The sequence below is a fragment of the Cygnus atratus genome, chromosome 16 (genome assembly GCF_013377495.2).
Source record: "Cygnus atratus isolate AKBS03 ecotype Queensland, Australia chromosome 16, CAtr_DNAZoo_HiC_assembly, whole genome shotgun sequence".
NCBI classification, from domain to species: Eukaryota; Metazoa; Chordata; class Aves; order Anseriformes; family Anatidae; genus Cygnus; species Cygnus atratus.
The window spans coordinates 15,681,625-15,822,732 of NC_066377.1; the positions used below are offsets into that span (position 1 = coordinate 15,681,625).

At 52.8% G+C, this 141,108-nt stretch overlaps 2 protein-coding genes and 1 long non-coding RNA gene across 16 annotated transcripts; 1 reads left to right on the top strand and 2 right to left on the bottom strand.

Moving 5' to 3' along the window:
• The first annotated feature begins 2,200 nt into the window (after nucleotides 1-2,200).
• Nucleotides 2,201-9,476, top strand: TGIF2 (TGFB induced factor homeobox 2). 4 transcript variants are annotated; one of them, XM_050714051.1, is made up of 3 exons: nucleotides 2,201-2,252; nucleotides 3,909-4,147; nucleotides 6,771-9,476. In XM_050714051.1, exons 2-3 carry the CDS (start codon nucleotides 3,944-3,946, stop codon nucleotides 7,353-7,355), a joined length of 789 nt encoding a protein of 262 aa, XP_050570008.1. In that variant the 5' UTR covers nucleotides 2,201-2,252; nucleotides 3,909-3,943; the 3' UTR covers nucleotides 7,356-9,476. The 4 variants fall into 4 exon arrangements, with proteins under 4 accessions (XP_050570008.1, XP_035404014.1, XP_035404017.1 ...); XM_035548121.2 differs by lacking the exon at nucleotides 2,201-2,252 and adding an exon at nucleotides 2,744-2,829 and having other exon boundaries at nucleotides 6,771-8,257; XM_035548124.2 differs by lacking the exon at nucleotides 2,201-2,252 and adding an exon at nucleotides 3,047-3,077 and having other exon boundaries at nucleotides 6,771-8,257.
• LOC118248802 (uncharacterized) lies at nucleotides 8,347-11,154 on the bottom strand. 3 transcript variants are annotated; one of them, XR_004778869.2, is made up of 4 exons: nucleotides 10,991-11,154; nucleotides 10,125-10,220; nucleotides 9,675-9,810; nucleotides 8,347-8,693 (listed from the first exon to the last, which is right to left on the bottom strand). It is a non-coding gene; the product is annotated as an uncharacterized LOC118248802 (long non-coding RNA). The 3 variants fall into 3 exon arrangements; XR_004778868.2 differs by having other exon boundaries at nucleotides 10,125-10,225; XR_004778867.2 differs by lacking the exon at nucleotides 10,125-10,220 and having other exon boundaries at nucleotides 10,991-11,141.
• A 591-nt stretch (nucleotides 11,155-11,745) lies between these two features.
• DLGAP4 (DLG associated protein 4) lies at nucleotides 11,746-87,239 on the bottom strand. 9 transcript variants are annotated; one of them, XM_035548172.2, is made up of 12 exons: nucleotides 86,289-87,239; nucleotides 84,771-84,941; nucleotides 79,287-79,504; nucleotides 76,036-76,150; nucleotides 72,999-73,049; nucleotides 71,709-71,952; nucleotides 19,717-20,078; nucleotides 18,264-18,355; nucleotides 17,405-17,814; nucleotides 15,650-15,741; nucleotides 14,432-14,584; nucleotides 11,746-13,580 (listed from the first exon to the last, which is right to left on the bottom strand). In XM_035548172.2, the coding sequence occupies exons 1-12, from the start codon at nucleotides 87,237-87,239 to the stop codon at nucleotides 13,365-13,367; spliced, it is 3,075 nt and encodes a 1,024-aa protein (XP_035404065.1). In that variant the 3' UTR covers nucleotides 11,746-13,364. The 9 variants fall into 9 exon arrangements, with proteins under 9 accessions (XP_035404065.1, XP_035404066.1, XP_035404067.1 ...); XM_035548173.2 differs by lacking the exon at nucleotides 84,771-84,941 and adding an exon at nucleotides 80,309-80,364 and having other exon boundaries at nucleotides 79,287-79,453; nucleotides 86,270-87,239; XM_035548174.2 differs by lacking the exon at nucleotides 84,771-84,941.
• Nucleotides 87,240-141,108: the final 53,869 nt, after the last annotated feature.

The following is a 141,108-nucleotide window of genomic DNA, read 5'->3' on the forward strand; positions in this document are numbered from 1 at the left end:
AAAAAAGCTGTGGGGAAGCCCAGCTCAGGGTTATTTGAGAGTGGGCAGAATGAGGGGAGGTGGGAGACCAAAGGAGGCCAGAGCAGGGCACCTGAAGGTGGGAGGCCAGGGTGTTGGGCTGGGCGCTGCTCTCACAGCGCTGGTCCCCAGGCATTTACACGAGCCCTGAGGCAGCCACCAGTCTCTGCTCCACGTAGGCACTGAATATTTTAAAATTTACCCTTAAAGCTCTGCTGGAGCCAGGCGAAAGGAGCACACCAGCCCTTGAGCAGGGAAGTGATGAAGCCAGCCAGGCCAGCCCTGGGAACACTTTCATTTCCCTCCTAATTGATACTAGCATGACCCCGGCAGCCTTGGCAAGTGCCTGTGCAGAGAAGGCAGGCTGCTAACAGCAAAACACCAGCACATGAGATGTCCCAGTGGGGCAAACCCAGCCAGTGGCCCCCTGAACGTGGGACAACTGGCACCCCAGCAGAACCCCACAGCTGGAATGGAAGCCCTTTCCTAGCAAAAATAAATAAATAAATAAATAAATACAGATCAAACAGCAGAGGGTGGGCAAAGAAGGAGTTCTGCTTGGGCAGAGCTTGCAGCCTTGCAGCCCTGTCGAAGGCTGCCCGAGGTTTCCAGCAGCCCCCTTCAGGCCTTGGCTGCCTGACTGTTTTCCGAACCGCGGAAGTTTAACAGCATTATCATGTCAATGGCGCTGGCCGGGCTTTCTGCGGAAGGTGTCCCAGCTGGGCCAGGAAACTCAGTCCGGAGCAGCCCTCAGCTGGGGGCTGCTGCCACCTTCCCTGGCCCCTGCAGCCCGATGGGCCTTCCTGCGGCCCGGGGAGCACGGGGGGCTCAGGGGGCTCGGGGCCCAGCTGGGCAGGAGCCGGGGCAGGGCCAGGGGCTCGCTGGGGCCACACCGGCGGCTGCGGGGTGCTGCGGGCAGGGGCAGCAGGGTGGCTCTGCACCCAGCACAGGCTCCATGCCTCACCTTTGGTTCACCGTCCCACACGGCGCTTCCGTTAGTTGAGCAATAGCAGTTCAGGGTACGGTTTCACTTGGGACATTGCAGATTTAGCTGTAACTAAACAAAGGCTTTAAGCAGTTCTCCTTTGTTGTTATTTAATCCTCTCCCGCAGCATGAAACCCGCTCTGTGCAGATCTGCAGCTTTGCTGCCAGCAGCCACCACATGGAAACGCAGCCACTCAGGCCCATCTCTCGTTGCAAACCAGAGCGATGCAGGTGCTGCCCGTGACAAACAGCCGCTGTATATGGCAGCTCTCTCCAGCTCCTTTCCCTGTCAGACTCAAGCCTCTCTCCCACGCCCAGGCCCCCTAATCACCATAATCAGCTCAGTTCACACATTTGGGATGGACAATTCAGGGCTAAGAGCCTGGCTCCTGCTCCTATTCAAAGCCAAGTGAAGGGGTTTGAATCAGGGCTGCCTGAAAATGCCGGCAAATGCACCGCTCCTCCAAAGCAGACCTGTCCCCTCCTGGGCACGGGGCTGGGGAAGGAGAGGTCTCCAGCCTGGCCTCCTGGGCTCTCACGGTGCTGCCAAGCTGAACTTTTTCTCCTGCTTCAGTCTTGTATCAGTATTAAAAAAAGCCTATGGTGACAGAAGTTTATTGGCAGCCCTTCTCAATACCCATCAGTGCCTGACACACAGGATGTGGCACTGCTGCTCGGAGCGGCTCTCCCTGTAGTTCCCTCCCGTGGCTCACCCTGACAAAACGTGCCACCACGACGGGCACGTCCCCTGCCGGGTTTGGCGCTGCTCGCGTGCGTGACCTGGCCAGCTGTGGTGTGGGCTCTGGCCAGCCGAGAGCGAGGAGTGACCTTTGTGCATGGCAGAAGGGCACAGAGCACGCAACGGGGACATCCTATGGGAAGCCTCATCCAGGACTGGCAGCGTGCCTGAGGGTAAGCACAGCAACTTGGTCTCCAAAACTCCAAAGGCTGTGCCGGGTCACTGTGGTTGCAGGGAGAGTGGTGGCAGCACGGTAGGGCCTCCAAAGACCTCGCCGCATTGGATGGCCCCACTCCCACGGGTGATGCTGCCCCGCAGCTATGGGTGATGCCATCACACCAGTGCTGGTACAGGGACAGGGCCTGTGGCAGTGGGCAGGTCAGGGAAGGAGAAGGTGTGCTGTCCTCTGAGCAAACGTCCCCAGGTGCTTTCCCAATCGCCACCCTTGCTTTGAAACGGTTTCCACTAGCACGGGAGCAGTGATTTGCCGAGTTTCTGATTTCCCCTGCCGTAAGTTAAAAAGCCCCCAAACGCAGCCCAGGCGGTGCCCCGGGGTGGCCGCGGTCCCCGGGGCTGCCACGCTCGGCAGCCCCCGTCCCCGGGCACGCGTCCGGCCGGGCCCTGCAGCCCGTGCCCGCCGTGCCCCTTCCCCGCCCGCGGCCGCCCCGTGCTCGGCGTGCCCCAGCCGGCAGCGGGGGCCCGGGGGGGGGGGGTCCCGGGGCGCCGCCAGGCACTGGCCGCACAAAGGCGCGGCCGCCGCGGGCCGGGGCCCGGCGCGGCGGGGGCGGGGGCCCGGCGGCTGCCCCGTGGGCCGCGGCGGTGACAGCCGGGGGCGGGCGGGCGGGCCGGGGGCGGGGGGCCCGGCCCAAGTTCCTGCCTCCTTGGGAACAAAGGGAACTCTGTCTCGGCATCTGTCACCGCCGCGGCCCGCAAACTTTTCGGTGCGCCTCGGCCGCTCGCCGCCGGCCCCGCCGCTGCGGGAGGGCCCCGCCCGCACCCCGGCCCCGGCGCGGCGGCGGCGGCGGCGGCGGCGCGACCCCGGCGCGGCCCATGCAAGGCCCCAGGCGGCGGCGGCGGCGGCCCGGGGGTAAGAGCGCAGCCGGAGCGGGCGCACAACATGGAGTCCCGGCGGGCTGCCGGCGCGGCGGCTCGGGCCGGGCCGGGTCGGGCCGGGCCTGGCCGGGTCGGGCCGGGCCGCCGGGGTGCGGCGGAGCGCGGCGGGGCTCGGCCGCCCGGCGCGGTGCGGCCCCCGCTGTCTTTGTGCGGCCGGGCCGGGAGCCGCCCCCCCCGAGGCGGCGTGAAAAGTTTTTGCAAGTCCCGGGTCGGTGTGCTTGGGTGGGTTTTGTTCGCGCTCGGCGCCGTTTTCCCCTTTGTTGTCGCTAGGCGCTTAGTTTGGGAGAGTTGCTTCGGGGCCGGGGGCGGTTTTTGTTGCTTTTTGATCGCTTCGCGGGCGGGGGGCAGCGTTTGCTTCCCGGCCTCTTTTCGCTCTCGCCGCGGTTTCGGGTTTCTTTCCCTTTTCCCGAGCTCCCCGGTGCGGGGCGGGCTCCCGCTGCCCGGCCGCTGGCTTTGTGTGCGCGGCGGGGCCGAGCGCCCCGCTACCTGTTGCGGCTGGGGGCGGCAGGGGGTGCCCCGGGGCTGCCCGGCCCCTCCCGGCGCGGCCCCTCCCGGCGCGGCCCCGCGGCTGACAGCGGCCGCCCGGAGCCGCCCCGCGCCCCGCCGCCGTCCTCGCGCAGGGCAGCGGGCGCCCGCCCCGCGGAACAATGAGCGGAGCGCGGCCGGCGGCGCCCCCCCGCCTCTGCCCCCTCCCGCCCGGCTCCCGAGCGCTCGCCCCTCCGCCTGCCGCGGGGGCGGCTCCTGCGGGACCCTGCTCGCGCCCCCTGCGCTCACGCCTGTGAAGTCCCCGCAGACCTCCGGGGGCTCTGTGCAGGAAGGCTGAGGTGCCGTGGGGCGGGCTGTTGTCTCTGCCGGTGCCTGTAGCTTCCCCCCCGCCCCCCCCCCCCACCCCCGGGGGGCCTCACGCGCCCGGATTATTCCTCTCGCCGCCAGGCTAGGAGGGGGCGAGGTGCCCCCAGGCTCGGGCGGCGAGGGGGCTGCGTGCCCCCGTCGTCCCTGCGCCCCTGGCTGGGACGCCACGTGATGTGTGCTGTTTGGTTTCCACCTTGCCAGGCTTTAACCAGGAGAGATCTGCAGGCAGCTCCACCATGTCGGATAGCGACCCCGGGGAGGACGACGGTACCACATCTCTGGAACCATCTCAGTTGAACAAGAGGAAAAGAAGGGGCAACCTGCCCAAGGAGTCTGTAAAGATCCTCCGGGACTGGCTGTATGAGCACCGCTTCAATGCCTACCCCTCCGAGCAGGAGAAGCTCAGCCTCTCGGGGCAGACCAGCCTCTCCGTGCTGCAGGTATGACCCGGCCCCTGTGCGCTGGGGCTGCTGCTGGGCCCTCTGCCACAGTGCTGGGGAAGGGACGGACTGGGGCAACCCCTCTGAAGACCCCAGAGGACTTGGCACGCTTGAAGCATTGGGCAGGAAGGAGGCAGAGAGGGAATGGCAGGGAGGCAAAAGTACTGCGTGTAGGCAGCCTCTAACTGGGAGAGGTCTGTGCCCCAGGGAGCAATGGAGCAGGCGTTTTTCCCTGGGCACCCCCCAGCAAAGGGGCCAGGCCACCTTCCAGGTCAGAGCTGGGCAGGGGACAAATGTCCCAGGAGAGAGTGCGCCATGCAGGGCTGGGCTCTGGCCTCAGGTGGACCACGGGTGGCACCGGGTGCTGGCTCGCCTGCTTGCCCCAGTCACAGTGGCAATGTAAAGGGGAGCCCAGCCCAGCCGAGCTCGCCTCCGTGGGGCTTCCTCTGCACCTCTGTCTCCTTGCCCTGCTCTCGGTGCAGTCGTGGCCAGCCGGCCCAGACACTGGTGTGTGGGCTGTGACAGTCTGTCTGGTTTCCCTCTCCCTGACTGGCAGAGCAAACTTTCTTTTTAATGTTTTACTTATCTATTGAAATGCTGGCTGAGCAACAGATTTGTGTCCGGCCAGCAGCTGGGCTGCTGCTGCAGGGCAGGCTGGTGGTGCTGGGGCGCTGTCAGTCGGATCGGCTGTGGAGCGGTGATGGGCCCAGGGTGGTACTGGTGGTACTGGGCCTGATGGCTGTACCCAGCCCGGGTGCTGCCCGAGCGTTGGCTCCATGGGGGCCACAGCCGCAACCGGGGACAGTGGGTCCAGCCGGCGCCATGCAGCCATCCCCGGGATGGAGTGGGGCATCCTCATTCTGTGGTGGGGAGCTGTGAGAAGGTGCTGACCCTTGGCAGGAGGTGTGAGTGAGGTTTCTTCTGCTATGGGAGCTCCATACCCGGCAAAGGTGCCCGCAGAAATGGTCACCCCTTACCTGAGGGGCGGGCCCCAGCCCGGGGGTGTTGCGCAGGCCAGCTGGGGGCTGTCACTGGGATTTCTCCCTTGCTCTGAGGTGACACACAGGGCACTGCTCAGCCGTCCTCTGCCTGATGAGGACAAGCAGCCTGTCGGGGTGGTGGTGTGGGACACCCCACGGCAAGGCAAGGCCAGAGAGGCCTTGGGGGACAGCCTCAGGAGGGGTGCTTGAACCAGCAGGGCCGATCCGACTCCCCCGGGCGCCTCTTGAGCGCAGTGGCTGAGCAGGGCCCTGCGCCCTGCAGCTGTTTGTTTATGCGTGCCCCTGCCTGGCTGCCAGTGGCGAGGCAGCGGCAGTGCGGTGGCCCCAGGTCTCCAGGGCGACCGGGCAGCCTCGTGCCCCGTGCAGAAAGCCGGGGTCAGGAAGCTGTGCCGGCTCCCCGTGAGGCTCCCGGGCCAGCTCCGCGGCTACAGGCCTCCCTGCCCTCGTCCTCAGAGGGAGAGGGGCGCGCAGCGGGGCCAGGCTTTTCTTCCCCAAGAGTGCAGAGGATGCTGCTCTCATGGCAATGGTGTCTAAAAACATAAAACATTAAAAATAAGCCTACTGGCTTGGAAGGGGAATTGCCGAGGCTTGTCTAGCTCCGCCAGCAAGCGAATGCCATGCGGCAGCCTGCATCCTGGCCAGGCGGTTGAGCATGCCCGTCTGCCGCGCTCTCTGCGTGGAGCTGAATGCTGGAAGGAGCAAGAGTGTGGCTGGGGGAGCCGCTGGGATTTTGCGGGGGCTCCTCGGCACTGCAGAGCTGGTTGGGCTTTTTGTGGGTGCCAGAGTGCAGCCCTCTGGTTGGTGATTTACAGCTGCTGATGGCCGTGGGATTGCTGGAGCACGTCAAGGGCTCTTGGCAAAGGGTTGCAAGGGAGTGTGTTCGCAAGGAAAAAGGGGGTGAGTCTCACATATTTGAGGGTGTTAAATGCCAAATATTGTCTGAAAGACAAAAAAAGGACAACTGAGATCTTGCTGTGATTGAAGTTGTGGTAAGTTCTTTCTACCCAGGGGAAATATTTTACAGAGACATTGATTTAGGAAAGATTTTTTTTCCTGTTTTATTCTCTTCTAGTTGTTTTCTAGGAAGAAGGCAGTTTTTTTTAACCTAGCTTTTTGTATAAAAACACTAAACAATATATGGTTGTTGCATTTCTGAAGGGTTCCAGAGGTGTAGCTGCAGAGGTCTGCCTCTTTCACATACAGATGTTTGGAAATGCCTTTAAAGCTAGCTTTGCTAGTTAACAGGAGGCATGGAAACATGTCAGCGAATCGCCGTAATCCCTGCTGCCTGTCAGGGGATGGGGAGCTCCGCAAGTGGGCAGTTCGGTATCGGAGATGTCGAGGGAGGGTGTGAGAGCTGCGCCCTGCTTTGCCTGCATGCTGTGGGGCAGCTCTGCCCGTGGGCAACTGCAACGAAGGTGCTGGGAGGAAGGGGCTGCCCAGGCGGGCGGTGCCGGGCAGGAAGCAGCCGGCGCTGAGGTTTCCATGTGCAGCCCGGGCAGCCCCTGCTGGGGCAGCTCTGCCTCTCTGAGCCACGGGAGAAGGAGGTGCAAGGTGGGGGGGGAGCTGTGGGGGGCGCGGGAGCTGCTTGCTGACAGCACTGCACCCCTCTCTCCTCCCAGATCTGCAACTGGTTCATCAATGCCCGGCGGCGGCTGCTCCCCGACATGCTGCGCAAGGACGGGAAGGACCCCAACCAGTTCACCATCTCTCGCCGAGGCGGCAAGGCTGGTGATGTGGCCCTGCCGCGGGGGGCTGCTGCTGGCTCTGGGGTGCTGGTGGTTCCTCCCATGACAGCGACGGGGGCCACCAAGGTGCTGCCAATGTCTGTGTGCCCACAGGTACTGTGCCACCCCGCCCAGGCGCTGGGCAGCAACCTGACGGTGGCGTGTGCCCGCAGCCCCGAGCGGGAGAAGCAGCCGGGCCTGCAGCAAGCGGAGCCAGACCCTCACCCCAAGGCGCCGCTGGGTGCCGTCGGCAGCACCATGGCCCTGCTGGCACGGGCTGAGGCCGCCAGCCCCACCAGCGGACTGTTCAACACACCGCCCCCCACGCCCCCTGAGCTCTTCGGCGACGACTTCAGCAGCTTCCAGCTGCTGGTGGAGGTGGCGCTGCAGAAGGCGGCTGAGCTGGAGTCGCAGCGCCAGGGCGGGCAGCTGCCCCTCTCGCCCCAGCCTGAGCCCCCAGGGGCCTCTGTCGCCAAATAGCCCCCAGGCCAGGTCCCACGGGGTGCCCTTCCTCGGGGGTGCCCAGCCTCCAGCCTCGTGCCACCCACAGGGTCCCTTCTCTCTAGCCCGCAGGATCCCATGTCTGCCTGCCCCCCCAAACAGCTGATCTCAGAAGCGGACTCGTGCGTCCCAAGAGGCTCCGGTACCTCCGCTGGCCACGGGGGAGAGGAGAGGAAGGGCTGTCCCATCCTGTCCTAGGGAAATGCTCACCATCCTTCAGAGCCCTCGCTGTCTGCACTCCTGGTAGGGACAGGACCCCGGGCAGGCAGGAGGACGTGGCTGCCGCAGCCTGGCCAGTGCGGAAAGACCTCTGCAGCTGAGCGACCTCTCCTTGCCACGACTGGCAGTCACTGCGAGGCCACGGAACTCCCTCGGAAAACCTGCTGACTTCTTTTTCTCTTTCCTGTAAACAAGGGTCCAGCCAACACCACTTCTTCAGGGGGAGAGAGAATTCTTTCTCTTTCCTTTTTTTTTTTTTAAATTGTGCCTGTTTTAAGGACCACGGATGAAAAGCTTTTTCTCCCAAATCTCTCTGATTTCCTTTTTTTCTACCTTTCTCCTATTTTTATGGAGGGCCTTTCTGGTACCTTGTGCTGGCCAGGAGCCGTGCCTTGCCTGGGGAGGCGCAAAGGACAGATGAACTGGAAACCTGAAGTCTGTGGCATTTTCTTGCACAGAAAACATGGGAGTCTCCTCTTCTGCCTTAGGGTGTTACAGATGCTGCCAGTAGAAATCTCCATGGTGCTGTTTAGCAGTTTTTTGTTGAAACATTTTCCCTCTAATTGTGATTTATTCTATGTTTTGTTTTTTTATTTCTTCTACAAACATTTCCGCGACTTCCCTGTATTTCTCTCACGTTCCTGCTGAAGATGTGCACGTTGTCTCCTGGAACAGAGAGTGCATTGCAGAGCCTGAGAAACGCCGACCGCAGGCTGCTGCTGGGGGTGGACGCAAAGCCGAGACTGTGAAATTTTTGTATCCAACGTTTTTATTTTTAAAAAAATATTTGGAAAGCAGCATGTTGTGGGCATGGGCTGCCTGTGTGTCCCTCTACAAGCGCAGCACCCGCAGCCTGTGGACCGCAGCCCCGGGAATGCGGAGTTGTCTCATCAGCCACCCGCGATGAGCCGCATGGAAGCCCGGGGGGGTGGGGGGTGGTGTGTGGAGTCCCGTTGCTCCCTGCTCCCCGCTCCCCTCCCTTGTGCTCGGGAGAGCGTGGTGGGGCCGGTGCTGTGGTGCTGGTGACCTCTAGTGACAGCCAGCATCTGCGGGGAGCAGGAGCCTGGGCACTGCAGAGGTCCTGGGACTATTGTTTCACTGTAAATTTAAGTTAAATAGTGATACGTACACACATATGTAATCTATCCTGAGAAACACTAATCCTAGGTTATTAGCCTGATTGTTAAGTTGCATGAATAGAGATAATAACGTCCACAGGATCTGGTGCTCTGCAGCAGCTGGAGCCAGCAGTGCCAGAAGAAGGCAGTGATTTTGGGGTCTGTTTTTTCCCCTTTTCTTGTTCAGAGGAGAGGAGGGGGTGTTAGCAAGTGCTCCAGGGGCTGGGGAAGGTTTACCAGTGGTGCCTCACTTTGCCGAGCGCTCCCATGCAGCGCAGGGATGGCTCCAATGCTGGTGGTTCCCAGCTGGGCAGGGGCACCAGCACAGTGCTGCTGGAGCTGATGCTCACCGTGCGGTTACAAGCATTGCCTTTCTCAGCTCCCCCTGCTCCAATTTATGTCCAGCCTTTGCCTTCTGCCTCCTTTCTGGAGAACGTCCTTTATTTTAGGACTGCCTCCCTTATTTCTAGGTAGCCCTTCCCTACAGTGCCCTCTCCCTCGCAGGGGAGGGAGAGGCTTTTCATTCACCTCCCCTTATTTTTGCCTCAGTCAAACCAAAGCGGGGATGGGTAGTGCTGCTGCACTGGGGGCAGGAGCACTACCGCTATCCCCGTGGGATGAATTGGTGTCGCTGCCCTGGGGATGGACTGGGGGGTGATTTTTTGAATGAAACTTTGGAGCAAAAAACTACTGTAAATATATTTTTCTTTGTTCTTCTGTTGTCAAATAAAAGGTTTTTTGGTTTTGTTCTTTTTTTAAAATACGAGATCTGAGCCAGGCTGGATTATGTCATTCTTGGGTGGCTCACTTGCTCTTCCCTCACCTCATTACCCAACACGCTGACGTGCTGCAGGGCCAGCCCCCAGCTCCTGACACTCAGCCAAAGCAGCTTAAGACGTCTAAAGAGCATTGCTGGGCTAGGAGAAAAAGGGGCCAGTGCCTGGCACTGGCCTGCACCTACCCCGCTGTCGTTGGGTCTGGCAGCCACTGCATGCTTGGTCCCACAGCACTTGATCCTGATGCACGGGAGAAGGGTAGCACCCTCCGCCTCCTTGCCAGCATTGGAAAAGTGAGACAGCATTGCTGTTAACTATTCACTGAAGGGGAAAAAAACAAAAACAAAAACAAACAAAAACCACAGAACAGTGTGTCTTGACTGCGCATGAAGTTTTGAAGCCCCCATGGGCGGCTGGGCACGGCCCCTCTGGTACCCCCCCGCACAGGCACCATGGCAGGACACCGCAGTAGGGCTGGGGCTGGGCTCTGAGCTACTGCGCCTGCTCCTGCGCTGCCCCAGGGGCTCGGACAGCTTGGGGCAGACACCGGGAGCATGCACACTGATACTTCATTTGCTGGTGCCTTCTAACGTGCACCCCCTGCACCGTGGTCCTGGTGGTTCCTGCTGCCTTACCTCATGCCCCCAGGCCCTGGGCAGGGGCTGTGGAAGGATGGAGACACCTGGCCCCCAGCTTAGCCTCACTCCTGCAGCTCCAGGGAAGCCCCCGGGCTACTCTGGGGAAGAGAACAGCAACAAAGGGCCCCTGTACCTGTGCTGGCTGCTCCTGAGTTCTGCTTTTGGTGATGGCCACAGGCCGGGATGCAGCCAGAGCTGCGAGCCCAACCTGGGGCAGACCGCGCAGCAACGAGGATCCTGGCTGATTAAACCAGATGGTGCTCTCCCCGCCTGGCTTTGCCTGTCCCTCCTGCGTCCCCAGCGAGCACCTCCGGCACCCTGAGCCCGATGCTGGGCCGCGGGCATCCCCCCGCAGCTCAGCCTGGCTCTGGCCAGAGCCTTAGGGACCCGCTCTTGCCCCTGCAGGGACGGGGCTGCCGTTTCCCCGCAGGGTTTGGGCTCCCGCCACCTTTCCCGTGAAGGGGTGCCGGGCAGGCGCGAGGAGCGGGCAGGGGGCGCAGACATCGCTGACCCCCCCCGCCCGAGCTGGGCAGCACAGCCCCGACCCCCCCCGAGCGCGGCCCGGCCGCGGGGGCGCAGCCCCGCCCCACCGCTGCCTCCCCCCGCGGCCCGCTCCCGGCCGAGCGGTCACCGCAGCGCCCCCCTGCCTCCCCCGGCACCGGCGCCGCTCGGACGCGATGGGGGCGGTGGGGCGGCGCGGGCGAGGCGGCCAGGGGGGCGCGGCCCCACCAGCGAAGGGCACCGCGCGGGGCCCTCCGGACGCTGGGCAGCCACGGGCCGAAACGGGCCGCGGGGGTCCCGTGGGCGCCGCGAGCGGCCGGCGCCTTGCCCTGCCCTGCCCTGCCCTGCCGCGCCCCCCTTACCTCCTGGCCAGGAGCGATGCCGGGACCTGCCCCCGCGCCGCCCTCCGCTGCTCGCGCTGGGGGGAAGCGGCACCGGCCCGGCGCGGGCCCGGCACCGGGGGGCTGCGGCTGTCCCGGGCGGGCCGGCGGGGGGCGGGGGGCAGCTGCCGCTCAGCGCGGGGCCACAGCGCCCGCCCCCGCCCCCCGCCCAGGGGCGGAGCGCCACGTGCCCCTCCCCCTCCAGAAGCACCGCCCCCTCCAGAAACCCCGCCCGCGGCACAAGCCCCGCCCTTCCCCCTCTGGCTCTTTGCTCCGGAAGTCCCTCCCCCACCTCAGGACACGCTCCGTAGCGATTGGCTAGCCGGACGGGCGCGCCCCGCCCCCTCCGCTTTCCCCGGAAGTACCCCGGACCCGTAAGGCCCGGCCCCGCCGCGCACTGGGGGCAACCATTTTGTTTTGGCCGCCATTTTATGGCGGGAGCGGCCATTTCGTTGGACGTCACGGGGCTCCGGGCCGGGGGCCGGCTCCTCAGAGCCCCGCAGCCACCCGCGGAGGAAGGGCCGCGGGCACGGGCCCGTTTCACGCACGCACACCCCTCGACCCGTGCCGCCCCCCCCAAAAAAAAACCCACACCCAGTCAGTGCGACCATCCCCAGAGCCCAACATTAAACGTGGGTCGCGTCGCGGCCGGGGTGTGGTGGGATCCCACTTGATGCCTGATGGCAGCGGGAGCACCGCACAGGACAGCACAACAGACCACGTTCACTCGGGCGTCGTTCGAGATTTCACTTTTATTTATTTTTTGCCTTCTGGATCACCAACACCCTCGCTGAAACTTCTTTGGGATTCCACCCCCACCCCCGTGAAAGTAGCACGCTATCTCCCAACTCATCCCAACGAGTGAACAACAACAACAAAAAATCCCCAGCAAGATCGCTCAGGATGGGACCAGATGCTTATTTTGAGGGGGTGGCAAAGAACTGGGTGGTGGCAGTCCTGGCTTCAAGAAGTCAGACTGAAAAGGAGGCCTACAAAGGGGAAAAATGGGCTAAAAAATATTTAGCAACCCTTCCTCTACCCAAAGAGCAGGAAGATAAGGAAAAAATAGTCATCTGATTACACACAGGGTATATATTTTTACACACACTTTTACACACATCTAGATATAGTACATGTAAAAATATATGCTATACATATGCCCATTCTCACCAAGGTGCTTTTACTACACCGTCTGCACTGTGTGTGTGGGCATGTATACGTGTGTATGAATTAAATGTACAGGTACTACTAACTGTATATGTGCATATGTACACATACGTACAGGCAGGCAGCCTACTCTCAGCTACCCCTGCCTTCCTCTTTGTACAAAACCCAGTCCTCCCACCCTGAAATACCAGCACACTCAACCCAGCCCTCCCCTGCCCCAGCCCACTTTGAAACAGGTCCCATAGTGTAGTAGCTTCTTTCTCAACAAGCAATTCAGGGAAAATAATTTTGTGAAGGGCAGGGAAGAGGAAAAAAAATATCAAAGTGAAGCATGTGGGGATCATGTCCGTAGTTGCTCTGTGGTCCTTCTGTTCCCCTCCTGCACCTGGGGTAGGGTACTGCTCTCGGGATCAGCCAGCCAACCACCATCCCTGCCCCTCTTTGCCAGCTTATTGCACATTTGCTTCTGTACTGCATTTCAGCAACTCTGCATTACATTCCACAGGTCCTGTCATCCTCTCACTTCATTAAAACAGGAATACAAACCCATGGCCCTGTCCCTTCCCACCCCTTCTCCCCCCACCCCAATATCCCCATCAAAAGGAAAACAAAACCCAAGAAAGGCTGCTTGCTAGCAGAGTGCAACAGTAGTACACACTGAATAGGTGTTCTCTTCAGGAGCTCTGTGGAAGAGAGGTTATTTCTAACACAGTAAACAAAGCCATGCAGAGGGTAGGAGAAAGGGAGCAGAAGGGGGAAAAATAAAGGATGAAAGAACAGAACTAAGGAGGAGGAAGAACATAGCATGGCAAGTGCTCAAGGCTTCATGTTTTTTGTTGTCCTCTTCTTGTAAACAAGCTAATAATTCTCATTAGATAGAACAAGTAAAAATATTGAAGTTCCAAGTTGAGGGGCTGGAATTTCCAGGAGTCTGTTCAGTCCGTTCAGCAACACCACAGCCAGTGAGAAAACGAGGGGTATGTTTTTCTTTTTTTTTTTTTTCCTTTTTTTCTTTTTTTAAAATCTTCATTACTTAAAGCTGAGAGAAAAAAGCCAACTCAGGAGCCCTTTTCAAGGATGGCTCATTGTCTCTAGACTGAATAAATCACACTAGTTTAGAGAGAACCTTTTTTTTTTTCCTTTTTAATGACTTATAAAAACCACGCGGTTCCTTCCTCTGCCCCTTTGCTCAAAGGCGGGTCTGTGCCTCAGGGACGTAGATCTCGATGCTGTCTGCGCTCTCCGTGGCCGAGTTCTGCCGGACAGAGGCAGCCCGCTTGGCTGCCATGAGACGCTTGCGAGCTTCCTGGCGCTGCTTGTCTGAATCAGAGGCTCTGTCCCGGTTCAGTTGGGATTTGGACTTGGCTGGCTTCTTTGGCACTGGAGGGGGTGGTTTCTTCTCTTCCTTTAGGGAGACAGTAAGGAAAAACCCAAACATAAAATAAAAATGCACATACAGAAGCTTGCTCTCTGCTATGGTGGGGACTCATGTCCTGAGGGACCAAGTAATGAGATTGTGGAGTGTCAGGTGAAAGAAGCAGGAGCACTTCCCAAGCAAGACACTCATCATAAATTCAGCTTTCCCAACTTCTAGAACTGGAACATTTTGTACTTCATAGTACAGAGAGGTGTTCTGTGGCCCAGACTGGAGTTTTCTGGCTATGTCTGTAGCCCAGCTGTGGGTCAGGGTACAGCAGACAGCATGAAGACTGAACTTCACCTGGAACTGCAAAATTTTAACACACTGTCCTGCTCGCAGCCATAGCACTCTTTCCTCCCCTCATATCTGGTAAAGCAGCCTGGCCCTGGGACACAGCCCATCCTGAATTTTCAAAAGGCTCCAGTAGATGCTTTTTATACCACCCAAATACCAGGAATAGTTGCAACCTACTTATGCAGTGCTTTTAACACTAGAGGCCTCCTCTGCATCACTGCTTTAAAAGCACCACTTCTCTCCCCCCATCGTAATATTCTTCCTCTTGTACAAAATTGTTTCCACTATTACTCAAGAGGAATGTTCTCAATGCATTACAAGGCTGTGACTGCATGCGCGGGGAAGATGGCTGATAGATGCAATCTTATAGTACAAGTGCTAAAAGCATTATCAGAGGCAGCTCTATTTTATGGAGAGATTACACTGCATAACTAGAAGGTGGTAAAGGTCCTACAGATTTTCTGATTACAGACAGGAGTTGATGTCAGGTACCTAAACTGTCTGCAAGGTGCTCTGGCCACTCCAAACTGCCCCACACTCACCTTTCTCTCCGGTGTCTCTGCCAATTGCCAGCTATTAGCTTTCAGGTGGTAGAGCTCATCAAATTTCATGCTGATGTCTTCAATGGACAACTGCAGGAGATCCCAAAACCCAGCTAGGTCCTGGGCTGTGGGTCTGGGATTGGCATTAGGATTCTACCAGGGAAAGCATAAAAGCATGTTAGAATACACCTTCCTGACACGTACAGCAGTCTGCACAGGGTACATATATACCCCTTTTAAACCTTACAGCTGCCCAATGACTGAAACTTCAGGAACACACAGGAAACACCAGCCCAAAGTGGGTAGAGGCATATGACCATCATTTACAGTCAAAAATATTTCTGTAGCAAACAGGAAGCAGAAATCCTGATGACATTTCTCCTATAGGAGCCTGAAATGTAATCCTGAAAAGGCACTGTAGTGAAAAGCAATAGGACTCTTCTCCCCAGAGCATCCGTCGTTAGTCTAGCCCCACAGCAGTAACATCCAGCTGAAGCTCCCCAGCATATGATTGAGCTAGAACACAGTTTTGTACTCAGATCATAACTTCAAGGGGCGTAACAATGGAAATTGATACAGCACAATGCAAAACACAGCTCTGACACCTGGAGAAATTGCATGCCGGTCTTTGCATTACATTCAAAGAGATCCAATTCAAACAGTGCTTTGTGACCAACCAGGGACAATCATATTGGGACAGTAACCATCCACATAAACTACGTGCAAAGCAAGCATATTTGGAGAGGAACAGTGGCCTTTTCAAACACTGCCCCCATTTGGCAAAATCTGTGGTTCACCTCAAAAAGTCCTTTGGAAGTAACAAAGGAGAGTTGGTTTCCAGGACACGCAGCAGAATGGCTAGCTGACATACCAGAGATACAGAGAGACTCAATGTATTTGGTGTACCCTGATGACAGCTCAAGAAAATTCCTGTGATAGCATGAGCACCAAAAGGAAACTGCAAACACTCATCCCTGAACAGAACACAGCCTAAGAACTGCCCAATCAGCCTCCCACTGCTCATCTGCTATTTAAAAACAGCTTTCATCCATTGTGGCATGGTGGTCAGGTTGTAGGCTATACAACTGCTTTGGCCTTGCCCTGCAACCCTGTTCCACTGACAGCAGCCTGTTAATTAATACCTGATAGCGTTCCTGTTGTGCTGTTGAAACAGATGCATCACCCTCCCAAACAAACAGGAAAAAGAACCAGACTCACCAAGTTTTGTTCACAGAGGCCGTGGAATTGCTGGAACTTCTGTGACATTAGTAGCTGTGCACTGCCCACTGCACTCAGGACTTTTCCTAAGACTGCAGTAGTGGGGGGAAAAAAAGGACCTCAATTGAACAGACCATCAAACAGAGCAACAAATTCAAGTGTTTCTGGAGCAAGAAACACTCTTGAGTCATTAGGAGTTTCAGAGATCCCCAAGGAACTAACTGTTCTCAGATACAGAAGCTGCACTGAAACTGCAGTCTGTTATTGGCTTTGCAATCTATTATTGCTCCTTCTAGAGCAGGCCAAAAGCAGGCCAACAGACCGAGATCGTTGCATCAGAGCTTGCGGGAAGTTCTTTAAGCAGGCTTCAGCCCATCAAACAAGCCACAAGCACCACCTCAGTGAGTAGATCTGCTGGCACCTGCTTCACAAATCATTACCTGCTCTTCTGGTCGCGTACAAGGCAAAGATGGCAAGGGGCAGGAAAACTGTCTCTGATCTCCATTTACCAGAAGGAATTCAAATACTGACTGGCAAGGGTTTTTAATATCCAGGACTTTATGCTGCTCTTAGTGAGTCTCCAAGAAACCTTTGAGTATAGCAACATTCTTCTGCTCTGTAATGGAAGAACACTGAATACGGGCTTTTCCATTCCAAAGGCAGGGTTGAGAGGCCCACAGCGTGTGCAAATACATCATGAAAAGGGATGAAATGTTTTTTCTCCTCCCTGGCCTGCTGCAGCATCTACTGAATTGGTTCTGAATGTTTATAGATCTGTGCTTGGCCAGACAGCCGTAAGCTGGGCTTTCTTTATATACACTACGTTCTCTGTTACAGAATCTGCTAGGAGATTGCTCTTAAGGTCAGTCTCCCTGTCTTTTCTTGACAGGGCGACCTGATACACCCCACCCCCTTGAGGCAACCAGAACCCTGGCACTGCCTGTCCAGCTTGGCAGCCAGTGCAGCATCGCTGCGCAATAGGATTAGAGATTAGTTGTCCCCCCCCCCCTCCCCAAGCAGTGACAGCGAGCTATAACCAAATCTCATCATCGTTTCAACTTTCTCAGATATTTACAGGCCCCAAAGATCATGGCCCCTGTAGCCTAGTTACCCGCTTTTGTCACTCTGTATGCATCTAGGCATGATTTTAATTGTAAACAGTACAATTTTTGCCAACTCATTTTAAAATAATGAAACAAGCCCAACTGGGCTGAACCCAATAAAGTCAAGTGGCCTTATGTTTCCTGTACATGTACTTTTGGTGTATTTAGTGTGAACTCATTAAAGTGCTCCTGTATGAAGAAACCTCCTCTTTGCTGTTAAGACAAGCCCAATGAGGCAGGCTCAGCAGTCACAGTTCCTTCTGCGCCACCACCAAGTAAACTTTCACCTGTCCACTCAACTACAACAGGTTAGGCAGGGACAAAGATCTCACAGCCTCCCTAAAAGCTATTTAGTCAAGCTTTCAGCTGTTTTGACTTGTCAGTGGATGATGGCAGCTTATGAAGTCTTCTCTGCTGCATCTTAGTATTATTTCTCACCCGATCTGCTAGAGAAAGTTGCCTTATCCTTTCCTATCCTTTTCAAGGACAGACTGCTTCTTGTCCCACCCTCACCTCCAGGTTTCGCCATTACCCTGTGGGTAATCAGTCATCTAACCACAGAAAGCTAAACCAATACTTGGCTTTAATTCTTTCTCAAAGGAAGAGCTGCTAGGCTGCTCCAGTTTAGCATCCAGAGGCTGGCAGCACCTACCTTCTTCAGAGAGATTGTTCTCTTTGGTCTCCTGGTCCATCTGGCGGCACCAGCCTTCTAAACGTTCTGTTTCTGCCTGAAGCAGCTTCAGAAACCAGTACCCATCCCGCCGGCAGGCTCCTGGCTGTATGGGTTCTGATGGCGAGGTGGAGGATGTCTCAAGCCAAGGGTCAGGAGGAGGGAGAGAGGAAGGTTCCAGGGCTGGGTCACTGTTATCTCCATAGGAGAGGTTTCTCTTCATCTGTGAGGGCTTGGCTGGTTGCCTGGTACTGGTATCAACACTAACAGAGTTGTTGTGTTGGGGGCACTCAGCAACACCTCTCTCAGATGATTTACAGCTAGAGTTATTAGGTTCCTGCGTGTCAGAGTCTGTGTCCTGTTTGGAGGACATACTGCGAGAGTGGCTGTTTCTAGAGAGATCAGAACCAAACGCATTAAATAGCAGAACACAACGGGGCTGGCTGCACACACCAACAATGAAATGCATTTGCTTATTAAGGCTGCAGCTGAGCTTTCCCCCGCCCCTCCTCACACATGAACACACACCACACATTCAGACAGACAGAATTATAAGGTTGCCTGCTTACTGCAATAGGCCATTCAGATGAGAGGACTGATGCACATCTATAATTACATCTTGGACTTTTTATTTCAAACTCCCATTGATTTGGCTGTTTACAGAACAAGTGCTGTTTTCAGCGGTGTGTGCTGCAGAGGAAGAGCTCTCCATGGGCCCCCATTCTACCCCACTCACATTAGAACAAAGAACGGGAGAAGGAGGAGGTCTAAGCAAAACTAGAGGGAAGCGCAACTTAAAAGAAAAGAGTAAGAATTGCAAAAGCCTGCGTCTTTCACTTACCGCCACTCGTCCTCTACCTGTACCCCGATGGACTGGAATTTGGTGGCTGGTGGAGGAGGCTCCTCTTTTGCCACTGGCTGAAGGCAGTCAACCTTATTGAACAAAAAAATACAGACAAAAACAGACACAAGAACTTGCTGCTGGAATTCACGTCAGTAGACCAGGAGGGCTGCTGCACGCACACACACACAGCTTGCGGACCGCACGTCAACTGGAGGGCTGTGCTAGGAGAGGCGCAAGGCTGCTGCTCGTGTTTGCCTCTACTCGAGCACCAGGGCTGTACCAGCACCAGGGCTGCTGCGAGGCGTCTGCTCTGCGGGCACCTGGCTCTAACACCTGCTGCTGTTTGCACGGCAGTGGCTGGGGAAGGGCTGCGTGTGCCCAAGGGAGCATCTGCATGTGGCAGGTGAGAGACTGGCCAAAACCAGGGAGCTTCCTGAGAGGGCAGCGATCTGATTAAGGCTGACAGCAAAACCCAGCTTCCTCTCTCCCAGGGACTGACACCTTCAATAGCCCTGGATAAGAGGCTTAGAAGGTTTTAGAAAGGAAATCCAGCTGCAGGGCAGGTGGCCTAGGAACCATCTCAGAAAACAAAGAGAAGTCAGCATCTCCAATGCAACTTCTCTTGCTTACTGCTCTTTAACACGTTTTGACCTGCTAGCCACACAAAGAAGCCTCGCCCAGCTCCCACATTCGGACTTGCCCGAGTGCCCAAGGTCCCACCTGCAGGTTATAACCTGCAGCATGGAGCCAGCACTTTGGGACAGAACCACTGCTTGCAGGGACCAGCCATCTGTACCTGGGAAATCTGTTCTCAAGAAAAGGTTGGCAGTTGCAGATGATAACCTTTGCTGAATAAAAGCATGGGTTTATGCTACTCAATGGGATCTCATTTGACTGTATAACCTACAGCTCATTACCATCAATTTCCACAGAGTTAAATGCTTCCAGCAGGAGCAGTAGCAACCCACTGGCACAGCCAGCCACCAAGGAAGTGCTCCCGGCCTGCCTACAGCCCTGGGACCAACTCACACTGCAGCAGCCCACACCACACAGACAGCAAGTAGAAGAGCCCACCACTCAGAAGAAAGTTGTCCCAAGAACCATGAGGGACAAGGAGCAGACTGACGCTATGTAATACAAGTACAGAGCACAGGATCAGTGCAGGTGTACTAGCAGCGAAAGGCCTCTTTAGAGAGAGACTGGGTTAACAGGGTCCCACTGCTTTATGAAATGTTTTAATTTTGTACTAAAATAATTTATTCCTTTCTGGTCTGCTATGAACACCTTCTACTGTATTTCACCCCGGGAGCATGGGAAGTTAGTCTGACAAGCTATTCTCTTGCTATTCTAAGTGAGTTCAGATGCACACCTGGTCACACAAAATGCACACGCTAAATGGATGGGCTAAGTACATTCCTTAGGACACAAAGGAAAACAAACTATTCCGTACTTGTATTCCTATAGACGACAGCTTTCTCTTGGGGACGTTTTCCACTTTAGGCTCTTCGCTAGTCAGAGTCCCTTTGTCACTTTTCAAGGTTGCATTTTTCTGTGGTAATTCTGGAGTGTCTCTTGCTGGAGTCACGACACTGCCCCGTGTCACGCTGGGTGTCCTGGTGCTGTCCAAGCTGTCTGAAGAATTGCTCAGCCCTGACTGGCTGGTCACCTCGCTCTTGTGGTCCTGGCTGTCCAGGTAGGTGTCCTGCGCCGATTCAGTGCTGCTCTGCACAGTGACAGAGATGAACGGCTTTGATGTGGTCCGAGGTGGGACAGGAGGTGGAGTCTTTTTATATGCCACTAGGCATGATGAACCTGCAGGGACGGAGGTGGGAAGAACGGAGAATGCAAGAGACAGATTGGAGAGAGAGAGAGAGAGAGAGAGAGGGAGAAACACAGTAAAAGAGAAAGAAAAAGCAGGTCAGTCACGACATCCAAGAAGAGTCTCCAACTAGAAGCTGGAGGCAGAAATGCAGAAACAGCCTACAGCCAGCAACTCACACTGGGTAACCCAAACCAAAGCATACTGGGAAGCAAAAGGCAGAGCCAGAGCTAGCTTGCAAAAGAAGTCAAAAGAAATTCCATGATGGGTGAAAGGCTAGAAGCAGAGAAGAGGTACAGAGAAGCCTCCCAAGGATGCTACAAGGTTTAGCAAGTACAAGCCTCCACGGTGGGGGAATTCTGTTCGGCTAAGCCCTATGTTTTAGTGTCCTAGTACAGCCAAGTGTCTCAGCTCTTTGTCCCATCAGTTGACAAATTTCAGAGTCTGGATCAGGGTGGTGGTTTTTCCTATAAAAATGGAAAGAAGCCATAAAGTTTATTAGATGTTGATGGTAGGAATGAACGTTTGTGAAGTACCTTAAAAACTTATCTGCTATGCATTTACAGCAAAATACATCGTGCTGGATCTAACAGCCTGAGACAGGCCAGGCAGTGCTGCTCCACATTCCCAGGTCCAACCAGCAATGAGGCTGAAGATGTGTTCCCAGGAGGAACACACACAGAAAACACATCGACTGCATATATATATATACACATACATGGCCAGCCACACATCAGACGAGAGCAACTAAACAAACAAGTGACAGCAGCAATGGCTTCATCAAGGTGGCCCCTCCAGCAGCTGGGCTCACTTCATCTGCCCACTAGCTGGCCTCTGGATCCCAGTCCCCGATGTCCGGACATGAGCCTGAGGCTGAAGTAACAGCCCAGTCGCGGTACAGGCCATCACACGTACACAGGACCGGGTGCTCTCGCCCCAGGGCCGCCTCACCCCCTTGTTCCCAGGCTTCGTCACCTACTCCCTGGCTCACCTGGCTTGGCCTTTCCCAGCGAGCACACACACCTGCACTGCTCTGGTCACTGCCCTGGGGACACGAGGACCCTGTGAGCAGCACCCCCGCAGCCCCAGCTGCTGCAAGCACAGAGCAGGGCCCTCATCCGGGGCAGGGTAGGGAAGACTTTGATATGGAGACAGCACGGGTTGTGCTGGCCAGGGCAAGGCACAGCCAGGCAAGCACACTGAGCAGATGACTAGCCACGTGCAGCTGCCCTCTTTTATCCCTTTACCCCTCTATTTCCCCACTCTTGATCAGATCTCCTAAATCCCTGCCCTTATCCCACCTTTGGTCTAGCAAGTCCTATGTCATTCCAAACCGCTTTTCCTCTGTGCCCCCAGAACGTGTCGCACCCTGTGGCAGCGATTCCCTTAGCCCACGAGACCCGGAGAGCTCATGGTGACGGGTGCTGTGCCTGGCCACCAGGCTGGTGGCTCTTCTGGGACAGCCCTGGGAGAGCTCCGTCCCCAGGAGACCTTGCTTTGGGTTCCCTCCCGCTGTTGTGTGCCCCTACACTCGAGCTCACACGGATAGAGCTGTGATGGGCTGGTGGCCCCTGGGGTGAGCCTGGCAGTAGCCCAGCAGGGTCTTATGTGGGCTCCCCCTCCTGCCATTGCCTCCGAGCCCCTTTGTGGGCTGAGCAGCTTGTCAAATAAGCTAACAATCTTCCTCTTAATAATGACAAAGGCCCACATCATCCTTTCTCCTTGCACGGCAATCCCAGCCATCGATTCACCCCCCAGGAGCCCTCTAAGGGGCTGCTAGGTCTGTGTGGCTGTGGTGTGCCGAGTCCATGGAGGGAACAGTAGGACCAGAGCTGCTTAGGTCGCAGGGTAACCCCGCCACAGGGGCCCTGCCCTTCAAACTGACCTCCCATGCCTCCCACCACTTCACGCACCTCCCTCCTAGCCCTTGACCAACAGGAACCAGCACCGGTCCATACGTCCCGCAGCAATACAGATGGGCTGTACAAACCCCAATCCAATTACTACATGTTCTCCTGGTACGGACCTGAGGACTGCAGGAGCTGTCATTTCCCTTGGGTTCCTTGCACCAATCCATATCAGTTAAGCTTTACACCCCAAATTAGAAGCCCCAGCATACATACATAACATACGTAACCTCCCCATAACCCTTAACCCTAAATCTGCTGATATAGTGAGGGATGCACAGATAGAGATACCTCACAGATCGCTGTCATTATACAATACTGACGACAATTTCATCATTTCTACCCTCAAAGTAGCCACTGGCACATTAATAAATCAAGTTCCGGATCAGAAGCAGGTCAGGAGTCCTCCATCCACCTGGGGACTGTGAGGGCAGGTCCTGCTGCTTCCCAACATCACCTTCCAACAAACTGCACTGCCTGCATGCCCCAGGGAGCTCACAATAGCACATTTGTCAGATATTTTTTAGGGCAATTGGACACAGCCATGAACAATTCTGGCTCAGCCCACCACAGGGTGCTCTCTGCTTCTTGAGTAGTTTCAGCACTAATAAATGAGAAGCAACGAATGACCCCGATTAGAATTGCATACAGGTGTGGGAAGTGATGTTTCAGGTGACCTGAGCCTCCCGACTCCTCCTTTTTCTCCCCAGAAAGGTCCCTGTGTAGTCAACTTCTGCTGTAAGCACTTGCAGGGTGTCCCAGGGCCTGCCTCTGTCTCTGATGGGGTCAGAGCCAGTCCCAAGCACCCCCAGTAGCACAGCCATATCCTCTGCAGGGAGACTGCACAGCTACACATTGTGCATTGCTGACTTGTTGCATATCCCCATACCTACCAAATTAATAGCTACACGTTCCATTCCAAAGGGAGCTAAAAGGAAGGGGTTACAGAGAAGGAGGAGGAGATTTATGTTTCCAGAAGTATTTATATGCCTGAAGATGCTGACAAGCCCTGTAATGGTCCTGCTGCTACAGGAGAACTATGGAGCCTGTGAGGCTGCCAAGCAGGCTGCCTTTCAGCGTGAATCTAAACAGGAACTCAGAAAGACAAAGCTAATACCTGTTCCCTCCTGCCCTTAATACACAGAAGTCCAGAACAAATTGAGCAGTGTCCTGATAGCCACAAGAGCAGAACCTCTCCTAACTGCTCGTCCCAGCCCCTACACCACCTTCTGACGCGAGTCCCTCTTGCAGCCTTGTGGGCCATGCAATAGGGAGCCATGCAGCTGAAATATAACCAGGACAATTCAGCTTGACCTCTTCCTGGTACTATTCCTTGTGTTGGCACAAGCCATATAAACTGCTCAGGGCAGCCTGAGCCCACAGCTGCTGTGCGTCCAGCCAGGACAGGAACTTCTTATGCACTTTGAAAACCACCCACAGTCATTTCCTAGAAGGTCAGATACAAATGCTGCAACTTGTTAAATTTACGTGCCAAAACACAGCTACATGCATCTTCCAGCCAATCGTTCAGTCATGTAAACAGTGTGCCCCTGCACTGCACGGTCACCGCTAACTGATGACTACAGCGGTACCGGCATTCCCTTCCCACTCACCAGTCCTACGCCACCCCCTTCCTCAGCAGGGTGCAAACTCATACATTAGGGCAGCAGCGGGACTTGCTGCAGATGCTCGAGCAACACTAGGTCAGAACTGTTCAGTATCTCCAAGCCAATCGGTCTCACCACTGGGACGCTCAGTTCAGCAGAAACCCTAGATCAGACGGCACCACTTGTACAGGCTGAACCGCAGCACAGAGCTGACCTCTGCCCACAGCACTGCTTTTCTGCATCTCGTTTGTCGTACGTATGAATCGCCAGCTCAGCAAGAGGCAGGGAGACGCTAGAGCACCAACTACTGCATGCCTGCCCCCTCTTCCCCATGATCCCTGCTGGACATCCCAACACCTCCTTTGGATGCTGTAGATCCGGTCAAGTTAAAACTTGACTGTTACAGATGCTTGCCTGCTCTACCCTTTCAGGACAAGTCTTGGCTACGCCTATGTAGCCACCAGGCTAGACTGGTGAAGCACTCATGTCAGCATGGCCAGGAGAGCATTCCTCCCCAGCTGTACACCTGAATGGCCTCTTGGGTGCGTGGTGAAATAGCTCATCTGCACATACACCTGCTCACGCGGGATGACTCTGATGACTGCTCTGGCAAGTGGAGGAAGAAAGTTCAACTCCAGACATGCGCTAGGGAGTGCGAGAGCAGCCTGTGCATGTGTCTGCTCAGGCGCTGAGCTCACGGCTGGCTGCTGGAGCACAGCAATGATGGTGGCTGCTGCTGGAGTGGAGTCAGGTAGGTGGAGCCCGGCCAGCTCTCCAGAGCACAGAAACAGAAGCCATCGAGCATCCCATGGGTAAAGAGCACCCACACCGTCACTTTGCCAGGGCTAGCTGCCAGAAGAGCACCGTCTTGAATAGTTAGATCAATTTCTGGGCCAGTCTCATGTCCAATCTGTACATCTCATCCCAGCAATACAGGATCAGCCAGAACAACGCAACAGGAAAAGCCCCTTTTTAAAGCAGGCTACTCCTCCCTGCAGAGAGGGATTTGGGGGTTCTGGCAGATGAGAAGCTTGACATGAGCCAGCAGTGTGTGCCTGCAGCCCAGAAGGCCAACTGCATCCTGGGCTGCATCACCAGAGGGGTGGTGGCAGGGGAGGGAGGTGATTGTGCCCCTCTGCTCTGCCCTGGTGAGGCCCCACCTGGAGCCCTGCGTCCAGGTCTGAGGCCCCCAGCACAAGAAGGTCGTGGGGCTATTAGAGCCGGTCCAGAGGCAGGCCACTAAGATGATCATAGGGCTGGAGCACCTCTCCTACAGAGAAAGGCTGTGAGAGCTGGGGCTGTTCAGCCTGGAGAAGAAAAGGCTCCAGGGTGACCTCACTGTGACCTTTCAGTACTTAAAGGGTTCTTATAAAAAGGATGGAGCAGGACTCTACTCGTGTAGATAATGATAGGACAAGGGGGAATGGTTTTAAACTGAAAGAGGGGAGATTTAGATTGGATGTTAGGAAGAAGTTCTTCACTCAGAGGGTGGTGAGGCACTGGCACAGGCTGCCCAGAGAGGTTGTGGATGCCCCATCCCTGGAGGTGTTCAAGACCAGGCTGGATGAGGCCCTGAGCAACCTGATCTAGTGGGTGGCGTCCCTATGGCAGTGGGGTTGGTACTGGATGGTCTTTGAGGTCATTTCCAACCCAAACCATTCTGTGACTCTATGCCACCAAAACGCAGGAAGCTCATGCTGCCACATGCGACTGTACCAGGAGGCTGTAGCAGCGCAGCTACTATCTAAGACAAGCAAAAACCACCCCAAGGGGAAGAGGAGAAAGCCTGCCTGCATGACCCTCCAATTAAAAATACCCACCTGATGTGGCCTTGCCGTTCTGAACATGGCAGTCGGCCCCAGCGCGCCCCGTGTCACCCAACAGCGAGCCTCTGTGACACCATCAGGCCTGGGGCAGAACCCACGGGAGTGGTGTGGTGGTTTGCTGCCATGCTTACAAAGTAGCACAGCTTGAGTTTCCCAGCTGCTGTTTATGCCCACAGGACTGTATGTAACTGTAACAATTAGGAAAGTCAATCAATTATCTGGTATTGAATACTGCAGCTAGGAAAAACAAGGGGAGGGTAGCACATCAGACAGAAGGCAGCAGTAGAGTTTCCTGAGGAAGATTGGTGGTGTCCAGGGTCAGTAATATAAATTCAGCCTTCCATCTACCTACAGGCAGTAAGAACACTGTTTGTGGTGCTACATATGTGGAGCAAAGAAGCTACTTCTTTTGTTCCAGGGTATGGTTTCGCACTGTCCTGGCCAGCTGAAGGGCACAGATTTTGTTAGAAGGGAATCCCATCATACCAGCAAAATGCCCGTTAATGTAAGCGTAGTCGGAATTGATTATGTGACCTACAGGAGTTTATGGCTCTTAAGAGCTCATGCAAATAAAAGGAACACAGTTCTTCAAGTCTCCTGATCTTCCTAAGAATGCCTTGATGAGGACAGTTGGAAATAAATCCCACTGAAGCCCTCTGCAACCCTAAAGCACAGACTTTTGATTGCAAACCCAGAAACTACACCTTAGCTAAAATGGGTTCCAAAAGCCAAAGTTGGGTAAACATCTAAAACAGCTCCCTTCTCCTTCAATGCAACCCTGAACCACGTTTCAACATTTCTTCAATCCATGCGAAGAGGAGATAAGCCAAAAGGATGCTGTGAGGAAACCAAGTGCAACCTGCTGTTTCTGTAAGGGAGATACTACTGCACCAAGAGCAGGCAGCATGCCCTCATGGACTACTAGAGGTCAATCCCACCAGCTATCAGTTCTTGAGCTGCTGGAAGTCATAACCCATGGTATTTAAAAACCCACCAGAGATTTGTTTGTGACGTAATGTGGAGCTGCAATCCACACAGGCAGTTGGTCAGGTATACATCTTACTCTGCTGTTTGCCCATTGCGTACAGCACCATCAGCTAAATTTGCTTGTGAACATTAGCCCACATCACAAAAAGGCACAGAAGAACAAGAAATGTTGAAGTTTTGCTTAAGCTTCCAGTTAAATATCCTGCCCATAGGATCTCCTAAGGCTTGAGTAAGTTGTTTGAATTCACAGCTGATGTGAATGATTGATCTGTTGGGGGAGCACTGTCTTTTTATAGTCTTCCTTGTGTAGTTATTTTTAGAAAGCGTCATGTCTGAAAGTTAGCATTTTCCCCACGACATTACCTGCTGCTCTTGGGGGCTTGGGCAATACCCACTGACTTTGCCTCAGGCAGAAGAGATGCACTTTCAGAGCCTGGACGAGCATTCCTGACCCTCAAAAACAGTTGAGCATGCCATGATCCTCTCCTTCTCCTGGAAAATCAGGAAACTGCATCTTGAAAGACTAATGCACAGGAATCATAAAAGAATATTAAATCCAGCACTGCTTTAAGAGGCCCCTGTTTAAATACCACAAGGCAGTGCTTACCTGCTTAGTACCTGCAGCACTGCCAAGGTATTTGGTTTTAGATTTAAACATTGAAATTGCTGTCAAGTGTGTGTCTGGCATGAAGTGCAGTTCTTTTGTTGCTATTGCTGATTCAATACAACCAGGTGGTATTTCTAATTGTTTCCATGGCTTTGAAGACCCATTCAAGCCATCCTCATTTTTATTAAATCATCTCAAAAGCTGCAAGCCACAATCAGTTGTGAGGACAAGTTAGATCTCCCTCAATTGTAGTAGCAGGGCTCAGATTGCTATCACTTTCCTGCCCTATGCATCATCCCCTTTCTCCATGGGAAGATCTGAAGAAATGACCTCATTTCCCCATGCCTGAAGCAGTGTGTTCCCAAATAATCTCTCCCACTACAAGTTCATTTGCCTTTTAAATGAAACATCTTAATAATACTACAGCAAACAAGAAGCCTCAGTTGCATTAAGCCCATAGGTTTTAGTCACATGTGTCTGGACTTCTCTAAGGAGTACATACATTTAGAGGCAGTTTTCAATAGCAAATTGGACCAGAACGGTCACATTCCAAACACTCTGACCTCTACTTTCATGAACTTGCACAATACTTCAAAGCTAAAACTATAATGAACTGCAGGATGTTTTATTTGTAGAAAGTCCAAGTAAAAATGATTCCCACTAACAATTGCTACTTAACACAATACAGATTTTTATTGATTTTATGGTTCACAGCAATCTCTTCAGACCTTATTCTTGTGCTTAAGCAAAGTCTTTCTAGCCCTTGAGACAGTGGCCACAGCACACAGGCCTACCTGAAACTGTATTTGGACTATAGAAGCTGACCAGAAGCTGGTCTGTTTCAGAACAGCTCATGTGGAAGGGGCCTTCAAAGATCATCTAGTCCAACTCTGACCTCTTCAGGGCTACCCAAAAGTTAAAGCATAGCAACGAGGGCATTGCCCAAACAGCCTCTTGAACACTGACAGGCGTGGGGCATCAACCACCTTGCTAGAAAGCCTCTTCCAACCTTTGGCCACCTTCACAGTCCAGAACATTTTCCCGATGCCCGGTCTGACCCCCCCCCGGCACAGCTTTGTGCCCTTCCCGCACATCCTGCCTATCGGTCCCCAGGGGACAGAGACCAGCACCTCCTCGGGAAGCCGCAGAGAGCAGCGAGGTCGCCTCTTGGCCTCCTTTCCTCCACACTGGACCACCCAGGTGCCCTCAGCCTCTCCTCACAGGACAGGCCTTCCAGCCCCTTTTCCAGCTTTGTTGCCCTCCTCTTTCAAGGACCTTAACATCTTTTTCGTACTGTGGGGCCCAGAGCTGCACACAGTATTCCAGGCGAGGCCCCACCAGCAGAAAACAGAGGGACAATCGCCTCATTTGACCGGCTGGCTGGGCTGTGTTTAATGCACCCCAAAATGCATTTTTTTCTCCCCCTTGGCTGCCAGGGCTCGCTGCTGGCTCGTGCTGAGCTGCTGTCCCCAGCACCCCCAGGCCCCATCCAGCTGAGCTGCTCTCCAGCCACGCGTCTCCCAGGCTGTGCCCGTGTCCGGCACTGCTCCGTCCCAGGGGCAGCACCCGGCCTTTCCCTTTGTTGACTGCCCAATGCTCCCATCTCTCCAGATCCCCCTGCGAGGCCTCTGCAGGGAGTCAGCAGCACCTCCCAGTTCAGTGCCATCGGCAGACTTGCTGAGGACCGTCCCACTCCTGCCGGCAGATCGCTGATAAAGATGTTGAACAGGCCTGGCCCTAGAAATGAGCCCCGGGGAACGCCGCTGGTGATCGGCCACCAGCCAGATGCAGCCCCGTTCACTAGGGCCCTGTGAGCTCTACCATCGAGACAGTTCATCACCCAGCGCAGTGTCACAGCTGGACAGAAGGATGCTGTGACACTATCAAAGGCCTTACTAAAATCCAGAAAAACCACATCCACCACCTTCCCTTCATCCACCAAGCAGGTGACCTTATCATAGGAGACCAAATTACTAAGACAGGACTTTCCTTTGATGACCCCCTCTTGACCATGCCTGATAACAGCTTTGTTCTTTAAGTGCTTTTCAATATCCCCCAGGACGATCTTCTCCACAACTTTCCCAGGGACTCCAGTTAGACTGAGGTCTGTTGCTTCCTCGGTCTTCCCTCCTGCCCTTCTTGTCACTGGGTATAACATCAGCCAGCTGCCAGTCAGCAGGGATGCCCCCAGACTCCCACAACCTTTGGTAAATTGTTGAAAGGCTCTAACATCTGCTAACTCCCTCAGTACTCTGGGGAGAATCCCATAGACTTATGAATGTTGATCTGATACAACTGTTCCCTTACACGTTCTGTGACCATAGATGGAAAGTCACTGCTCCCCCAGTCACGGTCCTCCAGCTTTGGAGACCAGGCACCCTGGGATCTGTCACTAATATTAATATTAAAAACTGAGGAAAAAAGGCATTAAATGCCTCCCTTTCCTCATCCCTACTTGTTGGGTGACCATCTTCATCAAGTATCAGTCCAAGGTTTCCCCTAAGCCTCCTCTTGCTGTTGACATTATTGAAAGAGCCCTTTTTTTTTTTTTTTTTTTTAATTCTGACACCACAGTGGCCAGATTTAATTCAAGATGAGCTTTGTTTTTTTCTTGTTTTGTTCCAGCAGAAGCAAACTGCAGCTCTGTGCTCTCCCTGTGAAGCCAGACCTTCCTTCCAGAGGTCACGTTTTCCTTTTCTGCTCAAGTTCCTGGAGCTGCCTGTTCAGCCAGGCAAGTCTTCTGCCCTGCTTGCTTGACTTGTGACACAGGGGGATTGCCTGCTCCTGGGCTTTTAGAAGGTGGCTCTTGAAAATTGACCAGTGACCAATGGACCCCAAACCCCCTAGAGCTGATTCTCAGGGGACACACAACTAGCTCTCTGAGTAGCTCAAAGTTTGCTCTCTTAAAAATCCTGGGTGGCAACTCCACTGACCTCTCTCATTATACCAAGAATTTTGAATTCAAGTATTTCATGAACACTCTGGGCAAGACAGCCACCTACTGTCACACTCCCACAAGCCCTTCTCTATTCTCAAACAGGCGCAGGAGGACTCCTTTCCTACTTGTGGCAAGAAGTTTTCTTCAGCATGCTTTAGGAACATGCCAGGCTTGCTGGTCACAGCAATATTATATTCCCAGTTTGTCTAGGAAGGTGAAATTTCCTATAAGGACAAGGGCAACTGATCTGGAGATTTCCTACAGAATAGCTCATCCATGTCGCTGCCCTGGGTGGGTGGTCAGTAGTAGACACCCACATCTGCTGTGCTCTCTCCCCTTTATTCCCCACCCAGAGGGTCTCTACTGCATCATCCCTAACAGCAAGGGCTGTGTAGTCTCATCTCTCCCTTACACACAGCCCAACACCACCCTGCCTGCCCTGCCTGTCCCTCCTGAACAGCCAGCAGCACTCCAGCCACGGGGCTCACCCCACGAAGTCCCACTAATACCAGTGATATCATAACTCTGGGAGAGGACCAGAACTTCCAGTTCATCACATCTGTTCTCATACTGCAGGCATCGATACACAAGCATTTCAGATGTGCTCCTGAACCCTCACCACTCCCCAGCGCAGCACAGATGCTCCATTAGCCTTCCTACCTCAGATGGTGCCACCCAATCCCTTGGCCTAACACCTCAGTGTTCCTAAGGGTATACCCCTCCTCCCTCAATCCTAGGTTAAAGCCCTCTCCATCCACCCCACCAGGTTATGGGCCACAAAACATTTCCCCCATTGAGACAGGTGGGTTATACTCATTGATGGTGAAGATTTGCCAATTGATGAAGATACTTAGATTGGTTAAGGCATGAAGAGAAATCTAGGTACCTTTATTAGTCAACAGGAAAATATCTCCATCTAGACAGGATGGGCATCTTCACATGACGATTCCCATTTCCTGCAATGAACAAGTGACCATCTTCACAGAAGGCTTACACTGGTTAAACAAAGCCACACTCCTGGAAAGCAAACTTAAGTGACTATATTTGTTTAAATACATTGTTTGTGGAAAGGCTGTAAATACATACTCCTTCAGTGTTTCCCATTTGCCCATTTTAGCAGTAGCAATCTTTGAAAAAAGAAAATCTTATCTCCACACTACATAGAATAAAATAAGGAAACAAGCAGCTGACAGTGACCAAGCCAGAGGAGTGGTGTGGGAAGCAGAGCTCTTGCTCAGGCTCCCCACCAGCCGCTACATCCACGGCTGTGCTGCCAGAGCACTGCCTGCCCATGCTACAGCCCAAGGTGTGCGCTGCTTCCACAGAAGCCGAATGTGCCCCCCAGGACCTGCAGCGTGACCAGCCCGGGTCCTTCGGAAGCTCTCAGATCATCAGGAGCAACTCCTTCAGCACCCAACCAGCTCCCCCCAGCTCTTCTTGATGTAGCTGCTGTCACTGTGTAATCATGCAGATAACAACCCTGGCTGTGGTCTCAAGTCAGATGACAGCATGTGCACCAGGTGGTGCTCAGTGACCATCAGGAGCTGTATGCAGACATTTGGGAGGACGCACCACCAGGCACGCGTTATAGCCCCTGCTTAAGTCCATGCACACAACAGCCCAACTCCTGCTGCACATACCCAGAATGCTGCAAGTACTTCTGGAGGAGGTTAGAGAAACCCAAGCTCACATTCCTCCCCCCCGTCACCTCCCTCATCCTCAGGCCTTGGCCATGACACAGCTCTGCAGATAGAGCACCAAACCCCACAGAGTGCTTGCATGCATCTGAACTGCAGCCAGGGCAAAGTGGCCACCACCACACCATTGCCTGCATACCATTGCTTCTTCCACCACCACATACACCACCACACTTACTTCCAGGACAGATGCAGTGAGGTCTGGGGCTGGTGTGCACTGCCCCATCTCTTCCCAGGCAGTGGGCACCCCCTCAAGCCAGCCCCAGAACAGAGCACCAGCACTGCTGGGACACCCAGCCAGATGCAACATTACTGCAACATCAGGGAACACAACCAAAGAGGCCACAGCAAGGGAAGCTGGATCTGCAGCTGAGATCAAAGAGAGGTGAAGGGAAGCAGGCTCATCTCTCACACCTCATCCTGAGGAGCAATCAGCTTGAGGTCACACCCCAGCTCCCTGCTCCATCACGCAGCAGCTGTTACCAGCAGCAGCTCTGGAAGACAACCAGACCTCAGTTCAGTTTGTGCCCAAGTCACTTTTCCTGACCCAAATAGCTACAGAAACTGGCTATTTCCACTTACACACGCCTTACCTCACCAGTGAGATGAACATGCATCAGATGGATGTGCCCTAACAGGGCCGTTCTTCCCACACAGAGTGCTTTCCTCCAGCAGCACTCACCATCATACCATGGACACACCTCATGCATATCCCAGCTCACTGCTGCCAGGGGCCTGTAACAGGCTTCTAGACTAAATTTCTGCTACCTGGCTTTTTTTGCAGAAAAAAAAAAAACTTTTTAGCTTTAAGGCATGAGAAATACCTACTTCCTTAGAACCCAACCACAGGTCAGCCAAAGAAGCTAACACAGTTGTCTCCTCACCACTAAGCAGCAAACACTGCCACATTTGCTAGAGCTACAGTATTAAAGTCAGACCCACACAAATAGGTCTCTGCTTCCTAACTGGAACAACACTTGCTGGCCAAGCAAGCACAAACATTGCGGAGACTTGGCACCTGTTGCTCTGGTTCAGTACCCACCTTGGTCACAGCATTCTTGCAAATCTCTAGCGCTAAGCTGACTGGATAGCATTTCTGACAGGTGTTTGTTTGCTGCCTGTTAAGATAAAAGGGACTGCCTTGCATTTGTTTGTCCATTGCTAATAACATTCAGTTCCTGCATATTGCAGAAGCTAAAGAACAGGACATGTCTGCAGGAAGAAAACCCTGAACTCAAGGGAGCATCTTTCAAGTGTTACAGTCATAGTAAGAGTGCCCCCTGCAACAAGTACACAACCAGAGGACTCTCCTTGAGTATCAGCCACCTATTTCTGGACTAATGGTACCGCTTCTATCCAGAAACGCACCACAGAATGCTCTGTACAACCATTTGTGTTCTCTGCCCAGCCATGACAGAGATGCCTCCAGGGTGAAGAGGGGCATTAGTTAACAGCAAGGAGCAGCTGTGCTGGCACACCAGGCACAGGGTGAGGCAACTAAAGGAGGGCAGGCAAGATGGCACGAGTCACCACTCAGGACTGCAATAAATTTTCAACAGACTTCTGGTTAGGTGACTAGTCCCTGGTATTTTGCAGGGGAAGCAGAAATGTTTAGTCAGTGAAGGGAACACTAAGAGGGCTGTGATCTCTGCCTTAGGGGCTTTGGATTTTTCAGTGTACCAGAGGTCTGAGCACCTTGGAGATGCTCTTATTAGGAACTGACATCAATACTGAAGCAGTGAAGTTACAATAAGTACTCATACACCAAGAACTGCCACACTGGGAAGGCACAGTTTTTTTTTTTCCTTCCCTTTCAAAAAAAGGGCAACCACTTATGGAAGGTCACAAATTTAAGAAGAGGTATGAAGCATCAGATGACACCACCCAGGAACGCTGGGGGTTTAAAAATACCCGATCTTGCACAGTTGGACTTCTGACTGATTTTGGCCACTGACTGCTACAGCAGTTTACACTACTGTCAGGACAACACATGCTGCAGAGAACGCCAGCCACGGACACTCCCAAACCCATCTGCAGTAACTATTACTGGGGCTTCTATTTGTGTTACAAGTGTCATTGTAATTTCTCCCCAGAGTAATTTTCAGGACAGGTTTCTGAAGCAAGTAAGAGCAGCAATACACAACTCCACCCTGCTCTACAGATGCACATCCAGAAAGCTCTCCATCTGGACTGTGGAGTCAGGCGGTCTCCAATCCAAATAGCACAGGGCAGCATTGTAAGGGAGCATTTTTTTTTTTTTACTCCCACCAAGCTGTTAATTCATTAATAAGCACAAAGAATCTGGAAAAAAAACCACTGCCCTGCCTTGAGACATCAGTAGGAAGTAAAATGCCACAAGCATGGTGCCGGCAAAGGCAGAACTCCAGCTCAAGCAGGACCAGAAGCCCAGTCCCCACGTCCCCATTGCCTCTCCTGGGCTCTGCTCACCCATCATATTCCCACAAACTCTACCAGGAATCCTATCCTCTCGGGCCAGGGTCCTGCTGTGCTGGCTGAATTTGTGGAGAAGTCACCAGAGCCTCAGCAGGCTCCCAGGCAGCAGCAAAGGGGTGGACCAAGCATCTGTCCTGCATAGGTTGGGCAGCAATGGAGACACCAGCCGATTCCTTCCACTGCCTGTCTTGCCTGGACCCCACAAACCTACAAAGGCAAGCCTGCAGGCTTGCAAAGAGCTGCCTTCCCCCATGACCACAGCACAACCACTTCCCAACCAAGTCCCCAGCTGTGCAGGACCTGTGCAGCACAGCTCAACAAGCAGAGCAGACAGCAGCAGCTAGGGAGGTGCCAGCACAATCCTAACCCCACAGCAGGTTTTTTTTTTTTTTTTTTACAAGCATTGGAAGCTTGCAGCAACAGAAGCTCAGCTTGGCTTTGAATGTGTCACCCCCACCCCCCAGCCCCTCACCACCTCTCATATACACGTGAACAGGATCCTTCCCCTTGCAGCAGCAACACAGTGGCTCTGCCCCAGGTGAGAGCCATGGTGGGCAGAGGAAAGAACGCAAGTCCTCTGCTGCTGCCAGACAAGACCCAGGGAGCAGGGTGGCCAGGAGGGCCCCGATATATGTCTGCACAGGGCAACATCCATGGGAATTCATGGTGCTGCTTTCCCTGCCCCTGGAGAAGGCAGCAGGCCCCACTGATACCTCAGCCACACTGCAGCGAGTCCTCTCCCAAAAGTCCTCAGGAAAGGGCTTAGCTCTGAGCCGTTCACGCTGCAGAGGATTCCCGGAGGGCAGACATGCCCATCAGGCAGCTGCCATCAGGACAGACTATCCACAGCCTATGCCAGATCTCACATCCGATGTAGGTGAAAGTCAGTGACAGATGGGGACACGCCACCTCACAGAGCCCATGGAGGGCACTGCCAGCTGCAGGTCACAGCTTCTCCCTCCAGCACCGCCAGGGTGGCAGAGCTGGCCTGCAGCTCAGCACCCCACCGCTCGCAGGGCTCCAGGAGATGCTGGGATCACTTCAGTAGCCTGCAGACCACAGCTCAGTGACCACTTACCAGCCAAAAGCTCTTCAGATAAGTGAGATATGCTACCCTAAGATATGCTGACACAACAGGAGAGCAGTCCTTTATGCTAACACTGATGCACTGAAGCACTGTCCACTTCCTTCTCCTGCTCCATGCAGCTGTGCCCACAGCAGACTGTCACACAGCTGGGTGACAAAGCTCACTTTGCATTCCCAGCATGAAGGATTATTACCTGCTCCAAAGCAGAACCTGCACCTTGACCACGCAGTGGTCAGCGCAGAAGCACAGACACGCAGAGCTCAGCATAGTGCTCCCACCACCAGCAGAGAGACTGGAGAGACTAGACTGATCTGCTAAGCAGGAGACAGAAAGTGTTTTAAGATGCATGTGGAGTCTTGCTTTCCATAAATAATATTTTCAGGAACAGCACTTATTGCAGACCCCATTCCTCCTTCCTTTTAAAGGCTTACTGCGGTGATTAGAAATAATGACTCCTTCGCTGAGGGGCCGGAGGAGTCTGTTACAGCAGACCGCACACTGAAGCTTGTATCTGGGCCAGTTTTGGCTCAGCAGCCCTGGATGTATTAGAAAGGCCTCATGAAGAGCACGAACTATGCAGGACACCCAAGACCAGTGCCTCTCTGTATATGTTGGCTGTGAAGGGAGCACTTGCCCAAGCTGGCTGCTGCAGCATTGCTGTCACACAGACCATTGACCCATCTTTGTACCTCTCCCTGTTCCAACACCACTCGGCTGGCAGCTTTTGTTCAGAAGGACAAAGGCAGCATACAGGTGAACGTAGTGCATACATGAACCAGCCAGTGCCACTGTGTTGCAGGCTGCTTCCCTTCTCCACTGGGGACATTACTCCATTGCTGTCAGAAGCAACTGATGCCACATGAAGTAGCAAGCTGCACCAACCAGGGTTAGGCATTTAGAGGAGACACTACTTTAACAAGTGACTGAGAATCCTCTGTTCATCCACTACTACAGCCACTCCTAAGTGCACTGAGAGTATTAGCATTAAGGTATTTAGGAAAGCTAGTATAATTAAGCAGCTCTTATTAGTTTTTCTCCAAGCTAGTAGTTTCTAGAATATCCTGCAGAGGTAGGTTCCACACGCTAATTATGTATCACATGAAATACTCCTTCCTGCTTGCCATCACTTCACTTTATGCAATGCCACACTACTCTCGTTCAGAGGATGGCATTGCAGATGCTTTTAACTTGTTTGTGTCACTGTAGAAATCCAGGGAATCTTAACACTTCCTCAAAGTCACACCCAGTCAAAAGAACACATGGCTAGAAACTCATGCAGGACTGCTTGATAACCCAAGTCTGTTCTTGTCCATGTCAAACAACAACAGCCCAGACTTATTTTAGCATTTGCTGACCTCTAAAGCACAAAGTCATTCTCAAGCACTCGCTCACATGAAAGGAGACACATTGTACTCACATGCAGCTTATTGCCTGCACTTCGAAAGCCTGCAGAGTGCAACAACCTAACTTCTTGCCTTCTAAGAAAGAATTTGTCCACCCACCACGTTACCAATAGTGCCGTTATTCTGCAGTACTTCCCCAGGTATGTCCCTTTCAGCTCAGTGACCATCCTCCAATCCCACCAGTAATCAATCTCACTTTTGGTCCAGGTCTTTGGGCAGCTGCGGGAACATGCACTGCAGTATGGTGGAACTGCACCAAGGCCAGCCTGGCCAGGGAGCTGGAGGTCCTGCAGGAAGTTCCTGCTTCTACAGATGTGCAGTTTTTGCAATAGTGGCTTGGTCCCACCAACAGACAGTCTTGGAAGCATCGTGGATGGGTTGCCATTATTTTAAGTGTGCCTTTTAAAAACAGTTCATAGAAGAGCTGGCCAAGAGGGTGCTGAAAGTGCTGATGGCAGTCAGCAGCTTGTCAGATACTGTGATAACAGCAACAGGGCTGCACTGGTGTCAGCAACAACCAAGCTCTTGTTAGCACTCCCCTGGTATAAACAGGGCTCCTAGAAGATTGCTTCACTCCCAAGAACAGAAGGAGCAGCAATTCTCCAACCTACCTCAGACAGAATATCTTGAAGTTGCCACCATTGCTGCAAAAAAGCCTCAAGGCAAGAGAAGAATTAAAACTCCCATTACTTTATTCAGTCTCAAGGTTTTCACCACAGTATGTACTTACCGTGTTCCAGTTTTTACCCAAACAGGGAATTGCTGGCATCTGCTCTCACAGGATGAGATTCCAGCTGTTTTAGGCTGCAGCAAATATTCAGTGAAGCAAATACTCAGTGATGCCACCAAGAGCAGCAGAGGTGGTTTTGCCAGAACATTATGAAAAACGCTCCCCACACCCAGATGACTAGAAATTCTTTGTAAGCTAAAAACAAACCACACCCTGTACCCACAGGGCCAGGGAAAGCACATGTGTCAGCAGACAACAAGACAACAATAGAACAGTCTCTGTGCGATGGAGATGGGGAAAGGCATCAGGCTTAGATATACTTCTCCCTGCACTTACCCACCCTATGAAAAAATCTAAATGTTAATCAGGATGGTCTTTTTCCACTTGGACATTTGTTTTCAGGCAGCAAGTACCCAAGACTTACATCTTCAAAGCTGCAATCATCAACGGGTTTTAATATTTAGATTCAATTGAAGCTATTTCCTCCCTTAAGTATGTACAAACCAAGATGTGGCAACATTATGCTAATACTGGAGAATCAAAGTCAAAGTTGCTGGGAAACTTCTGTTTGCTGACAGTATGAGCTTTCCAAGTTACAGGAAACTATTCCACATTCTAATTCCTAATCTAATATGGCATTAGTTATACGATTAAAAACATGGATGCAAAAGGCTGTAGTAGGTTCCTATCATCGGGTTGCTCCCTCTCTTCTTCGTTAGCATTAAATTTGGCAGCAGTTAGCTGCTGCACCAATCAGAGCAGGCAATGGTGCAAAACTCTCGTCTGATCTAAAGAAAGAAAAGCAGTGCTTGAGAGTCAGGGCATGCAATTAAGCAAATATACCAGCTTTCTAATCCTTTTGGATGAGGTATTAGAAAGCTTTTGAAAGTATAGCTGTTATCATTGCTTGGGGTTTCTGCATATATGAACTAACCCACATTACAACAAAGCTGAGCTGACTTTGTAATACCCCTTCTTCCACACTGCTATGCACACAGGGGGTACACTGGGACCACAGGGTATGTCCGCAGTTACTTAGCCTACACTGCTCACCCAGAGGCCTCAACTTCGATTTCCTAGGAATTTTAAAGACCACAAACACTTCCCTAACAATGGTCCCTTCTCCCAGCCTTTCGAGTGAGGGGGGTTCCTAGAGTAATTCCAGAAAGTGCTGGATTATTCTATTTGAGGAATCAAAGAGACATGGATTCATGTGTGCAGGACCTGCTCACCCACAACCATGTTAACCTGGTCCTCTAACCTGCCATAAGGGTTCTTTGAAGATTTAAGACTATTATCTAAAAAAGGAACACAAGGAGAGGCGAAGACTCCTACTGCATCAATTTCACAGAATCAGTCACTAGGCAACAAGACTGGAAGACATCGTCTTAGCTGTGCTGCTTCTCTTGCCATTTTGCCTGCCATGGTAGACTCAGGACCTACTCCTTTGTCTTCAGCTGTCTTGAGTTCAGTATTGTACATGGAAGACTCCCTGACCTTCCAGGGAGGGTTACCATTAAACTCCACTCTCAAGGAAAAGCATTGTATGTCACTAGAGCATAGCCTGCTGCTGTCAGGAACCTGCTCAGCCGTAACAGCTTATTTTCCTGCCTTGAAAGTTATGTGCTGTAAGACTTCTGGGCTTCACCTCCCCTGTTGGTTATTCCAGCCTGGGCTCTGTTTTCCACATGGGATTTATTGCTATTGACAGATCACTAATTTCCCTGCACAGCTTTCAGCTTTCTACTTGCATAACCTCATCAGTAACAATCTAGCTCAGACTCCCAGGAGTCTTTGGGTTGTTCTGTAGGATATTCCAAAACACTTGCTCCCAGGACTCCACTTGTAAAAGCTAAATACCAACAAGCAGATCAAGCAGAGCTTCCAGCACTGGCACTTTTGCTTTTCCTAATGTGTTCCACCACACACGGCAGAAAAGGTTAGTCTGACCAGGTTGGAAGAAGGTAGCGAACTGATTTAGAGTGGCTTGAGGAAAGTGATGAGAATGACCGTGAGCCAGCCTGTTTTAAAGTTATTCCAGTAGAAAACAGTTTACCAGGGATGTTTTTTGGAAGAAGCCACTCCTCGCTCAACCACAGCTGTCTAACCCTGAAGAACAGCATTCACTTGATTGCCCAAAGCTGGACAAGCCTCCAGGGAAGCCTGCTGAAAGACACTACTCTGGCTTTCTGTAGTCAAAAGAGATGTAAACAGATGTCACAAGCAAGCTTTCCATGGTAGTTTTTTCAGAAGCACAGAACAGCCTCAGAAGCTTAAAATGTTGCTTTCTCCTATTCATTTTCAGCTTTCCATTTAGCACATACAACAGCTTCATAAGGCTGTGTCAGACATCCGCACCTGTACCAGGCAGCACAAACACCACGAGGTGTTTTCTTCAGCTGCAAATCCCTCACTCCAGACATACACAAGCCTTTTCTCCAGTATAGAGAAACCTCAACAGTAAGAAGTGGTACCACAGCAAAAATGCAGGATCTGTTGTACTGTTGGTACAACACAGTATGCAAGTCAAACACTGCAACTGACATAGCAGCTACAGGAGGAACAGCCCAGCTTCTCATATCAGGGACTTACCCTGCCTGAAGTTCTGGAAAGGAAGTTCAGAGTCTTCTTGCAAGGGTCTTCGGAGTCACAATCCTACCAAGCAGCTGTGCTACCAACCCTTCTGGAGAACATGATCAGAGATTTCAGCAAGCAGGTGCCAGACAGTTGTTAACCACAACCCTATCTCTCCCCAGTTTCCCCTTGCCCAAAATCCAAGCATTCAGACAGCTGTTACAGCATGAAGGTAGAGACTACTCAAAAGTCCACATGCCAAGAAGACTCCTCCTGCAAGGGTGGAATGGAATGAACAAACTAAAACTGCTCCTTGTGGAGACTTCCTCACTCCAACAAGGATGAAAAAGGCTTTGAAGAAAAAATGAATTTGGATTTTCCAGGACAAGGAGTCAAAGCATTGAGCATTGGCCTGACCTTGCTCCCACACCAAGGGGAGCACACTTACCAGCTTAGTGAAAAAACCCCTCTGTATTTCTCTGAAAAGCCCAACTAACCCAGACACTCTAAAGACTGCCCGAGGCTGGAGTTATTTCTCCACTTGGCCATTTCCCCACACTTGGACCGGGAACAATTACTGAATTGGAATGAATCACTGCATTCAAGCATCCACCCTTCTTCATGCCAATTATCAAACACCAAGACTGGCTGTAGGACAAAATTCACAGTAAGAGCAGCTGACTCTTCCGAACAAAATGCCCATCTTCTGATGAAGTGCTTTCCACCAGCTCAGCCTTTGCCTTTCGCTGAGAGTGATCACTGAGCACCCTGATACGTGAGTAGCTACTACAAGGGAAGCCCCAGTATAGACTCATACCATGTCAGCTACTCTGGGGTCAGCAAGTGCTTTCACTTCGTGTCCTTGCAAGCAGGAACTACCATGACCACAAAGGCAGAGGGAGCTGCTCTGCGTCACCACTTCAGGCGGAGCCAGGACTAAGCCCAAGCACATACACTGCGGTCGGTCTGTCCCCAGTAAGGGGACAATGCACTTGAGTGCCTCAGAGTCAGTCCTGATGCCTGCAATATTGGACTGGGAAACAAACTAATCAATGCTTCCTACATTTTCCTGCGAAGTACCTTCAAGAAAACATTCAGCTTTACATACTAAAGCCATACTTTCAGAGGGAGAGAGATCAGTCAGGTTTCTTGGATCTAGGCCCTGCCAGAAGAGTTGACAGTTACTACATGTTGACTAAAGATGCTTAGTAAGCAACTAAACACCAGATCTCCGTCCCTTACAAGATAACTACTCTGAGTCTCAGCCAGGGTTTAGCTAAAGCTTGGTAAGAATGGAATAACGCTACCAGAACCTCCTCTGCATGGCTCCTGCCAGGCAGCAGATGCAGTGTGAACATGCCATCAACATGAGAATGACACGGGGAGAGAGAAGTGCTGTCAAGTAGCTAAAAAACTGGAATGCTGAAGCTGTTCCCATTACAACCTAAGTTAAAAACCTAGAGTGCATGCTGCAGAAATTTGTTTTCCCCCCTGTATAAAGAAGCCACTATTGCTGTCAGCTCCAGCACTATACTGCAGTGAGAGAAAAGTTCCTTAATAGTCTTTCAAAGGCCAAAACAACCAAGTGCTTTAGAAATTAATAGTCCTGTGGCAAGCAAAGAGGTGGGGAAACACCAAATAAGTGCCTTTAGTTTTCAAGTGTCTGGTTTCCATTGTCTTCCACTCACACAAACCTGGCAAAGCACTGGATGCTCTCCCACTCGCTCCAGCTGTGGCCACGGATCCACAGGGGGCTGGGATGTTCGTAGAAACAGGGCACAGCAGCAGCCCCATGTGCGGTGGGAGCAGAACGCAGGTCCCAGGGCAGCCCCTCATGTGGGTGGCCACCCACAGGGCTGCTGCTCTGCCTGCTCCAAGGGGCTCTGAGCACCCAGCTGCAGAAGAGTCGTCCTCACCGATTTACAGGGATGCAATGAGCAGCCAGGAGAGCCCTTCCTGCACAAGTGACCATTCCCTACTTGCTAGGGCTGGTGTCTTCGACATTCATACCAAGAGTGAATCCAAGCTTCAGGCAGCAATGTAAAACTTTCTATTACTGGCCCAGGCTTCCAGAAGACAAGACGCCTAGGAGATGATAGCAGACAAGCTACATACCAACAAGGCTGAATTCTGAGACTGAAAACAACAACAACGCATTTGCATTGAAGCATTGATGGGAAAAAAGTCCAACCTCCCTTTCAGCAATAGACATTTAGTTCTTCTATTTCTCTATCTGTAACCAGCACACACTGTACAGCTGAGGAAACAATAGTAACAAGTTATTTTGGATACTGTTTTGTAAATAGATGCATGGCCAGTTATCTAATCATGGGAACATTAATACAAGGAGGCTCTGACAGAACAGCAGAGCACTTACAGGGCTATTTAACAGCAAGCTTTCAGCAGCTTGCATCACCTTCATCAGTAAATTCCCATGAATCTGCAACATCAGCAGCCTATGCTGCAAGACACCTGGAACAGTTTGCGAAGCGCTGTCTCCCTTGGTACTACAGGGCTGCCCCCTCCTACTCCAACCACTACTGTAAACAACCACGAGGACAGTTAAAGGAGGCACCTCTACAGCAAACTTAACTGACATTTAATTGACAGGACACCTGACAGCACTGCTACCAAGCCCAGTGCAACCTAGGCCAGCACCCTCTGCTATCCCCTCCAGCATGGATGCCTTATCCCTGGGGAAAGGGTGTAACAACCCAGGTGAGTCACACTGGGCACACAGGAGGCCACCATGGTGTGAAGATTTACACAAGGATACAGTCTGATTTCAACTTGATTTGCATACCTCAGCAGGCCTCACACCAGGAAGTCATTATTGAGTGCTTAAAAAAGATGCAAACAGCTCAGACACCAAGAAAGCAAGGCATGAAAACAAGGTATTTGTGTGAAAGACTACCCTTAATGTTGCTCAAGCTCACATTAGTATGTATGAGATCCATGAGCAGACCACGATCTACACCTGAGAGGCCAGAAGGAGCCCCTTGTAGAGAAGCACTGTGTTAGATGGGCAGCACAGAGCTCAGCCAAGCCATGCACCTCGCGCTGTGCACCACACCAGGAGCATTACGGCTGCAGACCTAGGGACAGCCAGAGCTTGAGGCCAGGCGAAAAAGCAGGGCTATGAAAGCAACCCAGGGAGTCAAAGCCCTTTTCTTTCTCCTTGCAGCTGTTACCTGTCCCCCACCACAGCACCGGTTACCACTTGGCATGGACCAGACCTTGTGTGGCCACACAGCACATGAGGGAGGCAGCCAGGGAGATGAAGGCTGCAAGGCTCATCAGCATCCCGCTGACCACATAGAGAACAGAGGATCCATATGATTTGTGGTTTCTCTAGGCCGGGAAACCAAGCATATGGCAATGTGCAGTACAATTAACATTAACATTATTAACAGTATTCTGTTAAATTAAGTACTGCATTGCTCAGAGCCAGGGTCATATCTAATTGAAATAGGACACAGCCTCCCAAAGTCCTGTCCTACTGGACACATGCCTCTGGGACAGCTCAGCCTCTACCCCAGGACTATTCTGCCAGTGACAGTTTTAGAAGCACTCCCTGTTTGAAATTAAAGGACAGTTCACACTCTATAGCAATGCAGAAGGAAATATCTAGGTTCAGCTCTGTCATGCATTTTGAATGAGCAGGGAAGTTTTGCACAAAACCACTGCACCTAAGTTCTGCAGATATTTAGCAATCTGGGCACATACACAATTTCAGGACAACATTTAGTAGTCAAAGTCACTGGAATGTCCAGTACCACCATCCAGCAAGCTAAAAAAATCTTTAATAAATTCAAGACTAAGGACTCTGACCTGTTCTTCCTCTTGGCTTGCTTCAGCAGTGATCTTGAAGCAAGAGCATGATTTAAGGCAAATTTTAACACAGTACGAGTCTGCAGTCACTGAATGCCTGGATTTACTAGACTGCTTTTTTCATTAGGAAGTTACATTCCAGGATGTTCTGCCCTTTGCCTGCCCACCCAGATTCCAGGAGAAGCCACCTCCTCTGCTACGTGCAGCACTCCAAGCAGAGGAAAAACACGGAAGATGGCAACACTTAGAGCTAGAAGTGGGTTCAAGTAGGCAAATGATATTGCTGTTCTCAAATCCAGGATGTTATTAGAAAAAACTCTCAGGAGCCTGACTAACTAGAAAACTGCTTTGTGGTTTAATTCAACAGTCCCTGCCAGAAGGAACAAGTTTGCCTTGGGCTTTGGCTCCTGCACCTGAGATGCAAGAAGCTTCAAAACATTAAGGTTTAAGTTATCAAACACTTCCTTTAGATTTAGATTTTTAGATACACAGAATATATATTTGGCACCTTACTAGCAGAACATTCATTAGTTTCTATTAGACATGTATATGAGCAATGCAGTGCAATAACATGGAATAATTGCTTCTGAAATTTTAAAGCTAGCTTGCAATCTGACTTACCACCTAGGACAACCAAACTACCCTGTGATGTCCCGCTCATTTTGAGCATTCAGCCCCTCAGTAGAAACAGAAGTTAATCTGTCAGCTCTGAAGGTGACAAGGAGAAAGGTGACAAACTGAACCCAAGAGCAAAATAAAGCACAGCACGGAACTCTGGAGGGAGACTGCACTTCAAAAAACCACAAGCACAAAACCTAGTTTTCCCTACATGGTTGAGGCCCCTGCTGACCCCCTTCCCATCCCCGCTCCACTTACAGCTGGCAAATTCTGCAGGCAACTTTGTACAGCACAACAGAGTGAGCAACAAGTGCTTGCTGTCTCTCAAGGCAAGAAGTTATGTCCACTGTACGGGAATGTGAGCAGCTGAACTACCGCACTGAGGAGCATGAGCACAGCTGGAATCACAGCATTTGAAACAGCCGGTTACTTTGAGAACAGTGCCCCAGGTTTTCACACCTTGGTGCCAGACACACTATGAAGTACCACTCCGGTGTGGTAATGAGCATTCTGCTTTCTGGAAGTAGTTAATACCAGAAAAAAGTAGACCTATTCAGACTCCTTGCTGCGGAAACTCACTCCTTTCTTCTGTCAAAGAGATTTTACCATAAAGCCAGCTAAGAAAGTTATTCATAAATCTCATCCACAAAAAGAAAAAGGAACTTTATCTTTAGTTTTTAATTAGATATTGGAACACGTACAAACTGCAGGGACAAAAGCTCACATACACATAAGCTCCACTGCTGAATATGCAAAGTTCCCCCTTTTGTAGATACTGCTAGACTACCTCCTTCCTACATTCATGATCATAGCTGTGTAGAAGCCTTAGCTCCGACCTTCACCACTTCGCAGTACAGGATAACAGTAACCAGAGGACCAGCCCACAGAGCTGAGAACTGCAATCAGTGCTCCTGCAAGGGACACTGGTGGCAGCCTACTGCCCCTGCTTGCTGGACTGCTGTGCATTACACAGGGCAAACTCTGTGCCAATGCAGCCGTGAGCTGTCACAGTCAATCACAAGCAGTGCTGAGCATGGCATGAATCAGATACAGTACAGATGGACAGGCCTGGAGAACCTCAGAACAGGAGGCCAGCTGAACAGCATCCGCTCCCCCTTCAAATAAGACGGACTGCTAATAATTCAAAGCCAACCATATGCAGTGGGCAGACGAAACAGGTCTACAGCTCTGTCAGTGTCACAGCAGAGCATGCACAGGTATCTCCCAAACCAGCTTCCTCCTACATACATTCGCTACATGAAAACCTCAAAGGATTTTGAAAGCCTGCAGTTTCTGGGGAAATGCACTGCAGGAGGAGGTTATGCTGCCTCTGAGACCAGGCCTTCAAATCCTGCAAACAGGCTTCAGCACCACACAACCTGAGCACCAGAGGTAAGCCAGCAGCTCCACCTTCAGCTGCGAGGAGTTCGGATCAAGCAGCGCAGCAGAGCATTATCCACCTATGTTTCCACTCTATCCTTACTCAGTGTTGCCCAAACCACAGTGCACTAAGTCTGGCTGAAAAAAGCAAGTACCACTGACACAGAACTGATTCACATCCTGGAAGCATGTCACTATTAGCTAGGGCAGGAGAGCTTGAATACAGAAACAGTGAAGTGCTACTGTTGTCTTCTTTATGCTTGCCCCATACCTGACACGGTATTAGTAAGCAGTGCTCAACATGACTGGAAAGAACCCAGACAAGCACAGAATTTGGCTCAGTATGTTATCTTCCTTCTGGTGAGGGACTGGAAAAGAATGTACAAGACAAAGAACAACTGCATTTTTCTTTAAAGAGAGAAGGGTTCCATTATCTCTTGCCACTCTCTGATCAGAAGTTACCAAGTGGTAGAGAGACTTAAAATACAGAGTCCTCCTCTATCACTCTGAAGCATGGTAGCTTAGCTAGATGGGAGCCCAAGGCTTCCAGATACGCTTAAGAGACTTCACTTTTAGTCATCTTAAGAGCACCTAACAGCTTTACATCACCTACTTCTCTCTGCAACAGTTTGCTTTGAGCACAAATCTATATCTTGGATGATTTCTGCATGATGTTTGCAGGAGCTGTTTACCTTTGAACAAGTATACATGGCCACTGCTGCTACAGGATCAGGCAGCTCTAGTTTCCAAGTCTTTATCAGAGATCACACAAGACAACTTGATTTTTGTCTCCAGGTCCTGGCTTGCAGCACGCAATCTGATGACTTGCAATCTGAACAAGCACTTGGTGTCACAACCCTTAGCTAACTGGTGCTGAAAGAATGTCTCCAACTTCAGTGCTGGAAAGATGCCCAGACAAACTTGTAGTGATTTTCACTACCTTATCTTTCAGACAGGAATGCTATTTCCCTTAATAACCCAAATACATTTCAGAGGACTATTCTGCAAAAAAAAAAAAGTTAGTAGCCCACTCTTCCCTTTTAAACTTGGAAACTGCTTTTTATCCTGTAGGTGACCATCTACAGCCAAATCTTTAAGCTTGTTTCAGAGATAGATACATGCCCTTCTGTCTACATTTCGGAGAACACAGTGAAATACACTGATTTGCAGCATATTGATTTGGTTCTGCTCAAATCCTCCTCAAGTGCTCAATCTACTTTGGCTGGCCTCTTTTTCCTTCTGCAGTGCAACCATTGTTATAAATGCCAGCCAAGTTAGTCTGAGGGATTGCATTAACTCAAGAAATCTGCAAGTAGGAAAAGGGTTTAGCATGGGGGAAAGGATATCATACAATGCAAACACAAGTTAAAGCATCTACACTAAAGCGCAAGGTGGTCAGTATAGACCTGCTGCTGGAAGCAGTTAAGAGGCTGCAGATGACAAGCAAGGAAGCCTGGAACACTGGCGTCCACATAGCTGCAACAGAAGAGGTCTCTGTCTCTATTGCCAACCTCTTGCTCCCCAAAGCAGAACAATGCTGACCTAGTTTTCCTTTATCTAATGGCAACCATGGAAGAACCTATCAAAAAGGCCAGAGATCTGTCACTTGTGAGAGCCACTCCTGTTCTGCCCATTCTAGAGCTGGATGAGCCCATTTCTCACTGACAGAGGTTACCTGCTGAAACCATGGAGAAAGGAGAAGAGCTTCCAAGCCGCCCCATGAATTCACTCAGGTACTTTATATTTTTTGAAAGACAGGAATCCAGAGACAACCTACATAGCATCTTCCATCGAACTCATGACATATAATGTATTATTCAGAACTTGGTAGTAGAAATTATCTGGTCATCAGATTATCTGATGTATAGCTGGTATTCAAGTGTGCCAAAAGCCATCACTGGCATAAGAACAAAGCAACTGAGAATATTAGATCACAGACTCATCCACAGAATTACCCCCAGTTAACTCCCTAGAGGGCATAAGTTTGGGGGATAAGGAACTCCATGCAGTCTCATTCTGAAAGAATAAGCCATTTCACAGCCACTCGTTCCTGTAATAAGGAAATCTGTTGGGGATAGCTGGTTAGACAAGCCCATGTGTAATGAAGGGACTAGATTTCTTCTAGTAAGCAATGTATTCCTAGCCTTTAATGGAAATCTCCAAATACTTTGGAATTGGCTGTTTTGCTGTATATAAGGGAAACATTGTCTTATCCTTCCCAGAGATGAGGTAGTTTTCTACACATACTGAGAACTCAAAGCATGCTAAATACATATAAACTTACAAACCATGTATAATTATAGATGGGCTATTAACTTTTTTCCTGAATTACATCTGTCTGTAAACTATAGTCTTAAGCAATTTTAGTCAGACTTTTTAGCATCCCTTTTCTTCTCTTAAAGAACTATTACATTAGGAATCTGAAGAGTCAAGTAGCCTCAGTACAGGCAGCTCCGCATCCCTTGTAGCAGTCAGGACAGATGTGACCTATGTCAGGTGAAAACTACACGTTTTCTACACCCTTCAGTTTTTAACCAAGCTGGCCAGACAGCTAGCTATATTAAGATCAACACCGCTACCAATTAACATGGATTCAAATGCAATTGGCCTCGGTCACGTTTTTCCTTCCACAGGACACTTAAACAGTTCCAAATGACATGAGCGCTGCTGTCTTCATGCTATGAGCTGCTCTAGCCTTTCAGCTTGAAAACCCAGCAATTCACAAAGTAAATTAGAAAAAGAAGAGGCGTCTGTCAGCAGAACTGTTGGAAAACAGTTTTGATCCCTTCAGGAATACAGCCAGAAATTTCTTGCTAAAAAGAGAACTTGTTTCAGCTTCCATCTTACATGATATTTTATCCCTTTTGTCTGAACACAAGGCTGCTTAAAACAAGCACCAGTCTAGATGGATCACAGCCCAGAACAGCCCAAGCCAACTGATGCAAGTGCCGTGCAGAGGGTTCTTGCTGAACAGTGGGGCCAGCAGACAGAGCACCCCAACCTCATCCCACAGCTCCAGCTACCCCCATGTGCAGTGGAAATCTACATTCCCCCTCCCTAATATCAGAACAATGCAAACAGAAGAGTTACAGTCAACGTGCTTCTGTGATAGCCATGACAAAGCCCCTTTTCAAAGATAAATAACTGAAAAACTTCAGCTACGTGTTTGCCAGGCGAAGCACTGAAGACCAGAGTCCTGCTTTGCACTGACCAAGAGGAGACTGCATTGGAGAGCTTGTTACAGCTCGCAGCATGCTGTGCCATGCACTCAGCCAGACACCTTACAAAAAATGGACAAAGCTGAGGATAAATGCATGGAAGAGACTGTACACACCCGAACACATTCTCACACATTGTCTTAGCAATGGTGAGTCATGGCATTCCAGGAAATAAGACAAGTTCCCAGCACTTTGGCACAGAACAGAATCAAGCCATGAAAGAAGCCCAGTTCTCTGCTCCATTCCCATCTTCACTGAGCTCACACATGAGGGGATACAAGTCAAATCCTGTTGGCCTTCATGATCTCATTGCACAGCTCTCAACAGCCCTGCTACTCCCGCATGTGGTTAAGTGTTCCCACAATGGAAACAATTGTTTCACAAGTTCGAAAGGTAGCAATAGGCCCCCAGAGTTCACTCAAATGGCCACAAAGGTGATGTACCAGCTTTTTAGGCTGGTACCAGAGCCGCTGCGACAAGCTCAGTGTACCCAGGATCCAGCCACAAAAAGCACCCAGCCCACTACAAGGCAACTGGAATGCAGCCGAGTAGGTACTTGGGTTTTTGGCATCAGACATTTGTTAACAGGGCTCAAGTGAGGCAGCCCTGTGATAGCTGGAGATTTTGGGCTTCCTGCCATGTTTTTTTTTTTTTTTTTTTTAAAGTGAGCTCAACACAGACACAGCAATGAACAGTTTCAAGAAAGTGGTTGTATTACACCTCTCCCACCACATTCAGCCTCAGTTAAGAGCTCTGCATCATCCCAGACATCTATTGAGCTGTTCTGTCTTCTCCTACCAGGTACTGACTACTGGGGTGGATGGAGTGCAGGGGAATATTTGCAACTGCCTCCCAACTACTTCCGAGTGAGGCCACAGCATGTGACATCATGACTGCCTCCATGGGGACAGAGCAACACAACTACATCAGAACAGGCCAGTTAGAACATGAAAGCTCTTTTGTGGTTTGAACCATAGTAAATGTGAGAAATAAGAGAAGCTGTTAGAGAAAGTACATCATTCCAACAACAAAAATCTTGCTTTGAGTTTGCCAGGTGAACCTAAAGCCCCTGAACCATGGCTATGCATAAAAAGCACTTCTACACTGGAATATTCGTCATATCATTAGCCTCTTTCCTAGCTCCGAGAACACAGAGCACAGCTTGGATCGAAGATACCATTTTTCTTCTCTCATATCAAGTTTTCCCTTCCACTGTAGCCTGCCCACATGCTTCAGAGGCTTCTCAGCCCATCGCTCTTAAGCAAATCTTTGCATGTGCCTTTCAACATGCTACAATTAGCACACACATACAAGTGAACACAAAAGAAACCAACCCAAGGCTGCCAATCCACACAATGAATCATGCCAGCTAAAACTACCTTCAAAGATAGAACAAACTTGGGATTTGAAATGGATTACATGAACATGATCTACACGTTCTAGGTATCTACACCTTGTTGTTTTCAACACCCAAAGCAGTAAGAAAGAACCAGTCTATGCTACGGGAAGTTAACTTGCCCCTAATAATACCCAAACGATTTAAGCCAAATTCAATTCCCTGACTGCTCCCCACATTCCATCCTACTGCACATGTTAACCAGGAAAAACTTGCTCTGGTCCCAGAGATGAGGTAACTGCTAGCTGCACTGCTGCAGAGTGGCCTGGAGCAGCACAAAGCTACTAGGAAGTCCCTGGGGCAGAGCAGCTGCTTGGAGCATACCACAGTCAGGCTTTAAGCCTCAGACTTTTCTTGTCTATCAACTCAGCCAGACAGCTACATTCAGGAATACATTTTACAGCATTACTCTCAGGTAGCCTAAACACAACAGCAGGATATGAATATACTTGGGGTTACTTTCTGAGAAAGCAAATGTGAAGGTGTAAGCCACAGGATGAAGTCAGGCTAGCTGGAGTGAGAACAGCTGCACCCAGCAGAGCAGCTTAAGCACAGCAATACTGATCATGCTCATGAGCTGTGGCATTAAGCCTTCAAGGGTAACACTGCTTACCAGACCTGCAATGAGCAGACCTATTTTGTGCTTCTCATACAATTCAATGGAAAGAAGAGGCCTGTCACTCTTGGCAGGGGAAACAGAGCACAGGTCCTAGCCCTGGCTGCCTTGTGTCATGTGGAGGCCAGGTAGTCATCAGGAAAGAAGCTGTTTTATGGTAGGAGGCACAGCTGGCAAGAACTGTAATTGAGTCACTTAAAGTGATGCTGGAAATCATCACACCATAAGAATTAGCATAAAACACATCTAACAGGCACCCTTAACAACTACAGCAGAAGCAGTTCTCAGCCATAAATCCATCCAAGTGAGAGTCACTGTACACAATACTTCTACCACCTCTTACCTCAGTTTTATGAAGTTATTTCACATGTAACAGCAAGACTTGATTTAAAACATTAACAGCAACTAGAGTTACTGCTGGGATTCATCCAGCCATTAAAAACGCACCATCCTATGGCACTTCTGAGAAATGGCATAACAGGTCTTCCTGCAGCTTCCCCACCTGTGAACACCACCAATTAAAGCTGCAGAAGAACACACCTGCATGCTTCCATCTGCAGTACAGTACCTGAGGGGCACCGTGTTTCAAAAACTGTTTTACCCAATAGTTAATTCATTCTTCAGTGTTTCTGGCACGCAACCTAGTTCACCCAGAACTGCAATCACATCCACCAGCTATCTGAACACATACCATCACCCATACCCAAAGCATGTTTGTTAACATAGCAAGAACTAGAAGAAAGCAGAACACATGATTAAGCATGAACCAGACCTCGAAGCAGAGGGAAAAAAAACATTATCAACAGAAGGGAAAGAAAACATAGAAGCAAAAACAACAACTTTGGAAGCAACCAGCCTCTAAAGTTATTTTTAGAGCTACCTCTCCCAGCACCCTGGATACTCAGACACTTTAAAAAAATCAGAAAAAAATCAAAGGTAAGCACACAAATAGCATGCCAGAAGAAAGCAGACAGTGCTTCAAAGTCTACTGCTGTTGCAACACCAGCAGCCTAAATGGCTGGCCCAATTCTGTCCTTTGATTCAAGGAGGCCTCATTAGCCCGAGTCCTGCTTTGCTCTGTGGAGCAAGCACACAGCAACTCCACCAACTCTGCTGGAGAGCTGCCACATGTGTGCTGGGGTAGCTGGTGAGAGCTGCAGCAGGCCTGGAGACCGCAGCAGAATGACAGTCTGACAAGACAAAGCACAGCACTTCAAAGACGCAAGATGACAGACACTTTCATCTTTACTCTTTAAAGCTCTCTATTTAACACCCAAGATGACAGGTGGGGAAGTTTGCTCTGCATGTTCAACAGCCCTCCCTCTCTCGGTGAGCCACCTCCCCAGGACAGGCCCCAACAGGAGAGGAGGGGTACATACCGCACCCACACTTGGTGTCAGCAGCTCGCTGGTGAGCATTTGTTCCTCCAGCCCTGAACAGCATTGGAGCCACCACTTCGGGGCTGGAAGACAAGGCAAGGCTCATGCCTGCTGGGAGCCTTCCCTGTGCCCTGCACAGCTCTACAGAGGTTCACAGCAACACGTAGAATCATAGAAACACAAGGTTGGAAAGGACCAACAAGATCATCTAGTCCAACCATCCTCCTATCACCAATACTACCCACTAAGCTACTAAATCATATCTCATAGCACCTTGTCCAGGCACTTCTTGAACACTGCGAGGGACAGTGACTCCACCACCTGCCTGGGCAGGCCGTTCCAGTGCCTGACCACTCTTCGAGAGAAAAATTTTCCTGGTATCTAGTCTAAATCTCCCCAGACACAACTTGTGGCCATTTCCTCAAGTCCTATCATTCATTATCTGGGAGAAGAGGCCGACCTCCTCCTCAACACAACCTCCCTTCAGGTATTTGCAGAGAGCAATGAGGTCTCTCCTGAGCCTCCTCTTCTCCAGACCAAACACCCCCAGTTCCCTCAGCCACTCCCCACAGGACTTGTGCTCCAGGCCCTTCACCAGCTTCGTAGCCCTTCTCTGGGCACGTTCCAGGGCCTCGATGTCCTTCTTTTAGTGAGGGGCCCAAAACTGAACACAGTACTCGAGGTGCGGCCTCACCAGAGCAGAGCACAGGCGGACGATCACCTCCCTGGCCCTGCTGGCTGCATTATTCCTGATACAAGCCAGGATGCCACTGGCCTTGATGGCCACCTGAGCACACTGCTGGCTCATGTTCAGCAGAGCATCCATCAGCACCCCCAGGTCCCTTTCCTCTTCAGTCTTCTAGCCCCTCTGCCCAAAGCCTACAGCACTGCATGGGGTTATTGTGGCCAAAGTGTAGGACCCAGCACTTGGCAACACAGAGACCTAATGCTCCTCTCAAACAGCTGGACAGCAGCAGGGGTCAGGGGCCAGTGTGCATGGATCCTGCCAGCTGTGGGCCTCCCAGGGAGGACAGCACCACCAGGCCCAACCACTCACCTCACCCTACAGCAAAGAACAGCAGCCAGAACCGCAGAGCCTCACCATGCCCCAATGCAGCCCCAACTGCCCAGGGGAGCTGGGCCCTGGCCCAGCAGGGAGCAGGCAGAGGGCAGCGCAGCCAGGGCCAGCAGCAGCACCACACATCAGCCCAGCAGCTGGTGCAGACAGCCGAGGCAGCGAGAGCCTGCGTCCCCGTGGTGATGTGACCACTGTGCAGCCCTTCATGCAAGGGCCACAGCCCCGCTTCAGCTTGGGCCTGAGCAGCTCCTCCGCACCCAGCTGCCATCCTTCCTGCCCCTCACATCTCCTGCTTCTGAGCAGGCCAGATGTTCACAGCTAAAATGGCCTGACTCCTATTTACATTATTTCTAAAGTTTATGTATTTCTTCAGATCTGATGGCTCTCTGACATCAACTCCCTGAAGCACTCTGAAAAGGAATTAAAGCATTACAAAGACGAAGAGCCAAGAGAGCCAATGTACTGAAACTACAGAAACCAGTCTGCAGCCACACAGCAACCAAGCAGGTCAGTTTAAACACTGGCCTCTTCTTGAGGGACAAAGATGTCCACTGAAAGCACACACAAGGCATGCACAATTTGTACAGCAGACAGGGACAGCATTTGCTCAGGACTGAGGACAGATCCACACAGGTCTTTTGTTTCCCTTCCCCAAAGGCCTATGGTTCCTGCCAGTCATTTGGCTTGAGAAGCACGAGCAACTTCCACAATAGCAGAAACATCAGAGCCTGCGTTGGCAGCCTCCCCTCAGCAACCCAGAGCATTTTGCAGCACTCATCTCTAGTAAGCAAGTTAACAGAGCAGTGATAAAAGCTAATGTGTGGCATAATATAACTATTAGCAGCAGCAACCTCCAGAACACCCTAGAAGATTGCAGGGTGACAATGAGATGCAGACACTGGAGCCAGGTGCCAAGTGCAAAGCCAAGCCCAAGCAGCAGCAGCATGGTGGCCAAGGCAATAGGCTGGAGGTTACAGATCTCCATTTCCTGGTACCCAAAATTTCCCTGCTCAAGGCCTTGTTCTTGGCACACTGCAACCTGGAGGGTCACAGAATCCAGTGCTTCTGAATCCAAGTAGCTGCTTTGTCCAGCACCAGAGCTCAAGGTTGTGCAAACACTGTCCAACTTCTTTCTCCTTCCAATGGGTCAGAATAAGCAGCTGCTCAGGCACTTGGGGGTGGAAGTTCTCCATCGCTGTTCCACTAGTGCCAACTTCCCAAACACATCTTCTCCCCAGGGGAGTCCCCCTGCACACCATAGCCGGCTGAGCATTCCACCAGCTCCACACTGCCAAGGAGCTTGCTTTGCTCAGAGTAGCAGCGCTAAGAGGCCAATATCCTCAGCCCAGGATTGCTACTCAACTGGCAGGTCAGACAAGAAAACACTGGTAGCCTTTCAATAGAGAGCATGAAAACCTGGAACAGTTCCTGGACAGAAGTGTTGTGACTCAGGACCTCATGTTTGGGCCACGCTGAGAGACTGGGAAAAGCCTCAGGGTTCAAAGAAGGAAGAGAAGGCTTCTTAACAAAACAGTTACTGAAGTGACCTTACAAGAGGCAAGGGGAGACCGGCTGTACAATAGCATGCTGGCGCTCAAGCTGTTCTGACGCACGCTGCTCTCTGTAAGAGCAGCACTAACCAGTCTGGCAGCCAAACAGGCAGTGCAGCAGCTCCTAACCAGCACCTTTAGAGGAAGGTTCAAGAATCCTCATGGGGACATTTCCACTGTGACCTGGGACACTTTCTAGCATCAGACATCCATAGTTGCCTTGTACATAAGGCCCAAGAGATACGGGTTAACTTCCCAGTTTTGAGTTTCAGTTTAATGCAACTGTGGGTATCCCCACCCCGGCTATGAAGTTTGAGATCCCTCTTGAGCACAGCAAATGCCCTGCAGGGACTACATTGAGTTTGAACATTCCCCAAATATAAAAAAACAATGCAAATAATTCTCTTAGAAGTTTGACTAATCTTATGACAAGAACTTCCATTAAAAATTCCCTTTTATCAACTCTTAAATACCTTTCAACTTTCATCAAATGTTACCTTGCACTATGACAGAGCATCAGTAGAAAGTCACATTCGGCTTCTAATCTTTGCTTTAATTTTACACTCTGACAGCTCACACTATACATAAGGATTTACTTTTTAGACATCACGTAAGAATTTACTTCAGACATTCACTACTTGAGTTTTTCCATCAGTTTCAAACTGGAGAGACAACACAGTAGCTTGAGCTTTGATCTTAGAATTTAGGCTTAAAAGAAGAGATCACTGCAGTCAAACCTGGACTTCTTAACAAAGAGTACTAAATAGGATGTACAAAACTGAGAGTCAACATGTCCTTAATGTAAATACTAGTGGTAAGTTAAATTTATGCATCCTTGTACTGCTTCTCTTATGAGTGCTGCCATACAATGCAGCAAGGTGCAGCCTGTTTCTGGCAAGTCCACTGTAAAGAGACTTTTTGTTCTCCCGGTGTTGCAAGAAGAGATGACAAGCTTAACCCCCAGACATCCCATATGGCAGTAAGGATAATCAAGTTCCTGCACATGCTGTCTGCTACGAGGGAGCAGCAGCAGGGTGTAGTACTTCAACTCACATAGGTATCAGACATCCTTCTTGTATCACAGTACATGTACATGCCCCTCTGCTCCTTTAGCAGTAATTTCACAAGACCAAGCCACCAGCCCTGGCAAGGTAAGAGAATCACAACTCTGCTGCTGTCTTCTCCAGAGCATTTAAATGCTGCACACAAAAATTCAGGAACAATTCCTCCAGGGGAATTCCAGTTTCCTCTCCTTGAGGGAGAAAGGCAGGCTCTGAAGCCCCTAATCAAGTGCACCTTCTCCTCACAGCCCTGTTCAACAAATCACTTGCTCAGGTTTCAGACCTTCAGCAAACCCCAGCATCTCAGCAACAAGTGCTGCCTTTGGGCCTCCTAATTCTTTCCTATATAACCATACTGTTACACACTGCTGGGTGAATCTATATGTTTACCTGCTTACAGTTTTCAGGTCACTATAGCAGCATGCCCCAAGAGACTTCCCTACAACCTTCCTGCTTCATTATCACCTGCAGGCAAGGACTGTCACTTCCCCGGACAGCTGACTGCCCATACTGCAGTATGTAAATGCTATTACTGCCCTACCTCACATTGTCTGTTATGCTCAGACTCCATAAAAACTAAAAAATGGATTCACACATTTATGTATTTGAACACTTAACTATCTTCAGCAGAAATTCCAAATACTTCTGAAACAGCACATTTCAGGCTTAGAGGCCATATCCTGGCAGGGCAGAAAAGTGAAGCAGAGGGCTAAGTTGAGGCCAAGACTTCAGTCATGGGGTAGTTACAGTAGTTACTTCCCTTGCCTACTGCTTCTGCAGAGGACAGAAGGCCCACAGTGCGCTCATCTGCACCAAGTGGCCAATAATTCATTAATGCCACAAGAGGAACTGAAGCAGACAGAATTTCTGCTCTCCTCATTAACTAGCACACCTGTGAATAGTTTACCTTTCACTTGTTTAAGGACAGTTTACTTCAAACCCCCAGTATCATTCTGTCCCCCCACTTCTCCCTCTGTCCAGGTGGTAGGCTAGCAAGAGGTCACAGGCTGCAGACCAGGAGAGAAGGGAGGGATAAACACATTCTTTGTGAGCTCTCCCAGGGGGACCTAGTTCAGCATTCTCATCCCTCAAGCCTCAAATACAGCCTGCACAGAACTTGATCCAATAGCCTGAACTCTAATCTCCTTTCCAAGCAAACTGCAATTATACTTAGTATTTCTCCCCTCCCTTTTTAAATCTGCTCTGACAGGAAACACACTGACAACTTTTCACTGAAGAAATTACAGTAGATTTTTCTTGAACAAGGCCACCCGCCTGCACAGCCTTAATCCTTGCAGCTCACATATGTTACTGTAACTTGCGCTGCACTGAATCCAATTATGCCTCCTCAATCCATTAAAAAATATTTGAGGCTGTCACACAGGTTGCACAGAGCAGAAGTATCAGCTGAGGAGACAAAAACAGGCCCTGCTGCAGCATGGCTTTGCAACCTTATTTCTGCAGAGACATCTACAGCATTAAGAGAATTAGCAGCAGAGACTTTTACAGGTTCCACTGAATAGTTCACTCCAAACTACTGGAGACTGGACTCAGCTCTACAGAGGAGACCAGAACTGACATACAGTTATTTGTAAGTGCTTGGCAGTTACTAGTTATCCATTAAAAGCTTTTAAAATTACATTGCTGTGGCAGCATGCACAGCTCAGAGTGAGCTCACAGAGCAGCAGGCCTCCCATGCATTACACATTATGTTAGAACAGCAGACGGATAACCTTGAGCTAAGTAGCCAGAAGCATCCACAAATCTCAACTGCACATGCAGATTAGGTATCCAACTACTGACTCACCCACAGCTGCAAAGCGAAATGCAAGCTCTCCCCAGCAGCTGACAACATTTGCCCCTTCACCCAGAGGAACAGAGCACAAGCTACAGCTGATCAAGTTCCACAAAGGTACCTGTTGGCCTCAGAGGTGCTGAGGGCTGCATGATTTACCAACTCACACCATATTTTCAATCTTCTCCATACAGCCAACCCACAAATAAAGAAAATTAAGTTTCTGCCATTATTGCCCTTGCTGACAAGGATCTGGTGGGGTTTGCACAGGGCCTTCCTGTCCTTTCAGAACTGCCATGCCACAAAGTGGCTGTTCCCCAGCACTTAAGGGCCACATTACAGATCAAGGGGGGGGCCGGGGGGGGGGGGGGGGGGGTCCTCCTTACCACCTCAGATCCAGGGGCCTCCTTACACCTCAGATCCAGGGGCCCTCCCTTACACCTCAGATCCAGGGGCCTCCTTACACCTCAGATCCAGGGCCTCATTACACTCAGATCCAGGGGCCTCCTTACACCTCAGATCCAGGGGCCTCCTTACACCTCAGATCCAGGGGGCCTCCTTACACCTTCAGATCCAGGGGCCTCCTTACACCTCAGATCCAGGGGCCTCCTTACACCTCAGATCCAGGGGCCTCCTTACACCTCCAGATCCAGGGGCCTCCTTACACCTCCCCAGATCCAGGGGACATCCTTACACCTGCAGAGCCAGGTGCCTCCATTACACCTCAGATACAGGGGCCTCCTTACACCTCAGATACAGGGGCCTCCTTACACCTCAGATCCAGGGGCCTCCCAGTACACCTCAGATCCAGGGGGCCTCCTTACACCTCAGAATCCAGGGAGCCCTCCTTACACCTCAGATCCAGGGGCCTCCTTACAACCTCAGATCCAGGGGCCTCCTTACACCTCAGATCCAGGGGCCTCCTTACCACCTCAGATCCAGGGGCCTCCTTACACCTCAGATCCAAGGGGCCCTCCTTACACCTCAGATCCCGGGGCCTTCCTTACACCTCAGATCCAGGGGCCTCCTTACACCTCAGATCCAGGGGCTCTACACTCAATCAGGGGCCTCATACACTCAGATCCAGGGGCCTCCTTACACCTCAGATCCAGGGGCCTCCTTACACCTCAGATCCAGGGGCCTCCTTACACCTCAGATCCAGGGGCCTCCTTACACCTCAGATCCAGGGGCCTCCTTACACCTCAGATCCAGGGGCCTCCTTACACCTCAGATCCAGGGGCCTCCTTACACCTCAGATCCAGGGGCCTCCTTACACCTCAGATCCAGGGGCCTCCTTACACCTCAGATCCAGGGGCCTCCTTACACCTCAGATCCAGGGGCCTCCTTACACCTCAGATCCAGGGGCCTCCTTACACCTCAGATCCAGGGGCCTCCTTACACCTCAGATCCAGGGGCCTCCTTACACCTCAGATCCAGGGGCCTCCTTACACCTCAGATCCAGGGGCCTCCTTACACCTCAGATCCAGGGGCCTCCTTACACCTCAGATCCAGGGGCCTCCTTACACCTCAGATCCAGGGGCCTCCTTACACCTCAGATCCAGGGGCCTCCTTACACCTCAGATCCAGGGGCCTCCTTACACCTCAGATCCAGGGGCCTCCTTACACCTCAGATCCAGGGGCCTCCTTACACCTCAGATCCAGGGGCCTCCTTACACCTCAGATCCAGGGGCCTCCTTACACCTCAGATCCAGGGGCCTCCTTACACCTCAGATCCAGGGGCCTCCTTACACCTCAGATCCAGGGGCCTCCTTACACCTCAGATCCAGGGGCCTCCTTACACCTCAGATCCAGGGGCCTCCTTACACCTCAGATCCAGGGGCCTCCTTACACCTCAGATCCAGGGGCCTCCTTACACCTCAGATCCAGGGGCCTCCTTACACCTCAGATCCAGGGGCCTCCTTACACCTCAGATCCAGGGGCCTCCTTACACCTCAGATCCAGGGGCCTCCTTACACCTCAGATCCAGGGGCCTCCTTACACCTCAGATCCAGGGGCCTCCTTACACCTCAGATCCAGGGGCCTCCTTACACCTCAGATCCAGGGGCCTCCTTACACCTCAGATCCAGGGGCCTCCTTACACCTCAGATCCAGGGGCCTCCTTACACCTCAGATCCAGGGGCCTCCTTACACCTCAGATCCAGGGGCCTCCTTACACCTCAGATCCAGGGGCCTCCTTACACCTCAGATCCAGGGGCCTCCTTACACCTCAGATCCAGGGGCCTCCTTACACCTCAGATCCAGGGGCCTCCTTACACCTCAGATCCAGGGGCCTCCTTACACCTCAGATCCAGGGGCCTCCTTACACCTCAGATCCAGGGGCCTCCTTACACCTCAGATCCAGGGGCCTCCTTACACCTCAGATCCAGGGGCCTCCTTACACCTCAGATCCAGGGGCCTCCTTACACCTCAGATCCAGGGGCCTCCTTACACCTCAGATCCAGGGGCCTCCTTACACCTCAGATCCAGGGGCCTCCTTACACCTCAGATCCAGGGGCCTCCTTACACCTCAGATCCAGGGGCCTCCTTACACCTCAGATCCAGGGGCCTCCTTACACCTCAGATCCAGGGGCCTCCTTACACCTCAGATCCAGGGGCCTCCTTACACCTCAGATCCAGGGGCCTCCTTACACCTCAGATCCAGGGGCCTCCTTACACCTCAGATCCAGGGGCCTCCTTACACCTCAGATCCAGGGGCCTCCTTACACCTCAGATCCAGGGGCCTCCTTACACCTCAGATCCAGGGGCCTCCTTACACCTCAGATCCAGGGGCCTCCTTACACCTCAGATCCAGGGGCCTCCTTACACCTCAGATCCAGGGGCCTCCTTACACCTCAGATCCAGGGGCCTCCTTACACCTCAGATCCAGGGGCCTCCTTACACCTCAGATCCAGGGGCCTCCTTACACCTCAGATCCAGGGGCCTCCTTACACCTCAGATCCAGGGGCCTCCTTACACCTCAGATCCAGGGGCCTCCTTACACCTCAGATCCAGGGGCCTCCTTACACCTCAGATCCAGGGGCCTCCTTACACCTCAGATCCAGGGGCCTCCTTACACCTCAGATCCAGGGGCCTCCTTACACCTCAGATCCAGGGGCCTCCTTACACCTCAGATCCAGGGGCCTCCTTACACCTCAGATCCAGGGGCCTCCTTACACCTCAGATCCAGGGGCCTCCTTACACCTCAGATCCAGGGGCCTCCTTACACCTCAGATCCAGGGGCCTCCTTACACCTCAGATCCAGGGGCCTCCTTACACCTCAGATCCAGGGGCCTCCTTACACCTCAGATCCAGGGGCCTCCTTACACCTCAGATCCAGGGGCCTCCTTACACCTCAGATCCAGGGGCCTCCTTACACCTCAGATCCAGGGGCCTCCTTACACCTCAGATCCAGGGGCCTCCTTACACCTCAGATCCAGGGGCCTCCTTACACCTCAGATCCAGGGGCCTCCTTACACCTCAGATCCAGGGGCCTCCTTACACCTCAGATCCAGGGGCCTCCTTACACCTCAGATCCAGGGGCCTCCTTACACCTCAGATCCAGGGGCCTCCTTACACCTCAGATCCAGGGGCCTCCTTACACCTCAGATCCAGGGGCCTCCTTACACCTCAGATCCAGGGGCCTCCTTACACCTCAGATCCAGGGGCCTCCTTACACCTCAGATCCAGGGGCCTCCTTACACCTCAGATCCAGGGGCCTCCTTACACCTCAGATCCAGGGGCCTCCTTACACCTCAGATCCAGGGGCCTCCTTACACCTCAGATCCAGGGGCCTCCTTACACCTCAGATCCAGGGGCCTCCTTACACCTCAGATCCAGGGGCCTCCTTACACCTCAGATCCAGGGGCCTCCTTACACCTCAGATCCAGGGGCCTCCTTACACCTCAGATCCAGGGGCCTCCTTACACCTCAGATCCAGGGGCCTCCTTACACCTCAGATCCAGGGGCCTCCTTACACCTCAGATCCAGGGGCCTCCTTACACCTCAGATCCAGGGGCCTCCTTACACCTCAGATCCAGGGGCCTCCTTACACCTCAGATCCAGGGGCCTCCTTACACCTCAGATCCAGGGGCCTCCTTACACCTCAGATCCAGGGGCCTCCTTACACCTCAGATCCAGGGGCCTCCTTACACCTCAGATCCAGGGGCCTCCTTACACCTCAGATCCAGGGGCCTCCTTACACCTCAGATCCAGGGGCCTCCTTACACCTCAGATCCAGGGGCCTCCTTACACCTATTTCAGCTACAGAGAAAAGTCTTGTACAGACACTACAGAAGTAACAAGCTACAGATGCAAAATTCCTTACAGCCATTTAGCACCTGCATCTTAATAAAGGAGGACAAGCTTCTAGATTTTCCTTAACTACAACATCTGTCTGCCACAAGTAACCTTTTCCTGAAGCCCATGTACTGCTGCAGAGTAAGCACACACGATATTTATCTGAAAGACAAGCGGGCTAGATCTGATCACTAGTTGTGTGTGCTTCTCCCCACAAACACATTCAAAGCACTAACTTCACAGCAGCAAATTTATCCTGGAAGAACAAGCACCAGCTAAGCAATTTGGACCCTTCAGAGTCAAGTCTGCCAACTTACACAAGTTGGCAATCTGGCTTGTTATCATCCCACATGATTGGAATTTATTTTTAGGATCCAATGCCACATGCTGTTTTTTTTGCCCTCCCCCCAACTCACAAGTTAAAGCCCAGGAGCCAGAGATCCCGGTTCCGTTCCCATCTCAAATACACATTTCCGGTATGCCCTGAGGTCAAGGTCCATACTTTCACGGAATAAGTAATATTACTCCTACCAACATCATCCTAGAAATAATCCTTCCCTTTAAACCTCTTAATAAAGACTCCAGTAGAAATTAAGAGTTTACAGTTACTCAGTGCTCAAAGCAACTGTAAAACACCCTTCCCTCTGACACCTCACACTACTACCAGAACTGTCCCTGCTATTAAATTCAGAGGCACTCAGCCTAAGCCACAAGCCCCTCGAAGAGGGCAGGGCAGCTCACCGTTGGCATGTAACACCAGGTAGCCTCAGCTAGGACCTGATCTCGTCCCAGGCCAGAGAGACTGGAGCACCGCGGCCAGCCCACAGAGCGCAGGGTGCTGCTGAGCATCCGCCCGTAACAGCAACGGGTGCTGGAAACCTTGGCATCCGTTCAGCATCCAGACATCCTTTCTTGAGGGGAGGAAGAATCCTAACAGCACCCTGAAAAGGGGTCGGTGTCGCTTCGGGAAGCGTGCAATCTAGCGAAGCACTATTTCATTTTCTACAGCACCCAGGGACTCCTTCAAGGCCTTAAGCACCGGCCCGGGGCACCCGGGCACCGACCTGCCGTGACCCCGCTTCGCTCAGCAGAGGCTGGGGAGAGCAGCGGGGCGCCGGCCGGCCGGTAACGGAGCTCTCCTCCTCTCCTTCCCTCCCGCTCCCGTCTCCCTCGCTGAGGCACGGAAGCGGGCGAGGGCCCGGTGCCGCCGGCCGCCTGCTCGCGGGAGGCGGGCACCCTCCCGGGGCCCTCCCGCCCCTCGGCGCGGCGCTGGCCGGCGGCAGCCGTCCCCGGCCGTGCGGAGCGAAGCGCGGGGCCCCGACCCCGCGGCGGCAGCCACGGCAAGCAAGGGAGGAAGCGGGGCCCGCCCGGCCCGGGGCGCGGGGAGCGGCAAGCGGCGCGGAGCAGGCAGGCGGGGCGCGGCGCCCCCGCCGCGGAGCCATGCAGGGCCCGGCCCGGCCCCCCGCCCGCCGCGCCCCGGGCACGCACTCACATTGCTTGAGGAGCTCCAGACACAAAGCCATGGGAGACACAAAGGAGGGGCGGAGGGGACCGGAGACACGGGGAGGCGCGGCGCGGGGGCGCTCGGCCTCGCCCCGCCGAGGGGGGCTGCGGGCCGCTCGGCCGCGGCGGGGAGGTCGGGCCCGGCGGCGGAACGGGAGGGCGGACGCCGGGCTCGGGCCGCGCTCGGTGCTCCTGCGGCCGCGGCCGGCGAGAGAAGGGAGGAGACGCGCACAGCCCCCGCACTCACCGCGCCCGCCCGCCGCTCCGGCTGCGCGCTGCGGGCGGGGCCGCGCCTTTAAAGCCGCCGGCACGCCCCGCGCGTCACGGCCCGCGCCCCGCGCAGGCGCGGCGGGACGGGCCCCGCCCCGCCCCGCCCCCCGCCCCGCCCCGCCCCGCCCGCTGCCGGGCCCCCGCGGGGGGGGGCTGTGGAGGGGGGCGGCGGAGCGGGGCCGCCCCGGCGGGAGGCGGGCGCGAGGCCGGCGGGGCTGCCCCGCACCGCGAGCCCTGCTCGGCCCCGGCGCGGCCACGCTGGCGGAGGCGGCCCCGAGGTCGGCGCGGGGGGGACGGAGGGGGAGTCCCGCACGGGGCGGGTCCGGCTTCCTGCTGGCGGCGCGGGGCGCCGGCCGCGGCGTTGCCCCGGGGTGAGAGCAGGGCCGGCGGGGAGGGACGTCTCCTTCCAGCCGGGGGCACAGATAAACGGGCCGGGAAGCAGCGGGGCTGCGGGGGTTTCCCGGTGCGGGGGTTTCCCGAAGTCGCCGGCCGGGCTCCGCTGTGGCAGGGACGGGGAGAGCACAGCCTCCCTTAGCCGGACGTGCTCCGTGCTCCAGGGCTGTGCTCCGGGCCCGGGCAACCCCCGGGCTGCAGCCTGAGGCGGGCTGCGGGGGGCAGAGGGGAGCAGCGAGCCCGGCACCCGCAGCCCGGCACCCGCAGCCCTGCGGACGGACGTGCTGCCTGCCGCGTCGCTGCTCCTCTGCTTGGGCCGCCCTGAGCTGGGCGTCCGGACTGCCACATCTGCACCGCGGTGTGGCACAAGGCAGTGTCCGTGAGCCGGCCGGGGCGCGGACGCTGCCCAGCAGTGTTCTCTGCAGGGGGCTCGTTCTCGGGCGCAGCGCGGGGCTCTGTGGGCGGCGGTGCTGCCGCAGGGCTCAGGCAGGCAGCGGGCGCGCCGCCTGAACTCGAGGTACGGTCGGTCCTCAGATGCTCTGGTCCATTTCTGACTCCGTGCGTTCCCTGCGCTCAGCGCAGAAGGGCCGGTGTGGCTTCTGCAGCAAGGAAGCAGGGAAAGTGCCTGGGCGAAGTGGCGTGCCCAGCTCAGCGCTGCTAGGCGAGGGTAGGTAGGGCTGAGGCACCGCCAGCCTTGGCTTTCAGTGATGGAGTCCCTGTGGCTGTTCTGCTGCAGCTCACTAACACAGAGCCGAAGCGGGGCCAAAGCCGTAGCGGTGAGAGACCCATGGCTTGGGGCCTCTCCCCTCTGCCGCCTACCAAGACAAGCAAGAAAGCTTTCAGCCTGGAAAACAAGGACAGGCCGGGGAGTGGGGATCAGCAGTGGACTGAGAGCCCCTTGTCACGCAGGTGGTCAGCGACTCTGCAAAGTTCCGAGCTGATCTCTTCCTGAGAAGACCACGCAGTGGCTCAGTAGATGGAAGAAGTGATGGAAAAGCAATCCAGAATGAGAGAAACATGCAGAAAGAAATCCTCATCTGACTGCACGGCCTGGAATCCTGTAAATGCTCAGATCTGAGTGCATCTCCTTACTGCATGTCACCTGGTCCCTGGTCCATTGTAAGGCCATCATCGGCCACCGCGGGGTTGCTCCAGGGATGGCATGGCCCTGGCAGGCTGGTCCCAGAAGGAGGTGCAGAGGGGAGGGACACAAAGGGACATCTGTGGTGGCCTGGCTTGAAGGCAGCTCTGCTCACCTAGTTTGCATGGGTGGTGGAAGTGCCAGCGTGCTGATCGATACTGGGTCCCTTGGCCTAAGGAGAACTACGCCTGCTGTGCAGAGCACCGCACCGACACGAGGGCTCTCTGCTGTTGCTCTCTGGTGGCTTTGAGCAAGCTGGGGCACCCCTGGGTGCTCTGGTTTTTCCTTTGTTCACACTACTGGCTCTTTGCAGCCAGCACAGCTGATAAAAGCAAGCAACAAGAAAGACTTGGCTTTCTGACTGTGTTAACAAAGGAAAATGCTGGCAGGTGTCTTTTGAACAAGCAGTTCAAACAATGTCCCCCACTGGGAGGAGGCAGATGTGGTCAGGTCCTTTGGGCCACGCTCACTTCCCAGTATTAAGGCAAAGGTGTTCTGCCTCCCCCGTGTCTGCTCATGTGGGTGCAGCATTACGCGTGGGCTGCAGCTCCCCCCTTTCTGAGCATCTGGGCCAGTGGCATTGCTGCGAGGCCCAAACTGGTGGCAGCCCAGCTCCTGTGGTGCCAGAAAGGATGCAAGCAACTAAAGGAAAGGTTGCTGCACTGGGTGCTGCCTGGAGTAGGGCTGAAACGTGACAGCAGAGAGCACCAAGTGTAGCCTCGCTGCTGCAGGACAGAGGTATTTTTTGGTGATGGAGTTTAATGGCAGGGTTACAGCCATGGAGCAGCATTAGGGAGTTCCTGGGGAAAAGGGAACAGACTGGGGCTCAGGGTTTGGTAGTGGAGTTTCCGTAATAACAAGGAAAAGATTAGAGATGAAAAATGAGCAGATAAGTATGGAGAGAAACAGATGTCATAAATTTCTTTGTGTCCTGCAGAACAGATCATGGAACATACATATCCACCCTTTTCCCTTACAAGTGCTCAAGGAGCACACACCATAAATCTCTCTCTGGTGTGCACACACACAGACAACTCTCTCTCTCTTATCTCTTTCCTGCTGGTATGTCAGAGAAAGCTATTTCTGGAACGTGAAATCTAGGTCAAAAAGAAGGAGAAAATCTGAAGGAAACGATAACAGTCTCTCTCTTCAAAGGCCATATGGGGTCAGCCCTGGTTGATACGATTAGCAAGGGGCCACTCCGGTACCTTACTGCTCAGCTGCAGCCCCTCACACCCTAGCTGAGCAATGTGTTCTGGCCTGTGCCGTGCTTTCCTCTGCATTCAAACCGCTGGCTTTTCCCCACCAAGAGAACGCTCTGCTCCGGCTCCAGGTGTGCCCGTGGCCTCTGTGGCTGGCCAGCTGAGGGAGGAGAAGAGCACAGTTTGTCTACCTGTTTGTGACCTGCAGAGGAGGAGGAAGGGAGTCTTCCCTCAAAAGCCGTTGCTACATCACTGTTCTGGAAGCCATGGAAACTCGTTCCACAGCGAAGCAGCCTTTGGGGGTTTGGTCAGCTGCACAATGTTGCTGTCCCGTGACACAGCGTGGAGGTGTGCAGGCGCTTTGTCTCGCCATGCCCCTTCCTGCAAGAGCCCTTTGTGGGGCTGTCAGTGCCAGGGCTGGGATCTGCCTTCTCCCAGGGCAGGGCAGGGCAGGGCAGGGCAGCGTTCCTGGCACAGCACTGGTCCTGGGAACTATCTCACTAGCTCAGTTATGGAAAAAAAAGCAATGCAAAGGAGACACAAAACTGGTTGGAGGCAGAAGAGGAGCTATTCTGTCATGCCTTTGAGGAGTATGTATCTCAGGTAGAGAGCCCTCATACCCGCTTGGGCTTGGCAAAGCCATGGCCTGTGGATGGGCACAAGGTGTGTGCAACCCTGGCTGCTGCAGGCACAGGCCTCGTGCCTGCTTCTGGTTGGAGCGAAGGACTGGACTTTTTTGGGCTCCTTCTGCACCAGGTTCTGTGATTCCCTTGCCAGGCTGGGCTCAGGGTCTGCAGCCTCTGCTCCACCGGTGCTGCTGTCATGGGGCCAGCAGAGAGGGAGAACTGGAGGGTAGCTGCCTTCTGGAGCTCACGCTCTCAGGGATGTCTTTTGTCTCAGCGACCAGTAGCAAAAACAGGTCAACAGAGCCCAAGCCTTGAAGGAGGAGGCAGAGCTGGATCTCCTGGCCTCCCTGGAAGAGATCTGGGCACAGAGTAAGGAGACGGGCACCTGGGCTTCTGGGAACAGGCTGCTGAATCCCAGGGCAGGGTGCTGCCATGAGCAAGGCTGACATTACCAAAAAGCATCAGGAGAAGAGCTCCAGCAGGGACTGGTTTGGTGTAAGCTTTCCCGGCTGTCACTGGGGCATAGGTTGGAGGCTGGGCTGGGGTCTCAGCTTATTTTTCTGTGCTTTGCTCACCTCTCTGCTTTCCGTCTTACCCTGGACATCAAATATTCAGGGCCCTTTGAGTGCAGCTCTGTATCCTCACGCAGTCTATTAAGCAAGCAATTCCCAGTGATGCCTCTAATAAGAAGGAACTGGGGCTGGGGAGCCCTTTGTAATACACAGGAGTCTCTGTGGCTGTCGGCAGAACGCCTGGCAATTAGATGAATAGGTTTCACTGGGGCTTTTCAGTCTCCCGCTTTGCAAAGCACAAAGCTTTGTTTAAGGCTGATCAAGGGCAGCTCATCATCTGTCTAGCTGGCTGTCAAATGGGAGTTAATTGCCCCGTAATATGCTAGTGACACGGGAGTTTGTCTGTGCACACCGCAGACCCCGAGGCTTGCAGTCCTCCATGAAATACAGCCTGCTGCATCTCCTCTTCTCCTCAGCTGGGGGCTGAACCCCCACAATACTGCTTAGCTTTACGATTTGGCCCTTTGAAGACCAAGAAACCTGCGTGAGGCACAGCATTACTGCTGCTGGTACCTCTGTAGGATGTGTCTGTACAGACAAGAAACCCAGTCCTCCCCTCGGTGACCGGGAACACGATGGGCGCAGTTCCCCTGGGCCAGCGCATGGATGGTGAGGAGGAGGGTGCCCACGGGAGGGGAACGGGGTGAGGACTCTCGGTTGTTTCTTCCCAGAGCCCAGCGTGGAGCAGAGGCCGCGAACAATTAGGCCTGTGAGCGGTTGGGTGCCCACTTCTCTCCATTGCTCTAGCTTGATGCCATCAGGCTGCAAGGTACCGCTGTGCTGCTCAGGCTGTGCAGTACCGCACCCAGCAGTTACAGCCTCAGGGATGAACACGTGCATTTGCAGGAGGAACTGAGACCGTGTCGCTGATTAAAGGTGTGACTGCTGTCCAGATACGCCTCCTGCCTTCTCCATTGTGCACACACAAACACAGATGCTCTTCTCTGCTCCTCCTCCTCCCTCCCCCCCATCAAATCTGTTTCCCTTCCGAAGCCCCTGCAGCAAAAGTGAAGGGATGGAAGGTGTTCTGAAAATCAGCAAATCTCTGCTGGGTCATGTCACAGAGAGGTGACGCTTGAAAGGTGGCAACGAGTCGTTTTGAAAGCCCCTTCCTGTGCTGCACCTGCTGTTGTTTCCCAGCACTGGTGGGGGCTTGCAGCAGTGCTGAGCTCAGTATCATCTGTGCTGTCAGGAGGAGCAGAGTGGGAGTGGGCTGTGTTTGTGGGTTGCCTGTGCTCCCCTTCCTGCTCTCCCTGCCTACTGCTGGCACAGGGCGCCAACCCAGAGCTAGGTCGCGTGCTCTCCAGTGCCTTCATGCCAGGATCACCCTGCCCGGCTGGACCTGTCTGGGTGTCCCTGCGGGTGACAGGGCTTGCTGCTTGCCCTGCGTCTCCAGCAGCGTGGTACAGCCCTGATGAGATGCTGTCTCTCACTCCTCCTGCCTGCTCTGCGGTCTGCCTGGTATTGCCATATCCAGAGCATCACCTTTTCATCTGTGTTCCTAAAAGCATTCCTGAGAGTTACACAGCCTCCTTTCAGCTCATCACAGGGCTGAAGCAGCAAGTTGGATCTGTGGACTGAAACCATGTGCTCTGTGCAGCCTGGCTGAGGACAGAGTGCTGCCGCTGCTGTCCCAGACCCACGGTGACACCGCTGACAGGATGCAGTGGGTGTGCTGGACAGGCAGGATGGGAGACCTCAGCTTCTCTGTGTTACAGGTGAGCGTCATCTGGGGCACCGGCACCTGGTGACACAGTGCACCAGCTCTGCCCTCTGAGGCTTCCCTGATGCCAGGTCCACAGGGTCTGAGCTGCCCTCACTGTACCTTGCTGTGTTGGGCTGGTGGCCCCAGCACCCTGGCAAAGTTATTCACCCCAGCAGCGGTGCTCGGTGGGGCTCCATGTGTGGCAGAGCTGGCTCCTGCAACCATTCTGCTAAATTACCGGCTCTGCTGCAGTGCTGGGAGAGACAGCCCAAGGGTCAGGAACATCTGAACAGCGCTGCCTCCAGCCTCTGCCCTGCCCAAGGGGAAGGAGTTGCCCTGGAGTCACCTCTGAGGAAGAGGCCGGGCTCTTGTCCAATACGGTAATTACTAATCAAAAGAGAAGGGCCTGCCCAGAATGAGTAATGCCAGAAGAGGCATCTAGAGGTGGGCATACTGTGTTAACCACTCAGGGACAAGAACACAGGCTACAGGCGCTGGGCACTAGAGCTCAGAAAGGCTCCTTAATGCCTTGAAATTCAGAGCAAGACCTGTTTGTACCTCACACCAGAGATGTCAGATGGGGGTCTCTAGGTTAGTACACTTGAAGGGCATACACGACTAGGTGCCTTAGACGTCTGTGTGGCTGCCGCCACCCAGCATGTCTCCAGGAAAGAAAGCAATTGGAGCCAGTCCAGCCAAAGGATAAACTCCCAGCACCTCCTTGTCAGAAGGTTTTGGAAGACTCTCCTCCAGGCTATAATGCCAGCAGCAGCCTGTGGGCTGGGTGTGGCCAGGTGACACTGTCTCTGTCACCTCTTCTGCCCTGGTTGCTGCACGGAACTGGGCCAATGCTTGGGCTGCATAGGAGCACCTCTGGCTGTGCACGCTCCTCTCCTAGCTGGGCAGGGTCTGACCTGCCCGCGACTGCTGGGCAAAATCACAAAACCTGAGAGTCCAGAGGGGGCAAACTTACACCGTTCACCTTTTTGCCCAGACTTGGCACCCCAGACCTGTTTTTGGAGTCTTGCCCTGTATGGGAGTCTGCAAAGAACCAAGACTTACCAGGAGCAGCTGAAGAAACCGGGGTTGTTCAGTCTGCAGAAAAGGTACCTCGTCACTCCCTACAACTACCTGAAAGGAGGCTGCAGTGAGGAGGGTGTCAGCCTCTTTTCTCAGGTGACAAGTGATAGGACACAAGGAAATAGGCCTCAAGTTGTGCCAGGGAAGATTTAGATTGGACGTCAGGAAGAATTTATTCACAGAAAGTGGTTAGGCATTGGAAGAGGCTGCCCAAGGAAGACATAGAGACACCATCCCTGGAGGTATTTAAGGAACGTGTGGTCATGGCAGTGAGGGACATGGTTTAGTGGTGGACTTGGTACCATTAGGTGATGGTTGAACTTGATGATCTTATGGGTCTTTTCCTAAATGATTCCATGATTCTATTGTAAAAGACTTTGGGTGAACCCCAAAGCCTTGTCACTTCTCTGCCACTGAGGGATGGAGGCAGATGTCTTCTGCCCTCCCTCCTTCTGTCAGCCCCAATTTCTACCTCTGGCAGAAGGGGCTGAAGAGATCAGGATTCACTCAGACTTGGGGGAAATGAACGCTGAGTCCCTGACGTGAATTTTTGCTCCCAAGAATTTCAGGGAGAGGTCAAAGCTGCCAAGCGCAGCCCAGACTGGAGGAATTACGGTCAGATGCATAACCGAGAGGAGGAGGAGGAGGAGGGAAGCTATCAGCAGTGCGGGGAAGCAGGACTGCACCCACAGCCCCATGGGACTTGGGGTAAGGAGGGCAGCCAGTGCTCCCAACACGCAGCAGGGCGAGGTGGGCATCCCACGGGGTGCTCCCAGCCGCAGTGCTCCCAGCCGGGTTTGCCTTCACTGAGCGAAGACACTGAGCCCGACCTCTGCTGCCTGCAACAACCATGCAACCAGAGCCCGTCTGCCGTTTTGGCACCCACATCCAGGGACTTCGACACGGCCATCCTGGCAGCATCCCTGCCCTGCCCTGCCAGCACAGAGCAAACTCAGAGACGCAGGCCCCATGGAAATCTTGGACAACCGAGGCTGGAGACACCCTGCAAGGTGTCTGAGGGCAGCGCCCTGCACCCCCAGCACCTTGGGCACTCACACCCCATCCCCACGACTGCCGTGGCCTCGCTGGCACTCACTGTTGGTGGGCAGGGTCCTGCTGCCGCTGAGGCTGCCCGCTGGCGGGGGGGAGATGGAGCGGATGGAGCCGGTGTCCTCGTCCTGGGAGCAGCCCGCTTGGATGGCTCGGAGGTAGCTGTGGCTCCGGGAGCGGAAGTAGCTGGGCAGAGGCAAGTCCAGCACCTCGGCGGCAGCCGACTCGGCCTCGCTGTAGGTAGAGTCACAGACCGCCTCGTACTGCTCCCCCAGCTCCGGCTCTCTCGCCTGCACAGGAAAAGGGGCAGAGCAGTCACCCCCTGCCCAGGGCCGGGCCCCTTCCCTTCCCTCCTGCAGCCTTCTCCGCTCCCCTCTGTGCGGTGGCTCCCAAGCGGTCTCAGCCAGACACAGAGCGGGAGGAGCAGTGCTGGCTGGCATGGGGCTCCTGGCCAGGGGAGAGGGGCCCCTCCTTCCAGGCCAGAGGATCCCTGCGGGAGCAGGAGGCACTTACCACCACGGTGCCAGTAAAGCACTCCCCAGTCTCTGCTGGAAAGGCTGAGTACGGGAGGCCGAAATCCCTGCCCGGCCTCCAGCAGCTCCCTTGCTCTGCTGGCATGGCTGGGGGACCCCAAGCTCAGCTGCGAGACCCCATTGTGGCGGGCTCACGGTGAGTGAGGTAGGCTCGGGGGGCGTCTCTGTGCCCTGGGCCAGGCCACCTGGACCCGTGCTGGAGGCACAGTGGGGAAGTCATCCCAGCCCTGCCTGAGATGGGGAGCAGGAGAGAGCTCGGTGCAGGCTGAGGCACGACATGGCCTGAGCAGGGAAGCTCCATTCCCTGCTCCCCTGCTGCCTCCACCTCCCCTGGCCCGGCCCTGTCCTTGAGGGGCAGTAGCTGATCCAACTTCAGCTCGGGAGACTCACCCAGATCAAACCAGAGCCAGCCTGAAAACAGTAAGTGTTTTGAAATACCGATGATGAGAGATGCCGAGGTTTGCCCTGTCAGCCTCTTCCACCTCTCCTGGCCCTTTCTTTGGCTTCAAGGACAGTATTTATGACCAGTGCTGGCATCCGTAGCCTTTCCCCGAGCTCCACAGGGTTTGGCTGAAAAAACTCATCACTATCCCCAAAAACACTCTTGAACCCTCCGCTGAGGCTGGGGGAACCGAACTGTCCAGTCGCCCTGCAGTGCCCTGGGCTGGGGAGTGCATCCTTCTCCTCCTCCTGTGGCCCTGGGCAAGGGTGCCCCGCAGCTGCCTCGCACCCTGCGGCGGGGGTCCAGGGAGACCTAAGAAAGCTCCATGAGGAAGGAAGAGGGAATGGCAGCGGGACGGTACCTGCTCTCCATGGGTAAATATCTGAGGGATAAGTGAGGGGGGTCCAAAGATCTGGAAGAAAGAGTTGGAGAAGGTTAAAGGCCAGGAAAGGGGCAGCCCTCACACAGACAGCCATTGCACAGGGACCAAGGACAAGGGGAGCACACAGCCCTTTCCTTTGGGCCACCACTGCTGACACTTCAGTACAAACTTCAGAGCCCATAAGATGCCAAGCAAAATGCCTCACAGGCCCCACAAACAAGGCACAGCAAAGCTCCACGGGACGCCTCTGAGATGGAGAGAAGCTGCTGATGCATTCAGCCTGTTGTATGCACCGTGTATTAATATAAACACACACAGGGCATACTGGCACTCTGACAGCAGAAACACAATGCCCTGACTGGGGCACCCCTGGGCACACACAGGGTGCCTGTGGCTGTGGGATGAGGGCTGGTGTGGCTCCTGGTTAGCACCCTGCAAAGCCCCAGCACTGGCCAGCGCTCGTGGCATGGCCAGGAGCAGCGATGGCCCTGCAGCTGCAGAGCTGGGTGCACGGGCAGGCTGAGCACTGCGCATCAGGGAAACCATCCTTTGCCCTGCTCGGGCTTGGGCTGGCCACCTTGCTGCTATCTCCTCTGCCCCTGCACCAGGAAGAAGCCCCATGGAAGCAATGCTCACTTCTCTCCATAGCAAAGCCATGGCACACACTTGGCATATGGACAGATGCCTGACAGACACTGCACTGCCTGCAGGGAGGAATCCCTTCTCCCCATCTCCTGGCTGTTCCCTCCATCCCTGGTCTGCAGAGCACAACCACCCCAGGAGCTCTTCCCTTCACGAGCTGCTCAAGATGACCCATCTTGGGAAGAAGCCAGGTTCAAAATGTACCTCAGGGAAGAGGCTTGGCTCTGGGGGCCGGGTCTGGCCATCCAATGTAAGGCACAGCTCAAATTGTGTCTCAGCAGTGTTGGGGGTGAGCAGCTGGCTCTGTCTGGCAACAGGTCCCGTCCTGTGAGAGGTGGATGCTGACACACATCAGATGAACCCCAGACTTCCAGAGGTTTGCAAGGTGGAGTTCAGCTTGCACAAAGCCAGGCAGAGTGGGCTTGTCTTTGAGAGACAGATATGTTTCTGTATGGGAGGATGCTAAGCCTTGCTGGACAAACAAAGAAGATGATGGGGGTCATCCAAAAGGGAGGGCAGGGGAGGAGCTGCCTGCGGCACTTATGAAAAGGCAGGTCGGACCTGGCAGAGGATCAGGCCAGCACACGCGAGGTGGCTGTACTAGCTCCACCCTGAATCAAGAGTTAGGCAGTTTGTGAGAGGCCTCTAAATCCCAATTCAGCTGCAACTAGACTGTCTTTGATTTGGAGGAAGGCAGGCAAAGCACAAATGATGACACCAGCCCCATGCCTGAGCTGGTGCTGTGGCAGTCAGCGTGACAGGGCTGCAGGTCTGGGTCTGGAAAGGAGCATGTGCTGGGCGCTTCCTGGCACAGTGCAGACTGCTCAGCCCCTCAAGACACTTCTGATGCCTTCGTGAGGATGCTGCACTTGGCTGCTAAATAGCAAACGTGGGGTAGGGGAGAGCACGGACTCAGCCTGCCCGTGGTTTCCCCTTCCCTGCAAAGGCCTGGCTTTAGACACAGGTTTACATGCAAAGGACAGGAATGCAATGGGCCTGACCTCTCTCTCTGTGCGACAAAACATCCAGCACATTTTTATCAATATACAAGGAACGAGACTGACCACAAGGAACATGTACGCCCACAAGCAATGCTCTGTGCCTTTCCCCAGAGCTCTCCACAAATGGCTCCAGCTGCAGGTAGCAGCAGGAGAAGCCAGCAGTGTGGCTGGAGCAGCCGGGTGGGGATGTATGTGGGTTCAGAGCCCTGTGCACCTGGAGGGGAGTGCCAGCACACATCTCCTGCCCTCCTCCATGCTGTGCTTCCTGGTGTCCAGCCCACTTGTTAACCTCATGCTGCCTCCCTTGACCAGGGAGCACTGGCAGCGTGTGGGGAGACAGACTGGAGCAGCATGGAAGGGGGGCATGTGTGCACGTGTTCCCACGCAGGCACACAGGGACAGAGAAGGGACATAACAGAGGCCCAGGGTGACAGAGACACAGCTGGGCAAAGCTCGTGGAGTCACTGCTGCCCCAGACACCTCCTCTGAAAGGAGGGGTCCCCGTCCTGGGGTGGAGATGAGCACATGGGAACCGTGCAACGGCCTTATGCCAGCATGGGTTATTTCCTGGTTGTTGGCAGCTGGCTTACAGCCACTCAGGTCCTGAGCCACGCCAGTTTCATACCAAGGGGAGGATGGGACATAGCATGGGACCGGGAGTTAAACCCAGAGGCCATGGTCAGGGTTTGCTACCCACCATTAGCACCTCCACTGGCACCCTTGGCTTTGTCCGGACTTCCCTGTGACATGAGAACCAGGAATACACAAGAGACACCCCCAGTTAGCTGGCAGGACAGTCTCCTGAATTACAGGCACCTTGTGCCTAGGTCCAACCAGCTTCCTGAGGACGGGGCCCTCAGAGCAGAGCAGGATTTCTGTCCCCTGTGAACCTCTGCAGGCTCCCTGGCAGCTGGCCTCAGGCTGCACGCTGCCTTCTGCACCAGTGAGGCTGGCCCAGGCTCTGTGCCCACTCCGTGAGCGAACGCAGCTTGCAGCAGGAGTGGGCGGCCTTGCAGGCAGCTGCTAGGTGGTGCGGAGTGTGAGCCTGCACATGGAGCAGCTCTGAGCTTTGCCTCTTGCTGTGAAGCATGGGAGGGGCTCTGGGCTGCTATACCCATGGCCACGGCTGCAGTGACTGCAGCTGCACCAGCAGTGCTGAGAGGAGGCAAAAGCTAGAGCAAGAGAGGTCTAATGTGAATTAAGGAGCTGTCCCTGAGAGTTTAATAACACTACCAGACAACAGCACACCTGTTACTGGAGTGCAACTGGTGCCTTATTTTTAAGGGGCAAAAGGATATTCCTCTTCCCATCAGCCAGCCTCCATTCTCTTTCGGGCTGGGTGTGCAGTGGGGTTTGCCTTCCTGGCATCTCACCTGGTTGATGCAACTGGACTCATTGACGCTGTCGGAGATCTGGTTGTATTCTTCCTCCCAGGTTGGGAACTTTGGAGGTAGGAGGATCTCGACAGAGTCCAGGCGGTCCAGGCTCCTGCAGCAGAGAGAGAGGGTGTGAGGGGCATCCCCACGGACCGGGCAGAGCTGGGGCTGTGCTGGAGCTGCTGGGGCAGCTAGACCACACTGCCCTGGCACCCTCTGCCAGGCATGGGTACGGACGGCAGCACTGAGCTGATGCTGTACACCAGGTCCACAGCTCGGCCCTTGCTGCAGCTGCTGGAGAAGATGGAAGCACTTTCTCACCTTGCTGGCCACTGGCTTAAGCTGGTACATGGGTGAAGGTTTTGTGGGGTGCAGAAGAAGGAGAGGGGACAAAACCTTGTGCCTCCCAGCCCCCAGGAATGCAATGCAGATGCCAGGTTTGTCCAACCCAAGCCCAGGGAACACATGGTATCTGTGCCAGCCCCCAGAGTCACAGACTTGGCTACAGACCTGCTCCTGCACATGCTGATGCTGGGAGAAGCCTGCTCTTCCCTGCCTGGACTGGTGGGCAGGGGGTGGGAAGTGATAGGGGGAATGATTTTTCAATAATATTGTTGTTGACTTCACAATTAGAAACATCTTCAAAACTTTTTGTTGGCTTTTGAGGGAGACCTCATCAATGTGTATGAATATCTGAGGGGAGGGTGTCGAGACAATGGAGCCGGTCTCTTTTCAGTTGTGCCCAGCGACAGGACGAGAGGCAACGGGCACAAACTGAAGCACAGGAGGTTCCGGCTCAATATGAGGGGGCACTTCTTTACTGGGAGGGTGACAGAGCACTGGGACAGGTTGCCCAGAGAGGCTGTGCAGTCTCCTTCTCTGGAGATATTCAAACACTGCCTGGATGCCATCCTGTGCAACGTGCTCTAGGTGATCCTGCCTGGCAGCAGGGTTGGACCAGATGATCTTCCGAGGTCCCTTCCAAACTCAGCCATTCTGTGATTCTGAGATTCTGTCTGTACAGAGGAACCCCAGAGTTTATCTGGAAGAAGCTCAAGGGGAGCCAAGCCTGGATAGCACTGCTTCAGGAGCAGAGGGCTTTGTTTTCTCCAGAGCAGCTTTTGCAGCAGGCTCTGAGGGAAGCACTCTGTCCCGTACTCGGGGCTCAGCAGGAGCCTATGCAGCAGCAGTAGAAGAGCAGGGCTGTCAGTGAGCCTGACACAGCCAAAACCAGAGCAACTGTCCCTGCTGAGAGCTGGGTGCGCAGCGGCCAGGAGGCAGGTGGGAGGATGGGAGGGATGTGGAGGAAGAGGAGAGGTCCTTGTCAGACCAGGCAGGTGTGTGACAGCCCTGCACATTAGCTCAGTGCCATCTTTTATGCACGTACTTCTCTGGTGTGGTCTCTGTGCGGACTGCTGGGGCTCTGGGCATGTAGCAGGGGACAGACAGGCATGGTGAGGGGTGAGCTGCAGAGGATCTGCCTCTTAAACCACCTGTGGGCCCTGCAGAGCAGCATGGGGGTGAAGCTCTTGCCTCACCTGGAGGGGCTGTGGTGTGCAGGAGGTCAGTCTGTCTGTACCCCAGCAGGACGGAGTGCAGGGAGTGTCCTGGCCAGGCAGACCTCCAGGAAGGATGGTGGCACCTCCTGAGTCTCCATTCCGGAGCTGATGAGCGTGGAGAGGGGCCTCTTCTTCCAGGGGTGATGGAGCCCCCAGAGCACCCAGCCCCCAGAGGACTCACTACGGAGCTTGGCCACCCACCAATGGTCCCTTGGCACACTAAGCCCTGGGCTATCTGTTCAGCTTGTTGTTCCCCTCAGCATGATAGGGTTTTGTCCATGACCCCTCGCCAGGAGGGGGCCCAGCAGCCCTGGCTGAGGAGACTGAGGCCTGTGATGCGGGTGGGTGTGCAGCCATGCCAGGGCATGGGGCCACGGCTCTGCTCTAGCTGCTGTCCCACCGGCGTGCCAGGCTGGTGGGGGAAGCGGCCAGACCCTGCAAAAACCAGAGTGGCCACAGCTCCAGAAGGCTCTCTGGTGGGAGCAGAGCTGAGGGGGTGGTCAGCAGATGGCAGCCGTGCCCATGCTCCAGGCCTGCCTGGTGCTGGGCCCCAGCAGCCCAGATGAAGTTTCACACCCTGATGGATGTGACCTGAGTGGTTAATTAGCCCAAGACAGGAAGAACCCCAGTGTCTTAATTGGGTATTTTACACCAGAAACCCCTGGACCCAGCTCTGCTTCCCCTGAAGTATGTGTGAGGCCATGGAGCAGGGATGGATTTGGGGAGGGATTCAGAGCAGGCATTTCCAGGGCTCCCTGCAGTTAGCTTTGTCACCATCTCCCACCAGAAAACAGCATCTGCTCCACAGTCTGATGCCACCATGAGGGGTCTCCACACTGCCTGCTGCTTCCTCACTTCTCTGGCTCTATCTGCTGAACTGTGAGCAGTTCATCTGCAGCCGCTCCTGCCTCCTCCTGCCCCTGTGCCACTCATGTCTGGTGCTGACTACAGCATCTGAACTGCCCACAGCCTGTCACAGCCCCTGGGTGCTTTGTCCTGGGAAGCATAACCTCTGTTCAGATGGTTCACGCAGACCCCATCCTGGGAGGGCTAGCCCCTTGCCCAGAACGTTTGCTGTGTTCCCCTTGCTCTGCTGGCTGGCTGGCTCAAGACGCTGTGAGTCTTCCTCCCTCCACACCGGGTCCCAGGCCTCTTAGTTCATCTCTCCTGTCTTCAGGGGACCACCCAGCCTAGTGTGTAAAAGGGGCACTCTCTGGCTGGTCCCAGACACCTTGGGACACCTGTGGAGCAAAGCAGATGGCACAGTTGCAGTAGCCTGTGGCCCGTGTGCCACATGTTCCCAGCCAAACTGGCTGAGCATCTAAATAGCATCACTGGGTTTGGTTCTCCACAGTCTCTTAGAGGAGCAGATCCTTAGCCAGAGAAAATCCTCACAGCTCCACCAAAGGATTCCCCCATCACCGAGAGGACAGGGACCTGGGGCAGACTCCTAGCACCAGGGCTATTTGGAGTCACCAAGGTCTCTTCAGTCCCCTGCCACATCTCCTGTCATGCTCGTCTCTTCATCAGCCTGTCCCATGGCCAGTTTAGCTGGTGTGTGGGAGCTCTGCTGGGCTCTGGTCCCCATGTAGGGTTTCCGTGTGGGCATTGATGACCAAACCCCAAGGACTGCTTCTGGGGTGGTCCCTGGGGACCTGTACAGAGCTCCCAGGGGAGCCCCAGAGTTACCTTTGGGTAGTGCTCTGCTCACTCAGGGACTGTTGGGTGGCCTTGAGGTAACTCTGCCTCCGAGCTGCAGTTTTCGGGGATGGTTTGGGGCTGGTTTCTGAGTCTTCACTGTCATCATCCCCCATGGCTTTGATGTAACTCCCGCTTCGCATGCGCCGGCACGGGATCTCACTGTCTTTGTCCCGAGACAGCGTGTTGTTCCACTCCCCCTGAGGCACCTGCAAGAGTAAGGGGAGCATGAGCATTTGTGAGAGAGCATCTCTGGGACCAAGGGGACCACGGGGATTTTGGGAATTGGCGGCAAGGCCAACTTTTGGACCCTCAGATGGAGCACAGGGGAAATGGGAAATGCAATTCCTTTCCAGCCCTCCCTTGACAGCTTGAGCCAGGCAGCGTTGCATTTGATTGCCTCCATTTCAGCACATCTACCCACACGCATTCACCCAATGACCACTGCAGACCAACTTCACACTGGACCATGCTTACACAGTTGATATAAGCTGCACAACATCAGACATAATGAGGAGGGAAGAGCCTCACCAGATTTGCACTGCACATTGGGACAGGAGCGGCACACATTCATTTAACACAAATCCCATGCTTATTAAAGTAATTGCACACGTTGTTCAGGCCAAAGCCTGTAAGAACTGGCATAGACAGGACCTATGGATCAGAACCCAGCCCTCCTTCTAAGGTTTCTGAGTTGAATGGGACTCTTAGTGTCTGAAATTCATTTCAGAAGCCAAGCCAGGCCCTCACAAATCCTAAAGCAGCTTGGTTACATAGACTTTGTGGTGGTGTCTGTGCAGAGATGAGTAACTTATGCAAAAAAAGCATTTCTATCTTCACTAGTGTGACAACTCTGCCACTAATTTAAGGCCATCTCTCATTCCCTCAGTAGAGACGGGTAAGCTAATGCTTTCCATGAGGCCTGAAGTGGTGAGAATCTCAAGAAACTAACACCATTGCCTGTCTGCCCTGCGAAGGGTTTATGTAGGTGACCGGAGGCATGGCCAAGGCACTGGGCCGGCAGCAGAGTCAGATGTCAGCCTAGGACTGATCAAGACAGGAGCCACATGTGGTGTGGGACAGTCCAGAAGAAAGACTGTGCAACCTGAGTTGCCAGGAGCAAGGAAGTGCCACAGCCAGTCCTTGGAACGAGGAAGCATGGTCAAGAAGTGAGGGTTGAGGTGAGGACTGAAGCAATTTGCTGCAATGGTTCCCAAAGGATTTCATCTTCAGCAGTCTGTCCTGCTGTGTTTGCATATCCAAAGTGTGCAACAGTGCGGGAAGGCAGGTGAGCCTGGGGACAGCAAGGGTATTCCCCGAGACAGGGTCTGCTGTGGCTGGTTGGTACGTCCAGCACCCTGCTGCACTGACTGCAGCTACAGCAGTACCAAATAGAGGTGATGGTGAGGGAAAGCTGCAGAAAGTGGGCTCTGGAGGAGATCTCCTCTTACAAACACACACAGACCAGGACAGCCCAAGGCTGCCCAGTCTGCTGCGGGAAGCAGGCTGGCTGGAGAGCACCATGGGGAGCAACAAAGGGCCATGTGCTGCATCAGCTCATGCTGTTGAGAGCATCCATATTTACTGTGCTGATGGAGCTGTTGGATTTACTCATCTCCCTGGGGGGCTGTGGGACTAATCAGCCAGTGTTTATATAGTGCTTTGGGAATGCAGAGAGCTGAGTTGCAGCTAACTGTGATGAGCCAGAGCTGCTAAGCACCACTTGGTTCTTGTTCCCCACCTCGTTCACAGCTGCCCCAGCCAGCCACCCGCATGGAGTGGCCCTGAGGCCAGCCAGGAGGGATTCTGCTGGCTCCAGCTGAGTCCCTGCTGCAGGAGAGCTCTCCACGCCCCTGGGTCACAGGGTAGCTGGCTCTGACCTTTCCTCAAGGACGCAGGAGCCCTGGGAAGCACTGTTACACCTATTGTATGGGCCCTGGTGTCAGGTCTGGCTTGAGGCTGGATTTTGCTGCCTGCCTTCTCCTGAGGATGAACTGCAGCCTCCTACCCACACAGCTCCTGGGCCAGCAAGCAGCTGGGGTGGGGAGTGGGGGGGTCGGAGAGGGTTGGAGTCTGCAGCCCTGGCTAAGAGTGGCATTTCCTCAGCAGCCAGGCATGCCAAGCAGGGGCCAGAGGACCACACAACCATCCACTATATAGAGACAGATGCTGTATTTTGTGGGAGAGTTAGCTGCTGAGCCCTCTTATCCCAGCACCTCCCACTGCCCCAGCAGGACAGAGGGCATTAAGACCCCTGGTCCTCGTGGACACCGATTCTGCTGCTTGAGACCTGGCTCTGAGGGTCACTCAGCTCATGCTGCATAGCCTCGGATTGTGTTTCTGCCTCCTGGACTTGGCACTCAGCTCTAGGCAAAGCAACAAAAAGATGGTGGTTTCAGTATGTCTCTGCTGGTGCAGCTTGTCTGTGGCAGCATAAGCCATGCATCCCACAGTACTGCCTACCCTGTACAGACCCAAGACATAGCCCTCTCCTCAGGACAGCCCGCAGCAGCTTCCCTGTCGCATTGCAACAGTTGTCTGGTCCTAACTAAGCTGTCTGGTTTCTCCTTTCCCTCATCTCTCCTTCTCCTCTACTTTGCACCTTGGCAGGGCAGCATACCTGGTGCCAGAAACAAAGCTGCTCTCAGTGTGCTCCACATTTCAGTTCAGCAGCAGCAAGGGTAAGGATGATGCTTGCCAGGATACCCTTTGAATCCAGCGACCCAGTTAGGAGTGTGTCCCATGTACAGCATGCAAAGTCCACAGGGATTCCCACAGCTTTTGCTGCACATGGACCAGAGTGCAGGACGAGTGTTTCATGTAGGTGCCCCCAGGGAACTTGTAAAGCAGTGCAGGTATTCGAGGTGCTGTTCAGGATCCTGCTGGCTGCTTCTCTGCATCTTCAGGTACCCAAGGACCAGAAAAGCCTGTCCAACAGACTCTGAAGCTCTAAAATAGGGGATGAAGAGCCCAGAGCAACTCCTATTATCAAGGGACAGACCTTGATAGTGACTGATGTAGCACCTCCCTGGTAGAATCTCTCGTGGAAGCTGGAACCCTGAGCTCTGCACACTGCCCACGTTTTAAAACAAGGACAAAACCAAAATGAGAGCTGCCATGTGTTACTTGTAGGCCTGGCACAGGGAAGATCAGGAGGTTCCCATAGGCTGTGGGGAGTCCTTGTGCACTTAGTTTTTCAGATGTAGGCTTGGTCTCACCCATGGTGGTTTTTTTGGTGTGAAAGGAGTGGGAGCAAGAGGATGCCCCCGTCCACTACCCTTGCAGATGGCCAGTGGCCACAGCAAGCTCAGGATCCACCCTGCCCAGGTGGCTGCACTGGGGAGAAGTAGACAGCGGAGGATCTGCCAGAGCTTGGGATGCAGATCCCTCTCTGCCTGGTCTTGGTGCTGCATGGTGCCCCTTGGCACAGGCACGTGACTGTCCCTTGGAGCTGGGCTCCACTGGCACCATTCTGTGCAGTACTGCTCTTCTGACCCTGTTATCATGAGCTAAGCATAAAGGGGACAGGAAAGAAGGGGCCACATGGGGGTTTCTTCCCTCCTTAAGTATGGAGCATTCCCCAGTCACCGAAACAAACGGAGCATTACCAGAAGTGAGGGAGCAGTGAAAGGGAAAATTCACCTCCTGGGCACTGGCAGGGACAGAAGAGCTCCGCTGTTCACATCACTTCTGAGGGCACGGGGCAGAGAGACTTGCAGAGCAAGCAGGGTTCCAGTTTGCATGTGTGACAGTTCCAACATGCAGCCCAGCCCGGCACATGCGGACATGCAGCACACATGAGCGTACCCGCTGAGGCACCCACGGAGCTGGACTCAGCACGCAGGGATGCCTGTGCCATGCAGCCAGGCTGCAATGTAAGAACGAGCTTGATGAGGGCACACTGCCGCTCCCTCCAGAGCCTATCCCTTGTGGTGTCCTGAGGGCTCCTTGTGGTCTCAGGTGTGTCCCCAAGAAAGAAAGCTGGAGCCCAGGCTGCCTATGTGCCTGACCTGACCTTTTGGCAGGGGGACTCTGGGAAGGACCTGGGCAGGGTTTCCTGCCCCATGGGAGCAATCAGCAGCATGTCTGACACTCAATAGGCTGCTTGCCCTGGCTTATGAATTCATGTTTGGTGCTACTGGGGGGGTGAGGAAGCTTTGGTGGGGTCAGGGAGGCTAACCTGGATGAAGCTCCGAGCTAATGGACAGTGGTGTGACCTTGTACCCCAGGAGCATCGGGGAGGCAGGGGGCTGTGTCGCTGGAGCTGGGGGCCTTCATCCCCCTCCCCACAGCCCAGAACAGCCACAACCCCAACTGTCTCACTGCTTATTTTGGGAGATGGTTATGAGAGAGAAATACCCAGGGCATGAGCAAGGCTGAACCACAGTGTCCCCCGAAAATTCTGAGGGATGCCGTGGTGCCTGGGCAGCATGGAGTTGTCCCTCCCTTGCACACAGTGTGTGCAAATAGGGTGGGCTGCCCAGAACGGACAGCACTGCCCAGATGGGGGCCTGAGTGCCTGTGGGGCAGAGGCTGCTTGGCCCTGTCTGCTCCTGCTCTCTCCTGGCCCAGGGCATCTCTTGCTCCAGCAAGCTCCTTGGGCACAGGCTGCCTGGCTGCTGGCCATGCGTGGGGCCCACCAGGAGGGGAGGACATGGGGATGGGGAGCTCAGCCTCCATCCCTCGGGAGCAGTGCTCCAGACTTTCTTCCAGGCCATTGCCTTGAGGGCTGCTCCAGAGAAAGCCCTGGGCTGAGGGACAGGGCTGCACCTGAGTGGAGCTGGGTGATCAGCTGCTCTCAGCTCCAATGACTGACTGGTTCTGGGAATGGGCCTGGAGATATGATGAGAGCCCCAATAGTCCCTGATGAGTCTGAAGCCTTCCCAGGGCTTGCAAATGGAGCAGGGGAGGTGAAAAGCTTTAGGGTCTTACCCCAGCCTGGAGACTGAGGGACCTGTCCCCATTTTGCTTCTCCTGCCCTCCCTTGGGTCAAAAGGGCATTTCTGCACCTCGGAGCCCCCAGGTATTTCCCCCTTGGAGCAGCCCCAGCAGCAGCAGGGCTGGGTGCCCCGCGGCCCCCACACACTGGGCTCTGCAAGAAGGCAGAGGCACTCAGCTCCTCGCTGCTGCAGGAGTGGGTGCTGGCAGGGGGTCTGTCCTACTCCAGAGGGACATTTCCCACACACTGTCCACCAGATATTGGAGGTGACTTCTCCACCTCTGGCTTAGGTCCATTCTTAAGCTAAGGGCTGGATGCAGTCCGGCCTAGGCTGGCCATGAGCACCCATGGTCTATGGGCTTTTGGGGGCAGGGGTACATTACGTGCATCATGTCTCCTGGACTCAGTGCCCACAGTGCTGGCTCTGTGCCCTACCCAGAGTCGTGGCGGGGGCTGCCGGCCCCATCCGATGGTCCCAGGAGGGTCAGGGAGGGGAGGGAGCTGGGCAAATCTTCCCCTCAAAACAAGATCCCTACCTGGCCGCTGCCTGCGTCGGTTGGCCCAGGGCTGAGGGGCTGGTCCCACCTCCGCAGGGGCTCGCTCGGTGGCAGCGGGGCAGCACCCGTGTCCTCCCAGCCGAGCGGTGGGGCTGCCCAGCTGCTGGCTGGGCTCACGCCACCCAGCTGTGCCCACAGCCCTCCGTCAGGCTGTCAAGAAACGGAGGCTCATTACATGGGTGGGGAACAAACCATCAGGGTGGTCTCATACCCGGGCCTGGCCAGAGCCCGGGGAGTGAGTGAGCACTGGGCAGAGGCTGCGGGGTCTTGGCACCCGGGGCCACCTGTGCTGGGCTCATGCAGAAGGGGTCTGCGGCTTTTTAAACTTCTAAGTGAAAGGAGGGAGCAAAGAAAAAGAAACCAGGCCGAGGACATGTCTCTGACAACATACCCGATGCAATAACTCCCACCACAATTTGATTTGCAGCAGTGGCCAGCAAGATATCAGAAGCAGTGTGTGCTTCAATAATTCATGGCTCTTTAAAGCCCCTAAGCCTGCTGGCCACAGCCGGGGAGCTGATGACACCTTTGCATTAGAAAAGTATGCTGGAGGTTTACATTAGGTAGCCCATTCAATCATCCTGTCCCCTGCCTTCCCCCATCCAGGCCTGACTTATTTATCTTCATTCCTATCTCCCAGGCCTGGGTTCTTCAGGTACAGCTTTTTGGACCACCCAGTGACCATGGGGCTCTTGCGGCCCTCAGCGTTAGCCATGCAGGCCCTGCCATGCAAGCCTGGGCGGCTGGCGCTGCCCTCTTCACCCCACAGCCCTGGGGTAAGCAGCAAAGGGAGCTGAGCCCCGCTGCGCTGCAGGTCCTACCAGCACTCCAGGGAAACTCTGTGGAGCGGGACTGATGGGGCATGCTGGCACATCCTTGCGACGCATGGATATAAGGGGTTAACATCAGTTATTACTGGCATCCTTCATGGGAGGGTGGCAATGCTTGGCTGGAGGCCGTGCAGTGCAGCGGCCCCTTGGTGTGCCTGGCTGCCTGGGCACCCCACAGAAGCAGCTGCCTGAGCACTGGGTTTGCCCCGGCCACGATGGCTGCAGGGTCTGAGCGGGCAGCAGGGCACGCTCGGTGCGTGGGGGCCTCCCGGCAAACTGGGGTCACAGCAGAGGGCACTGAGGCTGCAGCGGGGTGGGGAGCAGGGGGCTGGCAGGTCACCCTTGTTGTGGGCTCTGCGTCTCCTGACCACACTGCTGTGGCCCAGCACAGGGGCTGGTGGAATCCTGGAGCAGCCCGACACTGACAGTGCCGTGTCCCCATGGAAGATGCGGTGGTCTGTCCCTGGGCATAGCTGGGGCCTGGGTGACTTTACCCTTGCCATGTCCCCCTAGCCCTCTCCTGGCAATGTGACTTGAGGTGGCCGCTGAACCATCTGGAGTTGTTTGATAAGTTCTGCCAGGCAATCGGGTGCCCACTGTGAGGGTGTCCCCTGCTCTCCTGCACTGTCCCCTCATGGAGCATGCCATAACCCCCAGCAGCACCCACCTGCAGGTAGTGGTAGGCCAAGTCTTGATGGCAGGACTTGGATTTCAGCAAGGCTTTGTCAATCGTGGCTGAGGCCTTCTGGCACACTTCCCGGGCATGGCTGAGTGTCAGCGTGGACCAGGAACCCCTCTTAATGTAGTTGGAGTCGTTGTTGATGGGGATATTGGTGCAAGGGGTGACCTTGAGGTCATTATTGCTCTTGGAGGATTTCAGCATGTGCTCGCTGATGGTGTTGTAAGCATGCATGAAGTACTTCGGCTGGCTGTGGTCCGGCTGCCGGCCCAGTGTCATGAGGCCCATGGGGTTGCGATAACTGCAGGTGTCACTGTCTAAGTTGTCATCTGAGCTCCACCAGCCTGATATGTTGGATCTGGTCCTGCGCTTGGGCTCAGATGTCTTCGCTCGGTCTTTGCTCTTGCTCCTCCGGTTTTGCTTGGGGTCATCAGCCCCTTTCTTGCCATTCACATTGCCTTTGGTGGGACCCTCCAGAGACTGGGACTTGGCAAACAGTTTCTGGACAGAGTGGACAAGGTGCCGGATCCGCCCAGGGCTTTCACTCCGGTGTTTTGCATCACTCCTCTGAAACTGGAGGGTGCTGAAGCCATCTCTGTGGATGGGCAACTGCTTCTCAAACTGGTCGAGGAGGTTTGCAGGCAGGCGGTTGATTTTAGTGGCTTGGGCATGGCTTGGAAAAGGGTTCTCATCTGGGACCTCAAAGTGGGAGTTGTAATGGATGCGGGGGAAAGTGCTGCTGTTGGAGATCTGGTTGTTGAGTGGAAGGAGACAGTCTCCATGGAGGGTATTCTGGGCTGGGAACCGGGGGTCCATGGTGAAGGAGTCAGTGGGGCTGAGGAGATAAGGGTTCCTGTCCTGGGGGGCATAAAGAGAGTCTTGAGGGGAGTCCAGGTTATCGGAGAGGTGGCGGCTTCTATTATCTCCTAAGCCCTTCATGATCCCAGCGTTTTCTAGAGCATTGCTCAGGGATGGTGCAGCAGAGCCCTTGCACAAGTGCTGACCCTGCTCCCCGCAGAATCCTCTGCACCTGGAGGAAGAAAAGAGATGCTCAGAGGGTGCTGAGAAGCTCTGCAGCCCATTGCTCACCAGGGCAACCTTACCAGGGCTGTAGCAGCTCTAAAAGCAAGTGCCTCAAGGTTAAGGGATGAAGGAGAGAAGCAGGATAGGAGAGAGATCACACAGCAGGAGGGAAGGAGAAGGGGCATGAGAACCAGGTACTGGAGAGAACAGGGTACAGAAGTGGAGCACAGGAAGGATTATTTCTTTTTAGTTGCATTTTAAGTGCTTGTGGGTCCCAGGGCTCATCCACAAGCTGCTTAAATAATGCTGCTGCTATTTTTCTGGTCTCTGCACATGTTTATTTAATAAAGTCCCTTCCCCGGCCAGCATAACTAAAGATAGCAGGGCTACTGCCAGCAAATCACTGCTCCTGTCCCATTGGTTCACAGGGGCTGGAGGAAATTCTGCTGTCAAACACTGCACATAGGCCTTGCCTGAGCCAAGGGAAGCTAGGAGCTGAGCATCCGGTCTGCTGCATTATGTTTTGTGTTTCGGTGGTTACTGGATCTCTGAAGGGAGCTAGCAGTCCTGCTCTGTGCTGCTTGCAGCTGCACTAATGTGATATGATGTCAAACCTCTCCTCTCCAACAAGCACTGGTGTTTATGGCATGTTTTACCCCAGAGGAAAATGTTTCAGTAGTTATGATGAGAGCAGAGGTGTTTTTGAACACTCCGAGCCTGACCTGAGAAGCTGTTTGCTGCTCAGTTGATCTTTTCTGCCCTGCTGCGTTGCTCCTGGGGGAGCTGTGCCACTCTTGCTCTGCCACAGCAAGGGGCTGAGGCTGGTTCTCCATGGTCCATGCAGCAGGTACAGGCATCCCTGCAGCATGGTGAAGGGGACAGACTAATTTTTTTGGGGAGGGGAGCACCGAGGTGCACTGACTCTGTCCTGCTTGACTCAGAGGAATCCCCATCTATGCTGGTTTATACAGGGAGAAAAGACAAACTTTTAAACTTTCAGTTTAAAGAGAGTCAATGAACATATGGATAAGCCAAGCTGATCAATCAATTAGTTGATTTTCTGTATTTAAAACCGCTTTGAAATCATGTAGTGTATAAGCTAATTCTTATTCCCTTAGACATTTTAGTTTAGTTTCTTGTTTTCGACTGAATGCAGTTTGAAGATGACTAGCAAACACTGAAGCATATTGTGGGTGTAAAAATTCTGAGAAATGGGATCCTAGCTTACTTTTGCAAAATCCAGGGTGCCAAAACATCTAAATGTAGCTGAATGGCTCTTCCTTGGTGAGATGAAGTGGCTGCCCTGGGAGCTGGGATGATGGGGGTCTGTGCAGATGAGCCATTTGCCAACCCTATGTTGAGCCAATGTTCCTCAACATGCACCTGGAAAGGGAAATCATGCTTGGACCCTCAGAGCCCCCAGGGAGCTTGTGGGAGAAAAAAAGCATTATTTGCTTATTCCTCAAGAAGCCAGTCAGATAATGGTGTGTCCCTGTGAGAAGCAGAACTGTTAGAGGGGAGGGCTGGTAGTCTGCTCTGGTGGCTTCTCCCTCTTCAGCTGCAAACTGTGCTCGAGTCTCCTGGAGGAACCTGGCCTCCCAGCTAGGACTGAGATGGTGTGGGGAACAGTCAGCAAACACTGACGGATCATAGGAATTGACAGTCTTGTTTTCCTTCCTCACACAGAAAAATGCATTAATGATGAAAAGCAGATGGGGCTTTAAAAAATTATTTGGGGAAAAAAAACCTCAGAAGTGTCACGTATTCTATAGCTTGCTGGGTTTGAAAACGTGATTGAAAAGTCTCTGCCCAACTCTATCACTCCCATCGGGCTGGCAAGGGCTGCGTCTTTTTAAAGCAGTGGTTTGTGGACAGCAGCCTGGGCTGTGCTCTGATGTGGAGACCACCATCCCTTGTCCCACAAATGCTGCTCCCTGGGGTCCTTCCAGCCCCTGACCGGAATTTCAGCAGCGTCCACTTCTAGGCAATGCAGCGTTGGTCCATGTGAACTTGTGGCCTGCACTACTTGTGTCCCCAAGGGATCTGGTGGCACTGCCCAAGGCTCAGTCTGTCCTGCCCTACCTCTCCTGAAGGCCACATGGAGAAGTTGCCCCATGGGGTGGGTCCTCATGAACTGCTGCTGACCTGGGATTGAGTTTTCCCCCTGCACCTCCCTCGCAGCCCTGTGCCCTGCTGTGTGGCCTGGACTTTGGGTGGTGGGGGCAGGATGGTCTGACCCTCAGGCCTCCACCACATGGAAGGTGCCCATGTGTCTTGGGTTTGAGGACATGGCTGTTATCCTAGGCTGACCTAGGGAAACTTTCACACCAAACCCACCCTTCTCACCAAAACACACCATGAAACATTAGCTTCAGTTGGTGTCCTGCTGCTCATGGGCCATCTGTGGGTACCGTTCTCTTTCTTCCCTGTTGTGCTCCTCGGCAGCTGCGTGCAGCAGCCTCTCTGGAGTCCCTCGCCCATGGGACAACACAGTGAGCCAGTGGAGCAGCAGAGGGGCTGGCTGGAGGAGTGCCCTAGAAGAGACACTCACGCATGTGCCAGGCAGCCCTGCTCCCACTTTGTGCAAGCTGGCATCAGTGCAGTGACAAACAGGATGTGACAAAGCCATGGGAGATGTTCCCAGAGGAAACGCTCACTGTTTCTGAGAAGCCACGCATTTGATCTCTGGACAGAAGAGAAGGACAAGGTATAGCTGGCTCTAGCCAAAGGCAGCTGCCAGGTCTTCTAAATTTCAGTTGGCCATGAACGGACAGACTCAACACTGCCTGAACTGGAGGGGAAGCCCTGCAGGCAGCAGGGAGCCCAAATCCTCCTGGAATGCCAGCAAGACCTGCACGAGCTTAGTTCTGCCCACCATGGCCTCTTTCTCTTCTTTTTCCCTTCCTTCTGTTCTCCAGGTCCAGACTCCTGGCAAAGTCTTTCACTCTGGCACAGCCACATGTGGACATCCCAGCTCTGGTGGCCACCATGCCACATTACTCTGTGGGAGTCAGGCACTCCCTCAGGAGACAACACAGCTGCTGATTTGATTATAATGGGATGTCCCTGGATATTGATAATAAATATGTATTTTCCTACAAAGGGCAGTCAATATTTGAAGCAGAAATCTCCCAGGCAGTCCTGAGAAAGACTTCAGCCCAGTGCCTGCTTCAACATAAAGCACATCAGCATCACTGCTTTAGTATTCCCTGGGCACTGGGCTCCAAAATAAAGTAAAAATGCCCCTAGGATTAAAAATAAATAGGGAAATGAAATGAAATAAATTACATGAAAATAAATGAAAAATGAAAGCCTGACTTATAAGGGAAAAAAAGTGGGGCCAGGGGCCGGCCTGGCTTGGGGAAGGCTCAAGAAGCAGAGGGGCAGGGAGGTAAGACTGAGGGGCTATGGGGACAAGTGGGCAGGGAGGAAAAGTGAAGTTTGTGCAGGGGGCTGGGAGGATGGAAGCAGAAGGGATAGGGGGAAAGGAGGTGGGTGGGCATGGAGCAGGGGAGGACAGGGAGCGCCCTTTCTCCCAGGCTGCTGTGCTCTTGCCAAGGGTGGACACTTGCTTCTGTATGGCAGAGTTTATAATCCCCTTTTCCTCCTTTGGCCTCCTGCAAGGATGCCAACCAGTCCTGATCCTGTCCTGCTTGTTGTGGGCACCCCCTCACTTGATTGCCAGCTGCTGTGTGGGATGCAGCCTCAATGCTGGGCATATGTGGGTCAAGGCAGGTGGGGCTGGTGGGGTGGTCATGGCTTTCCAGCTGCTGGCACTCACCTCACGGTGGCTGTTGCATCCTCTGTGAGCTGGTTTCTCTTTACGATGAATTAAACTCTTTTCATTACAGTTTCCCTCTGCATCCCTTGGCAGTTCCTCAAGAGGTGGTGTTGGGGAAGGTACAAAACCAAGCCTCTTCCACACTTTTTTTTTTTTTTTTTAGTTTGGAGAGATGAAAGATCTTGACATTTTGAAATTAAATCTCCCAAATCCATGACTCTGAAGCTCACAAACTGAGCAAGAGGAAGGAATATAGGGACACTATCAGAGTATGCAGGGATGTGACAAGGAAGGCCAAGGCCCATTTAGAATTAGATCTGGCAAGAGTGGTGTCCCCTGTCAGCTGTCCGGTGCCCTGCCATTTCACCCCCACACCAGGCCACAGTCTAGCAGGGGAAGGCCCTGCTTAGGAGATGCTCATAGCAGGAGTTTGCCAGAGCATGGAGTGGATGCATCCCTGAGCCCAGGGGAGGGGGCTGCTTTTGCTGTGTGGCCCCTTTACCTTCCTTCCCCTCAGCCTGTGTTCTCACAGAATCACAGAATATCCTGAGTTGGAAAGGACCCACAAGGATCATTGAGTCCAGCTCCTGGCTCCACACAGGTCTACCCAAAAATTCAGACCATATGACCAAGAGCATAGTCCAAATGCTTCTTGAACTCTGTCAGGGTTGGTGCTGTGACTACATCCCTGGGTAGCCTGTCCCAGTGCGCAACCACCCTCGTGGTGAAGAACCTTTTCCTGATATCCAGCCTGAACCTCCCCTGTCGCAGCTTGACTCCATTCTCTGGGTCCCTCTTCCCGCCAGCTCTGCTGATGCTTGGAGGTCCCTGAGGTGCAGCAGATGACCTGAGCTGATTTATGGCAGTTTTATATGCCCCAAGCCACTCCAAACCTCAACTGGAGTCACCCGCCTCTTGGGCACAATTTACGACAGCAGCACTGGGGCTGCTGCTTGCAGGCTCAGGCTGCACTGAATCACCTAGAGCAGTATATCCTGCAAAATACACCTGCAGCTCCCAAGACTGAATAGCATATGAGATCTCAAACAAGGCAGATGATAGCCTTGCCTGAAGAAGCTTCCTGCTTAGCAGGGAGTTCTCTCCTCCCCTGGCAGGGAGCTGCCAACCTCTCCCTCCTGTAGGGCCCACAGCTGCTGCATGCTGTGTGGGAGACGGGGCTGGTCCAGGGTCTGCTGAAGCTGTTGGGAGATGGTTCACTCCACTCCAGGAAGACTGAATCACGTCTTCATTGTGAGCTGAAAATCTTCCATTGTTGTAAGAGATACTTCACTGACTGCAAATATTTGCTTTTCAGTCTCTTTTTAAAAGCAAAGAGATTAGGCTGGCCTGAACTCTGGACAGAGCAGGAGATCTAAAATGAACTGGATGGAGAAGAGGAGCCAGCTGCAATGCAGTGCATATACTAGTAAAGCACAGTTTTCCCAGCTGTCTATCTTGTCCTCACTCTCACATGCCTGCCCAGCTTCTGGCTGTCCATCCACCCAGTCACCCAGCCCAGCAGCCAGGCAGCGTTTGGTGAATTACTCTGACATAAGTCCTTGCAATTATGGGTTGTAACTCCTGGCAGAAAGTGTGAGAGAGATCTGTCAAAACGTCACCCAGGACAGAAGTCCAATGAGCTGTTCTCAAGATGTCTGTCTCTCCGTGCAATCCTGTAAACCCTCTGAAGTTACTTCTGTCTAGCCAGGATCTCTCTAGTGGCAGCTCCAGCCTGTGATGTCTTGTCCTGTCCCTTCTCCACATGGAGAACAGATCTCTTTTCTCCCTCCCATCCTTGGAGACAAACTGCATGTCCTTTGGGAGGTGCCCCCACCAGACTGTGCACTATGTCCTCAAGAGGGCGGCTGCCCAGGAGATGCTGGCCAGTTTCATTTCCATCTCCCCATAGAAATTCCTCTGGCATTGCCCTAACATGGTGAGGGCAGCAGAAGGTGCTTGTCCTGCCAGAGGACCACTGGAGGCTCCATGGAGGCTGCTACTTGCCCATTCTGAACAGGCTTGAACCCCAAGACGTGGAACAACAAAGTCTGGGAGGCCCCTCTGCTCTCTGACCTGCTTCTGTGCTGGGACTCTGCACTGTGAGGGGCTTGGGCAGACCAGCTGTCACTTCCCACCATGCCTGCATTGTAACTTCTGGGGGGAAGCCAGGAAAAACTACCATTTTTCTCATGTCTCTGGATTCCTGCTGGCCAAATTCCCAACTTGAGTTCTACAAACTCACCTTAAGAGTGGACAGTGAATACTGCAGTGTGCCCCCAGCAGTAGAGCAGGGTTGTTGAGATATGTATGTATTTAAAAACGAAACAGGGTGTGTGTTACCTGGGCTGTTTCGAGCATAACACTTTGTAATGCCTGTTTGGAGGCACTGCATGAGCTAGTTACAGACTTCTGCTGCTTGTGCATGCATGTTGGGAGTGGACCATGAGGACAAACACATCTGTGGGGCTGCGGATTGTGTGTGTGTGTGTTGCAGGCAGTGGTGTGTCTGGTGGAGAGCCACATGCAGGGCTCGGGCTTGCCCTGCTGGGCACTAGAGGTAGCCTAGAAGGAGGCCAGCTGTACCTCTGCAGCTTCTACAGCATGAGGGACTGCAATCTGCATGTGGGTGCTTCTGCTGCAGTAGAAGCTGTAGAGCTGCAGGGATGGACGTGTTTCACCTCCTGCCTGCCAGCAGTAGGTGCAGGCCCTGTGCTGCCTCCCTCCCTTTTACCATGCCCTTGGCACACATCCTCCATGCAAGAAGTTAATGTCCTCTCCCTGGTCACCCTCATCTGCAAACACAGCCGTGGCTGCCCTGCCTGAGAGGTGCCTTGAAGAGGCACGTGAAGAGCTACATAATCACAACTGAAAGCATAATTCCTCTCCTCCCTCGCTTCCCTCTCTTTTCTGCCTCCCCCTCACAGCTTAGCCATGCTTTTCCTGCAGTTCCCATCTCTCTTCCAGGTCAGCTCAGAATCATGGTGAATTATAGCAGCAGAGCTTTCCAACAGCTTCTAAGTTTGCTCCCTGTGGAAACACCAAAGCTGTGCCTCCACCCCACATGCCAGCCCAGGGGCCTTTGTCCTTGCTAAGCAGAAGGAGGAATCTACTATGGTGGATATCTTGTAGGACAGCTCAGCTCTCTCATCCTAACCTCTGACATATCCCATATTAAAACATAATGTACCACAAAATCAATGCACCAGACACCAGACTTTGGCCCAATTGGTGCCAGTGAGAAGCCAGAGCGCCTCTTGCTAGACTTCTTGGCTGGCATAAAGATAAAAATCACAGGCTCATCTGTAGAAGAGACCTCTTGAGATCATAACCTTTGAAGAAGGGTTTGCCTGAGCAGGAGTGGTTGGGGAGGGACATGTCCTGAGGCAGGGCTGTCCATGAAGGGCCAGGAGGCCATTCAGGTGCTGGTCGGAAGAGGCAGCCTGTAACATGAGGCTGCTGAGGACATAAGTCCTCCACAGGGACCAGCCCCAACCCTGATGGGGCTGCAGACACCCTTGGGAGTTGACTAGTTGTGCCCTCTGCTGATCAGCTCTGCCAGGGCTCCGTGTACCATCACCGCCCACGTAAACCTCGGCCCAGCCATCCAAGCTGGCTGCAAACACATGGGTGGCTTTTATATATAGCAACCTAGCAGCATGCTAATAACTAGCTAGATAAGGAATAAATGATTTGCAACCTGCACAAGAAAAATGACTCCCCGCACCCTACCTCAAGAAGCTTAAAATTGTATACTGTGGTGTGGGTGACGTTGGTCTGCCTACACGCATGATTTCAAATGTTCCCTGAATTAGCAGGAACACTTCATGTGGCATTCAGCGAGGGGGGCCGCCAGCTTCCAGGGCGTTGCATTAATGATGATTCAAAGAGTTCAGAATCTAATCGCAGGGGATAAAAATAACCAATTTCTACTTAGAGCTATTCATTATACATCAGACCTTCCTCCAGGATCCTTCTACCTCTTGTTCCTCCCGTGGCAGTTTCCCAGTGCTGCCAGGGAGCTTCCTTCCAGTGGACTGAGGTCCAAGCAGTGCTGCCTGCTGTGGACCACTACTGAGAGCTTAAGCCAGGGTCTCCCAGGGAGCCCCCCCAGGGCTAATGTCACACTGAGATGTGTGACAGCATTGCCAGGAGCTGAGGCTCGCCCACCCTTCCCCCTCACTCTGTACAGCAAAGGAGCAGGACAGGGTGTTCCTGCAAGTGATTTAGCCCATCTGCCTGAGATGCCTCCTTAGAAGGTGGGTGACCTGCTTTAGGAGGGCCAGTCTGTCCCACTGCTTGAAGGTGTCCCACTGGGCTTGCCCAGCCCATCTAAACATCCACCTTCCAGGCAGCTACAGATAGATGAAGCAAATCCCAGCATGGCTATGCTGGTGTTCGAGACCAAAAAAGCATGCAGCACTGACCTCTCAAAACTACTGAGTCCTGTATCACCACTGAAGGGACCTACTCACATCCTACTTCACGACGGAATGAGTGTTTTGTGTCCATGTAAAGAAGAATCTGCATACAGCTCCCAGGGTCTCGTGGTAGATAAACAGTGTGCTCCAGCAGCCCTGGGAGCTGCCATCTCCTTCTTGTTCTCTGGGGAAAGGGAAGTGTCTTCTGGGACTGACTGATGCCCACTGTGGTGATGGGGAGGGACAGGATGTGGCTGGAGACATCCCAAAACAGACAGTACATAACTGTTTTCCTTGTATGCTAGACATTTTTTTTTTGTATCAGCACAACCAATTTCGGTGAAAATCAGTAACTGCAATATGACAAAGATTTTTGACTTCAGATGTTGACTAATTTGGAGGAGCAGATGAGCCCTAGAGAGAGAGAACTTATTTTCATGCAAATGTCACTGGTAATATAATCAGCTCTCAAGGGAACAAAAACCCAGAAACTTTACAACCTATTTGATTGTCCCCAAATAGAAGTTTCTCAAAATTCTCCAGGAGATGGGATCTGCTCTAAAGAAAGAGATGCAAAACATTAAGTAGGGCGAATAATTCAAAAAAAGGAAAGATAAGAAAGGGAGAGTTTTTAGGAAGAAGGCAGGATTGCTGATGAGATGGAGCAGAAGGACCAGGGAAGTCAGCGAGGGTCATTGTGGTTTGCAACCTAGCTGCAGGTCTGTGCTCTCTTACAAGGCACCCTGGGCACATGGTGGTGCATGCTGTGGCTTGTCTGGAAGAGCAGCTAATAAGACTGCTTGGGAAAAAAATGATTTTTTCTGTTCAGTGCTGTTCAAGAGGCCTGGAGGTGTGTGTGTGTGTTTGCAAAGCCCTCCATGGAGCAGGCAGAGGATGAAGAGCAGTTTACACGTCTGCCTTTGACCTTACAGAGTATGCTGCTGCTCCTGGGGATGGAGGTTTTCTATGCTTGCAGTGAAAATTTGTGACAAAGTAGAAGGAGGCCACTCTGCATGGCTGGTTGTGCCACCACCTTGCTGTGGACTTCCAGCCAGATCCTCCTGTCTCACTGTGCTGCCAAAGTGAGCAGCAGCCCAAGCCTAGCATATTGAGGACTACGTAGACGATGAGGAGGTGGGGGTAGCTGGGAGGACAGGGCCAGGCTTTTTACCCTATGTTATTTGTGGCACAGCAGTAACAGGGTGCTCTGAATGGTGTTGGCTGTTGCTGTGTTGCTGCTGCACCACCGGATCTCTGCAGCTTGCAAGGATGTTGCTTGGTTCCAGGGCAGACGTTCCTGTTACCTGAATGCCTGGATGAAGCTAGGTGGGTCCTAATGCCTGCATGAGGGAGGCAGGATGGAGATGCTCTCTGGCACTGGATTTGCTCTGTGCCCAAGACAAAGCAGCTCATGGTGCCTGAGGGTCCTGGGGCAAGGGGAGGCAGGTGGAAAACTCAGCAGCTCCCTCTGCCATTCTTCCCAGAGAACACACTGAAACTCATCTGCAGCATTATGCATGCTCAAAGCTGCAGGAGTACTTCCTTTGTCTCAAACTAGGTCAGTGTGGAGGCGTGATGTTACTATAGCAATCAGTATTAGATTTCATAACTTTCATAACTAGCGATGGGTGTGTTGCAGGATTCACTACGAGATGGAGGGAAGGTTGTTACTGAAACGCCCTCTTCAGCTTCCCTTCCCCAGCCTCCTTCTCCCTCCCCACCACCGCCTCTTGAACCACATGCACAGAGCTGCCCTCCCACCAGCTATTTCTGAAGAGCCCCACAGCCAGCCCTGGGCCATGCCGTACCTCTCACGGCTTGCTGGGCTTCAGGACTAGGCCAGATTCAGCATCCTGTGCACCGTGTTCCTCTCTGGGCTCCAGAGTTGTCCCTCATGAAGACCTGCCAGGCAAAGAGAAAAGGGAAAATGTCCTCAGGTCACAGAGCACAACAGTGCTTCCCTGCCAAATGTCCCAGATGTAAAATCGCTGCAACTCTGATTGACACACAGGTTGTCTTCATTAAGTTTCAGCAAAGGCACAAGGGAAATGCTATAAAGCATCCTACATAGAGAGGCAAAGGTGATGCCTGTGGTGGGAAGATATGGAAGTGAGTCCCATGTCCCTCTGCATCACACATGGAGTGAAAGGATGGACTGGAAATCAGCCGGGCGGGGAAGAGACTGTGCAGGCCTGGGGGCACAGGGCTGGGGTGAGCCCCTTTGTGGGAAGGTGCTCTTTGACTTTTCTTCCCTTGTTCCTCTGTCTTGAAATAATCCCTCAAGGACTCCCCTTGCTGCCCATGGCTCTGTCTGTGTTTCTTAGCCATGCCAGGATCTTACCGTCCTGAGCAGGGATGGTTCTGCAGCTCCCTGTGCCTCATCCTTTGGGCTCCTCACTTTGCTCTGAGTCCTCAGAGAACACAGTCTGGAACAGAAGGAAGTCTGGTCCTGGGGGTAAACACCTTCCCCGTAGTGGCCAGCCACCTTTGGTGTGTTTAGCTATACCCCTGCCAAAATCTGCATCTTACTTTCATTTATCAATACTCATTAAACTTCTGCTTGAGCAGACCACATTGTAAATCTCTCCCATCTGGTCACTAGGTGCTACTGTATTTCAGCTAAAATGTTGTGGTTCTTCCCTTATTGTCATTCACCATCAGCTACACTGCAACCAACTGAAAAAAATACTCCCTGTAAGGAAAGTAGATAAAAGAAAAAATAAATACAGGGAAAAAATAACAATGTTTCCTAGCGTTCTCTAAAACCTATGCATCACAACATAGAGCACAGCTTGCATTATTTTATTAGTGAGATTACATATTATTTGGGTTTTATGTCAATTAATTTCCAAGGTGTGCATGTGTGTGTTTTCTGCTAGGATAATCTGGGGCATTCAGCCTTTCACTGCTGCAAGGGACAGGAACAGCGCAGTAACTCAGCCTGAGGAGTCAGCCTTCCTCTGCTGGTAGTTCTCTTCATTGGACCAAAGAGCCCTTTGGGTCTTGAAAGGCTAGATAAGATTGACAGCACAGATAGACACAGCACAGGTAGAAGTATTTGGTGTTCAAGAGGTGTTCAGAGACTCTCAATGGGTATCCCAACAGAAGAATGGAAAGTCTAGAAAGATCAGAAGACTGCCCTCTTAAGTCTGGTACAAGCCCTCTTCCACTTCCCACCAGTTCTGTACCACTTGAACTCCAATGCTGCTGAGGAAGTGGCTAAAGGAAAACCACATGCCCTAGGAGAGCCAAGCAAGAGACAGCTGTTGTTTAGACAAGGCAGTTGTGTCCTTCCCCAGAGTGCTGCTGGTGAGTAAGTACTCAGCTGTGAAATCTAGAGACAGAAACTCTATCCAGCAGCCTCAGAAAACGTGCTTCCCCCTAACCAAGGAGGCCTTTATTGTGGAGGCATCAGCTGTTGAAGACAAGGGACAATTCCACGTTGCAAGCTCAGACATTCCTGAGCTCAGAGATGTGAATGAGGCTGCAAGTTGCTGCTCACAGGCCACTGCTCCCAGCACTAAATATAGAGCTCTGTGCATGTGATAAGACTAGGTATGACAGGTCTGGTTGCTGCAGATGGCCATGCAGCAGTAATTGCATTGACACCATCTAGCACTTTCACAGCTCTCCCCACATGACAAGTTGGGTTACCTTTGAGCCAGTAACCCAGACATGCAGGGACTGCAGCAGCCATTAGCACAGACAATATATGTGCCTAGTGCTACCTGCAGCCACCCACAGCACCAGCATCTTGCCCTCCTGCTCTAATGCCACCAGTGCTGTTACAAAGGGTAACACTATATGTCACCATAGCCACCAACGTCCATCATGAAAGTCACCAGTGTCTGCTAGCAATGCTCTCAGCATCCCTCCGGCGTGCCCAGGTATTCACCCCTACTGCCCAGCATCCTGTATCACCACCAGTAGCTCCTTGTGCTGCAAGTACCTGCTCCCAGTAGCACCATAACACCATCACCCATCACCTCTGTGTCTGCCACCAGCACTGTCAGCGTATCCCGGGGTACTTCTGGAGACGGTGATGATCCTGCAGCCCCTTGCCACAGAGTGGCTGTGATGGGTGGGAAGAGCAGCGCCTGAGCTCCAGGCCTCCACTCACCTTGCAGGTTTCTCAAAACAAAAGGTGAAACTCTGGAGGAAGTAGTCTTTTTTTTTCTTTTTTTTTTTTTTTTCCTGTAATACTGCTTTTGTCTTTGTATGTTACTGTTGCACTGAGCAAGCAGTGCTATAATTACCTTTAATTAATATCAACATCAACGCCCCAAGGAAATGCAAATGAACCACTGTGCCACCAGCACAATTACATTATGTTAACCACCAGACACCCATGTCCATCATCCCCATCTTTCTCCTATTCTCAGGAGCAGCTCGATCACCACCTCATGGCTGCTGCATGGAGGGGGTGAGATTGGAGACGTGTGTGGAAGGACACCTATGAGAGGTGGTGTGACCTCAGGCAAGTGGTTTGCAGGGTGAGGGAAAAGGTGGGGAGCTGGGGGCATGTTGGGGCCCTTGAGCTTCCAGGCACTGAAGGCACAGGAGGCTGCCGACATGGTCTGTATGCTCCCACATTGTTTTCTCAGAGCTGCCCTGTTGACAGACCGATCTTTCTCCCCCACGTGGTTTGAGACACTTTCGGTGACCTCGGGCCTCAGATGTTCTGCAGCCAAACCTCATTGGCGAAACCTGGTCACCTCCTGGGCTTTGCTGGACTCCAGTCCTCCTGCCAGCCCCCTTCCAGGGCTGCCCTAACTTCGTCCCATCCAGCGTCACCCTCACAGCAGTGCCTGCACCAAGACAAAGCAAATAAGCCTGGTGTTGCTGTCTAGAGCCATAAGTGTCTCCTCGGTGCAGGTATAGTCCTTCTGAGTATGTATGTGTGGTTTCAGGATTCCAAATTGCCCTGAACCTGGTTCCTCCAAGACTGGAGGAACTGATCTGCTCATATTTCAGGTTGCATGTCACCTGCAGCATGATGTTTGAGACCATTTCTCTTTCAAGACCTGTTGCTGAGGCTCTGTCCTCTAAGGCTGTCAGGACTGACCACTGCAGCCTGCTTCCTCTTGTCCCTCTGCAGCCTGAGGCTGACGTGCCCAGAGCCAAGGCAGCCTTTCCTTTGCCTGGTACTGCAAATCACCCGTGTTAGCACTGGGAAGTTTTCCTATTCACCAAAGGAAGAAGGTGTGGGAGAGCAGCACCCTTCTCAGAGGGGTCTCCTCATCATTTCAGTTGCTGCGAGTAACCAGCATATGGAATGACCTTAGTACTAAGGCCTTAAAAGGGACGTAAATAAAATCAGCTCATGATTTTTGTTTCTCTGAGCATTGGTCTAGGAGAGGTGGGCCACAGCCTGCTGATCTGTACCCACATGGTCCTGTTGGCTTTAAAATGTGGTTGGGGAAGACCTTGAGGAGACACTGATCTGGCATTTGTAATCCCCGGTGTTTCCACTTCAGAGACAACCACAGCTAGGTGACAGAAAGAAGCAATCCTGTTTGACTAAAGGATCCAATTGCTTGCTGGGGACTCTGGACAAAGTTGTGAGGGTTTCAGACATGATGGGGAGGTGGAAAGCACAGCCTTCACACAAGGTAGCACAATGAAAAAGGCAGGATGGGCTTTCCTTTTCAGCAGCCACTCCTGGGCCCACACTGTTGTAGTCACAACCTCAGCACAGCAAGACAAGCAGGGCACTGACTGCAGGCTGTCCTGGGAAGGTGCAGGAGGTGCTAGGATGCAATTTTAGTGCAAATATCCTGAAGTGTTAAAGCTCTAAAACAACTCTTCAGGCTGGGTCTGTGTGAGAAAGGGAGGTCCCTCACCTCCTGCTGTGGGGGGGACTTTCTACTTCTCTTCTGAACTTGAGTCAGCCAACTGCCCCCGTCTGCTTCTTGTTAAACCTGAGACAAAATCAAGTCCTCCTGCCAGGGAACCAGCAAAGTGACCCGCCTGTGCATCTCCGTGCCCCAGCTGGACCCGTGTTGGATCTGGTAGGTTAGAAAAGCTGTGAGCCTGAGAGAAGATGCTGGGAGCAGAATGCCCACGTGGCACCACAGGGACAAGGGGACTAGCAGCTCCAACACAGGGGCAATAAGAAATGGGTGAAGAGCACAGTGAGGCATGCCAGCCGCCAGCAATGGCAGGGACTGCTGAAAATGCAATGTTCCCCTCTTCCTGCTATCATCCATAACTCAAGTTCCCCCTAATACCTAGATTTACAGGCTGCAAGTTCGGGTATAGTCATTACAAACGTCTGGTCTGCTCTCCTTTATATAATAGACCATAACATCTCTCTGTGCAATACCAGGAACAGAAATAATGAAAATAAATATATTTGTGTTCTTGTACCTTTAATCCTATAATCATTTATCTGGTTAAAACAAATAGATTGAGCTCCTTTGTGTCTCCTAGAAAGAACTAAATTTCATATGAAGGATGCTCGTGGCCTGATTTGAGAGCTATCACTGCCTCACATTCAAGAAAGAAAAAAAATGATGCTGTGTATAGAGTGCAGAGCACAGATGAGATATGTCTGTTCATAAACAAAGAGATCTGTAGTCAGTGTTGAGATTGGTTTGAAGGAGGTATGAATGCAAAAACCTGTGTATGAAAGCACCAGAGGAAACAATTAAGCAAGGGTGGGAAGAGTGACAAAGTCCTGCTAAACCGTGTTCCTTGCTCTGGGCCCATAAGGGCTGTGCTGTGTGAAGGTCCCTGTGCAGATGATTTGTCAGCAGAAGAGTTGTGTTTGGGTCACGGGAGGAGGAAAATGAGGTTATAGCACACTGCATATGCTGTTTCTTTTCCTGCTTTCCTGACAGGAAGATAAGGTGAACAAGGACACAAAGACAATAAGCACTATTCTTGCACAAGATTTATGGAAATTGAAGTAAGCAAGATGTTGTGGCAAAAAATCCACCCATAGTGACCATTAACTCTTAAAGGTGACCCAAAATCCACATCACTGTTAATCAAGAGGAACCAAGAGATGTAGTGGGGACTCGACAGCAGCATTCTTTTTCTTTCTTCTCGTTTACAGATGATACTAGCAAGACCACCAGGAAACAAATCTTGTAGCTTGTGAGATCATGACTGAGAAAGATGTAGGAGAGAATGAGTCTGAGTGACTGAAATCTGTTTCATTTGAAAGAAATACCATCTTCCCTTCCAGTAATGTTCTCTTTCAAATTTTCTTTCATTAATTTACTAAATTAGCAGTGAGACAATTGGGTTCTGCTCTGCCTGACTAGAGAGAGGCCAGCAGCACTGGAGAGAAGAGCAGAGGACACGATTCCCTGTGAGTGGAGGTTCACCAGTTCTTAGCGTGCAAACAGCAGAAACCAGCTCTGAGGTTCCTGGCGGAGGAACAGGAGATGGAACAAGACTGGATCCTGTCCAGTCCATGCAGTAGGATAATCATGACACCCAGCAGGGAAGAGGGATACTCCTACTGAGGTGTCCCCCGACAGGTGGCACATTCCCTCCCCAGGGCCCGGATACTCAAGGCTGGGCAGCCTTTACTTGGTGAGGAGGGTTTCATTAATCTGCACTAATGCCGCTTCTCACAGGCAACAGCTGCCCTGGGGAGCCTTTATGTCTCTGCATGATAAAGGTTCCTGCGGCAGTGCCCCGCAGGCAGCCTGAGGGAGTGAGGTGGGTCTGGTATGGCAGCAGACCAGGAGATGCTGCTCATGATGGTAGACCTTCCTCCGAGGGGATGGGGAGCAAGAAGGGCACAGGGCATCCAGTACCCAACAGGATATGAAACAATGAAGGAGAAGGGCAAGTAGGAAGGACCTGATTTAGTCTGACATCATGGTATTGAGAATAAAGCCATTCCAGACTTTAAGAGAAGAAAGAACTTGAAGAGTTCTTGAAGAGGACTTGAAGAGAAGAAATTCTTTAATTGCCTTCACACTGAGGAGAAGGAGCCTGGATAATAAACTCTGCTCACATACGAGCATGAATCCAGCTAGGAGAGAAATATAATTGGAATGTTAAAATCAACAAATGTTAAAATCAACACCTTTAGGGAGGAATGAGGGTCCAAAGAGGGACATTGAATGTCATGGTGCTGGTAAGGGGCAAGGTCAGCTTTTTGAGTCATACCTACCTGTAAAGCACATGATTATGAATGGTCACAGTTCTGTTTCCTATCAGAGAAAGCAGAAGATGTATAGAACCTTTCACAACCCACCAGCTTAGAATGGCTTGGGTTGGAAGGGACTCAAAGATCATCTAGTTCCAACCCCCCGAGCTTGTCTAGGTGAGCCTAGCAGCCTGCTTTGTAGGCATCTTTGTGATGTTGTAGTGGGTTTACGTGGCAAGGTTTTGGTAGCAGAGGGCCATAGGGCTGGCTTCTGCGAGAAGAATCCAGAAGCTGCCCCATGTTAGATAAGGGCCCCGCTGCTGACCAGAGACGAGCCAATAAGCGATGTTGTTTTTGCCTCTGTGAGAGAATATTGCAAGGGAAAAAAGCTGCTGGGGAACAGCAGCTGGGAGAGAGAGAGAGGAGTGAGAAACAGCCTTGCAGATTCCAAGGTCAGTGCAGAAGTGGGGCAGGAGGCACACAGCAGCAGTTCCCCTGCGGCCTGTGGAGAGGCCCCTGGTGGAGCAGGCTGTCCCCCTGCAGCCCATGGGTCCCACATGGAGCAGATCTCCACGCTGCAGCCCGTGGAGGAGCCCCCGGTGGAGCAGGTGGATGTGGCCTGGAGGAGGCTGCGGCCCATGGAGAGCCCCCGCAGGAGCAGGCCCCGGGCCGGAGCTGCAGCCCGTGGAGAGAAGCCCCCGCAGGAGCAGGAGGTCTGGGGGGAGCTGCCGCCTGTGGGGGACCCAGGTTGGAGCAGTTTGCTCCTGGGGGATGGACCCGTGGTACGAAGCCATGTGGGAGCAGTTCTTGAAGAGCTGCTGCCTGTGGTCAGCCCCCGCAGGCTCAGTTCGGGAAGGACGGCATCCCGTGGGAGGGACCCCACATGGGAGCAGGGGCAGCGAGTGACCGAGAAGGAGCAGTGGAGATGAAGCGCTATGGACTGCCCACAGCCCCCATTCCCCCATTCCTCTGCACCGCTCGGGGGGAGGAGGTGGAAGAGGGTGGATGGGGGGAAGACGTTTTTGGTTTGTTTTCTTTGTCTCTCACTTCTCTAGCTTGTTACTAATAGGTAATTTTTTTTTTTTTATCTCCCTATGCTGAGTCTGTTTTGCCCGTGATGCTGCCCACCTGAGTAAAATCATCACAGATATGCATGGAAAACAGGTTGCCTTGGTATGAGGAACTTAACTGGAGTGACCTGTGCTGAGAACTGTATCCTAGTATGACCCTCCAAGATGGACTTGAGGGCCGTGGTGACTCAGCAGCTGGACTCAAGACATCTGTACAAAATGATCATTAAAATGCACTCTGCCTTGATGCGTGAAGGACACTGTAGTAGCAGGACCTGTGTGTGGCACAGATGGTATCTTACTTGAAAAGAGGGTCCTTTTATAGCAGGTTGGTATCTGGAAGGATGTTGATAAATTAGAGATAGTTTAGAGAAGAGCCACAGGGAGTGAGTGCATGGTGTGGCTCACACAGGGAGATACCAGGAACAGAAGTGCCTTAACTGCAGAACACAAGTCCATAAAATCTTGACAACAGAGGCTCCAGAACCCCAGCAACATCCAGGGACAGGCAGTATGAAGCGTACGCCAGTCCAGACCACAGGAAAGGTAAGGTACTATTTTTCAAAAAGAGCAATCAGCCATTAAAAGGATTACTCTCCACTGAGTGCAGCAGTGCATTCTCCATCCTGGGCAAAAGTTCAAGTTACCCGGGAGGTTTTTCCCAAGATGTTTAGTTCAAACACAGTTCAGAGATCTGAAGGATTGATGATTTCAGCTATTTCTTCTGCAGTTGCTCTTACCTTTCCAAAAGTGGCTGTACTTCTGGGTTAGGGCACTGTGATAAATGGGACAGTCACACAAGTTCAGGACCTCTGATTTCATGTTTACGTCTTCCAGGAGACAGACCAGACTTAAGGCATTTTTTTTTCTTAAAATAACACTGGGAGTACCACAGTTGCAGAACAGAATCAAATGTACATATCGCCCCAGTACTGTTTAGTCACATGGATGGGTTGGCCCAAATGCCAGACCCTCTATTGGGCCAGGAAAAGCAGTGGTGAACTTCCCTGCTCCAGTGAGGTGTTACGGAGAGGTTTGGGATCTCCTGGTCATTGGTCCCAGTCTCTCCCAGTCTGCAGGAACACTCATTTCTGGAGTCGGTGGGGGGGTACAAAGCCATATGGGAGTACAATGTTTTGGGAGTGTCCTGCCTCCCAGGTGCTGCAAGAGTTGAGCCTGGGACACAAACCCATGGCCAGCAGTGGCCTCTCTGCTTGGAGGTGCAGCCAGCAGCATGGGAGAAAGCCCACAAAAGTCTGGGAAATGCAAGGATGCAGTACAGCTCAGCTCAGAGAGCATGAGGAGAAACACCAGGCTGCACTTGCTCAGCCTGTAGGCTCTCTTCTAGAAACCCGGCACTGATCACAGACAGGCCACTACCCCAGGCGGCCACCTATAAACAGCACCTCAATGCCAGTGGGATGCTCGCAGCCTTTCTCATGTGGTGAATGCTTTCCCATGGTATTTTCTACTCTTTCAGCAGTTTTTTCTCTCCCCTAATGCCTGAGCTGAAGCCAAGGGAGAGAGTGTCTGGACCTATGAGAGAACATTACTGTTACTGCTCTGGCACTTGGACATCACATCTTCCAAGAAACTTAATGTTTCTTCCCAGCTTTCTTTGACTGAAATCAAAGGAAGATGTGAACACTGCTTGAAGTAACACCAGGCACACAGGGAATGCAAACAACTGCCTGCTGCCTCATGCTGACGAACCAGGCTGGGACAGAGCTCTGCACTACCTGCTGGCCAGTGCAGGCTGAGCTGAGGCCCCCTGAGGGCTGCAGGGCTGCCCTATGGCACCACAGGCTGGTTGGCTACAGCCCAAGGCTAGGCAAGACATGGGCTGCAATGGTGGCTGTGCACCTTGAAGAGGTTTTCTGGGAAGGCTATGCATGACTACAGAAAAGAAAGGAGGCACAGGGACAGCGATTCAGCAACATTGACCAACAGCCAAAGAAGAACAGATTCCTGTGTGCCTGCAGCTGCACTCACATCCAGCTGTGGACTGGCACACGCTTACTCCTGCACAGTCTCTGCTGGCTCTTATTTTAACCTTCAGCAGATCAGGTAAAGCATGAAGAAACACCATTTGATTGCACAGGTGGGATAACCAGCCAGGGCTGAAATGTGGCTACAAGAAGCTGTGTGCTGCCCAGGCTGCTCCTGGCCTGCAACTCGGCGGTGTCCTCGCTGCTCTCCTCACCCAGGGAACCCAGGAGCCTGTCCTCGGCTGGGGTCTGAAGGGGTTTCCTGCTGCAGGGCACCCATGACCTGACCATGCCCACTGAGCCCCGTGGGACGAAGACCTACTGTCCTGTTACAGAGAACACCTGAGTGATCTGTCCTTGCCAGCACTCCTTGTTCTCTCTCCCTGTCCCTACTTGTCTGCTCAGGGTAATGAGAGAAAGAATCACAGAATCACAGAATCATCTGCGTTGGAAGAGACCTCCAAGATCACCTAGTCCAACCTCTGACCTAACACTAACAAGTCCTCCACTAAACTATCACTAAGCTCTAAATCTAAATGTCTTTTAAAGACCCACAGGGATGGTGACTCAACCACTTCCCTGGGAAGCCCATTCCAATGCCTAACAACCCTTTCAGTAAAGAAGTTTTTCCTAATATCCAACCTAAACCTCCCCTGGTGCAACTTTAGCCCATTCCCCCTCATCCTGTCACCAGGCACGTGGGAGAACAGACCAACCCCCACCTCGCTACAGCCTCCTTTAAGGTACCTATAGAGAGCAATAAGGTTGCCCCTGAGCCTCCTCTTCTCCAGGCTGAACAATCCCAGCTCCCTCAGCCGCTCCTCATCAGATTTGTTCTCCAGACCCCTCACCAGCTTTGTTGCCCTCCTCTGGACTCGCTCGAGCACCTCAGTGTCCTTCTTGTAGCAAGGAGCCCAAAACTGAACACAGTACTCGAGGTGCGGCCTCACCAGAGCCGAGTACAGGGGGACAATCACTTTCCTAGCCCTGCTGGCCACACTGCTTCTTATACAGGCCAGGATGCTGTTGGCCTTCTTGGCCACCTGAGCACACTGCTGGCTCATACTCAGCCGACTCTCAACCAATACTCCCAGGTCCTTCTCTGCCAGGCAGCTTTCCAACCACTCATCTCCCAGCCTGTAGCGCTGCTTGGGGTTGTTGTGCCCCAGGCGCAGGACCCAGCACTTGGCCTTGTTGAACTTCACACAGTTGGCCTCAGCCCATCGGTCCAGCCTATCCAGATCCTCCTGCAGAGCCTTCCTACCCTCGAGCAGATCGACACATGCACCTAACTTGGTGTTGTCTGCAAACTTACTGAGGGTGCACTGGACGCCCTCATCCAGATCATCGATAAAGATATTAAAGAGGACTGGCCCCAGTACTGAGCCCTGGGGGACTCCACTAGTGACTGGCCTCCAGCTGGATTTGACTCCATTCACCATGACCCTTTGGGCCCGGCTATCCAGCCAGTTTCTAACCCAACGAAGCGTACGCCAGTCCAAGCCACAAGCAGCCAGTTTCTTGCAGAGAATGCTGTGGGAAATGGTGTCAAAAGCCTTACTGAAGTCAAGGTAGACCACATCCACAGCCTTTCCCTCATCCACTAAGTACGCCACTTTGTCATAGAAGGAGATCAGGTTCATCAAGCAGGACCTGCCTCTCATAAACCCATGCTGACTGGGCCTGATCGCCTGGTTGCCCTGTAAGTGCTGCGTGATGACACCCAAGATAATCTGCTCCATGAGCTTCCCTGGCACTGAGGTCAAACTAACAGGCCTATAGTTCCCCAGGTCTACCCTCTGGCCCTTCTTGTAGATGGGCGTCATGTTTGCTAGCCGCCAGTCGACTGGGACCTCCCCCGATAGCCAGTACTGCTGATAAACGATGGAAAGCAGCTGGCCAGTTCTTCCCCCCAGTTCTCTCAGTACCCTCGGGTGGATCCCATCCGGCCCCATTGACTTGCATACATCTAAGTGCTGTAGCAGGTCACCAACCATTTCCTCATGGACTGTGAGGGCCACAATCTGCTCCCCATCCCCTTGCACCAGCTCAGGGTACTGGGTATCCAGAGAACAACTGGTCTTGCCGCTAAAGACTGAGGCAAAGAAGGCATTAAGCACCTCAGCCTTTTCCTCATCTCTCGTCACTAAGTTTCCCCCCGCATCCAGTAAAGGATGGAGACTCTCCTTAGTCCTCCTTTTTGTGTTAATGTATTTATATAAACATTTTCTGTTATCTTTAACAGCAGCAGCCAGATTGAGCTCCAGATGAGCTTTGGCCTTTCTAATTTTGTCCCTACACATCCTTACAACATCCTTATAATCCTGAGTGGCCCGCCCTCTTTTCCAAAGATCATAAACCCTCTTTTTCTTTCCTAAGCTCTAGCCACAACTCTCTGTTCAGCCAGGCCGGTCTTCTTCCACGCCAGCTTGTCTTTGGGCACGTGGGGACAGACCGCTCCTGAGCCATTAAGATTTCCTTCTTGAGGAGTGCCCAGCCTTCCTGGACTCCTCTGCCCTTCAGAACTGCCTCCCAAGGGACTCTGCCAACCAGTGTCCTGAACAGCTCAAAGTCTGCCCTCTGGAAGTCTAAGACAGCAGTTTTACTGACCCCCCTCCTGACTCCACCAAGAATAGAGAACTCTAACATTTTGTGGTCACTCTGCCCAAGACAGCTCCCGACCACCACATCTGCCACCAGTCCTCTGTTTGTGAACAGAAGGTCTAGCGGGGCACCTCCCCTGGTAGGCTCACTAACCAGCTGCATCAAGAAACTCTTCCACGCTCTCCAGAAACCTCCTAGACTGCTTCCTCTGAGCTATATTGCATTTCCAGGATATGCCTGGGAAGTTGAAGTCCCCTACGAGAACAAGAGCTGACGATTTCGCAGCTTTTGCCAGCTGCCTGTAGAATTCCTCACCCGTCTCCTCATTCTGGTTTGGCAGTCTGTAACAGACCCCCACCAGGATGCTTGCCTTGTTGGCTTTCCCACCGATCCTAACCCATAGGGACTCAACCTTATCATTCCCAGATTCAGTCTCGAGTTCCACAATATCAAAACACTCTCTAATATAGAGCCACATCACCACCTCTTCTGTGCTGCCTGTCCCTTCTGAAGAGCCTATAGCCAGTCATTGCAGCATTCCAGTCATGGAGTTTCAGTGATGGCAACCAAGTCGTAGCTAACCTGCATCACTTCTCTCTCTGGGTCTAAACACAGTCTTCTGTGACCACTCAAAATCCCAGATCAGCTCTCAGCAACCCCCCCGAACCAGGTCTGCCACATAGCCACTTATGTCAGAAAACCCTGCTCTATTAGCTGCCAGCAGCCGTTTCCACTGAGAAGCCCTTAGCCTTCTCCCTTTGCTGTCTCTGGTGACCCACTGTGCTATGGAGCGCGCCAGCAAAGCTCCTGGCATGACATCTAGGATAACCTGTATCACGTAAGAGAGTGCCAGTGATGCAGAAAACCTTGGGCTGCCTGGGACAGGTCTCTGCTCTGTGCTTCTTGCCCAAATCCTGCTCTGACATGGCAAACCAGCTGCACCTTTGCAAGGGATGGAAGAGACAAAGCACATGGAGAAGCTGTATGTGGAAAAGCAAAGTAAGGGCAGACCAGGCTGGTGCTAGAAGAGAACAGCCTACCCAGAAGAGGGAGCATGCATGCATGCGTGCTCCCCTCTGTGTGTGGCTCTGCTTGTGTTGTGTGTCTGGGTGTGAATTGCACTGTTTGGGCAGCCTGGCCCATCACCCTCACTGTTTTGTGCTGTCATCCTGATGGCCACGGGTGGCACTGCCTTGTGGTGGATCAATTTGTGGGGCTTTGGAATGCACTGGGCTGGTGGCTGTGCATTTGTGCTGAATGAGAGGATGTGCTGTGCTGCTGAGCAGCAGTGTCCTCTCAGTGGTGTGGAGGATGCTGTTGTTCTGATAGCAAGAACTCTGCAGGTGCCTGTCTATAACAAGATGAGTAATTCCCTTTCAGTTCTTTAATCGGTCACTTCTAATTAATGTGCCAATTGTTTTTCCTTAGTGAACGGTTCTTTCAAGATGGGTTTGTACTGCATCTGCTGGTTTGGGTAAAGTCTGTTCCCAGAATTGGCTGTGTTTTTCAGCAGGAGGCTCTTGCCGAGGAGGCTGAAGGACAGGGCTTGTGTGCAGAGCCAGGCACGGGTCCTGCCAGCCCATGGCTCACACCAGGGATGAGTACCCAGCAGAGGAGCCACTTGCTGCTGTCTGACTTTTGGGGTGGTTGTAAAATCAAAGGTCACCTCAACAAGGGATGACTTCCCTGACTGCAGTAGTGTTTAACTGTGACAGGCTGTTGCCTTGATGAAGGACTGCATCCCCTTGCATCCAGACATTGGAGGTCTGCCCTGCATCAGTGGCTCCTGGCTGGCTTTGTGGTGTGCCAGAGGCAGCTCAGCTCACAGGCTGCCTGAGGTGCACAGAGAGACTTTCACACCACCCGAGCTGCACACAGAGCCCCACAGACCTGAGGAGGGATCATGTGCATGCTTCCAGGATGGGGGCAGTCCTGGAGGTGACCTGTGCAGGTAGTAGTGCCCTGGCATTTTTCAGGGGGTCCAATGAGTGTTTTTCCCTCATGCAGGCAGAGACATTCTCCTTATTCACCTCTCTTTCAGTCTTTTTTTCCCTTTTGAAATGGTTTTATCTTTGTGCTTCTGATACCTATCTCACGGCAGTGAGTGCCAGAGGTAAATTTTGCTTGTGAAAAAGGACCTCACCTTGCCCCTGTGTTAGGGAAAAGCTTCACCAAAGCAGCAGAGTTCCCTGCTTTGGAACATGCTCTGTTTCACAGATCTCAGCCCCATGAGTTCCCTTGTATTTCTCCCCAGGTGATTTTTTTGGGTCAGAACAAGTTGTGTTGCTCAGCCACGAGCCTCCTGCTGCTGTGCGGCTGCTCTGGGGCAGGCGGGCTGGGCAGCATTCCCTGAACACCAGCCCGCACTGCAGGGCAGGACCAGCTAAAGGCAGTCCTGCCTCCAGCACCGCTGCCCTCTGCCACCTACATGCTCTCTGAATGCTGCTTCCCAGCAGGAAGTTATCCGTCAGATCTCCTAAAGGCACTACATCTTCTGACTACGCTTTTCTGCAGACATCTATTACAGTGGCTGTGTTGGCTGTGTCACCTCTGCTCTGGCCTAATATCCTGCATCTTCTACCCCTGGGGGAGCTGTTGACCTGGCAAACACGATGCTCAGAGACAGGTCTGGTTCCAAGCAATAAGGATACACTGGGTGAAGTGAATGGCCAAATACTGCAAATACTGCATTCCCTGGCCACCTCTGTCTCCAGCCAAGCCAAAGCCCTGTGTCCAAACATGTCTTCGTGGAAAGGCGTTCTGGGGCACACAGAGTCATAGGATCCAGCCTCCAGCAAGGGAGGGTATAACGCAGCCTCAGTAAAGCTATGGAAAAATAAAATCGGAATGGCAGTGAAATGCATGTTCCCTGTGGGGGAAAACAGAAGAGATTGTGGTGAGCGTGGCACCACTGCTTTGCACAGCGTGTATGGTAGGGTAGGGCCAAGCCCCGCTCTTCTTATGTTGGGCACAGATGAGCTGGGTTCAAGGTCTACCTCTCATACAATTCCCTTGGATGAGCATAAGCCAGGTTCTTTCTTCCTCTGGTGAGTGCCACCTTGTCCAGAGCAGTTCCGAGCAGGGAAGGTCAAACCACAGATGTATAGCACCTGGAGACTGAGCGAGGGGAATCTGCATACACAGAAACTATTCAATTTCTGGCTAAATTTAGGAAAAAAAAGTGCTTATTTTTTTGCAGGTTCTTCTTCAATTTTTTTTTTCTTAAGGAATTGGCATAAGAAAAATGTTCGGGGATGAGAACGACCATTTTCTTTGGTCTATAATAAAATACTTTCATTTGGATTGGGTTTATTAAACCATTCAGTCTTTTTGTTGTAAAATATCACTTTTAAAAATATGTCAGAATTATATTTTCATATTAAAACTGATTTTTTTTTTGGTTTAGCAGACACCGAAATGGAAATGGAGGCTCCAAAAACTCCCCTCTTGTTCATGAAAGTTTTTGAGCTCCCTCAAGTCACATATCTACCCAAAAGATCACACATCTCCATTGTGTGGTGTCTCTCATGGAGGCACAGTGGTGTCCTCAGCTGTAGAGTTTTGTTTACTCTGATTCCTGAGTGTGACTTCCACTGTGCTCTTGGACACAAGATGTGTGCTTGGGTGCTGATGGCTGCCAGTTATTCAGTCCCAGACCCTTTGCAGGCACCCAGGCGCCCCTTCTGCACCTCACCTCCATGTCACTGGCTCCTCCCAAGGTTACCTTACATCCACACAACATCCAGATGTTCAGGTCAGACACTGCCAGTCCTGGACCAGAAGTTTTTCTTTTTTTTTTTTTTTTTTTAACAATGAAGATGTGCCAGCCTCAGCCTGCGCTTCCTCTGGGTGGGCTTTGCCCTCTAAACTCCCCTAACCCTAACACCAACTCCAACCCTAACCCCATCCCCTTCTGAGCGGTGCCCCAGCCGCTTCCCTTTTCCTGGGGAGTGTGGGTGGGTGGGAGATGGCCAGGCTGTCCTGCCTTCCTGTGAGTCACCAGCTTCATTCTGCAGGTCCCTGGAACCAGAACCCTAATTACAGGGCAAGACTAGCGGAAACTAGCTTATTATTTACAAGGCTAATGAAAATTAATCATGTCTCCTCCTCCCTTTCTTGTGGGAACAGTCATCTTACAGAAAGCAGATTATAAAAGCATTATGGGTGACTGCTGTGCTGTTTCTTGGTGCTAACCAGGAGATTGTGTGTGGGCTGTGGGCTTTGTTTGCATGCAACCTGAAATGCAAGGGTTAAGGGTACCCAAAAGCCTAAGTACCACTTACTGTGCCCCTCCCCAGGCAGGCCTCCACTCTGCTGCTGGCTGAGGCTGCTGGCTGTGATGGGGAGCAGATGGACCCATGGCCCCCAGCGCTAAGCCAGACGTGCTGCAAAGCCCTTTGCGCCTATTCCAGGCAGCTGCTGCTTCTCCCTCTGCCTGCATCCCTTTGGCACCATCTCTCCTTTGCGGACAGAAGGAGATGAGGGGTGTGGAGCTGGCCTCACGGTAGGGACTCGCATCCCACCCAGCCCAGGAGACAGGGAGGTACCCGGGGTGGTCCAGCAGTGTCCCATTAGCTCCACGTAGACAAGAAGGTCTCAGGGCTCCAGCAGCTCCACACTCCAGACTGCTGTGCAATGCACAAGTAGAAATGTGTGCAAAGTCAGATGGAGGAAAACACGTCAAGGAGCAGATCATGTTGTGCAGGTTTGGAAAAACAGAGCATCCTATACTAACTGGAGCCACTGGCTCTGGTGTGAGTGCTGCTGACCTCTTCTTTGGCAAAAGAACGAAACCTGTGAAGTGCCAAAACCATCACCTTCAGTCAAACCATTACCATCACTCAGGGGAAACTGAGGCATGAGATAAGGAAGGTCAGTCATGAAGTCAGGGAGAGTCCCTGGGTCTCCTGAGCTCTGCCCAGTGCCAGCTCCTGTGGTCCCCACTGTGAAAACAGCTGCAAGGGATGCAGCTGCGTGCCCCAGCCCCGAGGTGAGCCCAGGGCTGCCCTGTCTGCCCCCCCCTCAGATGACCACATCTCCCCTTTTCCAGGCTTTGAGATCTCTACACTTGTGAACAGCCTGTCTCTCCCTGGGGAGCTGGAGGAAGGCAAGGCAGGGGCACTGGGAGACCACCCTAGGCCACCCCCAGCCGTCTCCAGGGCTGATCACCTGGATCTGGGTCTGGGATGCAGGAAGATGAGGCCCAGCCTCTGGAGCCAGGCTGGGGAGATGCTTCCTGCCAGACCTTCCTGGGCGGCCCCAAGGGAACACTGTGTGGAGGAGCCTGTCCCATAGCTTCTGCAGGCTACTGCAGTAATTAACTGCTGTTTTGGAGAAGAGAGGAAATGAGCAGGAGGTCAGATTTCAATTTCCCAGCTGTGTATAAACCAGTTTCTATCAAGAAGCCTGAAAATAAATCTCCATTAGTCTAGTTACCATTTAATTAACATCACTAGCTGCAACATGTATTCCCCAGCCCAGACAAAGCCAGAACTCATCCACTATTGATGTACAACCAGACGGAGCTGGGGCCGGGGCATGGCTGTTGGGAATTCTCTACCCTGAAATTTAAGTCCTGCTGCCAACATGCTGGGCTTGTCCAGCTCAGGCAGGAAAGCTCTGCCTCAGCTTCCCCTTACTGCACCAAGACAGGAATACCTGCTGTGCCCTTCCCCAGAGCCAACTGCTTTTGGGGGTTGTTGGCATGGATGACTAAAAGAAATTTGGTGAAAAAACTGGAGTTTGTTTCCCTTTTGCATAGTTTGGAATAAACAAGAAAATGGGGTTGTGAGGGTGAAACTCACTTCTGTTTCACCACTCAGCACAATAAAATCTTGTTCTTCCCATGGTATCATGCTCAGTTTTCCACAAGAAAGTGCAGTGGGAAGTGAAGGAAGTGAAGTTCTGAACTGACCATTGCAGAATATTTTGGTAAAAATGACAATAAGCATCCTGGAACTGTCATGGAAAATGGCCACTGTTTTTAAAAGCACAAAATTTTAATAGCCACTATATCTCAGCTACCAAAGCCCTGGTGCCCCTTTGTACTGGTTTTGACGGGAACAGAGTTAATTTTCTTCATAGAGGCTCATATGATTCTGACTTTTGATGAAAATAGTGCCAACAAACACTGATGTTTTAGTTGTTGCAGAGCAGTGCTGACACAGAGTCAAGGACTTCTCAGCTTCTTGTGCTGCCCTGCCAGTGAGGAGGCTGGAGGGCACAAGAAGCTGGGGGGGGGGGACAGCCAGCACAGATGGCCCAAATGGCCAGAGGGACGTTCTGTGCCATGGGGTGTCATGCTCAGCAATAAAAGCTGTGGTTAAGAAGGAGGAAGTGTGGGATGTTCGGAGTGACAGCATTTGTCTTCCCAAGGAACTCTTACACATGGGGAGCCCTGCTCTCCTGGGGGTGGCTGAACACCTGCCTGCTGGTGGGAAGCAGCAAATGGATTCCTTTTTTGGTTTTGCTTTTGTGTATGGCTTCTGCTTTACCTAAATGTCTTTATCTCAACCCATGAGCTCTCACACTTGTACCTCTCCAGTTCTCCCCCCCCATCCCACTGGAGGGGTGTGAGTGAGGGCTGTGCTGCTGAGCTACCTGCCAGGGTTAAATACACCACTGATGAATGTGGGCTGGCAAAGCAGGGCTGCAGCATGTGGCCCAGGCTGTGACGTGGCAACCCTGCCTGGCTGGTGCTAAGACCATCAAGACAGGGCCACCTTGGTGGGACACTTACATGGGGATAAGAATGGCCTCTTCCCAGATGCGGATGACAGTGGGAGGGTCCCTGGGTATAGGTCCCTGTGGATAGGCACCAGCCTATCCACAATAAGATGTCATCCCCTTGTCTGCCCAAGAGATGTCAAATGCTCTTCTGGCCTGAGTCATCCAGGGAGGGTTCACCTTTCCTTCTGTACCCAAAGGGTAGATGTCTCCACTGAGCTGTCTGGGAACAATTTTTCCAGGAGTTAATGACCATGCTCTGTACCAGCTGGCAGTGCTGTAATCCCACTGCCAACCCAAGGCGTGGTCCCTGCCCAGTGAGCCAACACACAGTCTGCTGCCTGGACCCCACCTGGACCTGCACGCAGCTCATTGCCATGCAAGTCCACCTGGTAAGCTGGTGCAGGAAAATGGAACTGGTGGTGAGTTGTTCACACCAGTTGCCAGCCCTGAGAGCAGCATGCTCGGAGTATCGTTTCCCTGGTCTCTTCTTTGCCTGGTGTCTGGGGCTTGGGCTGCTAAACAGGGTCCCATGATCTTTGCACCCTAAGCACTCATTCAATTCCTTTGTCTATTGCTCAGCTGCAGTTTTGGGCAGTGAGCACAGCAGACACGTGTGGGAGCTGAACCCTGGTGCCTTCCCAAGGTGGCCACCTCCTCTCTGCTTCTTTTATTCACTCCTATGCTGCTGATTTCTGCTCACATGTTGTCTCTTCACCCTGGTTTGCAATGCAAGATAACACTATCCCTGCCAAGTGACCTAGTGGAGAAAGAGCACGTTGGCTGTTAGCATCAGCCCAAGTGAAAAAAGGAAGGAGATAAGATGAAGAATGCATTTCTCCTCCTATCATCATCCAGCTTGGCACTTATCTTCAAAGCACTGTACAAACATTAACTAATTAATCCTCCCAACAATCCCGGGAGGAAGAGACATATTAACATGACTCTTATTTTAGACTCCTGATAAACACGAAGGATAGATGGGCCAAGAGATAGCAGACAGGCGAAACAGGCAGGTCATGCCAGTTACTCGGTTCTTCCTGTTAAATACTGCAGGGTTTGTGAGTCAGTGTATGTGCCCCAGGCAATTATGCGGTGTGCTCACATGTTGGAGGGTGGACAGAGAGTGGAGGAGCTAGAGTAGAGAGCAGAACAGGCAGTGTTGCAGAAATACATGAGAGAAAGCCTGGAGCAGAAAGGGAGGAAGAAGAAGATGAGCCCTGTTGTCTGAGCAGACAGACAGGTTGCCACAAAGACGTGCTGGACGGCAGGCTCTGCCAGACACTCCAGGTAGATGCTTTGTCACCGAAAGACCTTCTCTCCTCAGTCTGCTCTGCCTGACCTTCAAAGGTAACCATCTCTGATGATGTCCTCCCTCTCCTGGAAAAGTGCTCTACTAAAGCAGATAGATGCTAGTGTTTGCTGAAGAGCACCAGGCCGGCACTGCACACCTCAGTGGCTCTTCCTGCAGTGGGAGAGGTCAAGAGGACACAGACACATCCAAAACTGGGGAAAAAAATATTTCTGAGCACTAAATTTAACATTTTTTTAGTGAGTTGGAAAGTCAGAAAGCAGTTTAATTTGGGACAAAGCAAAAGTTTTCAGTGCTAGCTTTGAAGGCATTTCATAAATATCATAAAATCAGACCAAAATAAAAAGAAATCAGCAGTGCTGCTGAGGCATCCTAGAGGAAGGTACTTAGATAAAGCATTTTGACTTCAAAAAACAGTGGATTTTGACCCTCTCAATTTGGCAGGTGAGTCCCACAAATGATCTTATAAACAAAGATGTCTTTCTCTCTTTCTTTCTTTCTTTTTCTCTTTCTTTCTTTCTTTCTTTCTCTCTCTCTCTCTCTCTCTCCCTCCCTCCCTCCCTTCCTTCCTTCCTTTCCTTCCTTTTTTTTTTTTTTTTAATTTATTTTTCCCCACTTAAAAAAAGATATTGGGTGAAAAATTCCACTTCTCACAGCTCTCCTGTCTGGTGCAACACAGAAGCATCCTTCAGACCCTGCCTGAATCATATGGAGCAGCAAGGGCCACCTGAAGCCCCCACGTCCTCCACCACCACCCAGGCGGGTGAGACCCTCAGGCCGGAGATGCCTAAAGGGCACAAATGGGCACCCCAAGGCATCCTGGTGGCTGCTGGTGCCGATGGAGGGCGAAGGGCCGGGTATCCCAGTGCTGCCGTCAGCTGGCGGTACTTGTCAGAGCCAAGCCAAGGAGCAAGGGCTGGGTGTGCTGCTGTCAGTGCACCACTTCCGTGTGGTGGCAAGGCCTCCTGTGGGGCTACACAGCATCATGAGAGAAAGGGCAGCAGAAAACAGGCAGGGTCTGAGGAGCCAAGCAGGGCCCTGCCTGGGCTGGCATCCAGGTGTGCCCCTGGCTGAGGCAAGGGGAGCTCATTCCTGTGCTGTGCTGCCCACTGTTGCCAGCAGGGGACCAGCAACCAGCTCTTGCCAGTGCAGCTTGGTAGAGCTGGTGAGCAAATGCTGCAGGAGCCTCTGCCTTCATCAAAGGCTGACAGACTGGCATTAGGTCTTTGGGCTTAGAAGAGATGTGGCATTGCTTCTTGAGGACAGCAATAAGAGTTGGGCAAGGGAGACAGTCCCCGACAGGTGACCTGACAGGGAAGCATGGGCTGGGCCTCTCCAATATCCGTGGCAGATTGGTGTTTGGCACAGAATCATAGAAACATTAACTCTAGTAAAGACCTCCAAAATCATCTGGTCCAACTATCCCCCTACTACCAATATTACCCCCTAAACCATGTCCCTAAGCACCAGGTCCAACCTTTCCTTAAAAACCCCCTGAGGGACGGAGACACCACCACCTCCCTGGGCAACCTGTCCCAATGCCTGACTGCTCTTTCTGAGAAGAAATGTCTCCTCATTTCCAACCTGAACCTCCCCTGGCGCAACTTGAGGCCATTTCCTCTAGTCCTATCACTGGTTACCTGTGAGAAGAGGCCGACCCCCAGCTCCCCACACCTTCCTTTCTGGTACCTGTAGAGAGCAATGAGGTCTCTCCTGAGCCTCCTCTTCTCCAGACCAACACCCCCAGTTCCCTCAGCCGCTCCTCACAGGACTTGTGCTCCAGGCCCTTCACCAGCTTCGTAGCCCTTCTCTGGACATGCTCTAGGGCCTCGATGTCCTTCTTGTAGTGAGGGGCCCAAAACTGAACACAGCACTCGAAATCCAGCCTCACCAGAGCAGAGTACAGGGGTGTCCTGGTTTTGGCTAGGATAGAGTTAATTTTCCTCCTAGTAGCTGCTGTGGTGCTGTGTTTGGGATTTGGGATGAGAATAATGTTGATATCACACTGATGTTTTAATTGTTGCAGAGCAGCGCTTACATTAAGCCAAGGACTTTCCAGCTTCTCGCTCTGCCCTGCCAGTGGGCAGGCTGGGGGTGCAGCAGGAGCTGGGAGGGGACAGACCCAGGACAGCTGACCCAAACTGGCCATAGGGGTATTCCGTACCATATGGGGTCATGTTGAACAGTTAATGTGGGGGGGTGGGCTGGGGTGGGGGATGCTTGGGGATAGGCTGGGCATTGGTCAGTGGGTGGTGAGCAATTGCATTGTGCATCACTTGTTTGTACAAACTATTATTAGTAGTACTATTACCATTATTATTATTATTTTCCTTTCTTTTCTGTCCTAACAAACTGTCTTTATCTCAACCCACAGGCTTTCATTTTTTTTCTGATTCTCTCCCCCATCCCTGTTGGAGGATTTAATCTGTTGGAGCAGATTATCTTGAGGGTCATCACGCGGCACTTGCAGGGCAAGCAGGCGATCAGGCCCAGTCAGCATGGGTTTATGAAAGGCAGGTCCTGCTTGACGAACCTGATCTCCTTCTATGACAAAGTGACGCGCTTGGTGGATGAGGGAAGGGCTGTGGATGTGGTTTACCTTGACCTCAGTAAGGCTTTTGACACCGTTCCCCACAACATTCTCCTCAAGAAACTGGCTGCTCGGGGCTTGGACTGGCGTACGCTTCGCTGGGTTAGAAACTGGCTGGATAGCCGGGCCCAGAGAGTTGTGGTGAATGGAGTCAAATCTGGTTGGAGGCTGGTCACAAGTGGTGTCCCCCAGGGCTCGGTACTGGGGCCGGTCCTCTTTAATATCTTTATCGATGATCTGGATGAGGGCGTCCAGTGCACCCTCAGTAAGTTTGCAGATGACACCAAGCTAAGTGCGTGTGTCGATCTGCTCGAGGGCAGGAAGGCTCTGCAGGAGGATCTGGATAGGCTGGAGCGATGGGCTGAGGTCAACTGTATGAAGTTCAACAAGGCCAAGTGCCGGGTCCTGCACCTGGGGCGCAACAACCCCAAGCAGAGCTACAGGCTGGGAGATGAGTGGTTGGAAAGCTGCCTGGCAGAGAAGGACCTGGGAGTATTGGTTGAGAGTCGGCTGAATATGAGCCAGCAGTGTGCTCAGGTGGCCAAGAAGGCCAACAGCATCCTGGCCTGTATAAGAAGCAGTGTGGCCAGCAGGTCTAGGGAAGTGATTGTCCCCCTGTACTCGGCTCTGGTGAGGCCGCACCTCGAGTACTGTGTTCAGTTTTGGGCCCCTCGCTACAGGAAGGACATGGACGTGCTCGAGCGAGTCCAGAGAAGGGCGACCAAGCTGGTGAGGGGTCTGGAGAACAAGTCTTATGAGGAGCGGCTGAGGGAGCTGGGCTTGTTCAGCCTGGAGAAGAGGAGGCTCAGGGGCGACCTTATCGCTCTCTACAGTTACCTTAAAGGAGGCTGTAGAGAGGTGGGGGTTGGTCTGTTCTCCCACGTGCCTGGTGACAGGACGAGGGGGAATGGGCGAAAGTTGCGACAGGGGAGTTTTAGGTTGGATGTTAGGAAGTACTTCTTTACCGAAAGGGTTATTAAGCATTGGAACGGGCTGCCCAGGGAGGTGGTGGAGTCACCATCCCTGGAGGTCTTTAAAAGACGTTTAGATGTAGAGCTTAGCGATATGGTTTAGTGGAGGACTTAGTGTTAGGTCGGAGGTTGGACTCGATGATCTTGAGGTCTCTTCCAACCTAGAAATCTGTGTCTGTGTCTGTATCCCAGAGAAGGAGGGGGGAGGGTAAGCGAATGGCTGTGTGGTGCTGGCTGCCATCCAGGTTAGGCTACAACAAGGGAGACGATCACGTCCCTGGTCCTGCTGCCTACACTATTCCTGATACAAGCCAGGATGCTGCTGGCCTTCTTGGCCACCCAGGCACACTGCTGGCTCATGTTGAGACGAGCATCAATCAGCACCCCCAGACCCTTTTCCTCTGCACAGCTTCCCAGCCACTCTACTCCAAGCCTGTAGCACTGCATGGGGTTGTTGTTCCCCAAGTGCAGGACCCGGCACTTGGCCATGTTGAACCTCATCCCATTGGCCTCTGCCCATCAACCCAACCTGTTCAGGTCCCTCTGCGGGGCCTTCCTACCCTCCAGCAGACCGATACTTCCCCCTAGCTTGGTGTCGTCTGCATACTTACTGAGGGTGCATACAATTCCTTCATCCAAGTCATCAATAAAGATATTAAAGAGGATGGGCCCCAGCACTGACCCTGGGGAACTCCACTTGTGACCGGTCGCTGGGAACCTGCCTCAAGCCCTCTCCATGTCTGGGGAATTCTGAGCAGAAACTCCTGGTCCTTCTAGTTCCTTCTGTCATGCCTGGCTTCAAAAGTGAACCCACCCATGCCATCAGCACTGCCTCGTCTGCCATTTTGTAACAAACATCCTAATTATGGCACAATAGCTTTAACTGCAATTACCTCTCCTTATTGCTGTAATTTATTACAGCTGAAGTGTGACCATCCTGGCACTCTGAATTCATGAAGCAATAACACAACATGGCCTCAATGTCCAAGGGAAAATTTCACAGCTCTCTGAAGCCCCACCTGAGTGCAGTGGGGCAGCTCCTCCCATGCATGCCCTCAGGTGTGACTCACGGTGCCCAGGGCACCACGTATATCATACTTGTGTATGATATACTCATACTCGTATATCTTGTAGCCTGACCCTGTTTTTGCCAAATGGAGAAATTTCTCCCCTGAAGAGTCAGTGCTCATCTTGCATATTCAGGTCCAGAGAATTCACAGTCCTTGGAATTTATCCTAACAAATTAAGTGCAGCTGTGGCTGGCTGTTGCATACCTGTATGCTTGTCTACAGAAAATGCACAAGCATTGACCAACACAGTAATCTGTGCATTGAGCTCCACAAGTTCTCAGTCTCAGAGGGTCCAAGGATCTGTAGAGAGGCCAGAGAGGACCAGAGGGCTCACAAACACGGTCCCACGGGACCTGGGCTGGAGGGTGCCACCCATCTGCACTTGTGTTAAGCCCATAGCCTGGGCTGGGCCAGGATGTTATCTGAAGAACCCATCATAACCATAACTATGACTGTGGCTAGTATCACTTTCTAATCCTCACCCTCTAGCAGTCCTCTGCAGTACTCCTAAGCCATGTGGACCAAGTGCCTTGCCTGTGTTTTTGGAATCTGATAACACCCTTTATCCTGCCTGAACACAATAAATAGGTCAAACATCTGAATTCTTACTTTGGAAGGCAACTTCTGCCTCCAATTTCTTAATGTCCTGTCTGAAACAAGGAGCCCAGAAACAAATGCAGCCTCTCTAATAGCGATTTTGAAGAACCTGATAAAGGCAGGTATTCATCTCTCCATTCCTGTTACACCTCAGGTAGCATCCTAACACCTTAGGATGTGGAGCTGCTAGATTGGGTCCAGAGGAGGGCCACAAAGATGATCAGAGGGCTGGAGCACCTCTCCTACAGAGAAAGGCTGAGAGAGTTGGGGCTGTTCAGCCTACAGAAGAGAAGGCTCTGGGGTGACCTCATTGCAACCTTTCAGCACTTAAAGGGGGCTTATAAAAAGGATGGAGGAGGACTCTCTACTCGGGTAGATAATGACAGGATGAGGGGGAATGGTTTTAAACTAAAAGAGGAGAGATTTAGACTAGAGGTTATAAGGAATTTTTTCACTCAAAGGGTGGTGAGGCCCTGGCACAGGCTGCCCAGAGAAGCTGTGGATGCCCCATCCTTGGAGGTGTTCAAGGCCAGGTTAGACAAGGCCCTGGGCAACCTGATGTAGTGGGTGGCATCCCTGCCTATGGCAGGGGGGTTGGTACTGGATGATCTTTGAGTTCCCTTCCAACCCAGGCCATTCTATAATTCTGTGACCTCACAGGAGAGAGATGTAAGGACCCCTGGGTATAACGACCCTGCAAGGCTGCTGCAGCACCTCCCCACAGTGCTCACTTGTGCTTTTGTATGACTTCCCAGCTTAAACATCTCCAAACATTGCACCATTTCTTGTGACCTTTAGCTGAACTCTTTCTTCTCTAGTGTTTACCCCATTATGCATCAATAGAGAGCTGCTGCATCCCCCCTTTTTTTTTTCAACAGCCTGAACAAGCCTGTCATCCTTGGGATTTGCAGGTTGACTGTACTCGCTTAGGACTTGCCTCAGTGGGAACTTTTATTCAATGCTTCCTCTATCTCAACCCCTAAATCCTTTTCAGTATCACTGCGTGCTAGGATACCACTCCCTGTCCTGTAAGGTGTGACCTGCATTCAGCCTCCTTGCAGCCAGCTGTTAGGAAGGATTTTGGCTACAAACCCCCTTGCCAGGTGATGCATGTCCATCTGTGAGACTGTGCTGTGCTTGCCACTGAGGCTGGCAGGGGGCAGGGGTCCCTGCTGACAGCTGGTGCTGTTCCCTCTCTTTGTGTCTCACCTCCTGGACTCCTCCAAGCTTACAATTTCAGGGAATCCCCAGGGATCTGGGAAACCCAAAGTCAAGCTGAGGTCCTGCTGATTTCATGGAGGTTGAGCTCAATTGGACCAGTCCAATTGCATCACAGAGAGACTTGCCTGCTGTGCCCGAAATGATACCTGATAATTTTTTAAACACAGCAGCATACAAAGGCCAAAAACAGAGATCAGAGGCTCTTCTCACTCGTCTGCCCACGGGTCTGGAAAGACACAGTCCATTTGCATAAGATCTTACAGTCCTTTCACAGAATTTTTCTGGAGATGGCTATGTCTAGTTCTGGGAGCTTCACTTGGATAAGGCTGGAGAAAACCTGCTACAGAACAGGCTGTGCTTTTGAAGTAGACCTTGACCCATCTCATACAGACGCATGCACTTGGTAGAAGACTGTGTTTTTTCTGGCCCTTCTGCATACAGGGATGGATTCCAGTACATTTAGTTCCTGTTCCTCTAAGGGGCCCTGCACCAATCACACACTAATTTGAGGTGTCAGGTCAGCTGGTGCTAGCCCAGAGATACCTTGCTATTTCCTCTGCTGTCTTCCCTACAACAGCTCTTCTTATGGGATGGATCCCAGCTCTTAATGCATCCAGCCCTGCCTTTTGAGCTGTGCCCCAGTAGACTGTGCAAACACTCAGCAATGGAGAGGAGACCTATGGGCATGGGACCTTATTGCCCTGTCTTGCCTTCACCTCTGCTGAGACAGAGATTAGCTCTTTGTCACTCAGACTTGGAGAGTCAGCGGATGAGAAAAGGAGGGAAGTCACCCCAAATGGATGGGGTGACTTCCAAGCTGAGGTGACTGCTCTTCTTGCTCCAGGCAGAGCTGACCCAAACTTCAAAGACCAAAGTGATGGGTCACAAGGATTCTGTTCACCTGGGATGGGCAGGGAGCTTGAAGAAATCTGAGGGGTCCTGGAAGTCATGTTTGGGGTTTGAAATCTCCAGATGGGGATCTCCAGGTTGGAGAGTATGACCAAACATGTCATTCGGGGATGACACCAGAACTGACAAGAAACTCCCCATTGCCAGAGTACCTGGACTTAGATTTTGGGTCTCTCGTTTCTTGCTCTGGCTGATGAATGTCCCACACATGAGCAGGAATCTGCAGGGCCCAGGGAAAGGTAAGGCTCATTGTCCCTAAGCAATGGTACAAAGCATCAAGAGTCAGTGCAGGAGTCCTCTGGGTAGAGGTGCTGGCCAGCTATGCAATGGGCCTAGAGCAACACTGAGGGACTGCTAGACATCACTTTCTGCTTCTTTGCACTGGCTTCCCTTCATCACTTGATCAATCTACCTTTGCTCTATGGGGCTTTCCATGTAATCAGGGGTGGGAGAGCAGGGGGTGAGCAGACAGCCCTGCTCTCCCACCAGAGCTCAGCCCAGCACTGCCTGGTGCTTGCAGGAGCCTGCTGCATCTGAATGCCTCCCCGCTGCCTGCCCTCCTGCAGGTGGATCGCCCCCAGCTATGCTTTCTCCCCATGTCCTGCACCTGCACTCTCTGGCTCTGATACTCCAAGTGCTTGATTTGCACACTGCACTTATATGAATACCGTTTTTTGTTAAAGAAATAAAGCAGTATTTCTGGCCACGATGACTACTGCAGGGGCCTGCGTGCTATCTGCCTCGGAGGCATACCAGGTGCCTGTATCGGTGCAAGCTGCAGCTCTCCTTCTTGCTTGCAGTCCACATTCAGCTGGCTGCGGCTTGAGATGGGGCAGCAGCTGCCTGAGCCTGCAGCCCCATGGGGAACACTCCTGTGCCCGCAGGCACAGCAATGCGGCCAGGGTTTGAGAAAGTAGGGTGGCAGTGGCAGAAATGGTGGGAAGCACACACCAAATGAAGAGGTACCTTCTACAGCAAACCTTTGGGGTGGTGCTACAGGACGATGTTATGCCCTAGTGCAAGCAGCCGCAGGGCTCTCTATCCTGTGTGTGAGCCCTGTGCTCGGCAGAGGGGCACAAAATTCCCCCCAACAGCACAGCGGGGTTTGTCTGGCTATGCACAAGGCTTACCACTTCCCCATCCCCCCCATGCTACAACCCAGCACTTGAGCTTTAGTCAGATGTTGGTGTCCAGCCCCTGCTCCCGGTGAGCAGAATGGCCTCAGCTCAAGAAAGGCCCCAACTATGGGCATGGCGTAGATAGGATGTGCACAGGGAGGGTTCTGGAGAGACCAGGGGAACACCAAAAGGCTGAGCTTAAACTACTGTTGTGGAGTGCACTGGTCTGCATTCAACAGGTTCAGCCACTGCTAAGACAAAGGTGAGGTAATGAAGAGTGCAAAGCAAAGCACATTAAAATAGGTCAGCAGTAAAAAAAAAAAAAAGAATAACAAGGGCAGAGACAAGTCACAGAGACATTCTTTCTGTGACTCACAGTCAACCAGAGAAACAAAATAGGCCAAGGGCTGAGGAGGACCCACCCTGAAGGAATAAGCCTTAGCAAGAGGCAGGTGGGGAGTGCACAGTGCTCCTGCACTAGGCAACAGGGCTCAGGCTTGGCTGGCTGCCTGGGGGCTGTCTGTGGGCACCTAGGGCAGCTGGGGAAGGGAAGGGAAGGGAAGGGAAGGGAAGGGAAGGGAAGGGAAGGGAAGGGAAGGGAAGGGAAGGGAAGGGAAGGGAAGGGAAGGGAAGGGAAGGGAAGGGAAGGGAAGGGAAGGGAAGGGAAGGGAAGGGAAGGGAAGGGAAGGGAAGGGAAGGGAAGGGAAGGGAAGGGAAGGGAAGGGAAGGGAAGGGAAGGGAAGGGAAGGGAAAGACTGTTGCCAGGAGGTGCGGTGCTGGAGATGGGCAGGCAGGGAGCCCCAGGAGTGGGAGGGTGGACAGGCCCTGCTGCCCCCAGCCCCAGGTCAATGTGGCCCCGGTACCTGGAGGCCAGAGGCACCCACCTGCAGGCATCAGGCAAGGATGGCAGCCCTGGCCCTTCTGCCAGGAGCTGCTATCAGTGGGAGCCTCCTGTGAGGAGCGCACACTGCAGTGTCTGGCAGGGGACAAGGACGGTGACAGGGCGAGCCCTGTGCTGTGTAGGTATGAAGCCAAGCACCCTGCTCTGCCGTCCCTCCTCACTGTGGTCCCTCGACCGTCAGGAAAAACGCTCAGGCCAGCTCAGCAACAGCCGTTGTGTGGCACTTCCCTTGCCAAAATTGGACCAGGTCTCACAGTTGCCTTGCGAGGCTGTTTTGCGAAGACAGGTTTCTACTGGCCCACCAAAACTCATCTTAATTCAGTGATGCTGAAGCTGCCAAGAAGCCCCTCTTCATGCAAGCACTTTCCTTGCTCTGACAAGCTGTCGCTCCTGAGTCACACTGTTATGAAGATGTGGCTTTCCTGCTGTTTTGTCCCTGTTAGAAGGCCCTAACAACCCATTTTCCCTTTGGGAAACAACCCATAACAAGTAACAGGAGAAGCCCAAGAAGAGAGAAGAAAAACTCCGCAGGCTGTTTGTCTCCGTGTGGCTGTGCTGCCTTCATGGACCTGCCTTCATGGCTGGCAAATGTGGCAGAGAAAAAGCCCTTTGGGAGAAATCCTGGACTGGCAGGACAGGGGCAGGATGAGGGACGTCAGCGTAGCTGAGCCAGGCTGCTGCTGCTCCTGCGCCGGCACCCACTGCAGCCCTGGGTAGCAGAAAGTGCCGTGTTTTATCCGTGAGTTAGACCTTAACTCTCTGGTCTGCTGCAGTGCAGGACTGCCCTAGGTGGGCAGCCAACAGTGGCCAGTTGCCAGGTAAAAACCACTGCACCCTAAATTTCTGACAGGCAAAGAGGTTTCTTGCTGAAGCAGCATGAAGAAAACTGAAATCTTTACTGTTCCTAAAGAAAAACCCAAGCAGAAAGGAGATCTGACACCAACTGCTACTAAACAGACTCCAGCCATCTGATGCCTTTTTGTGGACTTGCTTTCTCTTTAACATTTCACTTTTTAGCAGCTTGATCCCATTCTTACTATTTATTCATATGAAGCACACACACCTCCATCAGTGAGTGGGGCGCACTGCAGCCGTAGGGCCCTGGGTAGCTGAAGTCATCGTTTAACTTCCTCTGCCCAGCACCCCGCTCCGGGCGCCTGCTGGCAGCAGTGCCGCATGCACGCAGCTCAGAGCAGCCACCCCCTGTCACAAAGGAGGAGACTGAGGCCTAGCAGGACACCCAGATGTGCTTTGCAGGCTGCAGCCAGGTGTCCAGCTTCCCAGGTCTCTCAGCACTGCTGTTTGGTTGAGGAATTCAATTGTCTGCCAAGGAGGCCAGAAAACTTTGCTTCACTCTTTTTTTGTAAGGCAAGAAACAGGCAAAACCAGGTCTGCCAGAATGCTAACTCTAACATGCAGTTGTAGGGTCCACCAAAACTAGGTCCGCAAGCTTTCTTGTTGGCTCCTGGCAGTCCCTGGAGAGCTGTGTGTATCTGCAGATCATGGTGGGCCAGAGGTGTGAGCAAATTTGGGAGACTGAGGAAAGCCCTACTGGGTTTTGGGACAGAAAAGAATTTGAGCACTGCCTTCACCAGGACACAGCATGCTGCTCGGGGCTGGGGCCGTGGGGCCCCGTGCTGGCTGGGGGCAGCACAGCTGCGGTGGGGAGGCTGAGCACAGCCTTCCCTGCAGGCATGGCAGGGGCAGTGCCTGTGGGAAAGCTGTCCCTTTGGGCTGCAGATGTTCTGAATGCCTCGAAAAGGACAGGGCCACATCTGACACAGTCGCCCTTCAGCTTTAAAAATCTCATTCTTGGTCATTTATTTCCTTGTTTCTGAGACACAAAATGAGACAGGACAGGACAGGACAGGCAGCTCTGCTGGGCTTGTGTGCCCCGCAGACGCCCGTGAGCAGGGCCAGCGCAGTTACCACCAGCTGACTCCCCCCAGGAGCATCACATCTTCCCATAGCAGCTCCCCAGGGGTAACAGCCCTGACAAGCCCTTGGGAACTGCAGCCTGCTGGGAGCCACGGGCAGGCTGCGGTGGCCGGCTTTCCTTCACAAGGACTTTCCCTCACCGCTGGGTGAAGGGGAACTGTCTGAACCAAAGCCTGGAGAACGCAGGAGCGGAAGGCAGGAGGGAAGCCCTCTTTTGGGTGCCCGGGAACAGTTGCAGCAGTGTGGTTGATGTGAGTGCCAGGCTGCTGCTCGGGTTCACCCTCACGCCTGGCCAGGCGCCCTGGCCGTGCCGCACGCAGAGCTTTGCTCATCCAGCTCGGAGCATTCTGCACCCATCCCTAGCTGCCAGGGCGCCAGCGCCTCATGGCAGGGCCTCATGGCAGGGCCGTCTCCTCTCCTCAGGCAGATCTGCCCCTGGTGGCTGGGGGCTCTTACTTACCCCAGTGCAGAGCACTTCTGACTTCCCATTCCTTGGAAACAGGACATCTGCTCCTGAGCACGATGCTAGCTTAAGCCACATGCCTGCAAACATGATAATGATCCCTCTGGGCCAGGAGATCAGCCAGATATTAAGTGAGACCCTCAGGTAAGCATAGAATGGCTTCAGAATAATTTAATATTTAATATTTATGGAAAGCCACAATGACAAACACTCAGTCCTAAAGAAACACAGGAATCAAACATGACAGAAAGGGATTATCAGAAGCAGTTCTGGGTTCCCTGCAAACAGGGAAGGGGCAATGCATGCTCTGAAACAGGAACTCCTCACCAGGTAAAGAGGTTAAAAACCACCAAGGTCCTTTTGCCCAAACTTTGTAGCAGCTGTGTTGCAAATCCCTGCCCCCCCAATCACTGCCAGCAGCACGGCATTCACACCTAAAATTACACTGCCACACACCTGCTCTCTTAAGCAATTCCTCAAGTCCTGTGCCATCTCAGCACCTTCATCCACCACTGTTCCTAAAGCACTTTACATCTTAAGGCAAGGCGAGGCAGGGCAAGACAAGGCAAGGGAAAAAGAACAGCAGCAAATGACTTTTTTTTTTTTTTCCTCTCAAAAGTACTGGTTTGCAAAGTAAAGCCTGCTGCTGTGGCTTGGGGTGATTGGGTAACCTGCAGGGCTGCACGGTGCTGTCAGCACGCAGGGGCCATGCGCCCGCTGCAGCCTGGCCAAGCTCCCAGCCCACCTGCTGAGGGTGTAAAGCAGCGTGGGGCAGTTTGGCTGCACAGCAACTCACACCTGAGCCTGCAGGAGCCCCTCTGAGACACGTCCCTCCCTGGCTGAAGCCAGGAGCCTCTGGGCCAAGGCTGCAAATGCTGCAGTGCCTTTCTGTCACTTTGCACTTCTGCGGGAAATTTCCAAAGCTCTTCCCCCCTGCTCAGAGTCCATCAGCCGATTTATTCATTCACAAACACACGCAGCCCCTGGCTGACTTGTGTGAACTTCTCAGCTCACAGTATTTGGTGTGGTCTTCAAGCGGTGCTGCTCCTGGAGTTGCGGGATTATGCCAAATCTGAGCTTGATTTTCTGTATTTTAAGTAACAAAGCTATGGTCTTCTGATTGCAGTCATATGACAGCATGGCAAATAGCTTGTAAAATCAGGAAGAAGCAAAAAAGTCTCAGTATATAGCATTTTCAAAATCTTCAATCTCTGACTGTCTAGAAAGCCAAATGTGACATCCCAGCATCCAACTTTAATTACCCTGATCTCACGTGTATGGAAACCTGAGTTGTTTCTAAGAACACCTTAATATTTCTGCAGGCCTCCTCCTGAAGTCTTACAAAGCACAGGAAAGCTTTGTCACCCCATGCTGACCAAACCTGTCTGTGTTGGAGAGAAAGGAGAAAGCCAGGACTGACTCTGTACTCCCACCTCAGGTGTCTGGGTAACCAATCTCTGGGGAACCCCAGCCCCCAAGGGGGCTTACACATATCCTCCCTCCCTCCCAACACTTTCCAGATTCCTATCAGTACTGAAGACGGAGGGAGCCACAGGCCTTGAGGCCTCGTGCGCAGTAAGTGAGTCAGCCTTGACCTGAATGTCCTCAGGGACTGATCCTGCTCACTGCATACAGCCCCCCCCGCCCCGGGAGCACTGCATTCCAGCTCTCACCACGGCCTCTTCCAAGACCCAGTCACTCTTAATAGCAGCACTAGCAAGATACCAAGCTAGACTATCTATACTGTGGGGTTCTCCCGTCCCTTTCAAGCATGTATGTACATTCACACATGAGTGTACAGACACACGTGCTGATGCACACACATACGCATGAGCAGGGACAAGGTAGGTGCTGACACAATTCCCCAGGCAACAGCAAAACACACTAGAGACACCGCAAGGACCCAAAAGAAGGAGAAGCAAAGCAGTAGGAGACAAATCAGTTGAGAAAACCCTAGGAGTGTCTAGGTGACAGCAGCTAGAAGGGGAGAAACTGAGTTGCACAGCCTCGGCAGGACCTGGAGGGCTCCCTGGGACATGCAAGCAAGCTCCCACCCAGCCCCAGAGCTCTCTTCACATGTGCTGGTGTGCACTGGAGGCTTCCAGCAATATGGGCTGCTTTGATGAACCTCATTCACGTTCTTAGATTAGCTGCTTTTCTAACCATGGCATCAGTTCTGTGCAAGCATCATCCGTGTCCTGTGTGCCGCTCCGTGTGCCCTCTGTGCACGCTGCCCGGAGGAGGGGGCAGCCCCTGCCCACAGGATTGGAACAGGAAGGGGCACAGCTTTCTGCCAGGGCTGCCTCCATCCTGCCAGCCTCTTGCAGTGAGGAGGAGCTGTCTGGCAGCACTCTCATAGGTGCTGGCACCTCCTTTTTTGTGCCAGCCAGTATTTTGGATGAGGTGGACGCTGAGTGGTCAAGACTTCTTCAAGGGAAGCTTCAGTGCTTGGGCTGCAGTAAGCCTCCTTTCCAAAGCCCAGTTAAATCACTTCAACCTTTTGGTACCTCAATTTCCCATCTGGAAAGCAAGATTTATTATATTTCATCTGTCTGTCTTACCAGGAAAACTCATAAGCCATTTGGGACTGAATATGAATTTGTGTCTGACTTGCACAATGGGGCCTTGGGCTCTCTAGGGGCTAATGTGATCATTTGTGCTGCATCTAGTGAGGAGAAATACAATGCTGTGGGTACTTATTCCTGCACTCAGAGACAGGAATTTAGCAAATTGCACTTCCATGTAACGAGTATGGTGGTCTCAGCTTCAGCATTCACAAACACTGGTTTATCTTGTGCTTTTTTTTTTTTTTTTAACTACAGACTTTGATAAGGGCTCACAAATACTCTTCAAAGACAGGGCTGCTATGGTGCTTGTGTGTTCACACATATTTACATGATACAGAAGCGCAACACCTTAAATGAGAGTTATGCTCACCTAGAGCTGTGATAAACATCCTTCTTTCACACTTCCCCTGCTGCTTCCCAGCGCTTTTCCTTCAAGGATGGCTGTAGAAGGATGATTCAGGTAGAGAGTGACCAGTGGGAATAAGGCAGTGCCGACCTCAGCTAACCTGGCCTCTCTGCACAGGTACCCCTAAACCATCACGGAGGTGAAGTCACATCTTTGCTGCTGTGGCAGACCTTCCACAGGGATGTAGCAGAAGAAACCCTCTGGAAAGCTGTGCAAGCTAAAGTGCCCAGGAGCCTCCTGTGGGACATGTGGGGGAAGTTTGGGGACTGGACATGATAATTTGGGGATTGCACGGCTCGTTATGGGATGGTTTAAGGGAAGGCTTCCTGTTGGAAGAAGGGAGGGATCCAGGTGATCAGGGAGGAACAAGCATGCAGTCTGTCCTCATTTCTGATTTTCCTGTTGTGCATCCTTACGTGTGTGGATCATCCTTTTGTGATCCAGACCCAGCAGTGAATTTGAGACAGACTAGCCAGTGAGTGCAAGAGGCAGTGCTGGAGTCAGATCCTGGAGAGATGGAGGGCCTAGGAGCTGTGTACCGAGGATGCTCATGAAAGGGTTTTTTCACTGAGCCTCACAAGGAGGATGGGGTTGTTCATGTAGCCTGTATCCCCATGGGTAGCCACACTGTGCTGCCCTCATGCCTGAGCACCTGTCCCTCTGTGCTCAGCAGTCCTGCAGGCTGTGTGGGCATCTGGCTTGGCCCTGCTGCTGGCTGGACCTACCAACAGTGGCAGGAAGCGGCTCCTCATCTCGACCAGCCCCAGACGGGAGGAATCCCTGGGACCTTCAGTCCATGGTATTGAAATACCCTGAGCAGTCCTGGCCAAAGACATGCTCAGAAATAACATCTGGGCCAGGCCAGGCTGAGAATCCTATTAATTGCTTGGTTGCTCTGTGGTTTGTTTGCCTGCTGCACCTGAATAAGTACAGCTCAAGGCTGTCATTGTCAAAGTTGCAGCTGGGATACAGGTCTGGCATAATGGCCCTGAAAGCATGCCAGGAAAGCTGCTTTTTTTGGCACCTGAAGCTCTGTGTTAATAGTAAGATAATATATTGGGCCCTACCTAGTCTTGTCTTTGAAACTATTTATTATCAGGGCATCTTGTGCTGCTGCCTGGTAAGTGTGACGTACTGCCAGGCAGGATGAGCTGATTTATCATCAGAAGCACCTCAAGAGACAAGACCACATCAGGATGCTATGGAGCATCCTCCACTACCCAGGAGGGCAAATACATGCCCTTATGCCCAAGCCCATCCTTTCATCAGCCTGTGGGGCTGCCCTGTCCCAGGGACAGTGTCCCCCAGAGGCCAGCATAGCCTGCTTACACCCCTGCCAGGCCGGTGGTGTCTGGGGAGGCCAAGAGGGTGGAAACTGGCAGCACATCTCAGCGCTGGTCTGCATGCTCCAGCACTTCCATAGGATCCTGGTCTGCCTGTGTGTGCCAGCTTGCATTTGCCAGCTGCTCAGAGAGTGGGATTTAAAGCCATCCTCCCAACAGCTGTTTGTGCATATGGCACGAGAAGCCAAAGCGCTTGTGAACCCTCAGCGCTTCTGAGGGTCGCTGCCGAGGAGGCTGCCTGGGTCTGGGCTGGCACAATAGCCAGCAGTCATGCTCAAAGGGCCAGGAGAGGAGATTCTGCCTAAATGTGAAGCAAGAGGATGAAGGGGAATAGACTGCACATTAAAGGTGTGGCTTCAGTCCTCACCTGCTCTGCAGCAGCAGACTGGACCAGCCCATCTACACAAGCCTTTCTGACCCACAGATCCCAAAAGTGCTTCTGAGCCCTCCCAAATGGACACTGGGACAGGATGCTTCACTCTCTTTTGGCCTCCTCTAGCCTGGACTCCTGATGGAAATTCTCAGGCTGCACTTAGAGGACTGGGGCTGATGGGACATGCAGGCAAAGGCAGTTATTTTGGCTGTCAACCCACTGGAAGGCATGTTTGGAAGCACATTTTTTGCCACCAAGAGGACAAAATCCTCTTTTAGGGAAGGGAACAACTGAAATCCTCACCTGGCTCCTGGCACTGGGGCTTTCAGAGAAATCTGCTGTGCAGGGAGGCCACATGCTCATCAGAGCTGCCTGGTGACACCGCCTAGTCTCCTCCACTCCAGAGGAACCAAGAGCAGAATCAGACAGGGGAAGGAAAAGAGACTGGATGTTTGTTCTGTCAGCTGCCTTGGCTTCCTGTACATCTGTGATTATCTAAGAACAGCTGCTAATGTCATGCATGGTCAAAAAAGGGAGTCGGAAGCACAAGGAGTGTGGAAGAGGGAAAGGGAAGAAGATGTGCTGTCACTCACTGCCTGGGGTAGTGGCAGCTCAGCAACTCAAGTCCCAGCATGTCCCTCCCAGCTTTAAGGACCTCCGCTGGAGGCTGCCAAGCTCTTTTTTTTTTATGGACACTGGTGCTGGAAGTGGCGACAGTGAAGTGACAGGGCCAAGGAGCCCAAGCCCAGAGGAAATCCATAAGCATCTTTTCTAGACAGGGATCACTGCATCCCTCTGTGATCCCAGTTCTGCATGGTCCTGGGTAGGGCTCAGCACTGGCTGGGTGCTGAAGATCTGCTCAGGCTCATCCCTGCTCCAGGGTGACACTGGCACCAGCTTTAACTTGGTGAACTGGAACCCAGGAGAACTTTGCGCCCAGGAAGCTACTGCATCCCAGTTTAGTACATTCAACCTTCCTTTGCTCTGAGGTCTTTCTTCAGGGCACAGGAGTGAGGTAGCAGACCAGTCACTTTCTGCGTAAGCAACTGGACTCAGAGCTGTGGTGCGTACAAAGCATCTGCCTTCATGGGGTGCTGAAAATGCTCAGCATCCCTCAGGACATATCCTGAATTCTCTCCCACAGTCGACAATTGCCCAGACTAGGAGCAGAGTTTGAAACAGCACATCTGGCACTCTACTGATAGGGGTCTGACTGTCCTAGTGGTGTCATCTGTCCCTGCAGGACAGGGCATCAAGGGTGAGGCTGCCTCTTGTGCCTGTGCAGCATCAGAAGAGGCAGCAGGCTGAATGCTCCAGGGCAGGAGAAACTTGGGGACCTGGCCCATGACAGCGAAGATCCCCACAAATAACCGAAAAGCTCTGACCCCCAGGAGCCTGGATGATCTTCCACCTGTGGAAAATAACCCCTGAGGAAAGCCAGCATCCAGCCTAAACAGGGCTTCATTTGTTGTTGACAATCCAGATGGTAATTATATTACCAGCTACCTGACTTTTCATTAAGGCCCAGTGTAGATGTTGCTTTCTGGGACTGACATAAATGTGTTCATTTATCTTCCACAAAGAAACACACACGCTCCCTGTCGCTTCCCCAGTGACCCGGCACAGCACCGGTGCTGTGTCCCTTTGCAAAGCCACGCTTGGTGGCACTCACAGGGTCCCACGTTCCCTCACAAGGATGCAGCTCTCTGTGGCCACTGCTGAACCCACAGCCCTGCCACCAGCCTCATTCTTGCCTTTAACCCTGGTCCCTCCACCAGCCCTGGTCGCTGTGCTGCCGGCCTCTCCAGCATGGGCAGAGCGGGCCAGGCAGGGTATTTCACTTCCCTGCAGACAAAGTCTGGCACCTCCAGGCCAGTTTTGTGGGCGAGCCAGGGAGCTTGGCTGCCCCGCTCTGCCCCAGCGACAGCCCTTGTCCTGGCACAGCCCCGCCAGCCTCATGCTGACTGACCTTCCCCTTCCCCCCACGGGGCTGGGTCTGGGTGTCTCTGGTGCCCACTCACTGTGGGCTGGTGGAGCCCAACCTGAGCAGAGCCGCTGGCAGCAGCCGTGTGGAGAAAGGCCAGGACTCGGTCTGCTCCTGGGGTCCCATCACAGCCACGGCGCAGTGCCCGCCTGCCAGCAGCAGCAGGGGCTGAGGGCCTGGCCAGGCCGGCCAGCTGGTCGGTTAGTGATGCAGGTGACTCCATGGCCTCATTAGAGGGGCGTGTCCCAGAGCATACAGGCAGCACAAGGGGATGGCAACAGAGTCTGCTTCTGCCTTTACAGCACGGATCCCTCGGTCTGTCTGGGGGAGCGGGCTGGCTGGTGTGGCGAGGCTGGGGAGATGTGAGGGCACGGCCTGGGCACATGCAGCCTCCTTGTGCTGTCCATGCTGCTTCTGCCCTGGGGTGGAGGGAAAGGACGTTTGTACAGGATATAAACAGTATCCATGACCAGCTTGTGACATTGCCAGGGACAAATAACTCCCCACCTAATTTGCTTTTCTAAGCCTCCTCCTGCAGAAAATATTATTCTGGCAGCAAATGTCACTGGATCCCTTTTAGAGCCCAGCTGGCGGAACAGAGCAATGTGGACAGGAGCCTGGTACCCAGGCTGAGCTAATGCGGCCAGTGGAAAGCCCCCAGCAGCTCCAGACCAGGGCTCTCAGCTTGCAGGTCAGAACAGGCAGGCCCCAGATGACAGCTCTCTGGCTGAGTTGAGTTGCCAGGAGGAAGTGGTATTTCCTTCCTCTGCCATCATTTACGCTGCAGCTTAGGGTGGAGGGTGCAGGGCACGAGGGATTCAGTGGCTCAGAGACTTGCGGTGTGTTGTGGCACAGCGTGTCTCCTGTCTGCTTGGCAGTGGAAACAAGAGGTGCAGAGCACCACAGCCCATGCAGCCTTCATTCAGTCCCTCTCAGCCATCATTCACGAACATGCAGATGCGATGTGCAGCATGTTGGCATCCAGCTCTGTTTCAGCCTTGTGGCCGTGGAGCCCCAGTCTCTCCACTCACTCCATCCCACCAGGGCTGGATCCCCTGTCCCATTGCTGCCAACCCCCTCTCTGGGCTTGTCAGGACCCACCACTGAGATAGTGTCTTGGCGGCAGGGGGAGGCCATCCCTAGTGCTCACAGTATCACCGGAGCATTGCACTGATCCTGGTGTCTGCTGTACCTTTGCTAGCTCCATGCTCCTGCTCTCCCCTGGAACAGCACTCAGCCTGGTCCATCATGTGAGGATTGTCAGCAGGAGGCTGCACCATCAGCTTAGCATTAATGTTAGTGTCATGAACACCACTACTGCTGGTGCACCACCACATGGATCCTAAGGTGGCTCAGATGGACGAAACAAATGGGAAAAGCTCCTCCAGCCACCTCAGATCCAACACCCTGCTGAGGCTGCAGGGGGTTTGGCCACCATCACAATTTTTCCCAGAGATGACGATTTTTTTTAAAGTCCCAGTCAACAAGTCCTGAGACCATCCTCTCCTCATAATCTCTGCTTTGCTTCGTCACTGGGCAACACTGCTTCAAATCAATGGTGCTGAGCTCCGTGTGGGGTTCTGTTGGGCCTGTTTTTTGTGTACCAGAGACAAGGAATTATCTCATGATGTTTAAAAACAGTTCTCATCACCTTCATCACATTTTCTCCTGACTATTCCTGGTCATCTTTGCCTACTTTCTCATGATGTCTCCAAGGTCCTGCAAGCTGGTGCTGTTCTTTGACCTTCTGCCTTAGAAAAATCAAGCTGTCAGGCTCACAGAGATGCATGGTTTTTCTAGAGGTCTTCTCCTTGGGCTCTAGGTTGGGACATGTAAGACTAAATAAGTAAATAACGGCGGGAGCAAACAAGAAGATCCTCCAGATGCCAAGACAGATGGCCTTCAGGACAGAGACTCCCTGATGCAATTGGGTCAGCCAAGGTGGAGGTGAAGTGCTAAGCCTGTTCCTTACTTGGAGCCCTGCTTTTGAAGAGGCAAATTTGCTGCATCACCTCCTCCTCCTTCCTCATGTGTCCTCTTTCCTGTGACAGAACTGCTCCTTTGCCTGCTGGAGCACAAGGCTGGCTGTGGCACAGGGTGACCTGCAGCCATGCTCTGTGAGCACCACTGCTCCCACCAGCCACCTCCTTTCCCCCTTTCCAACTCAGAAGTGTTGTGCTTGCCTGTGCACCCAGAGACTTCTACCTTGGATTTGGCAGAAGTTGTCCCAGAAGTCTGGGACAAGTCTCCTGGGATCAGAGTGGGCCTTCAGTGTAATAGCACAGTGAAGTGGGGACTTCGGCAACCTGGGGGAATGGTCTGTAGACCTGAAGACAGCACACATGACACACTCTGAACCTAAGCTACCGTGTGAGTCACATCATACCTTGCATGGAGTTTCTTCTAGGGCAGTGACACAGTGCAGGCTGCATGGTGCTAAGCTGCCACCAGGTTAAAGCACAACAACATGCCTGCCCTAGGTTCTGGCGAGGCTGAGGTGGCAGGAGAGACAGCACAGCACACACTGGATGGAGCATGACAGCCATCAGCCAGCTTGAGCTTCTGGCCTCCAGTCCAGGGCACCCTCCAGGAATGGTTGTGCCAACAGGCACAGGGACTGTGGGGAGGAAAAGAAAAACACATGTGTGGAGCCTCCCAAAGATGGATATGGTCTGGAGTCTTGCACTGCTGTTGGTTCCACAACAGCCAGTAACCTCAAGGTTACAAGGCACAGCATCACTGCCATACACAGCTGGCTGTGTATGGGCCATACTGGGATCACACCCAAAAGGGTGTGTGTGCTACCTGCAGACTATAGCTACAGGTTATACATACATCTGATGAATGCAAGGGACCCCTGAAGGACTTTCTCAGCATACAAGACATTGGCACGTCACCGTGACCCTCCAGGGTCAGCTCCCTGTTGGGGCTCCAGCCAGGGAACTGCAGGTAGGAGTTAGTTACTGTTATGTAAATACCAACCTATTACTAACAGCTTGATTCTATTAATAATAACAGCTTCATTAATAAAAGGTGTTCCAATAAGTATTGGTTGGTATCTGTATCTTCTCCACTCAATCCCCTGACTGGGAAAAGGAAATCAACACCAACCTGTGTGGTGCCAGGAGCTGGATTTGATGATCCTTATGGGTCCCTTCCAACTCAGGATATTCTATAATTCTATGAACACCACTGGCAGGACAGGGCAGGGCCAGCTTCCAGATGACACAGCTACCTGCTGGAAGGCTTTGCACCATGCCTACAGAGACTTCTGCCTTTGGTCTCCAGAGTTCTCCGACTGTTTTGGTTTTTTACTCCTTAAGTTTCAGCACTCAGGGCAAAGCCAGCTCTCCTGGGACAGAGTATAGCATGTCACATCCCATGTAGCAGCCAGAAGGGAGACCAAGACACTGCTAATGAATCATTCCCACAGCATGAGAAAGCTGCTCTGGGAGTTTCCTGAAGCCACAGGAATGATGACGGCTCCCCTGGATAGCTGAGGGACTCCTTCACCAGAGCTCCCTGGCCCCTGCAGGCAGCTGTCAGCTTCAGCTCACTGCTTGGCTGCCTTTGGGACTGTATCCAACTCGAGGGTCCTGCCTGCTTAGCTACCCCAGGGTGCCACATTGTTCCTGCCAGCCTCACATGCCTGGTCAAGGCATGTTCAGAGTCACCTTCTTGAGATGTGCTTGGTCCAGGCTGAGCTAAGAAGGTGTGCACTCTGCAATTCTAGGGTTGAGAGCTGCCAAAGGCCTCTGATCCTGTACCAGGAGTAGCTCCAGGGACATCTGTCGACTTCCAGCAGGGCTCAGATGCATGAGGTCTAAGTGTGCACAGAGATTTGCACAGAGTTTGCAGCAGGGCACTCAGAGACTACCATTTGTTTTTGCAAATGGGAAGAAAAAAAGCTGATTTAGCCGTAGTCTTTCCACATTCACACTGGTGGCCAGATAAACACATTTTTCTCCCTGGCTGCGAAGATGCCTTTTTTCCACTGACCTACCTGGCTGGTCCAACATGCACCCCTGGCTGTCCCATTAAGAGTCAGTCTCCCTGCCTGTTTCAATGTGAAGAGACGTGAGCGTGGCAGTGGGTGTCAGCTGTGTGGCACGATGCAGGTGTTAGCAAGCAGGCAGTAGCTCAGAGGTGCTGGGGTCACTGGCTAAGCCCTCTGCCCCCTTTGGCAGATCTTCATCCTGACAGACAGGAAGGTGCTGCCTTGGGTAGTGGTGCAGCACAGGGGTGCTATGGTTGCAGCTCTACAGAACTAAACATAACTCCTGCTCCTGTCCACATCACACACCACAACACCTTTTCCTAGCGCCAGACCTGCTAATTGCTTGCACAATCAAAGCACTGTGAAGAGGAGACAGCAAACAGGTGTAAACACCCGGTAATGAAGATTAAGCTGTGGAGCCTCAAGGCCCTCGCAGAGTCCCCATGTTGCCGTTTGTGAAGAGATGCCACAGAGCTGTCTGTACAAAGCTCAAGCTCCAGCAAGTTCTTTTTCAGGCTTTGGCAGTGCTCAGTCCAGCAGCCAGCAAGACTGCAGGGTATTCCCACACCACCCTGTGAATGCCCTTAGCCTCCCCCCTTCAGCCAGGGCCCTCCTTCCAGCACAGCACCAGGGCTAACTGCAGCTGGATCTTTGCTCTGTCTATCGCTTGATCTTTCTTTTAAGAGCCCCAGAAAGCAGCACTTGCTCTTGGGCTCTTTGTAACCTCCCACCCCTCCAACCCCTTTTTCACTTCCTTGTCTTCTGGTAGAGGCAGGGGTCAGCTGTCCCCAGGGGCTGCTTATTCCCCAGACCCAGCTCCCAGACATGGTTGGTCCCCAGCCTCCTGGGTGGCTGAAGACCAGGCACAGAGATGAGTCTGCTGTGACAGCGCAGCGGGCGCTGCAGTCTGCCTGCTCCGTGAAGGTGGTGAAGACGATGTGCGGTGTGCTGTATTTATCGTTTGTGCCATCGGGACAATACTTAGCTGAGTTAGAATAAATGGAGTGTGCTATTGTTGTAGATTACCAAATAGCATTATATTGCACAGCTGATCAACTCCTGTTTCAACAACCCAGAAAACACACTAGTTTTGTCTTGCTGTCTACGGGTAAGGATTTCACTCAAGGTGATTTCTCTGAGTGACTTTGCCTCCTCAGCACTACAACACAACCCTGCCCTCCCTCCCCCCACTCATGTCAGCAGGACCCAGAGAGCCTCCTGGCCATAGATCCTCCTGCAAAGGGACCACAAAACCTTTGCCCTGGGCTGTGTATACATCAGCTGCAGCAAGGGAGACAATTATTAAGGAGGGAAGAGCCACTGTGGAT

What these genes read in the sequence shown, in the direction of transcription:
- TGIF2 (XM_035548121.2), top strand. Translation starts at nt 2,793, where the DNA reads ATGCAAGGCCCCAGGCGGCGGCGGCGGCGGCCCGGGG. An exon ending in GCGGCGGCGGCGGCCCGGGG is followed by an intron (nt 2,830 to 3,908) that starts GTAAGAGCGCAG and finishes CCACCTTGCCAG; the next exon opens with GCTTTAACCAGGAGAGATCT. An exon ending in CCAGCCTCTCCGTGCTGCAG is followed by an intron (nt 4,148 to 6,770) that starts GTATGACCCGGC and finishes CTCTCCTCCCAG; the next exon opens with ATCTGCAACTGGTTCATCAA.
- DLGAP4 (XM_035548172.2), bottom strand. Translation starts at nt 87,239, where the DNA reads ATGAAGGGCTTAGGAGATAATAGAAGCCGCCACCTCTCCGATAACCTG. An exon ending in TGGCCTACCACTACCTGCAG is followed by an intron (nt 84,942 to 86,288) that starts GTGGGTGCTGCT and finishes GTTTCTTGACAG; the next exon opens with CCTGACGGAGGGCTGTGGGC. An exon ending in TGTCGTCTATAGGAATACAA is followed by an intron (nt 18,356 to 19,716) that starts GTACGGAATAGT and finishes TTGTTCAATAAG; the next exon opens with GTTGACTGCCTTCAGCCAGT.